Source organism: Akebia trifoliata, chromosome 7 (genome assembly GCF_017979445.1).
Source record: "Akebia trifoliata isolate Shusen 1 chromosome 7, ASM1797944v1, whole genome shotgun sequence".
In the NCBI taxonomy this organism is placed as follows: Eukaryota; Viridiplantae; Streptophyta; class Magnoliopsida; order Ranunculales; family Lardizabalaceae; genus Akebia; species Akebia trifoliata.
Window position 1 is genome coordinate 15,406,744 of NC_141381.1, and position 144,179 is coordinate 15,550,922.

The window sequence follows — 144,179 nt, forward strand, 5'->3', positions numbered from 1 at the left end:
TTAGAAACAACAATTCGAGATTTAAAAGTGAATTGCATCCTTTTGAAATTAACGTCTTTTCTAGACATTGGTTCCAACACAGCCAATAGAAGGGGATTTAAATTTTTTAACATATTTTTTAGTCTTCATAGAGTAGAGGAATTACTGATTACTCTAATATTCCAGATGAGAGCAGACATAAAAAATGATTTATTAGAGATTTTTCCTCGATCTAGTCCGTTTAGGAGGACCTAAATTGGACCACGATTGACGTTTGCGAATAATAGACTTCTTATTTATAGTATTTCCATGATCAGAGGAATACTCTAGTTCCGTAGGATTGCTAGAAGATTGTTCATCTGCGTCCTCTTCTGAATCTTCATCACCAATTGCATCATCAGAAGGAGTCTGTTTGTCTGAGAACAACGATTGGGATCCGTTAATCAAAACTGCCTGTGTTATAATCAAAGCTAGCGTTAGATAATCCAATCTAAGATTAGATCGTTGTAATGAAAGAGACTCCTCCAAATCTTGCACAAAACTCTCCCCCTCTTCAAGATATTGATTCTCCAAGATTGGGTCCACAGCAGTCTCCTTATTACATCCAAGGATGGAAACGCATCTCTTTGAATTGGCTCTCGCACTAAAGCAACTAATTGATGCGCTGGATTTGGCATTGGATTCGGCGAAATAGCATGTTTCATAACATCTTGGATTTGAATTTCAAGATTTTGTTTTTCTAAAGGTACCAATTCAACAGCCACATCGACTCTCATGTTGGATTTTGAGCACTCTGCTTTCTCCACATCAGCAATAGTGATCGCCATGTCACTTTCCTTCTCCGAAGAAATCTGGGACATAGCAGTGGCTTTCCCTTTGTCAATAATGGCTTGATCGAACTCCTTCTGTTTTGGTCCCTCATGAATGACCAGTGCCTTGTTGACATCATGATCCACTCTCTTTGCTATCTCTTTGTATACCTTACCTACCTTAGAAACTTTTAACTGCTACCCAATCTTAGGCCCTAAGACTGCATCTGAGATCGATCCTACCTTGAACTTGCAATGAGAATCTTGATAACCAAGTTTAAAGCAATTGGTACAATAATGAGGGATAGACTCATAAGCAATTGGTTGCCATAATCCAAATTGCCCATTAGTAATCCTAACTCTTTTAGGATTTTCCTTGAGCAAGTCCAAAAGCACACAAACTCAAGCCCCATTTAGGCGCATGCCATGCCTGGTCGCTCTATCAATAGCTAAGACTTCACCCACCACCGAGGCTAGACTTCGAAGATTCACTTCCTCATAGCAAAATAAAGGAATATTGGGGAAAGATATCCAAGTAGGAATTGATGCATCATCTCTTTCCGACAGATGGAAGAGAGGAGTCCAATTAAAAAGTCTCATCATAAAGCCATCGATAGAGATCCTCTCCTTTAGCCAAATCGAAATCATGTTTGTTTTCCTAGAAAATTTTAGGAGGATATGACGAAAATCCAGCGTTAGAGCTTCGCAATTTCCAGCAAGCTTCCATGATATTAGCATATGTGGCACAAATGCTAGGGATTAGGATCAGAGTATTCAACCTATCAGTTATGTTGCATTTCATTGGATGGTTAAAAAAAAGTAGCTCACTAATTGATGCGTCCGACATTTTCATGTGCATCTCACATTGTCATCTTGTGTTTGTAGACAATCAATCATTCTTGTATGTAATGTCCCAGCTAAAAATTTTCAACTATTTGAAAATTCTAGGAGTAGAGTGAATTAAATAAGGTGGATAAATTTAATTGACGAGGAAAAGTAGAGTTGGGTTCAGAGATATTCTTTAGACATTTGATCAATAATATTGACTTTTCTTCACTGAAGTTGGGTAAGGTTGTGTGGTAGGAAAGGAGGTTCGATGAGGAGATTTTCTTGGATATTAAGGCCTCAAAATAGTGATAAAGCTCGAGGATTAGATGGTTTAACTGTTTGTTTCATAAGGAGTGTGATGAACTTATGCATGTATCTCACGAATTCCATGAAATAGTTAAAGGGGGCAATTGCCCCCACAAAACATTGAGACACCACTATATTTTCAACTAATTACAAGCCCCATTTGTCCCCACTTCCTCACCTCCCTCCTCATTTGCCCCCATACCCTCAGCTCCCTCCAATTTTTGCCAACCCCCCCTCCCCCCTTCAATTTTTTGTTGATGACATTGTCTCTTGACCAGGTCTTCTCATATACTAATTGGAAATGACCTAAATATCATTTTCTTCAATTTCTAACTAAAAACCTCTGAATTTCTTCCTAAAAACATTCATCTTCAAGTTCTTCAACTATACAACTAACCATAGTTTGCCCCCACTACAAGAAAATCCTGGCTGCGCTCGTGTGTGGGTAAATGATCCAAAGACTTATGGATCTCATTCCAAGAAAATATCGTAGTTAAAGGAATTTAAGGCATAACTCGTTACATAGTGTGCCATAGACCCTCCCATGTGTTTTTTCTTCCTCTTCCTCTGCATTTTTTCCCTAATTTCTGACGATGCAGGCTGCATTATTTTAAGTTTTAATTACAATTTATTTCTTACAAAGAATTTCTCATTAATCATCTTTTGAACCATTTCCATTTAATATTGGTTTTCCAATTTATAGGATCAAAGATAGTGTTATCGTTATTTAAGTGCTTGTTGGTGTAATTGCAGGGTCTTTCTTAGCTGCCCAAGTCTGTATTGCATCATGTGTGGATTTCTATTCCAATATTGAGATGACACAAACTCATTTAAGGCTGTCCAAAAGCCTGGGGAGTTTGTGATCACACAAAATCATTTAACATTATAAAAATCTTCAGCTTTAATGCTTCCTAATATTAGTGCTATTGTTTATCTATCAGGAACACATGGCTTTTAATGATATAGATGCTGTGGTTGAAAGCTTTAAGAAAGCATTAGAATAATTACTCTTTCCCATTGGAATTATCCATTTTCTTTTATATTTTCCATAAACAAAAGCATGTTAGTATTGGCCATCCATTATTTTATTTTCTTTACTAGATATAGTCATTTCTCCTTCTAATGTTCGTTGAAAATGGAATTTGCAGGCTTTGGCGATAAAAAAAAGCAAGCAAGTGTGTCAATGAGTTAGAGACGTGGAAAATGAGATTTTCTTGTTGGGAGGCAGCCCCTTTTCATGGTTAAATTTTCATCAATAGTTATTTTAGATGCAATGTTTTGTTCTACCTCAAGATCTCCAAATTGTAGATGCAATTTTTTGCTCTACCTTGAGATATCCCTCGAAAACTCCAAGCTCGGTAGACGGCCTGCAACAGGACCACTCTGACGATCAAGTTAGAGATTAGTGCCGAGCTAAAAAGAAGTTCTTTGGGAAGATTTTTTCTAACATTTTATGCGAGTTGCAAACTGGTATTAATAGAGTTCTTAATTGGTGGATTTCCCGAGAAATTTCTAATGATCTTTGTCGGAGTTATTGTACCTACTACCTGGCCTGATAGCTATAGGTGTTGCTACACCTGCCCTGTCAGGGCAATGGCAATTTCAACCGTTTTGTCAGGTTAGGAGTTGTCACATTTATCTTATCAGTAGCAACACTGTCACTCCTATCATGTCAAGTTCTAAGTGTATCCAACTTATATTTATGAAGCTTGGTATAACGAAACTCGACATGTTTCCCATCGATTCGGTGAGTCGGGCGTTATTCCCTAAATTGCCACGTGTCAGTATCTATGAGAAATACCCTCCAAATACCCCCTCTCATGGCCTCGGATCTAGATCCGAGACCCCGAGATAGTGATGGGGAGCATGTGGCAGATTTCCATTAGGCGCTGATCTGACTTGACTCATTGATTGCATTAACTTATGATGTCCGACTGTACGTGTTTCGAGGGTGGTGAACATTATGATTGCTCTAGTGAATCATGCTTCCGACTGTTATTCGATATGGCGTATTTATGCGCTGTACACACATGGTGCCCTGTGAATGGTCGGTTATGTAGACATGAGATGTTCATCCTTGACTTCAATGCTACGTTGTTTGGAGTTGCCATCATTCTTTTTTAGAAATGGGTGTGAATGGACACCCGAATCGATTTTTTTGGAAGATCTTTTTTCATGGTATTATAGGGACTCTCATTAATGAAAAATGTATGGTATACCTAAGATCTAGGTAAGGGGATTCGATTAGAGAATGGGAAAAGTGTTAGGCATCCCATTCTCTCTATCTAACCACCTTTAGATTTGATCATTTTTTAAAAGATTAATATAACAAAAATGCATAAAGTGAGTGTGTGCACATGGTGAGTATGCACCTCTTTGAAAGATGGTTTAATGTTATTGTTGACATGAGAAATATCCTATGGAAGAAGATATCCCATGGAGTTAACACATTTTTTGTATGAATTAAAATGCTGGTTTATGATTTTAGAGAAATTCCATGGTTGGAATTCCCTTAGATCCACAATCTTAATTCATGCATGTTTGGCTAGAAACTTAGTGTTTCAACCCTATCGAGAAAGTTATATGTTTCTTCATTACGATCAAGCATGTATGGTGTGTGTGCATAGTGTACATTATGATGCATGAGATGAAAATAGGTTTAAAAGTGGCTTCAACCTCCATCCTTTCGACCAAACTGCCTCAAGCATTCCATGCCTAAGGTTGAGGTTCAATCTACTCGACATAAATGAGGGTTCTCCATTACATCCTAAAGGCTTCTAAAAAGAAAAAGATAATGATAGAAGAAGAAGATGTAAGAATTAAAATAAAATGAAAAAAAGACCTAATCTATACCCACTTTGTCCCTTTGGTAGTTTAGAATGAACTTGAACTTTGAAAGATGATTTTGAAAATTGAATAATGTAATTGAAGGTTAAGTGAGTTGAAGGTTGGGAGATAAGAGAATGAGTAGGGATTTTGATAGAGTTTTAGATTGAGAGATGGGGTTTGAGAGTATGAGAGAATGAGTAGAGATTTTGGTAGAGTTTTAGGTTGAGAGATGGGGGCTTGAAAGCATGAGAGAATGAGTAGGGATTTTGGCTGAGTTTTAAGTTGAGAGATGGGGGCTCGAAAACATGAGAGAATGAGTAGGGATTTTGGTAGAGTTTTAGCTTGAAAGATAGGGGTTTGAGAGCATGAATTGTTTATAGAAAATGAGGGTATTTATAGAGTTTTTAGAGAATTTTTGGGGATAAAGTGCTCCAACCCTAAAAATAAAGAGAATGGACATGAGGTTTAGGTTATTTCTTTTTGGATTTTTCATTTGTATGAGAGTAAAGATGACATTTGTAAAGAAATCCAAAATACATTATTTGATCTTTGATTTTTTGGTAAATAGAAGTGAGAGAACAAAAAGTACTTTTGAAAGGGTAAATAGGGGGTGACAGTGTAAAAGTAGAGTAGTATGTGAAAAGTAAACGTTGGTTTATTTGTAAATAACTCATAAAGCAAGGGGTGGAAGCATATTTTTGAAATGGACTAATGGGAGAATAAAAGTACTTTTGAAAAGGTAAGTAAGGGAGTGACATGTGTAAAGGTGGAGTGATAGGTGAAAAGTAGACTTTAGTTCATTTGTAAATAACTCATAAAGTAAGGGTGGATATATATATATTTGAAATGGACTAATGGGAAAACTCCATATATGTACTTGAAGATTTTCACCTTTTGAGGGTATAATTGGAAGTTCTCTTAACTTTATGGATTATTACCAAAGACCAAAACACCTTTTTGGTTTGACCATACTTTTTGGAAAGGGTATTCTTGGATTTTCACAAGGGGGAGTTGACTCTCCAATGGGGTTGGAACATTGGGTATTAAGGACTTATGGGAGATCAACATGTATCACCTTTGAGAGGGTGTGAGAGAATGGGCTTATAATGAACTTAGTATTGGGCTTAGGGGATGGACTTGGGCTATGAACTATGGGTATTATGGTTATGGACTTGGTTTATGGATAATGGGTTATGGAGTTAGGTTATGGATAATGGGTTTAGTATGAACTTGGCTTATGGACTTAGATTATGGATAATGAGTTGGTTAATAGAGAGTGGATATGAATTAGATGGGCTTGTATGGATAGGTTAGGGACAATGTTTGAGTATGCAAAATGATATAAAATGATGCATGTATGCATGAGGATGATGCCAAGTGGTAATGCGGGCTTGTTGAAAGGCTTACATTCCCCATTGGAGTCATCTCGAGGAAAATTGGATTTTCAAAAGGGGTTCGTGCAAATTGGGGTGTCTATAGGTTAGACACGCATGTTCGTACTCTTGCCTCATTTCTAACACCATTTAATGCACTTTCATCCTCATTATTATTTCGTTTCTCGAGAGTATCCTGACGTTTAATTTTTCCATGCATCTCAAAGTTCTCTTAACCTATAAATACCCCCTTTTTCCTCATTTCTCATTTCTACTCTTGCTCTTTGCTATCTCTTTGCTCTTCTTTTTTTTCTACTCCTACTTCTCCCATAACTCGACTACACTGAAATTTTTTACAAGCTTCAAGTTTCGAGTTTCCTCTCCCAATAGCCCTTTGTAAAGGTTAGAGATCTAGACTCTTTCCTCTTCCCTCTAAAAGACTTTTCACTTTTGCTTTTGACATGGCTAAGGGGAAGACCTATTGCCCCACATACCCTTCTTTGGTAGAGATTAGGGTTGCGTATGGTATCCCTAATGACGTGGAAATGTCCTTCATAGACGAGCTTTTGTCATTTTGTGACTATCCCCTAAGACCATTGTGGTTTTTTGGGGGCCACTCAAGGCTAGTCTCCGAGTTCCCTTATGTAGGTTAACTTGGGAGGTCCTGAATTTCTACAAAAGAGCCCCAAGGCAGATGAGTGGTAACTTTCCTCGCTTAATCTACGCCATAGAGAAAATGAATGCTCGGCTAGATAAAGGTTTTTAGCCCGGCCTTCCTGATATAAGGGCCCAATTTTCTTTAAAGAGGTGCCCCAAGAAACAGGGGTACCTTTACCTAACCAAGATGAGGGAGAAGTTATCTTTGTTCGAGCTTTTAAACTCAGACAAGGAGTGGTTTTTGTTCCCAATAGAATTAAGGGACGATGAGAGAGTGTTGCTAGAAAAGAGTCTCCCTCTCTGATGTACAACTCTTTCAATAGACATGGTGAGTTCCCTTGCCTCTCAATTCTTTCATTTCGTTATGTTTTTGAGGTCTGACATATGCCTTTCATTTCTATAGATCCGAGTAAAGATAGAGGTGTTGGCGACTCGGTAATCATAACTCACCTCCTTTCCAACCTGAAATTATATCACCTAGCCACCGACTTCCTCCAGCCAGTTGACTCGGTGTTAAGGGTTGTTTTTACTTCTTGAACATAAGAAGACGTGCATATGTCACTCAAGTCGAAACATCCAGTGCTGGCTTCTGACTCTAACAACTCTAACTACGAGGTAATGGATGTACCTCTATCCCACCTAAGGGATGAAGATGAAGAGGACAAACAACCCCTTCCCAAAAGGCTTAAGTGGGGAAGTGACCCCTGTCCTGTGAAGATTGGAGGTGCGGTACCTCAAGCTTCAGATGTCGAGCCTCCTCCAACTCATTCCGACCTATCTCAAGCGTCTGCCTCGCCCATAGGGTCAGGACCTAAGGAAGAAGAACACCCAATCTCTCTATGGGTCGCCAACCCATCCTTGGCTGCCTATCTGGTCACGGATCAAGACTTTGTGCTTACTAACACCCAGGTTGCATGTGCGTTATTTGATTCCACTAGTCTCCTGAGGGATATGGCAATCACCAACAAACATTTTACTGAGGACCCAACACGTTTTTTCAACGATACCTTTCAAGCTCTGGCCATGATAAGATATCTTGCTCCCTAGCTTCTGTACTTCCTTTTTATCGAGGTTTAACAAGTATTTTTCAGGTCCAACATGTCGTGGCTAAACTCAGCTTTTCGAGGGACGCGGCATTAATTGACTGCAATAAAGCTGATGCGGCAGCGAAGGTACTCAGAAGTGAGAGGGATGCCACCATATCCAACCTTTTGAAGGTCTAGGGGGATCTAGACAGGGCGAAGGTGAGCTTTACCTCGGTTGAAAAGGAAATTGCTTCACTTAAGAAGCAGCTCGAGGTCAAAAAAAAGAAGAAAGATAAAGCTCTTGAAGAATAACATGCCTCTCTCTAGTCTTAACTTGATGCTTCAGAATTGTCTCGGGAGAAGGCCTACAACTAGCTCAAGGCCAAGTTGAGGAAAGCTAAGTTGGCAGAGAAGAGCACCTCTGCCCTTACTGAGCAAACTTTGAATCAAACCCCTGATGACGTCGACCCCTTGACCAATGCTTAGTTTCTTACTTTTGTTCCGATCTTGTAATCTTTGGCTTTGAATAGATGCTTTCAATTTATGTACTGACAACTTTTTTATTAATGAAAAGTTTATTTTTGCTTGTTCTACTCACTTTTTTTAGTTTTAGTTTCTAATTCCGAATCGAGAAACCTTAGGGACTTTACACATTACCTATAGATTTGCCCAAATTGATTTACTGATTTAAAAAGCACCTCGTCGTAGGTCAGCAAACCTTCTATTTAAACCAATTTGTCTCCAAAACCCAAACCTAAAAAGCTTAATTAAATCTGGCCAACCTGACTTAACTAATATTACCGAGTTCTTGAAGGGTTTGAATCACATTATTCTCCAAAATGGGCTTCATATTAGTGAAGGGATGGGGCTTTCCGCAAGTCCATCTCATTGGTTAAGGCCAAGGGTTTTCGTTATGCCAACCCCTCGGTTGGGTTCGGCACCAGTGAAGGGCCAAAGCTTTGTTTGAATAACTGAACATGGTAGAGTTTGGAGAACAATACTTTATTGATAGTATTTTTTGTGATTGAAGACATTCCTTGGTGCCGTGATTATATTCTCTGCTATTGTTTTTAGATAATATACCCCCGCTTCCCTGATCTTGTAGACAAGATAGGACCCTTCCCAATTGGCTCCGAGCTTTCCTCTGTTAAGCTCCTTTGTGTTAGTGAATACTTTTCTTAACACCATATCCCCGATCTCGAACTCCCTTCTCCGTACCTTCCTGTTGTATGACCACTTCAATTGTTGTTGGTACCGTGCAAGCCTTTCTACTACTTTTTCCCGAGTTTCATGAAGCTAGTCCAAATTTTGTGCTATCATTTCTTCATTCATGCTTGTTTTGATGACTTGTGTCCTAGTAGTAGGGACTTGCATTTTGGTTGGGATAACAACTTCCTTCCCATATGCCAATGCAAGTAGTGTCAGCCCCGTGGCCCTTCTGGGCATTGTTTGGTAGGCCCACAGTACACTATGTAATTCTTCCACCCATTTTCCTTTATGCTCTACTAACCTTTTCTTCAAGTTGTTGAGGATAGTCTTGTTGGAAGCCTCCACCTGCCCATGCCCTGTGGATACCTCGGAGATGATTGGAGTAAGTGGATCATGTACTCCCTGTAGTATGACTACACTCAGCATCCCTTAAACTACATCCCATTATATGAGATTAGTGTGTGAGGGACTCCAAAGCTGGTTATGATATGCTCCCATGTAAACCTGATAACCTCTTTTTCCTTGATCCAAGTAAAGGGAATGGCTTCTACCTACTTGGTGAAGTAGTCCGTGGACACCAAGATAAATAGTTTAAACCCCATTTTCCCCGAAGTAGAGGTTCGACAATGTTCATTCCCCAAATGGAGAAGGGCTAGGGGGCCTTCATCGAGTGAAGCTTGCTAGCAGGTCACAGATTCATATGTGCATATCTCTGACACTTGTTGCACGTCTTGACATACTTCTTGGAATCCTCCTGCATCCTCGGCCAAAAATAGCCCCGAGTTATTACTTTGCTCGCCAACGACCGTCCCCCTGAATGATTTCTACATATCCCTTCGTGTATTTCTACCATCACAAGCTCAGGTTCTTCTGCATTTAGGCATTTCAAGAGGGGTCCTTCAAATGAAATTCTATATAGTTCTCCTTTGATCAGTGTATACCTCCTAATCTGTTAAAGGAGGTTTCTGACTTCCTTCTTATCTTGAGGAAAAATCTTCACTTTGAGGTATTCCATGTACTTCTGCATCCACCTTAGCGTCTAACCTATCTGCATACATTTTTCCTCCTGGTAGCCAATGCATGCTTTCTGCTGGTATTCCACAGGTATAGCTCGAATTTCTGAATCTCTGAGCATGGAGCCAATGAACGCTAGTGAGTCTACATGCCTATTTTCATCTCATGGGATTCTACATATTCTTAGCTCTATGAACCAGCCAAACTCTCGTGTTACCGCCACAAAGTACTTCGCCATTCGCTCATCCTTAGCCTCATAATCTCCATTGCACTGATTTGTGACTAGCAAGGAGTCTATAAACACTGTAAGTCAGCCGATCTTCAGGTTTTTCGCCATTTTGAGCCTATTGATAAATATTTCATACCCTGTCTCGTTGTTCGAGGCTTCATATCAGAGTTTTATTACCTTCTCAAGCCTATCGTTGCTCGGTGTTACCAGCATTATTCCGATGCCCGACCTTGTATAGTTTGATGATCCGTCCACAAACATCCTCCATCCTACCTATTTGCTCTATGTGTTGAACTCTTCTACCGTTTCATCATCTTCTTCCTCCTCCTCCCAATCCGGGTCTTCAATTAGAAAGTCTGCTAGGAAATCTGCCAGCACTTGTCCCTTCAAAGTTGTTCATGCCTCGAATTGCAGATCGTATTCTTGAAGGGATACTATTCTTCTGGCCATCCCCCTAGACTTATCTGACCTATACATCATATCCTTTAACGGGTAGTCAGTTATTACTCGGATTCGGTGAAACAAAAAGTAAGGTCGGAGTTCATAAGCCAAGTAAACCAATGACAGGCTGACTATTTCAGTTTTTGTATACTTGACCTTTGATGAGTCGAGTGTCTTGATGACATAATAGATAGGGTGCTCTCATCCAAGATCCACCATAAAAAGCACCGAGCTTATTGACAGTGTAGTAGCTACTAAATAAATCCCCAATTCTTCCCCTTCTTTCGGAGTGCTGAGTATGGGTGACCGTCTCAAATATGCCTTTTAGTCATGGAAGGTTGTCTCACATTATTCACTCCATGTGAATCCCTTTCCCTTTTTTCAGTAGGTTGAACAACGGGCGGCATCTGTTCTCGAGAAATGAACTTGTTCAGCACTACCATCCTCCATTCTTAAATCTGCACTTGCTTAAAATTCTTTGGACTCAGCATCTCAATCAATAATCGAATTTTGTTGGGGTTTGCTTCAATGACTCTCTAGGTGATGATATGTTCGAGGAACTTCTCGGAAGATACTCTGAACACACACTTCTTCGGATTTAGCTTCATCTGAAACCCCTTTAGTAGCTCAAACGTCTCATCGAGGTCCGTTCTTTTGCTCTTTACTAGCAAGTCATCGATGTACACTTCGACTGTCTTTCCAATCATATCTTAGAACATTTTAATTACCAGCCTCTGTCAAGTCGCTCCTGCATTTTGCAAACCGAATGACATAACTTTAAAGTAGAAAACCCTTGCTCAGTTGTGAATGACGTTCTTTCTTGGTCCCCCGCTGCCAAAGGGATTTGTTTATACCCCGAATATCCGTTCATGAATTATATTTTCTCATGTCATGAGGTGGCATCTACCAATTTATTGATCATCGGCAGGGGGAAGTTATCTTTTGGGCAGGCTTTGTTGAGATTAGTGAAATCGATACATACTCTGACCGTTCTGTCTTTCTTCAATACGGCGACTATATTTGCAACCCACTCGGGGTATTCAACCTCTCTTATGAACCTTGCATTTTAGAGTTTTCTAATCTCCTTATTCACCCCACCTCAGGAGTGGTGACAGTCTCCTCAGTTCTTGTCGAACAGAAAAAATGTCTTGTCGACATTCAAATGGTGACACACTGTAGACACCCCATTTTTTGCACTCGCCTGATTAATCAACTCGTCCACCCGATCGCAACGGTTCCCAATGATGGATGTTTATCCCAGTGCTTTATTTTGTCACCAGATGTGTTTCAGAAATCCGGATGAGGTATCTCGAACTGACAAAACCTTAGAAACCACGCTACGCTAGGAAAATACGATCCCAGAAACGTAGAAATCATCATATTACAGACCAGAAAGAAGCTTCACGATAAAATCACTAAAAATGACCAAATTACAAAAATACCCCTAACATCAAAACAACCCTAGAACCTACATTACGCTTAGGAAGACCCATTCAAACACATAAAACCACAAATTGAAATCAAATAAACCACTTCGCCAATTTTCACTAAAAATGACAAAATTATGAAAATACCCCTCATAAAATTCATAACCATTTCACACAAAAATTTCATAAATGACAAAAAATAACATTCTCATTGAATTCCTTACGAAAAACTGATTCCAAAACATCCCAGAACGTTGAAAAACGACTTAAAACGTAAAAAATCCTCTTCGAGGGCAAAACGATAATTTTACAACTTTAATAATTAAAATTTTCGAAATTAATAAATAAATCATAAAAAAATGTAAAGTGAAACATTAAAGTCAATCAAGTAAAACCAAAGTCAAGTAAGGCTAAAGTCAAAACATTAAAGTCAACCAAGAAAGACTAAAGTCAAAAAGTCAATCTCAAAGACTAAAGTCAAAAAGTCAATCTCATAAGGCTAAAGTCAAAACCCTAAATCAAAAACTAATCAAGTCAATCTCATAAGGCTTAAAGTCAAAACCCTAAAGACTAAGTCCATCTCATGAGACCAAAGTCTAAACTTTAATTGAAACCCTAATTGAAACCCTAAAAGAAACCCTAATGCTTCTAAAAAACTTTATAAATAGGAGCCTCCACACCCTATTTTCGTATCAAAGAAAAAATCCTAGGAAAAGTAGGTGAAGAAGCCTCCACAACCTCTCCAAAACCCTAATTTTGGAGCCTCAACTCCTTACCTAATACCCCTGCTTCGATTTTAGCCTAAAAAACACCCAAAAACCTCTCAAAAACATCCCAAAAATCCACAACAAATTCGAAGCACCCAGATCCAAGAAGGAGATACCTTACCTCGGAGATCAGAAATCAAATCCGGAGATAGAACGAAGTAAGGAATACAGTACAAGGAGCCGTTTTCATCAGATCTGAGGGAATAACACTTTTGCAGATCGAAGGTAAGATTTTCATTATTTTTTAATCTAGGTTTGTCATTAGCGATGTAGATTTATTTGGGATAAGTAGAGACCGGCAATGGTCGGGCGGGGTTGGTGCCTAACACCTTCCAACCCCGTAACATGATCCCCGGATTCAGATTTTCTGTAGTAGATTAGTTATTTTTATGCATTTTAAAGTCAGTTTGGTTCCTAGACCATAATAACTAGGTGGTGACTCCCAAACCTCAAGGGTCAAAAGTGAATCCGCGCACCCCGCGAATCGAAGGCGCTTTCAGTGGCGACTCCGCTGGGGACATTGAGGATGAGACTTGAAAAACCCCAAGTATGGGAAGCATTGCCAGTAGGACCTAGCTTCTTTATTTTTATTTTTAGTTATTTGTTTTTTATTTATTTTGATAATTTCTTTTGGCTCTATTGTTAATCATTGATTTGAATGTTGATCTTTTTGGCACATATTTGTTATGGTCCAATTTGGGGTCATTTATAATGACCCTAAATAATACAGGATATCGAAGCTTAATGATATGGGGAATGACCCATTTGTATTATTTGGATTATTGGGACTGTATTAATTAACATCATCCAAGTCGGTTTTGAATGCCTTGATTTGGCATATGATTTTCTATGGTTCAACCAAGGGTTATTCGAAAAGACCCTATATAATGCGAGATTTCAAAATGAATGATTATTGAGGATGGAGTACTAAAAAAGTGGATCTTTTACCTTTTTATTTATTTTTTTTTAGGCGAATGTCAATCTGTTTTTGGGTTTGCGAAAGATTTTTTTTTTTATGTGTTCAGTTCTTCTAAGGAGGCAAGTTATGCTAACAGCAAAAAACAAAAAAAAAAAATAAAAAAAATAAGTTTTGGGCGTGCTGTTGGCAAACAACAACAATTAAGCTATTTTTTAGTAAATGGTGTGCCAAGAGTAAAAATCAGATTTTGTTCTTGCTATCTTCTTCTCCAATGGGAGAAGATAGAAAACAGCACACACAGAGGCGCCTCTCTCTCTCTCTCTCTCTATTAAGGTTGTAGACATTCGGTCCCCCATTTTTTTTTTCTCTCCTCTCCTAGTCCATCTCTGATTCATTGAAATCACCCAGCCGTTCATACTCGAAGTTTTCCCCTCTCAACACCATTGTCGACAGCCTCTTCTCTCTTTTCCCTTTTCTTCTTCTTCGTCCCTGTCCCTGTTTTTCATTGGTACATTCTGAAGACGACCAACAACGATTTGTTCACCAACACAAGAATGATCTCTGCTCCAGATCAGATCCTTCTTTCCCCATCAACTAATGTCAACCCGATTTGGTCTGTGGCGCCATTAGAGTGGCATATTGATTTGGTTGTACAAATGATCATCGCCCTGGCATGCAAATCATGAATTTAAGATCTTAAAAGATCGATGATGATAGAAAAGGGTTCGAGTCTGGCCGGGATCTCTTCGTTCATAGTATTTGGTTCATGGTTTCGGTTTTTTTTTTTTTCTTTTTCTTTTTCAGTCTTGTTTTTTTTTTACTTCGAACCTGGAGAGGAGATGATGTTGAGGGAATGTCTAAAGCGATTGTTGAAGTTGTAGATGGTGTAAAATTAAGGGAGACTCATGTTTTGTTCGAATCTAGTTTGTATTCGGATTCAAATAATGATGATTACTCAAGCATGAGCGCAGAATCCGTGTTTGTTATTTCACCGATTGGCAGAGAGAGCAATCTATCCTTCCCTATCCCTTCGAGTTTCCTTCTTAGCTAAATTTAGAGACTCCAAAACAACTTACTAAAAAGGAATAATTTTGTTTTTTAGCCTATTGTTTGGTTGTTCACTGTTTTAAAGATCTTAACATTACGATTTTTGATTGGGTTAAAAAAAAAAAACTCAATTTTAGAATGTTCTTTGATAAGAGTTTTTGAGAATTATTATTAACATACCATTGTTTACTTATAATGCACCAATCTAAATGTAAACAACTATTCACTCTTGAAGATAAGTGATGTGTTGTAAGTAAACAAGGGGTGTGCTAATAAGATCTCTGAATTTTATCCCAATTTGTATAAAAGACTAGTGACAGTCCCTTCTTTAGCTAAGTGATTTTTTTTGGCACACCACTTTCCCTTAATGACACCTCAATTGTGTGCAATTAACTTGGTGATTTACATAAAAATTGGGGTGACATTAGGAAAAAGTGGAATGCCATTATTAACTCACTTAATTGGTTGCACATTTTTTAGGACTTTGTTTTGTTACTTTTAGTATTTTTCTTTGAAGAAATTTTCTTTTCTTGAAAAAATCAATTTGTTTTAAAAAAAAACAAAAAAAGATTTATGCCCTTTCATCCTACAACAATCATTCTATTTTTAAACATCCTTTGAAATTCTAATTTGTTTTAGGATAGTCCAGATTAACCCTTGATTGGATCATACGAATTGTATGCTGAGTTCAACGATCAAATCCGATTATTGATCTTTATGTTGATTAATTATCTAGCATTGCCATAATCTTGATCAAGATATGTGATGTGCCGATGTTGAATATGATGTAATACGCTATGAATATCTTGATTAGTTTTCATGTGTAGTATCAATGTATGATGATATGATCAGGCCCATGGGCCTATTTGTTCGAAAAAGGCCCCGGGCACACCCCACCCTGTTTTGCACACACCACATGTACGTCTACTGTTTTGCACACTTACACATCCTATATAGCCAACGTGGCACTAGTGCGTGGCCCGGTCTCTTCGGAGATGCGACGTCATTCATGAAAACCACAACTCCAGTCACGTGCCTTAGGGTATATCAAACTGGGGGCATCAATACCGTCTGATCAGGTGATTCTGAGAGGTATATTGATGCACCCAGGCTAGAGCGACCTGAGCCTTTGACCTATTGTGAGCCACACAATCACATGTCCCGATTGCCAACGTAGTACTAGTACGTGGTCGGTCCCCTCGTGGGATGCCAAACCATTTATGAAAGCTACAACCCTTGACTTGTACCCGTAGGTATAAAAGCTAATCTAAGTATATCAATTACACTTCTTGGTCAAAACCAGTGCCTAAGCAAGATCTTGCCCCGCTGTACCCTACTGTACGAGGGGGATAGATTACGTCTATTCTAGACGAGAGGTATTTAAGTGGGCCCTTGCTCAGCATTGTGCGCCACCTCTCAACTGGAGATCAAACTGGCTGTTTTTGGCTTCAGAGAAGTGAATTGAGGTTTTAGATTATCACCTACACGGTATATCAAACCAAGTCACCACGTATCGAAAGGTATATAGGTGTGCTTGGGCAAGGGTGGCTAGATAAAAATGCATTGCACGTAGTAAGCTTAGAGTCTAGAAACCTTCCCAGTAGGTCACGACTCAAACTTATCGTGGGTGTTCCCGGGTTGTTTATTGAATGGAGCCTGTTGATTGATGAATGTATGTGAGTGATGTGAATGGTGTAGATCAGAATGTATGATTGTCCTCAAGGATCAAATGTTGTTTTTGAAAATTAAAATGGGTGCACCGACTCAATAAAGAATCCATTCTTTTACAATAATGACGCAGTCCATCCCGATCCAACAATCATGGTGGGCCGAGCCATTTAAATTGAAAATGGAAATCAAATTTGCAAAAGAAGACAAATAGTTTACAGAAAGAAAATATTTTTCAGAAAAGATTATTTTCCAAAAGAAGTGTTCTTTAGAAGAAATGTTTTCCAGAAAAAATATTTTCCAGAAAAAATATTTTCCAGAAAATATTTTGCATAAGAATAAGATTTTTCAAAAGAAAATAAAAAATTGATCTTTTACATGGACCATTGGAAAAGTACTAAAATACCCTTTTGTGTCAAACCAGGATGCTAGTCGCAGGCGACAACCCAATCGATCAGTTAGTCAAAACAACCGTCATAGGAATGCACCCTGTAGAGAAGTTCAATTTTGGGAGATTCATGTTGAGGAGTGCTCTTTACTTCCATGAGTTTGAGATAGACTGGAACCTCCTACATGCTATGGCTAAGCGATGGAACCCCTATCTTCACATATTCCATATGGGGTATATGCATTTGTGCCCCACTCAGGAGGATTATTGCGACATCATGAGGATATCCACTTCAGGACCTCTAGTCAAGCCCTCATTGAAGACCGGATATTCTGGTGAACTCGCCACAGGACTAAACATTTTCAAGGAAGAAGCCAAGGTCTTAGTCCATGACGGGAGATTGAACTTAGTACCTTTACTGGGCCCGTATCGCTCCCGCAGTCACCCTATCAATGTAAAACCCGAAGCCTGGCGAGCTACTAGAGATTATCGATTGTGCCTAGGAATCCTAGCCCAATACATACTGACCTCCAATAGTGATGGCCAAACTATCCCTGAGTCCTTCATAGATATAGCCTCTCAACTCTCAAAGAAAGCCAACCCGGTACCTCTCATCCTAGCTGAAACTTTTTCAGGTTTAGATGCCATAAAAAATGGTGAGCGGGAAAGCTTCAAAGGAAGCCCCTACTTACTCTATATGTGGCTTTGTGATCGTCTCAAAATCGTAGAGGTTCTATCAAACCTCGAATATGGGCCAGAACACTTTTCCAAGAGAAACCTGTTAGTGCGTCACAACTCAGTCAAAGCTTGGAGCAAATGGCTAGACTCTCGCCTTGCCTATCATATTGATTTTAGGTGCCCTTGGTGGATGACTGATCCCCCTGTTCTAGGAATCAAAGGATCATACTATGTCCGTCTGATTGGTTTAGAAGAAACATCTTTTTACCATCCTAATCTGATCTTAGAACAGTATGACGTACCTATAGAGTTATCTTACCCCAGCACAAAGCTTTCTTTCCCCCCGAGCCTTTGACTGAAAAGTTAGTGCACCTCATCGAGAAAGCTTGGAACAAGCGCACCTTAGGGTATCCAAACGGACCAGTAGAATTCAAAGAGCCAGTTGTTAGAGCCAAGAGGGTCAAGCCTGACAGCAATCCTGATGACCATCAAGACAAAGCCAAGCGTCCATGTAAAAATAGTTCAAATCAAATTTGTTGAAAAATATTTTTAATAAGAACATTTATTTGTCAATCATTTTCAATAAAGCTATTTTTCTTTCAAATAAATGTTCATTATGTGAATGGATTAATTAATGGATTGGTGCACAAACCTCAATGAAATGATTCCTTAAAATGTTATCAAGAGGGTAATACTGAAATTGACTAAATTTTTGATAGGGTCATATAGGATTATCATTGCGCCCAAACTCAAGCGTCCACCTCCTAGTTGGAGTCGTAGGTCCAGTCGGTTAGAACGAGCTATAGTACCAAGTCAGCAAACAGAGATGGCTTCAGAATCTGAACTTACAGAGATCTGTAAGATCTTGGCAGCCTTTGCCAACGATATCAACAGTATAAAAGGCAAAGGGGAAGTGTTAGAACAGACCTCAGAATCAACGGGCAATCCCCTAAATGATCCAAAAGGAAAGAAGGTAGAAGAGAGACGTCCACGTGAAGTCTTTGAACTCGACGGAGACGAAGAATATGTGGATGAGAACCCAATGTTAGCTAACAGAATGTCTCAGTTAAAATCAGCTATGAAGAATATAAAGGGTATCGATGAAATTGCAGCAGGCATTGAAGCTTTGAACCGCATCCCAGAATCCATTTGCCAGAGAAGTTTGTAATGCCGGAAATGGATAAGTTTAGTGGTATAAGGTGTGCAAAAACACATCTTAAGGTATATGTTACTAACATGCGCACTATGGGGCTCAGCGACGAACATATGACGTTGTTATTTCAGAGAACTTTATCAGGATCAGCACTACGCTCGCTAATGTCTCAAGATCCAATTACTGTGGGTACATGGGAGAACATGTCAAAGGCTTTTTGGCATCAGTATAAGTACAGTACCGAGATTGAGACCTCAAGAAGGGATTTGGAAGCAACTAAGCAAAGAAATGGGGAGACATTTACTGATTTTATTGGTCGTTGGAGGGCCAAGGCTGCCCAAATATGGGATAGACCTTCGGAAAAGGAACAAGTAGCGATCATCTTAAAGAACCTCTCACAAGGATATGCTCAGCACTTAGTGGCCCAATATCTCCCTACTTTCGAGTCTTTGTTACAAGTCGGAAGCCAACTTGAGGACGCTTTTGCCTCTGGGATCCTCTCTAACTCTTCGGATAACAAGCTTAAGAAACCTTATGTTTCTAAGCCTAGCACCAACCATGTCTACATAGCCAACACATCAGCTATCCCAGCTCAACCCCCAGTCCGAACTAATAACCAGGCTCACCCAAGTCAACCTCGAACTCCGCGTCAATTTACCAATCTAGGGATGAGTCTCACTGTAGCTTTTCACAAATTGGTAAAAAAAGGGCTTCTTACCCCTATGCAACCCCGACCTCTACCTAATCCCTTGCCAGCTGGACACAATTCTAACTTGTTCTGCAAGTTCCATCAAAACCCTGGCCATCACACGAATCGATGTATTACATTACGCCATGCCATTCAAAACCTGATCGACAACAAAAAGGTCACAATCCCTAGCCCACCGAATGTCACCACTAATCCACTGCCTACCTATCAACCTCCACCAACTTTGAACATGGTGTCTAATACACCATTACCATTCGACCCTGTCTCTCTTATCCATCCCATCCAAGGCAAACCACCTAGTTACCCCCTTGTCGGGATAGCCTTCACTGATGAGGTTTTCACTATAAATTGTGAACCATTTGATTTAACCTCAGATGATACGTATTGTTTATCCCCACCTCGATACAGTAGTCCCGCATTCACCAGTTACTTGTTGGTTCAGATGAAATTGAAAAGTCCAGTATCTTTGACAGATGAAGATCCATACTTGCTGACTGAAGAAGATGAGCCCTATTCTCTCTCCTGTGATGAAGTTAGACATATGACTCGAGGGGGAAGAGTCTTTAAGCCACAAGAACTTTGTGTTCATAATCCGGCAACCCTGGCAAGAAGAGAAAGAGAAGATCCTATCAAAGAAAATATCGAAGAAGATAATTCTGTGATCAAGCAGTTGAAGAAATCAGGGGCCAATATCTCAGTATGGGGTTTACTCATGGCTTCCACTGCCCATAGGGAGGCTGTTCTCAAAGCATTAAATACAGCCTAAGTCTCCCTTGATACTTCTCCAAATCAACTGGCCAACATAGTAGGGGCAACTTATGTGGAGAACATCTTATCCTTCTCAGACTCCGATCTCCCAAAGGAGGGAGCAAGCCACACTAAGCCATTGCACATCATAGTTGACTGTAACGGGATGAGGGTACCTCTAGTATTGATCGATAACGGGAGTGCATTGAATGTTTGCCCTTTGAAGACCGCCATTTGCCTTGGGTTTAAAACTGAAGATCTCAAGCCCACTAATCAAGGGGTTAAGGCCTATGATAACACTAAAAGGGATGTACTGGGAATCTTGCACCTTCGACTGTCCACAAGCATAGCTGAATTTCCTATGGAATTTCAGGTTATCGATATCCAGTCCTCTTTCAATTTACTGTTAGGGAGGCCATGGTTACACCAGATCAAAGCTATCCCTTCCACGCTGCACCAGAAAATCAAGTTTATCAAGGATGGGCTAGTGATTACTCTCCATGGAGATGCTGAAATTGTAGGGATTATAAACAGTACAGAAGCTAAGGATGAGCCGTTGCTTGAGATTCAGCCAGAACAGCAAGGAGTAGAGCTCAGTGGGTTCGAATTTGAAAAGATATGCTCAGTCCAATGGGATCAAGCCATGAAAGAATATTTTCCAATGAAAAATACTTCTAACTGCAACATGGCCAATATATTCAAGAAAATGAGATTTTTCCCTGGTATAGGCTTAGGTCGCAAGCAGCAAGGCATTAAAGAGGCACCAGTGATTAAAGAGGTCATCGGCACATTCGGGCTAGGATATAAGTCTACTAATGAAGATTGGGCCCAATACTGGAAAACAAAGAGAGACAAGGCTATTGCGAAAAGGCAAAGACGCACCACAGATCTTATCAAAATAAAGCCTTATCGTAAGACCCTTAATGGCTATTTCGTGAAGGAAGGAGAAGATTTCCGTTACTGTGGGTTCCCCGAGCCATTCATTGACCACATCACAGGTACTCGTCTGCCGGGGTTTGAGATCTTCTTTGGTATGGATTGGCTTGAAGAGGAAGCGAACAAAGAAGCTGAAGAGAAGAAAATTGAAGACTGGCAGTTCAATCTAGACTCCCTCAACATTGATCAACTATTCATTGAAGATCATAGTGTCCTAGTGTTATCAACTGAGAAAGGGATCCCAAATCCTCAGTCTGCAATCAAGCCCGCTGTAGGGTGTCTTTCTAGCTATCATGTAATTAGTCCTGTGCTACATGTCAAGACTGGGTTTGTCAGTTCCTTAGTCCTGTTCAGTCTAACATGCCAGATGAGTCATTTGTTTTTGCTGAGTCAAGTAAGTCCATTATTTCTGCTAAGTTAAGTAAGTCTGTCAAGTTGGCAATGAGTCCTGTTACCCCATCTTCTTTAAATGAAATGAAAGAAAGTTTTTATTATCCCGAGCGCAATAATAATTTAACTAATAATCTGACTTCGGAGGGAGAATCTTCTGACAAAGAACCTCCCCCCGAAATAATCAAATCACTTGAACAAGAAAATGAACGTCGGGCTCAACCTCCAATGGAGGAAGTAGAGGTTATCAATCTCGGAACAAAAGAAAGTCCTCAAGAGATTCAGATTGGGATCACATTATCTCCCGATGAACGCAAAGGGATAGTAGACTTGCTCAGAAAGTTCAAAGACGTGTTCGCGTGGTCTTACGAGGATATGTCGGGAATAAGCACAGACATTGTTCAACATCGGATTCCGTTATATCCAGATGCTCGACCCATTAAACAGAAACTTCGACGTATGAAGCCGGAATGGATTCTGAAAATTAAAGAAGTTACGAAGCAGATTAACGCTGGATTTTTGGAAGTAGTAGAATACCCTGAGTGGATTGTCAATGTCGTCCCGATGCCTAAAAAGGATGAAAAAGTCAGAATGTGTGTAGACTTCAGAGACTTAAACAAAGCAAGCCCAAAAGACAGTTTTCTTTTACCACACATAGATGTTCTAGTTGATAGTACAGCTGGGCACGCTTTATTATCCTTCATGGACGGCTTTTCGGGGTATAATAAGATAAAAATGGACCCTCGGGATATGCAAAAGACGTCGATCATCACACAGTGGAGAACTTTTTGCTACAAGGTTATGCCTTTTGGTTTGAAGAATGCCAGAGCCACCTACCAAAGAGCAGCCACGACTCTACTACATGACATGATACACAAGGAAGTTGAAGTCTATGTAGACGATATGATAGTCAAGTCCAAAGAACGACTGGGGCACGTTGCTGCCTTAGCAAAATTTCTCATGAGGATTCAAAAGTACAAACTCCACCTCAACCCGCAGAAATGTGTGTTTGGAGTAACTTCTAAAAAATTGTTGGGATTTGTTATCAGTCAAAGAGGGATCGAAGTAGACCCTGTGAAGATTAAAGCTATCCAAGAGATGCCACCGCCGGAAACTGAAAAGTAAATTCGAGGTTTTTTAGGCAGAATCCAGTATGTCAGCAGATTCATCGCTCAACTCACCAACGTCTGCGAACCTATTTTCAAGCTTCTCAAGAAGAATGAACCAACTGTTTGGAATGAGCAATGTCAAAAGGCCTTCGACCAAGTCAAGGAGTATCTCTTGAACTCGGCTATTTTGGTTCCACCCACACCGGGTGAACCACTTCTTCTTTATCTGTCTGTCACAGAAGAAGCTATGGGATGCATGCTTGCACAATATGACAAAGATACTCACAAAGAAAGGGCTATCTACTACATTAGTAAGAAGATGTTAGAATATGAACGAACGTATTCAGCCCTGGAAAAAACTTGCTTGGCACTAGTATGGGCTACTCAGAGACTTCAACACTATATGCTATCTCACTCAATTATCTTGTTATCTCGGATGGATCCTCTCAAGTATCTTTTCGAGAAATCGGCACTAACAGGGAGAACTGCACGATGGTTATTATTATTATCAGAGTTTGACATCACGCACGTTACACAGAAATCCATCAAGGGGAGAGCTGTGGCAGAATACTTAGCAGATCACCCAGTAGTAGAAGGAACAAGGCCTATTGATCAGTTTCCAGATGAGAATATCTTACATGTTGAAGAAGAGCCTCAGAACCAAACATGGCAGTTGTATTTCGATGGAGCCGCCAATCAGAATGGGTATAGAATAGGGGCAATCCTGTTTTCTCTGAAGGATGTCACGTTCCGATTGCTATTAAGTTAGCTTTCTCTAACACCAATAACACAGCCGAATATGAGGCATGCCTTGCTGGACTTGAAGCTGCGTTGAATCTGGGCATTACAGAAATCGAAGTTTTTGGGGATTCAGCCTTGGTCATACACCAGTCATTGGAAGAATGGAAGACTAGGGACGAAAAGCTGAAGCCTTATCATGAGTATTTGTTAAACTTAGTGAGTAAATTTGAAGCTATTCTGTTCCAACACGTGTCAAGGGAAGATAATAGATTTGCTGACTCGTTAGCCACTCTATCTTTAATGATCCATTTGCCCCCTGGCATGGAATTGAGGCCGATCACTGTCGAAGTCAAAGACAAACCTGCATATTGCTGTCAGATCAATATTGCTACTTGACTGCCTGATGGAAAGCCATGGTACACAGACATTAAGAAGGTGTTGGAAAAACAAGAATTCCCAGAAGAAGCATCGAGGAAGGAACGACAAGCCGTACTAAGATTAGCATCTCAATTCATCCTGTGCGCAGGAAGTTTATATAAAAGGTCTTATGATGGGATTCATTTGTCGTGCGTCGATGAAGATCAAGCTGAATAGATAATGACTGAACTACATTCAGGAGAATGCGGCCCTCACATGAGTGGGAAAATGTTAGCTAAGAAAATTATGAGACAAGGGTACTACTGGCCTACGATGGAAACAGATTGTCATCACATGGTCAAGACCTGCCACAAATGCCAAATACATGCAAATCTCATACATGTGCCACCTTCTCGATTAGTTGGTCTGACTTCACCATGGCCATTCTCAGTCTGGGGTATTGATATCGATTATTTTACAAAGTGGGTCGAAGCTGCCTCTTATGCTGTTCTCACTGCGTCTCGAGTTGCAAAGTTTATCCAAACGAACATCATCAGCCGGTATGGGGTACCTTCGGAACTAATTTCTGATAACGGGTCACATTTCAAACCGGAAGTTATTACTTTGTGTTCAAAGTTCAAAATCTCACACCACAAATCATCTCCTTACCGCCCTCAGACTAATGGAGCAGTCGAAGTAGCTAATAAAAATCTTAAGACTATCATCAGAAAAATGTGTCAATCACATCGAGATTGGTCTGAAAAACTGCCATTGGCACTATGGGCATATCGAACTTCAATTCGATCCTCTACTGGAGCTACTCCCTACTCCTTAGTGTATGGCATGGAAGCAGTCTTGCCAGTTGAAATGGAAATTCCATCTCTGAGGGTCTTGTTAGAAAGTCAGTTGTCAGAAACAGATTGGGTTCGCCAGCGGTATGAAGAATTGAATTTGATTGAAGAAAAACGACTGAGAGCTTTGTATCACGTGCAAGCTTATCAAAGAAGAGTCGCCCGTGCATTTGACAAAAAGATCAAGGACCGTCACTTACAAGTCGGAGATTTAGTACTCAAAGATAATCGAGCACCTATCTTTGACCCTAGAGGGAAGTTCAAACCGAATTGGGGAGGTCCATACATCATCAAGGAAATATTACCAGGAAAAGCTATCAGGCTTCAAGATCATGATGGAATCGAGTTACCAGAATCAACCAACCTTGACCAAATCAAACAGTACTACATTTAAGGAGGCCATTTTTGGTCGAATCAATTTTTCTATTACCTAGTTCTTTATCTCCTTTCTCAACCCCTTTGCAGCCTATTCAAAAAGAGAAAAATTGTGCCTTTTACTTCTTAGCCTGATTACCTAACCCAGGGGAGGGAAAAATCCGAACTACGTTTTGGTCTGATCCCAAAAATTTGGGGTACGTAGGCAACCTGAGAAGTTACTTCAGGCCCGACCATATCAAAATAAAAAAATAAATTCCCCGACAAAGAAAAAATCTAAAAAGAAAAAAATTCAAAAGAAAAAGAAATATCATCCAAAACGGGGAAGAAAATTCAAGAAAATTTTTTAAATAAAATGCCACACAAGGGGCATTTGGGTTTTTGAGCCTCAAAATTCCTTACTTTGTATGCCTAGTCCCCAGCCTACCTATAAAAGTCCTCCTAAGTACCGTATGAAAAAGTCAAGGAGGGTAACAAAGCATGATCAGACAGTAATTCTAGAACTTCAGAGGAGAAGAAAAGGATAAAAAATAATAAAGCCTGCTAAGTTGAAAACCCGAAAAGACGACTTAGGCAAAAATTAAGGCAAGCTCGCAAGGTTGAAAATCAGAAAGGACAACTTTGGCAACAATTAGAGCCAAGAAAAAAGAAAGAGCTCGCTAGGTCGAAAACCTGAAAAGGCGATCTAGGCAAAAATTATAGCAATAAAGAAAAACAGAAGAAAATCCCAAGCTGAAAGAGGTCAGAGGTGAAACATCAGAAATCCGAATAATCAAGTTCAATACTTAACTTAAACCAGGTACAAACTCAGAAGTCACAAGTATCTTGTCTACGATCGATCTAAAAATGTTTACTTCCCCAAGCAAACCAAGGGAGAGAAGAGTGAATTCCATGATGAGTCTCAAAAGGGAAATAATTTTATTCTCTTGAGCCTGACTCAAAACCTTCAATAAAATTAATTAAAATTAAAAGTTGGATCTTTATTGCGCTTGTGGTAATCAAATGTTTTAGACCTTCATATAAGGGGCATTTTTCTTTTTCCTCTAATATGGGTTGAGGTGATTTTGTGGGAGTGTTTTAAGGGAAAGTGATGGTTGTGATGTGGGTGGTTGATAGTGTTAGAGAATGGGGAATAGGTTAGGGTATGTAGGGTATGGGTTGTGATGTTGGTGGTTGATGATGAGAGGATGGGTAGTAGGTTAGGTTAGGGTAGGATTATGGGTTGAGTTGATTTTTGGAGGGAAGTGATGGAGTTGGTTGATTAGATGAGAGAGGTGGAAGGGTGTGATGACATGTGTCATTTTTTGTATTGAGTTGGTGATTGGTTTGATGAGATTGATAGGTTGGATTGGGTTTGGGTATTGAATTGGGCTTAGGTTATGAGTTGGGCTTTGGGTTGATGGGCTTAGGTTGGGTTTGGGTGTGGGCTTGGATAGGAAATTGAATAGTAATTGTAATGGACTTGGGTAGCATAGTATTGGGTTGAGTTGATGTGGGTTGGACTTGGGTAATGAGTTGGGATTATAGAATAAGGTGGTTTGGGTTTTGATAGAATAAAGATGGGTTTGGGGCTTATATCGGGTTGGTTTTAAGGATGGGGTGTTTGGGTCCATGGTCCACGTGAGTGATCTCGGACATTTATTAATGGAAAATGTATTGGGTTTTTTTGTAGGTTTGGGCTTGGGGCCCATCCCAATTTTGGGGTATTTTGCGTCGAGGGCCCGTTCAAATTCGGGTGTCTACAGCTGCCCCTCTTTGCAGGAGTTACGTGCAAAGAACTGCAAAGAATAGACGAAACCCTGATTTGTGCGGGTCAGAGGATTTTGCTCAGACAAGTTTTTGAAAACACCGATTTGATTTGATGGTTGAGAGATGGCTACCCAAGCACGGGGTCTGACAGGGTGCCCGTTGATTTCCTCGACCTCGTGGCGCGGAGCTCGTGTGAGGTCTTGGATTTGTGATGATTTGAGAAAAACTTTGACTTAGGTATTTTCAAACGAGTCTTTAAGCAATTGAATTTAGCTTTTGCAAGAATACCATTTTGATTTTTTTTTTTTGTTTTTATTTTATTTTTTTGTAAATATCACGATTGAGGCCTTTAAATTTTGAAGTGTTGTGATTAGAGTTGACTTTCCTTTTTTGTGCAGCTTTGGTTCTTCGATCATCTGGCTTTGACTACACCCATTAGTCGTCCTTTCAACGTCCACGCTGATTTAATGGTTTTGATGAACTAAAGAAAGCTTCCTGTCCATTCTGGTGGCAAGTTGGGTTGGTTTGAAGGATTGCGCGGCATACTGGATGAAGAAATACGTTGGTTAGGCACCTTCCAGCCTTTGACTCCACCAGTCATTTCCTTTTCCCAGAGTTGTTTTGCCATACTGATAGGATTGACTGGGGCTACTCACTACATCCCTCTTCGTGTGTTGCGGCAATTTGGCGAAGAACAGGGCATAGTGACTCATGGAGATTTCAATGAATTGGTTGGGTCTTTTTCTCCTTCTTCACCCTCATGGAGATTGCGTGATCGGTTAGATAAAGCTTGGAAGAATGTGGTGACTCTTGACCACCCTGTGTTCCCTGGTTATTCTTTCCCGGACTATCAGCTTTGGATGCAACAACAGATCGCTGAGAGAACTTGTGTCACGCCTTTGGTTCAAGGGATGTCTTCTGGTTCTCGTTCTTTTGACCACCGTGATCGACTGACGGAGATGAAGATGTCTCATAAGCGGATTGAGAAGATTTGGTTGCGATCTGAGACTGATTTGAAGAACTAGATAACTCGACTTGAGTCCTTGAGGATCGAAGAGTCTTCCATTCTGAGGGCGGAGATTGAGGATCTCCGGGAGAGGCTTGACCAGGGTCCTTGTTTTGATGCCTTTGCATCTTACCTGGTGAGTCGTGATGCTTTGGATGCTGAGGTGGTAATGATAGGGCAAGCTGCCCTCATTCGTGCCTTAGAAGAGAGGCTTGATTCCTTCTTCATTTCACGTCGAGATGTGTGATTGGCATCATTTTTTTTTTCTTTTTGTATTTTCTTTTCGTTTACAAGCGTAATGTGAAACTTTTTGAAATGAAAGGAAAATAGGTTTTTTACTTACTTGGCCTCAGGTGTATCTATTGATTTGAAAACATGATGTTTGAATAAGTCCTAGATTTTTCATCATCGGCCAAAATAGTAGTTTTGAAAACATTTGAATTTTTTTTTGGTGATTTGTCTTTGTCGAATAGATATTGTAGATCCAAAATATGAATATTTTTGAAGAACCTTTGTTATCTTCGATGATATTTGTGCTTTTGCCAACTACTGAGGATATAGATGTCAGCAGTTCTCAGGCTCTTTTTAGAGTCATCCCCAGTGCCCCAGTACTGGGTGAATATCGATTGAGCAATGGGACTTAGGATTTTGGGAAATTTTTGCCGTTCACAGTTTATACTCATGCGGGCCAGGAGTTCTTCATTTTGTTTTTATTTTTTTTTAATTATTTTTTTGTTTTTTTTTTTTGTTTTTTTATTTTATTTTATTTTATTTTTGTTCCCTTATTGCCCCTAGTGCTAGTTACGATTTTCACCAGACCCGATTTCCACATTTTTGCGCATCGACGTCCTTTTGGGTTTTCATCGTGCCGGTGGCTTTGATCTTGGCATAGTCTGATTCTTTTACTCATAGCGCCCTTTCAGGTTTTCACTATGCCCTTTCAGACTATGCTTGTATTTTTTTTCATTTTTACATTACAAATCTTGTTTGGAGCCTCTATGTCTTTGTGGCTTGGTGACTCAAGTTGAGCTGCGAGATCGACGACTCTACTCTTGTAGTGGCACTCTTTCTTGAGTAACAGATCTAGATTCCCCTCTCGAGTTTGCTGACGACTATTCGTGGTTCGACAACTCAAGTTGAGCCGCGAGATCGGCTACTCTACACTTCGAGTACTTTTTTTTTTCGAATATCCGACCTGGACTCCCCTCTCGAATCTTCCAACGACTAGCAAGACTTTGGGGTCCGGACCAAGTCGCAAGATCATTTGTGTTGCCACCGTCGTTACGATGCCTTAGAACATTCCCTGATCTGAAAGGACTTTTCATGGGACGAAGTGTTGGCTAAGGCTGAGTGTAGTAGAAAGGTACGAAAGAGGTTAAAGTCTGAGTTTATCTAAAGTAGGCTAGACATGGGGTCCGTCTCTTTTTGTTTCGAAAAGGTGATCTATGTCTCCTCCCAGCGTCTCTCGAACTTGTTTAAGCTGGAGATTTGGGTCGAGCTCAGATCAAATGTCCGAGTTTTTGAATTTTTAGATTTTTTTGTATTTTAGCCGTTCACAGTTTATCCTCATGCAGGCCAGGAAGTAACTTGATGTTTTGACTTTCTGACTTTCTTTTCTTTTGTCTCTTTTTTTTTTTTTTTTTCATCATTGTTTTTTTTTTTTGTCGTTGACTTGCCCCAGTCTTAGGTTGAGAAATGAACGTGATGGCTCGAAGGGGTTGACTAGGGTTAGATAGTTTATTTGGGATAGCAAAGATGGCCTTTCGTCATCTCAGGGTAAGATCTCAAGCGTAGTATTTCTTAACGGTGTCAGCATTGATCGGTTGAGGGAAGGCTTGTCCGTCCATCTCTGTAAGGATCAAAGCTCCTCCCGTCATCACCTTCTGCACAATGAATGGTCCCTCGTAGTTTGGTCTGAATTTCCCCCTAGGATCTTCTTGTATCGGTAAAATCTTTTTCAAGACAAGGTCTCCTTTCCGAGGTTTGACTTTCTTGTTGTAAGCCCGTGCAATTCGCCGTTGGTAAATTTGACCATGACAGATAGCTGCAAGGCGCTTTTCTTCAATCAGATTTAGTTGGTCAAATCGAGCTTGAACCCATTCTGTTTCATCCAACTCTGCTTCCTTTAAGATCCGGAGGGAGGGAATCTCGACCTCGACGGGTAAGACTGCTTCCATCCCATATACCAATGAATACGGAGTTGCCCCAGTTGAGGTTCGAAATGAAGTCCGGTAAGCATGAAGGGCGAAAGGCAACATGTCGTGCCAATCCTTATAAGTGACTGCCATTTTCTCGATGATTCTTTTGATGTTTTTGTTGGCAGCCTCAACTGCTCCTTTCATTTTAGGCCTGTAAGGTACAGAGTTGTGATGAGTGATCTGGAAGTCCTCGCACATCTTGATCATATCCTTATTTTTGAAGTTCTTGGCGTTGTCCGTCACTAACCCACTGGGAAGCCCATATCTGCAGATGATATTGTTCTTAACAAACTTCAGAACAGTGCTCTTGGTGACATTTGCATAAGAAGCTGCTTCTACCCATTTTGTAAAGTAATCGATAGCGACCAGGATGAAGCGGTGCCCATTTGAAGCTTTTGGCGAAATCTGTCCAATAACGTCCATGCCCCAGAGTGAGAAGGGCCAAGGAGTAGTCATATTGTGCAACTTTGAAGGTGGCGCGTTGATCTTATTAGCATAAATTTGGCAGAGATGGCATTTACGGACGTGTTGATAGCAATCACTTTCCATTGTTGTCCAGTAATATCCCATTCTAATGAACTTCTTAGCAAGCATGTGACCATTCATGTGAGGTCTGCAGACTCCACCATGTATGGTTTCGATCAGTCATTTTGCTTCTATTTCTGCCACACATCGGAGTAGGACTTCATGATGTGATTTCTTGTACAGAATGCCATTGCTCAGGAAGAATTGGCCTGCTAGTTTCTAAATAGTCCTTCGATCATTAGACGTTGCGTCTGATGGGAGAGTTCGATCTTCGAGATAGGCTTTGATGTCTGAGTACCAAGGCTTTTCTTCAGATTCTTCAACTTCGACGGGTAGGCAGTAAGCTGGCTCATCTTGAAGTCCAATCTTAATAGGGTCAATGATTAAATCTTCTGAGATACTGATCATAGAAGCGAGCGTTGCTAGTGCATCAGCAAACTGATTCTTAGCTCTCGGCATATAAGTGAATGAGATTCTATCGAAGCATGAGCTTAGCTCTTCGAGATACTCATGGTAAGGGATCAATCTCTGTTCTCCGGTCTTCCATTCTCCAGTTGTCTGATAGACTACTAGGCTCGAGTCTCCTAAAACATCGATCTCATCTACCTCAAGATCCAATGCTGCTTTCAACCCTGCTATGCATGCTTCGTATTCAGCCTCGTTGTTGGAACATTGGAACTTCAGTCTGATTGCAATTGGCACGTGGGACCCATCTGGTTTAATCAATACTGCCCCTATTCCGTTCTCCTTTTGATTTGCTGCTCCGTCAAAGTACATTTTCCAGCCTGGTTCTTCGTCATCCTCAATCTCAGTGAGCAATATGGCTTCATCAGGAAAGTTTGTCTTCAACGGTTCGTAATCAGGCAATGGATGCTCAGCTAAATGATCGGCGATGGCTTGCCCCTTGATGGCCTTTTGAGTGACATAGGTGATGTCAAACTCAGATAACAGTAATTGCCATTTTGCAGTACGACCTGTCAGTGCTGGCTTTTCGAAGAGATACTTGAGAGGGTCCATTCGAGCAATGAGCATAGTCGAGTAGTTGAGGAGGTAATGGCGTAGTCGTTGAGATGCCCAGACCAATGCGCAGCAAGTCTTCTCGAGTGCCGAATACTTTGCCTCATAATCAGTGAACTTTTTGCTGAGATAGTAAATGGCTTGCTCTTTTCTGCCTGACTCGTCGTGTTGCCCCAGTACACAACCCATAGACGTTTCTTGCACCGAGATATACATCAGTAAGGGTCGTCCTAGCGTAGGAGGAACCAAGACTGGTGGATTGAGCAAATATTTTTTTATCTTGTCGAAGGCTTCTTGACAATCCTGGTTCCATGCTTTTGGCATATCTTTTCTGAGCAACTTAAATACTGGTTCACAGATAGGCGTGAGTTGCGCAATGAATCTGTTGATATATTGTATTCTACCCAGAAATGCTCGGACATCCTTTTCTGATACCGGTGCTTTCATTTCGAGAATGTACTTGGTCTTTGCTGGATCTATCTCAATGCCTCTTCTACTAACGATGAAGCCCAATAACTTGCCTGATGTTGCCCCGAATACACACTTTGCCGGGTTGAGCCTTAGGCTGTATTTCCTTAGCCTGTCGAATAGTTTCTTGAGATTTATCAGATGATCTTCTTCTATGCCCGATTTAGCGATCATATCGTCTACGTAGACTTCCATTTCCTTGTGGATCATGTCGTGGAATAAAACCGTCATTGCACGTTGATAGGTTGCCCCTGCATTTTTAAGTCCAAATGGCATGACTTTGTAATGAAAAGTGCCCCAGGGTGTAATGAATGTTGTCTTCTCTTGGTCTTCTTCTGCCATTTTTATCTGATTGTACCCGGAGAAACCATCCATAAATGAGAACATACCATGTCCCGTTGTGCTATCGACTAGAGTGTCGATATGAGGTAGTGGAAAATCGTCCTTAGGACTGACTTTGTTCAAATCCCGATAGTTGACACACATTCGTACTTTCCCGTCCTTCTTTGGTACCGGAACGACATTGGCTAGCCATTCGGGGTACGTGGAGACTACGAGAAATCCTGCTTGAAACTGTTTCATCACTTCGTCTTTGACTTTGAGTGTCCATTCTGGCTTAAGTCTTCTTAACTTTTGCTTGATCGGCTTGCTCCCAGGTGCGATCGGCAACTTATGAACAACAAGATCCGTGTCCAAACCGGACATATCTTTGTAGGACCAGGCGAAGATGTCTTGATAGTTACGCAATAGTTAAATCATTTCTTCTTTCTGCTGAGGGGTTAACAAGGCTCCGATTTTTACAACACGTGGGTCATCTTCAGTGCCGAGATTAACTGAGTCTGTATCCTCAATGTTTGGCTGAACACCTTTTTCATGTCGTTCTAACAAGTCTTTGATTTCTTTAGGAGGGTATTCCACTTCGTCCTCAAACTCTTCTTCAATTCCCATGAGATCGAAGTCGAGTTCGAGATCGAAGTCATACTCATCCTTTTCATATTCTGTTATGTCCAAGGGTCCATTCGATTGAGACAAATCCCTTAAATTCTGTGAAAACTCTTTTTTTGGTTTTTGGAATATATTTATTTTTTTGAGATTTTGAAAGTTTTTTGAATTTTTTGTTTTTTGTAGACTTTTTTATTTTTTTGGTTTTTGAAGAATTTTTTATTTTTTTGATTTTTGAGTGCTATTTTCCAGACATCTGAAATAAAAAGAGCAGTCATGCATTAGTAAAGATAGGGAGCCCTCAAAACAGTCTTTACCCGAGGACGAGGGCTCGTTATGGTCCTCGGGTAAACTGATGTTGCCTAACGGCGTTTTTTTTTTGAGGCTATGGTAGCCTCAAGGGTTAGAGGGAATTCTTTCCAATTGTTCAGTGTTTCCCCTTCTCTGAGTGGGCGGATGAGATGTGAAAGTGATGTGTTGGGTGATTTGATTGGTGGTTCGGAGATAACCAGGATCTCCGATTGATTGTTGTTGTTGTCAGGTTGGGGCACAGTCCCTCCCAAACTCGGTGGGATGACGACTGATGCCCAGTCAATGCCAGTGGGAAATGGTGAGTCGTTCTTTTGGTTGGTAATGATTTTCACTTTGATGGATTTTGAAGCGGTCTCTGATAGACTTTCGTTGGAATCCCCATTGAATAAAACATCAATGCCTTCTACGAAGGATGGCTGGGATTCAACAACTGAGTCTTCTTGAAAGTGCAGTGGTGCGGTATTTACCGTTTTTACCCTTTTTGCCCGTGGTGGTTCTGATAAGTTGTCGGGTCTGATATGGGATTTCGGGAAGTTAACACTGATGTGAGGGACTTGACCCAGATTCCAGATTGCTTTCTTGCTAGTCGAAGCTCTTTTTCTTATCGTTCATTTCTGCGTATATCTTTCCTTGGGGCCTGATTCCCCAAAACATCAATGCCTTCTACGAAGGATGGCTGGGATTCAACAACTGAGTCTTCTTGAAAGTGCAGTGGTGCGGTATTTACCGTTTTTACCCTTTTTGCCCGTGGTGGTTCTGATAAGTTGTCGAGTCTGATATGGGATTTCGGGAAGTTAACACTGATGTGAGGGACTTGACCCAGATTCCAGATGTTCGGCTCACGGTTTTGCTTTCTTGCTAGTCGAAGCTCTTTTTTCTTATCGTTCATTTCTGCTATATCTTTCCTTGTGGGCCTGAATCCCAGATCGAAATAAGGAGTATGTTTGCTTGCTTCGACCGGTGTAGCTCTTCCTCTTCCTCCTGGTCCCAACCCTTGCTTGGGTCGGTAACCTCCCATTTTCATGACCCGACCAACCATAAGGTTCGCTCTCGATAGCTTTGCCTTTACCTTCTCGATGTGGTTGACAGCCGCGAATTGGTACGAATGGTAGAGTGCCTTGTCCTTTGTCATTTCGATATCAATGAAAGGCATGTCTGGGGCTCTCCCAGCTGGAATAAGGTTCTCTGCCAATACTGATATCATCCTTTGCCCCATGATAAATTTGACTATTTGGTGCAATGAGGAAGGCACAGCCCCGGCAGTATGGATCCAAGGCCTGCCCAGTAATAAGTTAAAGATCGTCGATATTTCCATGACTTCAAATGTCACTTCGAAGGTGCACGGGCCTATCATGATGGGTAAATCTACTTCGCCCAACGAATCCCTTCTCGAACTATCGAAGCCTCGGACGACCTTGTTATTGGGTTTCACATACGACCAATCGGCGTTCAACTTCCGGAAGGTCTCAAGTGTACACACATTAAGTGCTGAGCCGTTGTCAATCAGCACCCTGGCAACCATCATGCCCTTGCATATGACCAAATGTTGTAGTGGTGGCGGCAAGCGCCCCGTCCTTCAAGTGTAAACTCATTTTCTGTGAAAATAATAGGATGGGGGCCATGATCTGGCCGACTGTTTGTTCCAACTGTGCTGGTGTCGTGGTCGAAGGTACATGTGATTTCCCCAAGACTCTTAGCAATGCCTCTTGGTACTCCTCCGATTTTTGCATCAGTCTCAGGATACTGATTTGAGCTGGCTGTTTGTTTAATCTGTCCACTATATTATGCTCACTCTTGAGAATGAGCTTAATAAAGTCTGTGGCTTCTTTGTCTGTCACTTCCACTTTTTCTTCCGTCTTTTCCTCCTTATACAGCTTACCCTTTCCCTTTGCTTTTCTTTTTTCTTCCTCCGTCCCCTCTTCTGTTGCCTCTTTGATTTCTGTCCTGATGTTTTCCCCATTTTCTGGCACCTTTTGACGTTTTTCTACCCTTGTCATATGGCCAATATCAGCCACTATTGTTTCCTTCATCACTTCGACCCTCGTGGTTGTGGTGATAGTGGTTTCATAGCTCCAGGGAACTGCTTGTTTGGAGATATAGGGGAATGGTTTAGGCGAGTGTATGGTTATGGGAGGTGGATCGGGTTTCATATTGAGGATGAGAGGTGGTGGTGATGATTTAGATGTAGTGATGGTAGGGGGAGTTGTGTGAAGGGCTGCTGGAGCACATGGAATGACGAGCGGTGGGCGTGAGGATGATGTGTATGGTATATGGAGGGGGGGTCGAATTGATCCTTGAGGAGTTGACAATGTGTATGGTATAATAAGAGGAGGTCGGGTCGAATTTTGGTGATTTGGTGATCCATGAGGTATAACTAACGATGGTCGGGTAGTAGCATTTTGATGAGTGGGATGGATAGTAAGATCGGCCAATCTGAGAGGTACTTGTGGATCTTGAGACGAATTGGTTGTGTAGTGGTTGATTGTGTTAACCGTGGGTGCCCTTGATTCCTTTCTGAAGTGTACCCTGATTTTTATCCCAGTAGGTGCTATCAGATTTGATGGATTGAAATCGAGTTCTCTGCCAATGGTATTTACCCTGTGCCCACTCCCCTCCCCAGTATGGAACGTAAGGGGTTTTGATTGATATTCTGTTGTTGGGACAGGTTGGCCGATCCATCCAAAATGAGAACCTTCTTGTCGATCAAGTTCTGTACTTGATGCTTGAGCTGCCAGCATTGGTCCGTAGAGTGCCCTGGTGCACCCATGTGAAACTCGCAAAACAAATTGGGATTGTAGCCTGGCCCTTTGGCAGCCTCAGGGTTCGGTGGACGTTTCACTAGATATTCGCCTCTGAGTAGGAGTGGTAGTAATTCTGATAGTGTCATGGGCAATCTGGTAAATACTCTGTTTACCCTGTTGGGTTGTGCCTGCTGATTCTGCCCATAAAGTGGTGCCTGTGGTACAATAGGTGGAGGATTTGCTCGGAATTGGTTCTGAGGTGGGGGGTTCCATATTGGCGGTGCGGGTGCCCATGAAGTTGTCGGTGCTGTTGGTCTTGGTACTGGAGTTGGAATGAAGAGGGGTCGGTTTGGTTGTACATTGTTGACCTGTGTTTCTTCCCTATTCTTTCCTGGAGGCATTGGCTTTTTCTGAGAGGGGATCCCTGCGGCTACCCCAAAACTTGTAAAATCAAATATCAGGCCAGTTCGGATCCCGTCCTCGACCCGATCCGCTACCTGTACCAAATTTGAAAATGTGCCTGTGGTATGCCCCACCAGATGAGTATAGAAGGCGTGTCCTAGTGTCGAGATAAACGTGGTGTTCATCTCTTGCTCGGTCATTGCAGGCCTTACTTGGGAGGCAGATTCTCGCCACCTCTGTGCATATTCCTTCACCGTTTCTTTATGCCTTCTTGTCATTTTGGCCATATCGTTTCGGTCTAGCCCCACATCAGTATTGAACCGGTAGTTTTGCCAGAACATTTCAGCCAAATCCTGCCAACTCTTAATGAGTGTATGGTCCAATCTCGAGAACCACTTGAGAGCCGGTCCTGTTAAGCTTCTTTGGAACAGTTGCACCAATAGCCTGTCATCCTCGCCATATTGGCACATTGATCCGCAATACAATTTGAGGTGTGACAGAGGACACCCAACGCCATTATATTTCTCGAATTCTGGGCATTTAAACTTAGCCGGCAGCTGTGCGTTGGGATAGAAGCATAGGTCCCTGAATCTTGTTCCTCCTAGAGTATTTGTGCCTTTCATTCGTCGCATTTCCTCTTGGAGAGATTCAATCTGCCGGGCCATTTTGTTGTCGGTAGTACTCTTAGCTTCGGGAGCCCTAAAGTCACACTCGTCATCTGGGATCACCACCGGAGGTGGTTGATTCTGTGGTATATAGAACGGAGGACCCTGATATATCGGCACAGTAGGAGGTGGGGTGGTTTGTTGGTCTGGTCGTATTTGCTCAGGGGGTTCGGGGTTTGACCCGAATGCTTGATGCTGAGTTGCTTGTGCTTGCAAAAAATTAGTGCTGTTCAAGACAGCTGCCAAGATTTGTTCCTGCCTTTTCGTTGTTTCTAACAGCTTTGCTATCATTGCATTAGCTTCGGCCAGTTCATTTGTAGCAGGCTGTGGTTCATCTGAGTTACTCATTGTTGATGAAGATGATCGGAGAAAGTACGGAGGCTTCTCAGGATGTTTGTACTTTTTTCGTTTGGCCACCTGTGAGTACAGAAGACCAAGTGTTACTATCTTACTTACAAAAAGGAAAATGCATGATGTTTTATTAGGTCCGGTAGCTTGAAAACATGGTTCGTCAGCGCTGAGCTGGATTGTTTTTGAGAGAAAATAATTACATCAGCACGAAGCTGGCATCGACACGGGATCGGTAAGACGGTTTGAAAAGAAATTACATCAGCACGGAGCTGGCATCAACACGGAGCTGGCATCGACACGGAGTCGGTAAAATGATTTTGAAAAGAAATTACATCAGCACGGAGCTGGCATCAACACGGAGCTGGCATCGACACGGAGTCAGTAAGATATTTTGAAAAGAAGTTACATCAGCACGGAGCTGGCATCGACGCGGAGTCGGTAAGGTATTTTGAAAAGAAGTTACATCAGCACGGAGCTGGCATCGACGCGGAGTCGGTAAAATATTTTGAAAAGAAATTACATCAGCACGGAGCTGGCATCGACACGGAGTCGGTAAAATATTTTGAAAAGAAATTACATCAGCACGGAGCTGGTATCGACTCGGAGTCTGTAAAACGGTTTGAAAAGAAATTACATCAGCACGGAGCTGGCATCAACACGGAGCTGGCATCGACACGGAGTCGGTAAAACGGTTTGAAAAGAAATTGCATCAGCACGGAGCTGGCATCAACACGGAGCTGGCATCGACACGGAGTCGGTAAGGTATTTTGAAAAGAAGTTACATCAGCACGGAGCTGGCAATCGACGCGGAGTCGGTAAGGTATTTTAAGAAAAAGGTTACATCAGCACGAAACTGGCATCGACGCGGAGTCGGTAAAATATTTTGAAAAGAAATTACATCAGCACGAAGCTGGCATTGACACGGAGTCAGTAGAAATTTTTGAAAAGAAGTTACATCAGCACGGAGCTGGCATCGACATGGAGTCGATAAATATTTTGAAAAGAAATACACCAGCACGGAGCTGGCATCAACCGGAGTCAGTAAGATATTTTGAAAAGAAGTTACATCAGCACGGAGCTGGCATCGACGCGGAGTCGGTAAGGTATTTTGAAAAGAAGTTACATCAGCACGGAGTTGGCATCGACGCGGAGTCGGTAAAAATATTTTGAAAAGAAATTACATCAGCACGGAGCTGGCATCGACACACCGAGTCGGGTAAAATATTTTGAAAAGAAATTACATCAGCATGGAGCTGGTATCGACTCGGAGTCTGTAAAACGGTTTGAAAAGAAATTACATCAGCACGGAGCTGGCATCAACACGGAGCTGGCATCGACACGGAGTCGGTAAAACGGTTTGAAAAGAAATTGCATCAGCACGGAGCTGGCATCAACACGGAGCTGGCATCGACACGGAGTCGGTAAGGTATTTTGAAAAGAAGTTACATCAGCACGGAGCTGGCATCGACGCGGAGTCGGTAAGGTATTTTGAAAATAAGTTACATCAGCACGAAGCTGGCATCGACGCGGAGTCGGTAAAACATTTTGAAAAGAAATTACATCAGCACGGAGCTGGCATTGAAACGGAGTCGGTAGAATATTTTGAAAAGAAGTTACATCAGCACGGAGCTGGCATCGACATGGAGTCGATAAAATATTTTGAAAAGAAATTACATCAGCACGGAGCTGGCATCAACACGGAGCTGGCATCGACACGGAGTCAGTAAGATATTTTGAAAAGAAGTTACATCAGCACGGAGCTGGCATCGACGCGGAGTCGGTAAGGTATTTTGAAAAGAAGTTACATCAGCACGGAGCTGGCATCGACGCGGAGTCGGTAAAATATTTTGAAAAGAAATTACATCAGCACGGAGCTGGCATCGACACAGAGTCGGTAAAATATTTTGAAAAGAAATTACATCAGCACGGAGCTGGTATCGACTCGAAGTCTGTAAAACGGTTTGAAAAGAAATTACATCAGCACGGAGCTGGCATCAACACGGAGCTGGCATCGACACGGAGTCGGTAAAACGGTTTGAAAAGAAATTGCATCAGCACGGAGCTGGCATCAACACGGAGCTGGCATCGACACGGAATCGGTAAGGTATTTTGAAAAGAAGTTACATCAGCACGGAGCTGGCATCGACGCGGAGTCGGTAAGGTATTTTGAAAAGAAGTTACATCAGCACGAAGCTGGCATCGACGCGGAGTCGGTAAAACATTTTGAAAGAAATTACATCAGCATGGAGCTGGCATTGACACGGAGTCGGTAGAATATTTTGAAAAGAAGTTACATCAGCACGGAGCTGGCATCGACACGGAGTCGGTAAAATATTTTTGAAAAAGGTAATTTCATCAGCACGGAGCTGGCATCGACACGGAGTTGGGAAAGTATTTTGAAAAAAAGGTAATTTCTTAGATAAACTGAGTTAGAATAACCCATGTTTTTGGCAGCCCCCAATTCAGTTCTCTGAAATCATCGTCGGCCAGGCAGATCTCCAAGGAAGAGGCGGCGCACAATGGCACTCTTAAATCACCTTGTTCCCTAAATAGACGTAGTCTATCCCCCTCGTATCAACAGGGTAAGATCTTTCTAGGCACCGACTTGGATCAAGGACTGCAATTGGTGCTTTTTTTAAAATTTTTTTTTTTTTTTTGAAAAAAAGTTGAATGCATTGGAGTCGATTGATCAATTGTTATCTTTGTTAGATCATAGATGGATCATGAACTTAATTCGCTATAGGTCGTGGACTCGATTTGTGGTGGATCTGGGTTGTGGACCCAGTTGAAGTGGATTTGGGTCATGCCCAGTTGACATGGATCTGGGTCGTGGACCCAGTTGACATGGATCTGGGTTGTGGACCCAGTTTGACATGGGTCTGGGTCGTGAACCCAGTTTGGTTGGATCTGGGTCGTGGACCCAGTTTGACATAGGTCTGCGTCGTGGACCCAGTTTGGTTGGATCTGGGTCGTGGACCCAAACGAAATGGATTTGGGTTGTGGACCCAGTTAAAATGGATCTGGGTCGTGGACCCAGTTGAAGTGGGTCTGGGTCGAGGACTCAGTTGAAGCGGATCTGGGTCGTGGACCCAAACGAAATGGATCTGGGTCGTGGACCCAGTTGGAATGGATCTGGGTCGTAGACCCAAACGAAATGGATCTGGGTTGTGGACCCAGTTTGACATGGATCTGGGTCGTGGACCCAGTTTGATCGGATCTGGGTCGTGGACCCAGTTTGGCGTGGATCTGGGTCGTGGACCCAGTTGAAGTGGATCTGGGTCCTGGACCCAGTTTGGAATGGATCTGGGTCGTGGACCCAGTTGAAGTGGGTCTCAGTGAAAGACGGGTTTGATCATGACCAAGATCGATAACGAGCCACGTTGGGCAAAGTCCGTTTTGAGTAGGATCGATTATGAGTAGTAGGCCCTGAGTTTTCTAGTAAAGTGAATCATTTGATCATTTTCGAGCTTTAAATCTCAAAAAAAAAAAAGCTTCAAGAAGAAAAGTTGTCAGGACTGACGTAAGGAACAAAATGAGAAAATTTTTTTTTTTTTTTGGGTCCGTTTTTCAAGTACGGACCTAACACTTTTTAGCTGGTCTGTACTTCAAATACGGACCAGAACATCAAAAATTTTTATTTTTATTTTTTTGGGTCCGTTTTTCAAGTACGGACCTAACACTTTTGGGTTAGTCCGTGCTTCAAATACGGACCAGAACATCAAAAATTTTTTTTTTTTTTTTTGGGGTCCGTTTTCCAAGTACGGACCTAACACTTTTTGGCTGGTCCGTGCTTCAAATACGGACCAGAACCTTAAATATTTTTCCTTTTTACACTGGTCCGTGCTTCATGCACGGACCTAAGAAAATTTGCCCAGTCCGTTTTATGAGCACGGACTTAACAATATTTCTTGAGTCCGTGCTTCAAGCACGGACCAGAACCTTTTCTGGCTTTCCAACCTTGCTCTGTTTTTTATCCTCATCCCATTTTGATCGAGAATTTCTGGGTTTTGAGGCACATAGCCTCTGTTTTTTGGCTTGGGCCACAAAAATGTCACTTTTTTTTTTTATGATGCAATTATAAATAAAACGACTTCCCCTTTTACCTAGGGAGACATAAAACAACACGTAAAACGGGAAACTTCCTAATATCTATACAACTTGCCATCGTGGGCTATAAGAAAAGCAATACAATAAAATTACAACACACACACGTGGGATGGATACGGAATTAAATTTTGGAAACCTTAGTGTCCTTTGTCTATTAGTTACGCTTTGATGCATGCGGTTTGTAGGTAGTTTTCCAGTTACCCATTCTTCAAACCTTGATGGACACCGAAGTGCACACATCTTAGGTTGGTGAATGGGGTGGATGTTCTCCTCCCAACCACCCAAAATAGCGTTCTCGGGGGCTTGAGAGTACCGGCATCCGGGGTTAGAAATTTAAAGAGGAGGGGGGGTGGCCTATGCATATGGGTATGAATCGCATGTGCATGTGCGTGCATTTTTTAAATGTATCCATCCTTACATCCCTTGTCCAAAAATAAAAATAAAGCAAAATGTACATGTAAATAAATATTACAACCATTACCATATGAAACTTGTAAAATAAAAAGGAAAGAAAGAAACAAGGCAAACGTTAGTAGATAAACCAAAAGAAAACAAACATTTTTTTTTTTAAATAACCGAATCAAGGAAGAGGGTCGGACCCACTAGTATGTAGTCCCCAACGGAGTCGCCAAGCTGTGGACACGGGATTTTCAATATTTTTAAAACATCCCTCCACTTTGGGGTGTTTTGGAGTCGCCACCATTCAAATTGGTAAAAGGGTGTGAATGGTCACCCGATGTCACATTTTTTGAAAAATCATACTTTTTGTATGTTTGATGACTCTCGTTGGATAATGCACGTGGCCCAACCTTTGATTCAAGGTAAGGGGGTCAATTTATGGAGTAGGGAAGGTGTTAGGCACCCTACTCCACCCACCATAGGTGGTAACCTCGGATTCGGTTTTTTTAAAATAAAAATAAAATAAAATCGAAGAAAAATTCGATGTGTGCCCTCAAGTGTGAGGGACTTTAAATGTTGGCTTCAATCATTAAGGGCACCCATATGTAGAAGGGGCCCTTTGGTGATTTAACCCATGGTGGTGTGTGTAAATGTGTAGGAAAGGGGAGAGTAGAAGAGGGGGTTAGAGGGGACAGTCCTTTTTCAAACCCACCTTGTCCCAATCTTGATCTTCAAGGCTTTTCTTGATGTTCTTCTTTGAGTTGACTTGGACTTGCTTGAGGTTGTAGAAGATTGAGTTGAGTTGTAGACTTTTTAGAAGATTGAGAGTAGAGTTTTTTGAGTATGGGATGAGAGAGGGTTGAGTGTAGTGAGGTGAGTTGAAGGTTAAGAGTAGTAAGGAGAGAGAGTTATCTTTTTAAGGATTTTTTTGTCAAATTTTCATTAGTTGTTGTAAGAGGAGAATGGAGGAGTTTTTATAGAAGTTGGAAGGTATTTTAAGGATATAATAGGGTGAGGGATTAGAATAAGGGGTAATGGCATGGGTTTGAGAGAAGAAGGGTATGAAATTTGAGGGGGAAATAAGGGTAGTTTTGTAATGAGGGAAATGAGTTGAGTTTTAACCCAAATGGTTTGGATCTTACCCAAATCCATTTGGGTAGAGTGTTTGGTGGGGTGAGATGAGTGATGGTTGATGGGAGGAGTGGGGGGTGTAAGGGAGTTGTTTGGAGAATGAGTGTTGAGATGGTGGAAGAGGTAAGGTGTTGGATTTGGGGGATGGGTAGTGTAAGAGGTTGATTGATTAGATTTTGGGAGAGTTGAAGTGATGATGACATGTGGCAAATGGAGAGATGGAGAGATTAGTTGATTGGTGATGGTGGTTAGGTGATTAGAGGGAAGAGTATGGGGGTGATGGTGGAAGGTATGGGTTGAGGTGATTTTGTGGGAGTGTTTTAAGGGAAAGTGATGGTTGTGATGTGGGTGGTTGATAGTGTTAGAGAATGAGGAATAGGTTAGGGTATGTAGGGTATGGGTTGTGATGTTGGTGGTTGATGATGAGAGGATGGGTAGTAGGTTAGGTTAGGGTAGGATTATGGGTTGAGTTGATTTTTGGAGGGAAGTGATGGAGTTGGTTGATTAGATGAGAGAGGTGGAAGGGTGTGACGACATGTGTCATTTTTTGTATTGAGTTGGTAATTGGTTTGATGAGATTGATAGGTTGGATTGGGTTTGGGTATTGAATTGGGCTTAGGTTATGAGTTGGGCTTTGGGTTGATGGGCTTAGGTTGGGTTTGTGTGCGGGCTTGGATAGGAAATTGAATAGTAATTGTAATGGACTTGGGTAGCATAGTATTGGGTTGAGTTGATGTGGGTTGGACTTGGGTAATGAGTTGGGATTATAGAATAAGGTGGTTTTGGTTTGGATAGAATAAAGATGGTTTGGGGCTTATATCGGGTTGGTTTTAAGGATGGGGTGTTTGGGTCCATGGTCCACGTGAGTGATCTCGGACATTTATTAATGGAAAATGTATTGGGTTTTTTTGTAGGTTTGGGATTGGGGCCCATCACAATTTTGGGGTATTTTGCGTCGAGGGCCCGCTCAAATTCGGGTGTCTACAGCCGCCGAGGGTTTTCTCGGAATTATGCTCAGATGCCGCCAAGGGTATTCTTGGAATTATGCTCAGATGCTGCCGAGGGTTTTCTCGGAATTATGCTCAGATACCGCCAAGGATTTTCTTGGAATTATGCTCAAATACCGCCAAGGGTTTTCTTGGAACTATGCTCAGATGCCGCCGAGGGTTTTCTCGGAATTATGCTTAGATGCCGCCGAGGGTTTTCTCGGAATTATGCTTAGATGCCGCCGAGGGTTTTCTCAGAATTATGCTCAGATGCCGCCAAGGATTTTCTTGGAACTATGCTCAGATGCCGCCAAGGGTTTTCTTGGAATTATGCTCAGATGTCGCCGAGGGTTTTCTCGGAACTATACTCAGTTACTGCCGAGGGTTTTCTCGGAATTATGCTCAGATGCCACCAAGGGTTTTCTTGGAATTATGCTCAATTACCGCCAAGGGTTTTCTCGGAACTATGCTCAGATGCCGCCGAGGGTTTTCTCGGAATTATGCGCAGATGCCGCCAAGGGTTTTCTTGGAACTATGCTCAGATACCGCCAAGGATTTTCTTGGAATTATGCTCAGATGCCGCCGAGGGTTTTCTCGAAACTATGCCCAGATGCCGCCAAGGGTTTTCTTGGAAGTATGTTCAGATGCCGCCGAAGGTTTTCTCGGAATTAGGTTCAGATACCGCCAAGGGTTTTCTTGGAACTATGCTCAGATGCCGCCGAGGGTTTTCTCGAAATTATGCTCAGATGCCACCAAGGGTTTTCTTGGAATTATGCTCAGATGCCGCCGAGGGATTTCTCGGAATTATGCTCAGATACCGCCGAGGGTTTTCTTGGAACTATGCTCAGATATTGCCAAGGGTTTTCTTGGAATTATGCTCAGATGCCGCCGAGGGTTTTCTTGGAACTATGCTCAGATGCCGCCGAGGGTTTTCTCGGAATTATTATGCTCAGATGCCACCAAGGGTTTTCTTGGAATTATGCTCAGTTACCGCCGAGGGTTTTCTCGGAACTATGCTCCGATGCCGCCGAGGGTTTTTTCAAAATTATGCTCAGACGCCGCCAAGGGTTTTCTCGGAATTATGCTCAGTTCATATTTACTTCATGCTCAGATTTGACTCATTTCCAACTCAAACTCTTTGAAACCTATCTCATATTTTGAGTACACACACTTGCACAGTGGTTACATCAGTCAAGGAGAATTTTCTAAAATTCAAGGATCTGACACTGCCGGAGAGAGCTCGCGCTCAAGGACCTGACATTTTTCTTGTTCGGGGAGAGTTCTACCCTCAAGGATCCGAACACCCCGACGAATTGCTAAATCAGGCTGTAAAATGAACTGTCACTAGCTTTGGCATTCGGATATCGCACTATCTATCAAAATAGATTTGCTATCTAGTTTGCTTCAACCCTCTGCCAACGAGGGGCATCTGTAGACACCCATTTTTTGCACTCGCCTGATTAATCAACTCGACCACCCAATCGCAACGGTTCCCAATGATGGATGTTTATTCCAGTGCTTTATTTTGTCACCAGATATGTTTCAGAAATTCGGATGAGGTATCTCGAACTGACAAAACCTTAGAAACCACGCTACGCTAGGAAAATACGATCCCAGAAACGTAGAAATCATCATATTGCAGACCAAAAAGAAGCTTCACGATAAAATCACTAAAAATGACCAAATTACCAAAATACCCCTAACATCAAAATAACCCTAGAACCTACGTTACGCTTAGGAAGACCCATTCAAACACATAAAACCACAAATCGAAACCAAATAAACCACTTCGCCAATTTTCACTAAAAATGACAAAATTACGAAAATACCCCTCATAAAATTCATAACCATTTCACACAAAAATTTCATAAATGACAAAAAATAACATTCTCATTGAATTCCTTACGAAAAACTGATTCCAAAACATCCCAAAACATTGAAAAATGACTTAAAACGTAAAAAATCCTCTCCGAGGGCAAAACGATAATTTTACAACTTTAATAATTAAAAATTTTGAAATAAATAAATAAATTATAAAAAAATGTAAAGTGAAACATTAAAGTCAATCAAGTAAGACCAAAGTCAAGTAAGGCTAAAGTCAAAACATTAAAGTCAACCAAGAAAGACTAAAGTCAAAAAGTCAATCTCATAAGACTAAAGTCAAAACCCTAAATCAAAACACTAATCAAGTCAATCTCATAAGGCTAAAAGTCAAAACCCTAAATCAAAACCCTAATCTCTAATCAAGTCAATCTCATAAGACTAAAAGTTAAAACCCTAAATTAAAACCCTAAAGACTAAGTCCATCTCATGAGACCAAAGTCTAAACTCTAATTGAAACCCTAATTGAAACCCTAAAAGAAACCCTAATCAAACCCTAATGCTTCTAAAAAACTTTATAAATAGGAGTCTCCACACCCTATTTTCGTATAAAAGAAAAAACCCTAGGAAAAGTAGGTGAAGAAGCCTCCACAACCTCTCCAAAACCCTAATTTTGGAGCCTCAACTCCTTACCTAATACCCCTGCTTCGATTTTAGCCTAAAAAACACCCAAAAACCTCTTAAAAACATCCCAAAAATTCACAACAAATTCGAAGCACCCAGATCCAAGAAGGAGATACCTTACCGCGAAGATCAGAAATCAGATCCGGAGATAGAACGAAGTAAGGAATACGGTACAAGGAGCCGTTTTCACCAAATCTGAGGGAATAACACTTTTGCAGATCGAAGGTAAGATTTTCATTATTTTTTAATCTAGGTTTGTCATTAGCGATGTAGATTTATTTGGGATAAGTAGAGACCGGCAATGGCCGGGCGAGGTTGGTGCCTAACACCTTCCAACCCCGTAACATGATCCCCGGATTCAGATTTTCTGTAGTAGATTAGTTCTTTTTATCCATTTTAGAGTCAGTTTGGTTCCTAGACCATAATAACTAGGTGGCGACTCCCAAACCTCAAGGGTCAAAAGCGGATCCGCGCACCCCGCGGATCGAGGGCCCTTTCACACACGATAGAGGGATTTATTCCAGGCATTTTCTCAAAGGACCATGCGATCACGTCCTTGTTACTCTTCAACAGCTATACTAGGATATCCTACTCTGGCTGTAGTTAAGTTTCTCTAGCGCTAACAAATTGTTCCCCACTGGTGCTAAGGTCTACCTGTTATACTGCCTCGACTATCGTTGCCCATTCTACCCGTGGTTCATTCAGTAATTGCTATAACTGCTCCTTCTCAATAGGTGGCTCCTTTCTCTTCTTCTGGGGCTCAGTGTCATGACACTTTCTTGGCTTTAGTGCTAAGTTAAAATACCTCTAAGCCATTTCCTGGTCTTCCTTGATCTCCATCATACCAGTTTTGCTCAAGAATCGAATTACTTGATGGTAGGTCGACAGAACGACCTTCATTTCGTGTATCCACCTTCTTCCCAAAATGGCATTGTACGCGGAGTTTGCATTGATCACTATGAACCTTGTCATGACCACCTTTGCTCCTACTGTCACAGGGAGTGTGATTTCTCCTGCCGAGTTGCTTGGAGACCCATTGAATCTGAACATGATTGACTGAGTCAACAAAAGACTCTCCAAGATTTCCATCCTCTTTGTCGTATCTAGGAAAAGGATGTCTATTGCGCTCCCGGCGTTTACCAAGATTCTTCTAAGGTCCATGTTCCTAAACAGGAGAGCTATGATGAGCGCGTCCTGATGAGCATAGCTATTCCTCACAGGTTGTACTATTTGAATACTATCGCCTGTTCCCCCATGGTTGGGCTCGGCTTCTTCTCCATGCTCACTCCCAGGGTAACCTGGTTTATACCAACCTAGTGCTGGATCTTCATTACTCTCACCCAGGCCAGTTGCCTATACTTTCTATCTGACTCGTGTACCCCCGTGATTGTGTGCACTACTTTGCGTCCCTTAGGACTGTGTTGTTTGTCTCCTCCGCTCTGTTGAGGTGGTGGTTTTCCGATTCTCTTCCCTCTAGGCCTCTCGTCTTCTTCTCCCTATAGAGGCCATGTACCTCCTGAGCTTCCTGTCATCAACCATATCTTTTATGATATGTCACAGCCTATAGCAATCCTCGATCAGGTGGTCCTCTGCTCCATAGTATTCGCAATACAGTTTCCTCGACTTTTCTCGATAGCCCTGAGGTGGCTATTCGAAGCTAGGATCACTACGTATGTGCCTCAGTATCACTGAAAGTCTTTCGTTGAGCGGTGTATATACCCATCCTTTCTTCCACCTTGACTGCTCATTTGGGTCCTATCATCTCTTCCTATTACCCGCTCTCTTAGCTCGGTAATTACTTTTTGGGCTTCCTGACCTCTTTCCCTATTAGCAACTATTTGTGCTCCCCAACCCCTATTTTTTATTGACTCTTCCACCAGGATGTACTTCTCCACTTTCACATAAAGATCCTCAAGCCACGTGGGGCATATTTTATTAATAACTCATGCAACTATCTCAAGGATGATTGCTGCCACATAAGCTGTCCTTGAACAACATCTATTCCATGAAATTTAAGTTGCATGGAAAGTAAATGGAATTAAAGACAAATTAACCTAGAAATTTAAATTTGCATGGAAGTAAAGAATGTAAGAACAAACTGCTCTAATGCTCTCAAAGACCATATTGAGGGCTTATTGGAGGAGATTACCTCAAAGAGAGATTGCTTTCTACCCCCAAGCCTCTGGACTAGAAATCAAAAGATCAACATTATTAAACCATAAATTGTGTAAATAAGGGAAAATTGCTTAAAAGATAAAGAAAATGTAGTGAGAGTAGGGGGAATTAGAAGGGAGTTTGAGCTAGAACTTATCTCACCTCGATCTCCTTATTCTTCTTCTTTCTTCTTAGGGGATAGCTTCTTGAGAGAATGAGCAGCTATTTGAATAGAATGTTGAGAAGAATTAGGAGCTTTGAGAATGGATTTTGATAGAATTCCAGAATTATAATTCTTTTCCTCATCTTTTCTTGCCTTGAATTGGCCTCTTATTTATAGGAGAGACTCATGAGACTAAATTTATCCTAAATCTTTAAGTTCTTAATAATTTCACTAAAACCTTAATGAGATAGCCAAATTACCTCTCCTCTCTTTGGCCTTGATAGTCTTTCATTCACCTACAGGTTTCACCAATCAAGATGATCAAGGGATATATTAATAAAAACCCAATAGTTTCTAGAGAATTCTAAATGAGAGATAGAAGTATCCTAAGACCTTAGATTTGACTCAAATTCTAAAGACCTAGGTTAGATGGCATGTAAAATAGAGGGGTGTTTTTGGCCATTCTTGATAATTTGTCAGGCTAGCTCTCTAACAACTTGAGGATATATTGGTCATTAGGCACAAGTTCTAGGGACTTCTCTAGAGTGGATGAAATAGTCATAGGCTCTTGAACATGGCCAACTATATTGAATGCCATGAAATTTATTTGAACATTGAAGGAGGTTAGAAGGGTATGAAGGTGAATTACTCTTAATGGTTCTCAACAAATTGGGGTTAGAAGAATAATTCACCTTAGGTGGTGACAAAGAAGGAAATTAGGTCAAGTTTAGAAGACAAGGGGATTACTAAAAGAACCTAGGTGAGGTAGAATTATGAGGTTTAAGGCATGGCTGCTTAGGGAATCAAGATGGGATTAAAAGAGGGAAAATCTCAATTAAGAGGTTGGATGAGGTCATTTCTTAACAGAATTAGATGTATGCTAGGTACAGCCAAAAAAAACTTAGCTTTGCTTTTCTTGAGGAAAAGACAATGCAAGTTGAACCTGCATACATCAACAAGACATGTCAACATAAAAATTGGCTTGGCCATATGCACCAAATGGCCAAGTAAAGCTATGCTTAGCCATTCAGTTCATATGGCCAAGAAAAACTTGTTTTATGAAGATCCTAATTGATCATCTCTTATTGGTCTAAGTGGGTTCTACTTTTTTTTCGAAATTCTCTCGATTTGATTCTCTATGCTAGGTTTGAACGAGTTCTTGGGTTTGTTCTATCAAATTGGGGTGTCTACACTAACAATATTCCTTCATAAGCTTATTTTTGTGCTCTATGGCTAAGTAGAAAACTTGGTCATGAATGGGATTAAGAACCTAATTATAAAGAAAAGGAATCTCAAATAACATTGAAAGATAAACAAGAAAGGAATCCGTATTACCAAGGCCATCTTTACTATTTCCTACGTCATAGGAATAGTAAGCAATTTTGAATTTGGATATGTTTGGTGTCAATTTGGTTTATTTCAATTGGCGGTTGGTATAAGACAGGAATCCTTGCATATTGGAACATTTTAGGGAAATAATTCTTTAATTTAGAGGTAATTAAGGAGTTTCATCAAGGTAATTCATGGATTGGAGAAACACAACCCCTTTCATTATATTGAGTAAAATAAAAATTGTTTTTCTTTGAGAAATTTGATACTTATAAATTTAGTAGAAAGTGTTGACAATGTCATTTATAAGATCTAGGGTTCCATAATAAGGACTATATTGTCTTCAATGATTGCACATCCCAAATGCATATTTGTTCAAGATAGATAGGTTTTGGAACTCCACATAACGGCTATTGTAGAACAATGAGGTTTCAATTTGAGGCAACTATTCCTATGGTCATACAAGAAAATAAATCTGTTTGCAAAGGTAAGGGGTATCCCCTACCTATGTACTTAAACAAAACAGCTTGGTAATTGAAATGGAAAAATATGATATTGTACCCTTAAGTGTAAAGGGACATTAATTTTGGCCTAGATCACGAGGATTTCATCATTGAAAAATGAATCCTAATCCATGTCTTGCCTTAAAGTTACAATTTTGAAAAGTCTAGGATTTTCTTGTAATGGGCCCATTTTTATTGAAAAAGAGTCTCAAAAACATTTAACCTTAAAATCATTTTATGTGGTGGGTGCAAAGTGTGTATGGTTTAAGAAAAATATGATTTTTAAAAAGGACTCCAACCCCTATCCTTTCAACAGAGTTGAAGCCCAATCGATTGGGTGTAGAAGAGAGTATTCATAACATATTAAGGTTTTTCTAAACAAAAATTAAAAAAGAAGGGGGGGGGGGATAGACTAGAAAAATAGAAGAGGGAAGTAATTGCACCACTCTTTTCCTTGACCCTACCTTTTCTTGTCTTTCTTCTCTCCTTAAAGTCTTCTTGTTAGTCATCAAAGTAAGGCTTCTTGATCTTGAATTTAAGTGTAGAGACTTACGGTTGAGGGTTGAAAGGGTTTTAGTGTAGGGATTTGAGATTTGATATGGTTAGTTTAGGGATTTGGGATTGAGAAAGAGAGAGAGATGGCTTGAGAGAATTGATGAGATTTGAGGCTTGAGAGAAGGAGTCCAAGCATGAGATTAGTGTGCAAATAGGGTGGATTTTGGTCAAAAAGGTCCAAAAATAAGGGTTAAAGGAAAAGGGCATGAGGTTTGGGGATTTGACGTTAATGGTGGGTAAAAATGGTGTATGGATCTCTTTTTGACCCATTTAAATTGGTATGATCCAAATGGCTTGGGTATTGCAACCCATAACTCAGTTGAGTGCAAGTCAAGTTAAGAAAAGGGTAGGGTAGTTGATTGAAATAATGGATAAGGTAATGCAGTTAGGTGATTTGATTTTGGGAGGGTGAAGGAGAGATTGATAAGTGACAAAGTCGTAGGGTGATTAGTTAGGATATGTTGCTTTTTGGAGGATTTAGGTGAGTTGATTAAGGGAATATAGTGTAGTGTAGTATAAGGGTGACTTTTGAGACATTTTTCTGTGATAATATATAGTATGGTTGAGGCATGGTTTGGGTAATGATGACATTGCTTTTGAGAGGGCTAAAGTGGTGATGACATGCGGCAAGATTTGTAAACATGGGCTTTTATCCTTTTGTGGATCTTGACATTGCAACATGATTCTTTGAAATTTTAACACTCAAGTCATTTTCTTTTCGATTACAAATAATATCGTATACTTTTTTTAATAAAGCTTATAATTAATTTAAATATTAAAATTCATTTTTCTAAAACCATTTGAGAAAAATGATGCAAAACGATAAAATTTGGGTTTCTAAGGTGATTCACATAAGGTCGGATGACCAAACCCGAGAAATGTTGAACTATCATTTTTTATATGTGACTCTAGGTGGGTCGGTCGAGGGTAAAAAGTAGTTCAACTGAGCTTGTTGGGTTGACCAATTTTGTTGGGTCGATTGAACCTAAAAGTTGCATTATTTTCCAGATCTTCATGGGGCGAATGGTTGATTGACCGAGATGGGAGGTTGGTCGACTGAAGGTTCATTGATTGGTCAATGGAACTTTCGTCAGTCGACTGAGTAGAAAGGATTTTGTTATCTTCCTCAACGTTCTTGCCCCAAATTCGTCTAACTCTTCAAAAATCAATTTCAAGAAAAGATTCGAAAAGAAAACACACCGAACCACCAATTGTAAACATGAATTTTTAAAAGAATAATTTTTCCCTAATCTATAACAAAAATATGGGATTTTGAATTGAAAATTGATTTGCATTGAAAACTATAACCATCACGAAGATCTAAAAGTGCCCTGCCTTAGATCCAAGCTATAAAACCACAAAGAATGTAAGAGATCGAGTTAAATCAAATGTTTCACTCCCGAAAGTGATGAAAGGCTCTACTTCTTCGATTATCCTCAAAGTTTGTGACTAGTCGACCGATTTTCTCTTCTACGTTGAAACCTGATGGAACCTCTAAGTAGATAAAAATCTAAGTAGAAGGTGGAGAAGGATAGGTTTTTCTTTAGGATTTATTTTTGGAGAAGGAAATAAAAACCTATAAATTTTATCTAATTTTAGTATTTATAGTAACCTAGGGATGTAAGGGCCATTTTCAATTTTGTTTTTCTTTAATTTGAAAATGCCATCTCCCAAGTTTCAACTTGATGAACTTATAGTATATTTTGGGTCTTTTTCGATATCGATGCACGTTAAATTTCTAGTTCATTACAAGTCCATAGGTAAGTTAGCTTAGGTTTTAAATGAATGGGCTTTTCTAGGTTGGGTATAGAAGTTGGCTATGGTTAAAGTTAGAAAATGGTTAAAGTATTGGATTTAGATAAGGATTGGGAACTTGCTTATGGAATTAGTTTTGGAATTGAATTGGAAAAGGTTTGGGAGTGATGGAGGTGTAGTTTAGAAAAGGATGCAATGCTTATGCTTGGAAGCAAATGAGAAATTTAAAAAAACTAGTCCATAGGCCAATTAAAAGCCTTGGGTCATTTTATTAAACCAAAAGGTGGAATTTTGAAGAGTTGGACCCTTAGACCTTGTTGCTCATATTTTTTTCTTCTTTTTTTTAGCAAGTTATGAATTCCATATTCTTTATGCTCATGCAGTTTATGCCCTTACTAAAGAACAATATACATTATTGGTTCTTGTTGAAATGCAACATCCAATTTAAATTCTTGCTAATGAGTAACAGGCAGTTTATGTTCTTGCTAATGAGCAATATGCAGTTTAGGCTATTCTTAAGGTGTAAGACGTAGTTTAAACTCTCGCTAAGGAGCAGTATATAGTTTTGTCTCTTATTGAGGACGAATTTGCAATGTAAACTCTTGCTAAGGAGCAATATGCAATTTAAGTTTTACTAAGGAGAAACATGCAATTTAAGCTCTTACTAAGGAGCATCATGTAGTTTAAGCTCTTACTAAAGAGTAATACGAAGTTTAAGCTCTTACTAAGGAGCAACATGCTAAGAGAGTGTTTCTGCAAAAATAGTTTTGATAATTATTTGCCCCAGGTACTTCGATATTTTTTCAAAGAAAAAATTGAATTTTTCATCACATGCCTAAACTACTAGGAGAAAGCCTTTTTTAGTTATTTGACAATTTCTTTTTTAATTTAATGATTTTTTTAATGAAAATTATCCCTTTAGTATGAGACAAATGAATAGATCAAGAACTCAACATTGTTGAATACTGATCGAGGTATGCTCAACAAATAAAGAGTAGTTTTCCTCTGTTCTTTGTAAGTTCTTCTAGAGTCATCCATGCCATCAGATATTGACAAGAGGATTGAAAAGGATTGGATGGTGTTTAATCATGCTATAGAGTAGTGTGTGATGATTGGTGATTGATGGCAGGCTTTAGAATTTACTAGAGATATCGAGGGATTGCAGACACTTAATAAGTGTGTAGATTTCCTAACTTTCACCAAGTCTTACCCCACAATTTTTGCGCATCGACGTTCTTCTAGGTTTTTATCGTGCCTATGGTTTTTCATCATTTCACTATTTGATTCTTTTACCCACAGCGCCTTTGCAAGTTTTCATTATGCCTATTCAAATCATACTACCTTTCTTGTAAATTTCTCACGAACAATCATTCCACCATGGCTGACGAGAATTTATAATAAAATTATTTTTTTTAAATCATTTTTTGATTAGAGAATGCTTAATTTTAAAGCAAAACATGGATATGATTTAGGTTCATGCAGAAATGGTATAGGCTCAAAATATGGAATCTGATATGATAAAATTGGTTGAACTGGTGGTTTGCCATTTATTCTATTTTTTGTCAAAAGAAAGTACATCTCCCTTTTTGCGCGAGCTAGAAAGAACTTGTTGAACGATTGAGAGCATCAAATGGAAGGATGGATATTGTAGAAGTCGTTGCCGAAGCACAGGGTTTGAGATGACTTAACATCTTTGAATTCTTTGATTTTGTGGCATAGAACTATTTTGAAATCTTGGATTTAATGAAATTTGACGATAAATGTTTTTAGCCATACTTCGACAAGTCGGACTTGCATTGTCTCTAGAAACCTTTTTTTTTTTTTTTGTAAGGAGAAGAATAATAGATCTTTGACATTTCAAAGTCATAAGCCTATTTGGGGTGGTTCAAGGCTCTCGATTTAGAGCTGCCCCTGTGCGTTTGTTTAGGCTCCCTATTTTTGTTTGAGGATTGTTTAAGGCTCTCAATTGGAGCTGCCACTGCGCACTTGTTTAGGCTTCCTCTTTCTATTTTGAGATTGTTCAAGGCTTTCAATTGGAGCACCACTGTGCAATAAATTATGATCCATTTTCCTTTATCTTCGACTCCTTTTGAAATGATTTTTCTTTTCTTTTTTACTTTTTAAAAATGACCCTAGTGTGGGGTGGCATACCCCGGTTCTACATTATAGAAGGATGATGAATGCTCGAATGGGTTGACTAGCGCTAAATATGTTAAGATAGTAAAAGGAAAGACTCCCTTGATTTTGAGATTTGATTTTTCAAGAATAACATATTTTGACGACATATGATGTTCGTCGGCTCAAAATGACATAGTTTGTAGGTTAGAACCCTTGAATATGATAAATCCTTTGTGGTTAGACTAGAATTTCTCTTCAGATCTTCTTGTAGACAGAACATTCTTGTCGTGTGTTCTGTAATATTCTATATTTTTTCCTGATCCTCTTGGGTGTGCTTTCCAAGAAAAACTCAAATTTCTTGTTTAGATTTACACATGAATTGGTGCAAATATTTTTCCATTCTCATCTTAGGTCAAGGCTTGGTAGAAATCATGTTGACATAAACTTCTTTTTCAATTTGCGATATTCACTTGAAAATTGGACTTTAACGATGATAAAAAATGGAGTTGGTATTTTTAGAAGAAAGGCTTTGTATCGATGAATGAGATTTTTGATTGCCTGGGACTAAAAAATATTGGAATTTCCCTCGTTATGGCATGAAATTTTCTTTTATTGTTTTTATTTTTCACAATTTATACCAATGTGGACCAAGAGTATTCAAAAGATATTGGAAGAGAATAAGAGGAAAATCTTTAGGATTCTTGGGTTATCTATAGTCCTTCGATCAAACTGAGCCTAACTTTTCAATATTTTGTAAGACACCCAGGTCATTTAATGAGTCCAATATTCTTGGTGGTCATCAAGCTCAGAAGGATGTTTTAAAAAAATGAATTTTTTAATTGTAGTAAACTTTTGATTTATTTTTGAAAGTTTAATAATTTTTATTTTTAGTTTTATTCTTGTAGTGAACCTTATAAATTAACTTCCTTCCTGAGAATGAAGACCCGATAAATATTCCCTAGAAGGGATGCAACTTTTTATTTTTGAAGTTGTTTTTTTTATTATAATTTTTTATGGTGGACATTCGAATTAATACATTTATTGAGGATGTAGGTCCAATAAATATTCATTGGAAAGAATGTAAGTTTCTTTTTTAAGATTTTTTGGTTTTTTTTATGGTTGATTTTTTTAGGTGGACCATCTGGCTTCTTTGCATAGATCATCATGCTAGTGTTTCCAAGCTTACGAAATCAAAGATCAAATCAATTCAGATCCTATCCTCCGCCTGGGCTTCCAGTTGAACTAATGTTGAGGATATGGCGCCTTGCCAAACACTAACACAAAACCCTATGTCAAAACTCGAGGTATTAGGTGGCACCTCAAAATTTCGGCATGGTCTCCTTGGTTATGTTAGCATTCCAAGGCGTTCAACCTGCACCTAATAAACAACATACAATCCTGCATATATATATACAAAATATAACAATAGTGGAAGCCTACATACATCTAATAACGAATGATATATCATAGAACGGAAGGATAACAAAACACAGAATTATACAAACATCCTAACTCTAACAGAAGTCCTAACACTCAAGACAAAATTCATAATAGTCCTGGACAAATTGACACCACTAGGGGCTATAACCCCAATACTCACCAAGTGATGAACTCTGGCAATCTATCTGACCCACCAGATGATTCTCACTCGTGTTCTATATCTGCCTCGCCAAACTTCGGATCTGAAACTAAAAAATAGAGAAGGAAAGGGTGAGTAATAATGGTTACCTAGTAGGGAAGCAAGCAATTTCTATCAATAACCTCTCATAACATGAACGAATAAACATACTGAATCATTTTAAAATATACAAAATTTTACAGAAGAAATTACGATGAACTGGTACATATAGTCAAAGATGAGCAAAGAAACATTTTAAAACTGATATTACATCAAACAACAGTACTCAGTATAGCATTTTCTTTTTATACAAATCTGATTGATCAAATGGGAACATAAACGTGCATTTCATTTTATATATTAAAATAAGGCAACATATAAATAATACACATGGTGAAGTAATGGAATTACAGACTTGGGATTCACGACTGGATCGCTCCTAGTCGGGACATGATGTTACAATTCTTTACTAGCTTTTAGTTCTTGATTTTGTAGCCGATCGCTGCATTTACCACGTTTGGTTGACTATTTATCCAGCTCAGGCTGGCCTTTTGACGTGACCATAAACAATGGGTCTCTTTTCGATATGTCAGAACGTTCGACTACTATAGATAGTTGGTGATTACTGACTAATCATCTTCGTCTATGCCTATCAGGCGTGCATGTGATTCCCAAATTTACAAGTTCACTGGTAAAGATAGAGAGAAATATCCCGGATTCTAGTTGTGACTCCACTCTCATACGCGTCCCATACCATGTATGAGCTTGGTGGTCCCTACCGTACATCCAAGAATAGTACACCACTCCGGATGATATGACGCACTATCCCTTCAGGCATTTACAAACTCTTTAACAGCTCACAAAATAGCTATATATATATATATATATATATATTATTTCATTTGAAAACAAAAGAGAAATTAATAATACAAGGTTAAGAATGGATATTCAGTTTCCTACCATGCAAGTGTGGCCAATCGACCTAAAATAAATAACAGAACGAAAAAATAAACAGCGCCTCGCGCTAACAGAAAGTAAATAAACATGCAACCAGTAACATTATTCTTGGATATCCGTTCACCAACCTACACACAACACAACAATGTAAAATGCAGACATTACCCCTTAGGTGTGACTTTGACATTTTACCGTTTTCATACCCTTTTTTCCTTTTTTTTCGAATTTTACAATTTTCAATCTCTCAAACAAAATATCCACTTTCTGATATTCATCAACTCAATATGAGTTAATTGAATAATAAATCATTTTTCTAACTATGAAGTTCATTTTTATCAAAAACCTTGAAAAAGTACAAAACTTATATTAAAACGGGGTCCGAACGGTGCACGGGACCCAATTGACAGAAATAACCCGATGAAACATTCTACTCACGTGTAATTTGTTATAAAATACTATTAAACATATCAAATATGTAAATTCTGACGTGAATTTGAAATAACCAATTGAATTCTATATTTTTGGAAACTCACCACAAATTTTTAATAAAATTTCAAATGCAATTTTCACAATCTACGATTACTAATAGAAATTGAGAGTTCCTTACAATCTCTATGCGAAGGAATTGAAATACGTGAGCAGAAATCAAGATGAACAACACGTAAATCGAGGCGAACGATGCATAAATCGAGGTAACTCGTACTTCGAGACGGTTGATTTTCAAAATCAGTCTGGTGATTTCGAAGATCTCGATGTCGTTGTCCTTTTCCTCTTTTGCGGCAGAGGACGGTTTGACTCCGAAACGGATGAAATCCGAGGTCGAAGTTTCGAAATCCCCGTATATATGTACGGGTGAGTTTTGGCGATACGGGGTGAAAAAGACTAGAAAATGGAAGGAATTTGGGTGGGTTTTGTAGATGTCGAGGCTGCGGACTTTTCTTCCTTCTGCGTTAGTTATCGACAGCGAGCCGTTTGCAAGGAATCTAAGGTGGAAGATTAAAGAAAAAATAATTTTTTTTTTAAAAAAAAATAGGTTGTTGTTGGATGGGTTGGAGAAGAAAAAGTGAAAAGAAAAAAAAATTTATTTTATTTATATAAAATTTGGGACAAAATCGGTATTTCGTCTATTATTTTGATCGACGATAATTTGACCATCCAGACTCCAAAACTAACAAATGAATACTCTATTTCATCTAATTTTTTGTTCCGGATCTAATGGTATGATAAATTTCTTCAAATTCTATCTCTACCAAAAATTTACATTTTTGCCTGAGGTGACCCCTTAACTGGACGTCGTTTTCATTTTTGACGATAATTTGACTTTCTGATCTTCAAAAATGACAAATAAATAGTCCATGTTCAATAATTTTTCGTTACAAATCCAATGGTATAATCAAATCTTAATAATTATTGCTCTAGCAAAAAGTCACTATTTTAGCCTGATCCGACTCGATAATCGAGGATTTTGCAACTTTTATATTCGAACTCACATTTGAGCGTGCTTACAAGCTAAAGTATGTTTTTTGATCATTTTGAATCCAATGGCGAGGTCAAATTCCATTAAAAATGATCAGAAACATCCTAAAGTTTTACCCCTAAGTCCCACTTTCAAGATTTTCTTAAAATTCCACTATTTATTTTCCTCGAGATACGAATCAAAATTTTGGGGTTTTACATTCTCTCTCCCTTAATAAAAATTTTGTCCTTGAAATTGAAATCATACCTTATCGAGATTTGTCGCGATTCCACTAACACGACATGTATAATAAACAACACCTATTTTCGATTACCATCTATTCTTAGTCCTAGTCAATCTCGTTTATAACTCGTAGACTTATGTCTCCCATACTCTGTCCATCCAATACATTCATTAATTAATCACTCTAATTCAAATTCATATTCCAACTAATCCATTATTTTTATAACCCTAAGATAACAATCATTTTACCATGTATCACTTCCCCACCAATGGTTATCAACAACAATACTTTCAAATCTTCTCTATTCTTTATGTTTACTTCTCTCACCAATTACACCGTCTATTATATTTTACTCATACTTACCCTATTATTACTCCTCATTGCCAATACACCAATATCTTTATATTCAATGCAGTATTCCATTTCTACTTACCGTGATATCTCCTCATAATTTTCATGATTTAAAACCTTAATCAAGAGGTTAAATCTTACATCAAATAAATTGTTTCACAACTAACCACGTGTGAAGGGCTTGACAAATACTTCTTCAACATGAACACGTGGAACATCTGGTGAACTTGCTCAAAATCTGTTCAACTACTTCAAACGATCTCATAAGCTGCAAGTCACACGCTTTATTTCTCTACTCCCAAAATTACAGTATTGACCAGTTACTGTTTAAATATCATTGTAATATCAATTAATCCTTATTCATGTAACTTTATATTTTGTCTAAATCATACATATTTCCACTTATCATCTAATATTGACAGTACCACAATTAACCTTTACAAATCTCACAACTATCTCTCCTGACTTTCAATTCATAAGCAATATTGCTATCTTACCTTCTTAATCTATTTCTCACAATTCCATTAAGTCACCATTAATGCAACCTTATCACAAAATCATTCCTTCTCACATTTTATATTGACCTACCTTGCTTTCAAAATTACATTTTCTATCTAACTCTTCCCTACTATAATTCTAATCCTTTTAACACTACTTTTAGCTTATCCAATTGCCAAATCCAACATGTTCCACTATTCATAAATCTACCCCTTACCTTTCCTAATGAAATTCATCATTCACACGTCGAGTTTACCTCCAAATACTCATTCATTTTGATGGCCTACCAAATTTCTATTTTAGATTGCACACCTATACTCTGTAGATTCTTACCTAATCTTTCTAAAAAATCTCTTTCTTTCTTCACAAGGTATCATCCTAAACATCACTTACAACAAATATTTTTAGCCTTTATGCACACAAACCCAACACCATATTATTATCATGTTATAAATGTACTCAACAACCTTTTGTCAATTATAGTCTTCTGGTGGCGTAGACAGTTTTATTACTTGGCCTATCTCAACAATTTCTAACTTTAATAAGTGTGCATTATCTTATCAGAAGCATATGATCTAAAGGAAACATCATTGAATAGAAGTCCAATTTTCCTGTAAGTTCAGAAATCTTCACTTTATCAGAAGCAAGGCATTTCTCCGAACCACACCAACATCATTCTCATAGAAGCATTAACTGCTAGTACAATAAGGAATCTAGTAATGCATACCCTTTTTATTTCTAACAGAATGAACCTATAGTCTTATCCTACGCTTGATAAGCTCTAAGGATTTCTAGACACAGAAGAGCTCGCAATCCCAATACGAAACTACTAATGAGCTCGAATATCAGACTCCTAATGACATTCTATGATTATCGCTAATGTCTGTGGTATCATTCAACTCCTCGAAATATAACAGATCTGTATCCCTTATGGATCTAATACTATGCTCTGATACCATCTGTGGCGCTCCGCCAAACACTAACACAAAATCCCATGTTAAAACTCGAAGTATTAGGTGGCACCTCAAAATTTTGGCATGGTCTCCTCTGTTTATGTTAGCATTCAAAAGGATTTTAACCTGCACCTAATAAACGACATACAATCCTGCATATACATATACAAAATATAACAATAGCGGAAACCTACATACATCTAATAATGAACGATAGATCAGAGAATGGAAGGATAACATAACACAGAATTATACAAACATCCTCACTCTAACAGAAGTCCTAACACTCAAGACAAAATTCATAATAGTCCTGGACAAATTGACACCACTAGGGGCTATAACCCCAATACTCACCAACTGATAAACTCTGGCTGTCTATCTGACCCACCAGATGATTCTCACTCGTGTTCTATATCTGACTCGTCAAGCTTCGAATCTGAAACTAAAAAATAGAGAAGGAAAGGGTCAGTAATAATGGTTACCTAGTAGGGAAGCAAGTAATTTCTGTCAATAATCTCTCATAACATGAACGAATAAACATACTGAATCATTTTAAAATATACAAAATTTTACAGAAGAAATTACGATGAACTGGTACATATAGTCAAAGATAAGCAACTAAACATTTTAAAATTGATATTACATCAAGCAACAGTACTCAGTATATCATTTTCTTTTTATACAAATCTAATTGATCAAATGGGAATATTAAACTTGCATTTCATTTTATATATTAAAATAAGGTAACATATACATAATACACATGGTGGAGTAGTGAAATTAGAGAGTTGGGATTCACGACTGGATCGCTCCCAGTCGGGACATGATGTTACAATTCTTTACTGGCTTTTAATTCTTGATTTTGTGGTCGGTTGCTACATTTACCATGTTTGGTTGACCATTTATCCGGCTCAGGCTGGCTGTTTGACGTAACCGTAAGCAATGGGTCTCTTTTCGATGTGTCAGAACGTTCGACTACTATAGATAGTTAGTGATCACTGACTAATCATCTTCGTCTATGCCTATCAGGCGTGCATGCGATTCCCAAATATACAAACCATTCGTATACGACCACCTTTACATTACAAGTTCACTGGTAAAGATAGAGAAGAATATCCCGGATTCCAGTTATGACTCCACTCTCATACGCATCCCATACCACATATGAGCTTGGTGGTCCCTACCGTACATCCCAGGATAGTATACCACTACGGATGATATGAAATACTATCCCTTCAGGCATTCACAAACTCTTTAATAACTCACAAAATATCTACATATATATATTATTTTCATTTAAACATAAAAGAGAAATTAACAATACAAGGTTGAGAATGGATACCCAGTTTCCTACCATGCAAGTGTGGCCAATCGACCTAAAATAAATAACAGAACGGAAAAGTAAACAGCGCCTCGCGCTAACAGAAAGTAAATAAACATGTAACCAATAACATTATTTCAGGATATCCGATCACCAACCTATACACAACACAACAATGTAAAATGCAGACATCACCCCTCGAGTGTGACTCTGAAATTTTACCGTTTTCATACCTTTTTTCCCTTTTTTTCGAATTTTACAGTTTCCAATCTATAAAAAAAAAAATTTCACTTTCTGATATTCATCAACTCAATATGAGTTAATTGAATAATAAATCATTTTTCTAACTATGAAGTTCATTTTTATCAAAAACCTTGAAAAAATACAAAACTTATATTAAAACAGGGTCCGAGCAGTACACGGGACCCAACTGACAGAAATAACCCGATGAAACATTCTACCCACGTGTAATTTGTTATAAAATACAATTAAACATATCAAATATGCAAGTTCTGACGTGAATTTGAAATAACCAATTGAATTCTATATTTTTTGAAACTCACCACAAATTTTTAATAAAATTCTAAATGTAATTTTCACAATCTACGATTACTAATAGAAATTGAGAGTTCCTTACAATCTCTATGTGAAGGAATTGAAACACGTGCGCAGAAATCGAGACGAATGGCTCAAAAATTTAGGTAACTCGTACTTCGAGACGATTGATTTTTGAAACCGGCCCGATCGTTTCGAAGATCTTTATGTCGTCGTCCTTTCTCCCTTCTACGGTGGAGGACGGTTTGACCTCGAAACGGATGAAATCCAAGGTAGAAGTTTCTTAATTCCCGTATATACGTACGGCTGATTTTTGACGATACGGGGTGAAAAACATGAGAAAACAGAAGGCATTTAGGTGGATTTTGTAGATGTCGAGGCTGCGGACGTTTTTTCCTTCTGCATCGGTCCTCGACGACGAGTCGTTTGTGAGGAATCTAAGGTAGAAGATCGAAAAAAAAAAAAAAAAAAAAAAAATGGGTTGCTGTTGGATGGGTTGGAGAAAACGAAGTGAAAAGAAAAAAAATTAAAATTTTAATTATATAAAATTTGGGATGAAATCGGTATTTCGCCTATTATTTTGATTGACGATAATTTGACCATCCGAATTTCAAAACTAACAAATGAATATTCTATTTCATCTAATTTTTTATTTCAGATCTAATGGTATGATCAATTTCTACAAATTCTATCTCTAACAAAAATTTATATTTTTGACCTGAGGTGACCCCTAAACTTGACGTCGTTTTCATTTTTGACGATTATTCGACTTTCTGGTCTCCAAAAATGACAAATAAATAGTCCATGTTCAATAATTTTTCATTAAAAATCCAATGGTATAATCAAAACTTAATAATTCTTACTCTAGCAAAAAGTCACTATTTTAGCCTTATCTGACTCGGTAATCGAGGATTTTGTAACTTTTATATTCGGACTCGCATTTGAGTGTGCTTACAGGCTAAAGTATATTTTTCAATCATTTTAAATTCAATGGTGAGGTCAGATTCCATTAAAAATAATCAGAAAAATCCTAAAGTTTTACCCTTGAGTCCCATTTTCAAGATTTTCTTAAAATTCCACTATTTATTTTTTTCTCGAGATACGAATTGAAAATTCTGGATTTACAGAGGCACTAGTAGTTGTGTGACCCACAAGATAAGTGTAGAATGAGTGCTCCAGTGTCGAGACAAATGTGGTGTTTATCTCTTGTTCTTGCATTTGTGACTTAACTTGAGAGAAAGATTCTCGCCATCTTCAGGCATACTTCATTATACTTTCTTGTGGCATTTTGGTTATTATTTCCATGTTGTTTCTATTCAGCCCAATGTTTGTATTGAACTTGTAATTGGTTAGATGTTAGGATTTCCTGTTTTCAGTTTTCTTTGAGTTTGTTTCAGAGTAGGCTTTAATGTTAGTGTGAGGTTTTACCATCTTTATTTATTGGTAGATTTTCTTTGAGTTCTAGTTTACCTTTCAGTTATTTTATAGTATTTAGATATTTATATGTCAAACTTGTTAAATTTTTGCTACGATACTATTATTTATCACCATACTTCTTTATTTATGTTATTATCATTGTGAAAGTGTTGTTTTAGTGCCTTGGGTTCTTACATGTAATCAAGGACATTCGTATTAGAATTTGGGGGACCCACATAGAGATTATGTTTTACCTCACCCTTGCATTCGTAGGTTTCGGCCCCCAAGAATTTGGGGCGTGAATTGTCTTATTATATACTTGCTGTCTTAGCAAATCGAGGAACTCTTGATATACAAATACAAAGTAAAAAGTAAACAAATAATAACAAGTAGAAATAAAATAAAATCAAAGATAAAAAAGATTAAAAGAGAGTATATATTCACCTCATTTGGGGGCATTTATGAAAATTATATTGAGGGTGTACATCATTATAGTAAAATGTTCCTACATATCAAAAGCCAACCTGAAATAAGAAAAAATAAATCACGTCACATAATTCAATAACATGAAAATAAAATGTATATATTTGTTAATCCATCAAGGTAGAAATTACCCAACAAGTTCAATAAGATGTATCCTTAAAAACTTGTCATTCTAGGAAATCATCTTTTACCTTTTGTGAAGAATACTTAGTTCACTCTAATTCTATGTTAGTGTAAAGAATTTCTTTTTCTAGGTCAATCTATTAAATAAATTTATCACAAAAAAAAATCTCCCAAAGTAATATATGTCTATGAGAGTGTGTGTGGTAATATTTAGGCAGTTAGAACAATTAGAAATAAGCTTAAATTAACCAAGTTATAAACACCTTTGTAAAGGGAAGTGATTGGAGGAACAAGAATTGAACAACTAACCCCCAATTAATTTGTAGGATAAGGCTTTAATAATGATAATGATGAAGTTAATATTGTAATTAATATGCTCTAATGGGGTTATTTTTTCTCTCTAAAAGGATAATATCTGATTTATCCTTCTTCCAATATTAGTTATCTAGGTAAAGAGGTAACAAAGATAGAACAAAAAGTAAATATCAAAATCCTCAATGAATTTGATGATTCCACTATGAACCTGAAAATAAATGCATAAAATATATTAGGTTACAGATATATTTTATTGATATGGACACTTCGAGGATCCAGCCTCCATACATCTAGCCTCCTGGATGGGGAAAAGTCTCCTAAAGGATTTCACCAAAATACTAGTAGTCTGTTCTTTCTTTTCGACCTAAAACCCTAAACCCTTATAGCCTACTTCCTAAATATATCATTACAAAGTAAATCAATCACATCCTTAATCAAATGTATGAGAATCATAATATATATTGCTTAGAAAAAAAAATTTTTTTTATTGATTAATCTTATAATTACTCCTAGTTTTATTTAAGTTACTAAGTAGAGACTATAAAAAGTTCTTTAGAAAAAAATCCGATAATTTTGAAAATTTTAAGAGATGGATTTTCAACGAATTGATATTTCTTGTTGAAAAAATTGATGTTCACTGTTTAGACACAACCATTATTTTTAGTGTTGTTGGATCCAAGTTCTCAATGAAAGAACGGTTGGAAAACACAAATAACTATCAAACAACGGGAGCATTAAAAGAAATTCGATGAACCCATTCCTCAATCAAATCTTTAAGATTTGCAATGAAATACAATCGGATGATCATATTATAATACATATTGATAAATGTTAGTTTTATTTAAGTTACTAAATAGGGACTATTTCTTGAGAAAGAATCCAACAAATTGAAAAAGTCAACAGAAGGTTTATGAATCTTTATGAAAGGATCGATCAATGTTTACCATTCAGCATGACAATTATTTTTAGTGTTTCTTGATCTAAGTTCTCAAAGAAAGAACAGTTGGAAACAAAAATAACTATCTCAAGAAATCAAAGAAACAAAATAGAGAAGCAAAATGGCATAGAAACCTACAATTTACATAGAAAAGCATTCTAAACAACATATATCAAAAATATTTTCCAAAAATACCATGTATAAATGAATTTCAAGTGATACAAAATTAGAAGAAGCTAACAGAATATTAACTTTAACAAATCTACCTTATTGAAAGGAATAGCGAAGGAAAAGAGAGAAAATTGAAGATCACTTGAAGAACTATAAAATCAAGAACCATAGCTCCGTCACCTATAAACATGGAAGCCCCAAGTAAAGTCATAAATGTGAGACTAGTTTGAGGCTTCCAACCCCTCCCCAAAACCTCAAGCACAATCTCCAAACAAAATCCACAAATGCAAGACCTAGGGTTAGCATTTGGGCTTTTTAATATTTTACCTCCTCGAAATCATAAATGACTGTTTCATGTTTCATCTTTGGCAAATTAGGGTTTTACTTTCTATGAAATGCAAAAAGACATAAATACCCTTACAAGGAATAGTTTAACTTAGTAGTTGTAACTTTCTTCTCTCTTAGTCTTTAACAAATTTGTAAGATTTTCATGCTATACTCCTATTATACATCACTTTGGGCCCACAATTCTAAACAACTTTGTGTTTGGAAATCAGAACCATTTTGGACCATCAGAGCTCCATGAGCAATGGCTGAAGCAGTTTCAGTACTTTGAAGGACCCAAATATGAGAAACTAAAGGCATAGATCAGAATTTTGAAGCCAAAATGATAGAGGAAAAAGGGACTTAAGTGTTAAAATTTTTTTTATAGTGAATTGAATTCGTTATAAATAAAAAAGCAAGGGAAGATTATTTCTTTTCTCTTCAATTGTAAGGGCCCCACTCTATGCTTTTATAAATAGAGGGGCCTACCTTGGTTCAAGGATCGAAGTTTGCGAATTCTATAGGGAAACTCAGTAAATTTTTCTCTAGAACTTTAATTGAATAAGGAATCAAGAATTTTCCACACCTTTTTTGCTTTGTCTAAGTGATTTGAGTTCAAATCTAATTTGGTGAACCATTTTTTTAGTTTATTTATCTAAATAAAGTTTTTTTGGGAAGCATAATTCAAATTCCTTGTAGATCAAGTTAAGGTAATTAGATCTAAAGTGGATTTAACCACCTCACCACTTGTCAGACCAAATCCTTGATCTCTTCTCTTTGTGGTGGGAACAAGATAAAATACTCAAGTTTCAACGTCTCCCTCTATGGTATCCCTAGATGCTCCGAAATCAAATCATTGTATCGTATCTGTCTCGAATAGAGTAGATCCAAAAGAAGAGGAAGAAAATGGTGCTTTCCTTGACTGTGGATTTTAATTTCTAATTGGAGTGAACATCACATACTCTGCTACAGAGTCATGCCTTTCAGAATAAAAAACATAGGGGTAACATTTCAATGTCTAGTCACTCTAATTTTCGAGAAACATATAGGGAAGACTATGGAAATATATATCGATAATGCTCTTATCAAAAGTACAAAGAGACAAGACCATATCCAGGACCTACAAGAAACCTTCAACATACTAAAAAAGAATAGGATGAAGTTGAATCCAAGAAAGTGCGCCTTTGCAAGTATCTTCAGGCAAGTTCCTCGTTATCTAGTCACCAAGAGAGGAATCAAAGTAAATCCAGATTATATCAATGAACTAATCATTATGCCTTCTTTAAAGAACAAGAAGGAAGTTCAACTACTGACGAGATAAATCACAACCCTCACCCATTTCATCGTAAGAACGTCATATAAGTGCATTGGGGACAAGAATGCGAGGAAGCTTTTCAGTAACGAAATTAATACCTTCGGAAAACTTCAATTCTCTCTTAATCGCACTTCGGATAAAAGCTGCACTTATATACTTGGCAACTGACATCTCTTCATACGAAATCTAGACCATAAAATTTTTCAAATCTCTTGTCCAAAATTGGTAAAGGTCATAACCCTAACCCTGATTGAATTTCACTTCAATTGATGTTGTGGGAAGCATGCTTGCAATCCATCTCCTGAAAAAATTGCTACCAAATAACCACGCCTCACTATCATCTTCTTTCTTTTCTCTTTGTCAGTTGTTACTTTGTTTCCTAAATCACTCACTATTTACCATTCCCAACTATCATCCATCGTAACTTTCTTACACACCATCTTTTATCATAGTATCTCCTAATAGGGGTGCAACTTGGTCTGGTTCAAATTGAAATCGAACCAAACTGATAGCTTTAGGTTGGTTTGGTTCGGTTTCAAATAATTTGTGACTCGGTTCTGGGTTAATAAAATGGCAAACCAACCAATTCAGTTCGGTTCTCGATTCAAGGCTTATATATAACCGAACCAAACAGAGAAGCAAGCTCTTAATGACTTGGAAGTTTTTTATTAGTTAGGACATAAAATAGTGACTTCTTTTTTACGGATAGATTGGCGATTTATTTTTTATGGATTGATTAATGATTTATTATAATAAAATTTCATGGTCACAATTTATTTTTTTTATTTTCATCTAAAATATGTTGCTTCCAAGAAGTTTTATAGGATATTGGCAGCCCATAGAACCAAATCGACCTTAGTTCGGTTCTATATTTTATTCAATTCTGTTCTACTAGTTCTTATTTAGTGGAACTAGCCTATGTTGGTTCAGTTCTGATTTAGCCCCAAATCGAACCATACCGAACCAAGTTGTACCCCTATCTCCTATCCATCAATTTCACTATCTATATAACTACCTTTCATTCCAAAAACCTTCATCATTTACCTCCGACCAATCAAAACCCTAATCCATCCTACCAAAACATTACTTCTAACCTGCACAATACTATGTAAAAAATGTTATATTTGACTGTTCAAGATCGTCGAATGTTGTAAAACATGACGGACCAACTTGTCAATTTTATTTTATTTATGTAGAATACACTTTTGGAGGGTTTAGATTCGTCAAATTAAGTGTTGAATTCACTACTAAAAACTGACATAAATTCACCAAAAAATAATAGTTCTTTGCACCCCCAACTTTTTTGTATTACACCCATATCTTAAATTATTTACCACACCCTAATTAATGATTAAAACACACCGAAACAAATAATTAGAGCTACTACTTGCACACCAACTTTTGCTTATTACATCTCATTTCTTAAATTATTTAACACAACCTAATTAATGATTAGAACATACCATTAAACATAACAAAACTTCAATAGTAATCTACAATCAAGTCATTACTCAACATTACAAAGCATTAAAGCTGTTACAAATACAAGTTTACAATACTTACATCCGATCCCAAATATTTACAAATATAAGAAAATGGAAAGGAACTTGCTTCCCATGTTTTTGATCATTTGAACTGTAAAGCTTCTTTAGACCTCCCCATAAGAGAGAATATTGTTGAAGAAATATGCCTTGAAGACAACCCTGCCTCTTCAATCTGCTCTTTGGGTGATCCATGTTTAATGTATCTATCTGGAAGCATCATTACTCTTAACTGCATAAAAGTACCAAATAGAATCAGAATTGAGAAAAAACAGAACCATTTTGATCTTGCAAAATTGAAGGAAGAAATTTACCTTTAGGGGTTCATCTAGAAGACCATTTAAGCTTAGGAAGTGATATACATGAGACCAAAAACCTCCAATAGCTCCTTCATCCCTTGTAATTGGGATCTCATGTTCTTCAGTTAATCTTCTGATGAGCACTACCTCCAAAGGTTTACAGAACCAGGCATCTGCGACCGTAACATCAATATTGCAAGATTTAAGTATGTTTGCAGCTTGATACATTGCTGAACTACATAACCAAACCAAATAATTGCAACTCTTTTGCCTTCCATCAAGATTCTTCCCTTACCAATCTATTTAAACAACAAATAAGTACAAGATATTTTTAAAGTTAATATTTACAATCTTAAGAAGGTTTAAATGTTTCACATCTTTTGTAACTTTTTGAAGAGGAACTACAATTGGTAAACATAGAAGAAGGTGTCGTAGGTTACCTTCTAAGGGTTGTTTTCAAGTTTATCTTGTGTAATTCAAGCTATATGGAAAAGATGGGTATTGTTCCTCCAAATCTCTATTATTTTTCCTCAAATACTTTTTTTTTAAAGTGGAACCGTTTCTACCATTGTTCTTTCTCTACGGAATTTCTACAACCCAAGTTTGTATGATGAGTTGGAAAACAAGGATATATTTAAGAGCTAAAAATAGAATTAACAAGCAAAATACACCATAGATAGTTTTCAGAACTCAAAAAAAAAAAAATAAGTAGAATATATGAAGAGTAAACCAATATAACTACTTAATATATTAGACTAATAATATCAAACAATACTTTTTGTTTTTGGTTTGCAACTACATTTTTTCTCAACAATTTTATGTTGGCCATATATCACACTAGTTAGTCCAACACAACAAAATACCTTGAAATTGTTGTGGCTTTACATAATAACTGAAAAACAAGTGATAGGTAAATGCATACGTTATCTCAACTGACTCGTTCGGTTCATATAAACATATACACTTTAGCAAAGAAGATCACCTACAAATTCAAATTTACAAAGAGAAATTTAATGCACATGACCATATAAAACATGTACATGTCAATAACATAAGATGTAGGGGAATACATTCCAAACTATAAAGCGAACAAGACATTAGCGTATAGTGACACGCACACACACTCACACATGTTGATACGTGGGCTTTGAAACCTTTGGGGGTCTGAGCTCATCTACATAGGTTTAGGAGTCGCCACCATTCAATTAAGGTGTGAATGGGCATCACAAAAAGTTTTTCTTGGCTTATAGAGTCTCTCGTATCCAAAAGATAGCGAAAAGGTATTCCTAGAGATTCTATGATAAGGGAATTCAGTTTACGCACATTTTCCCTCCTATCCAAAGATGGTTACCATTGATTGACTAAAAGTGAGATTACAATAAAAAATATTGAAAATTTTATTGAAAATTTTAAGAAACTTCACCATAACCTAACTATAGAAAACTAATAAGCAAGCTAAAAATAAAAAATATTGTTTGGTGGAATTTTTTATGAACCTAGGATTTTGGTGAAAATCCACATGGACTTCATCTTCTTGAAAGCTTATGAGCTTACCTGGGAGCATTTTTTTTGTTGTTTAGCCCTTAGGAGACATCCATGAATTGGACCCCACCATTAGAAGGCTAGGGACCTTTATACATGAGTTGTGCCCTCTTTGAGACTATTTTTTGTTGGCCAAGGGAGTATAGATAGATCCAAAGGGATCCACACTCTAACTCATAGCCCTTTTAGATAGTGGTGTGTGCAAATGTGTATGCATGAATGGACTAATAAAGAGAAGATTACCCCACTAAAGTGTGGGATTACTCTCTAGTTCTTATGCCATTGAAAATAAAGAACCAATTATCACTAGGAATTTAAAGTGCATAGAAATAAAATAAATTAAAATATTCTTGATGAAAATTAAAATTCTCACACGAAGCTTATTGAGGGCTTATAGGGGGAGATTACCTCTCAAAGAGAAATTACTCTCTCTCCCCATGCCTCAAACTAAAAAACTCTAGATCTACATTATATGAAAGTAGAACATAAAATAAAACTACTTGCAAGTTAAAAAAATGATTAAATAGAAGTGAGGAGTGAGATAGGGATTATATAATGAAAAACTAAATAGTACGCATTTTCCCCACCTTGGTCTCTTCTTCTTCTTCTTGGTTAGAGCTTCTTGGGTGTTTGGACATAGTTTAAGTAGGCTAGAAACTTTTGATGAAAGAAAATGACAAAATTTTGTATCACTTTAGCTCTTCCCCATTTGCTTTTGATGGGAATCCTATTTATAAGATTTTGGGAGATTCTTAAGGATAAACTTATCCTAAATCATAGAGTTCCCAATATTTACATTAAAACCTCCATGAAAAATCTAAATTACCTCTCCTCTCGCTGTCCTGATGGTCTTTCACTCACCTATAGGTCTCACCAATCATGATGATCAATAGAAAGGTTAGTAAAAGTCAATAGTTTCAAGAGAATTCTTTGGGAGGGGTAGAGTGGTCATAAGACTTTGACTTTGAGCCAATTGTGAGGGAACTAGCCAAATGACATGTAATTAGATGATAGGTTTTTTTTGCTTCTTTAGTCACTTTCCTTGGGAGAGTCTTAAAAAACTAGGGTAGAATTTCAAGAGAATTCTTTAGGGTGGATAAAAGAATCATGGGTCCTTAAACTTAGTAAAATCAAATTGAATGCCATGGAAACTCTTTAAATTTTGAAGAACATCGGAAGGGTAGAAGCGCGAATCCATACTAATGAGTCCTAACAAACGTGGGTTATGTAAGTAATTATCCTTGAGTGAGGACCAAGCAAGACTTAGAGTCTTTTTTAGAAGATTTGAAAAATTAAAAAAAGACCAAAGTGGTGGAACTTATTGGAGAGTTGAAAAGGGGTAAAAGAGTAAAAGAATATGGATCTCTTGAGGGGGAAACTACTAAGAAGGAATTAAAGGGTAATTTTTCCTAAGAAAATTCGAGTGCATATGGGTTTCAAATTATTTTTAACTCTCTTTACAGAACTTAAGGTTCGACCAGCTAAATTTAACCCTAGCTGAACTTTAGGTTCAGCTAGGCTTAAATTAAGCTTTGTTGAACCTAAGATTCGGCCAAGTTTAACAAGGTTAAATTTATCCTTGGTTGAACCTTAAGTCCGGCCGAGCTTAAATTAGTTTGGCTAAACCTCCCAAGCTTGGGTTCTCGTTGCTTGGTCTTCGGATTTTAAGAAATTCTCCTGGTTAAGTCCATTCTCAAAAGGTTTTAATACTCTCAGACTCAATCTTGGCAAAAATAGGGTGTTTACAGCTGCCCCTCTTTGTGAGAATTGTGTGCAACGAATCACAAAGACATAGATAATATCAAATGATAGCTGATCCATTGACAAATAGATTATCACAAAAAACTTACAAATAACATGTTATCAAGATTAGTCTTTTGGGAAAATCTTTTATGTATTTGGATTAGATTATTTTGAAGTGCGTATATAATTTTCATTAACATTAGTACTAAACAAAGTTTGCTTCTACTTATTTCCCGTTTCAATTTATATTATGCATATTTTGCTTAAATTTAACTAACATAGGAAATGTCTTGACAAGACAAATGATAGGGGCATAATTAAAGACTATAATAAAAAGGGTATTGATGGTGTGATACATGAAAGGAAGTATGACATAAATGATATACAACTACCATGAGTCACATTAGAACTCAATAACGTATCGTCCATTGACCTCACGATTTTAGTGATTTAATTGCATATGGATTCTATAATAAAAGATGTCGATATTGAAAGAGATTCCCTATATTGTTAGAACTAGATAGTATTTAAATTTAGTAGGAAACCTTGATGGATATGAATCGTGCTAAGAAAAAAAACTCTAGGCCCTCTATCTCCATCTATAAAAGAGGATTAGCAATCTCATAATAAGAGAGAGGGAGAGACGCGTATAAGAAATATTATTCTGTAATAGTGATCTCCATCAATCACTAGAACCCTAGTGATCAAAATAGAGAGGAGGGATAAGGTGAGCCTAGACTTAAAGGAACTTAAGATTTGGGGTCCAAACACGTGGATTGCAAAAGGCACACCTCCAACAAATGATTGAATCAATGGTATCATTATGACACAAGGTAGGTACCCTAAGTTCGATTATTGGCAATATGAATAGTATTGTTGAGACATGTGTGTGTTTCTAGATCCTATTGGGAGTAATAGATTAATGGTTATGATAAATATTGTATATGCTTAAAATCTACTAGATATTGTTTAGAGCATCTCTCTCTCTTTTATTTTTTTCCTTTTTACAATTTTTTTTGGAGGGGGGGGGGGGTGGTTCTTGAATGAAAAATGTTGACAACCAATCCAAAAAGAAAAAAGTGTTAAACCCAAGAAACTTGAGTGGTCATTCATCTAGTTTTAAGTTATATGTACTCCAAACAAGATAAACTAAAAAGAGATTGCATCAATTTACTCAGTTACAAAAACAGTACAAGATAATTAAGATACCTTATGAACAAGATGCCAAACTTCAATAGGCCAAAGATGCAGAATCTATAGTCCATTCACACAGATAGAATTCTGACACCTGTTCATCACCAACAAATGCCAACTTTGATTTTTCCCCATCAGTAGTAAAAACCCATCTTACATTTTTGGGAAAGTCAAAGATTGAAGCCAGTTTCTCTACCTTTTTGTAGTTCCAATTAGATCCACTTTGTTCACATGGATCAAAACTGTCCAAAGCCTATAAAAGTAACACAACCACATGTAGTTAAAAACAATAGGTTATTATCAAGCTCACCGAAATGTTAGCTTTAGCATTCTTTCCCTTCCCCCTAGATGGATGACTTCTAGTTTTCAAGTAAAGGTACACCTCTTTCAATGACATAAATTAGTGGCCTTTAATTGAATCATAATAAAACTGCGCCCAATATTATAAACATTTCCTAAGATTCTTAACTTTCAAGGAAAATTATATAAGATCTGAACATTTCTAAAGTCTCAAATGTGATAACAATTTTAGATAAACAATTCTCAAGGGAAAAAGGACAAAAGCTTATAACATATTCTATATGATTATAATAAAATTAGTTTAAGAAAAAAAGTCAAGGGGGCCTCATTCACCTTTAAGTATATTATATATTATCCACTGCAATTGATAGGCATGTGTAAAAGTTTAACACAGCACCCTTGTTAGCAATTTGAAATGCCGCAAAAATTCAATTTGTGCAAAATTCGAGTTCGATCCGATATTGGATTGCAAAAATCCGGTCTAAAATTCGATAAATGGAAAATACGTGGCATATGCTTCATACGTGTATTATCTGTTTCATTTCAAAAGTTCGAAAACCAAAAATTTGGTCAGGTGAGAGTGATGGTAATAATGAAATATGTGATGTTAATGGTGATGGTGGTGATAATGAGAACATTGAAGTTATTGTTCCATTGATTTTTCAAAGAAGACCAAAGTCAAGGGAAAATCATCCATTTGTGAAATTAAGGTGTAAACAAATAAATGTAGAGGGCCATGTCATTAATTTTTAAAAAAAATAAAAGTGATATTTGTCACCTAAGAAGGTGGATTCCTCCCAAATTTCGAAGCAAGGCTGCTGCAATGTTGACTTGTGTTACATGTCATAGCTTACAAGTTTACACTTTGCAACATATAACAAGTTATAGTAGCATTTTTTTTTCTACTGAGTTCTATAAAAATTCATAAAAGTCATAATATTCTTAAAAAAACGTGTTTTATTATTTTCAGACTTAAAATCCATGAATTGTTCAGAATAGTTCAATAATTCAGTGAATAATACTTCCATTGAAAAAAAATAGCAAATTCATGAATTTTTAGATAATAAACATGAGATTGCTAACAAGGTACTGCACTTAGGTTATCCCCTTAGCTATTCAAGTGGCAAAGAAAACCCTTTAATACTTAGTCATATATATATATATATATATAAGTAAAAAGAATAATGATTTTCTAACTAGAAAGTCTTCACTTAGTTAATACTCGGCCAACGTGTTAAGGATATGAAACCATAGATCTATTTCCTCGAGATACACAAATACAATCTTTTATGGGGATTTGCATTTGTGTATCCCGAGGAAACATATCTATGGTTTTGTGTCTGTAACACATCAACTAACTATTGACAGAATGAAGACTTTGAAGTTAGTATATCAGCAGTCAAGTAGAAAAACTAAATTTCTTTTTCTTCCAAAATGCCTAAGGGGTCTTATCAAATATGACTTATTATAGAGAGATCTAAGTAGAAAATACAAAAAACACATTTTTTAAATTGTTTGCCAACTTTAGGTACTAAAATTGCATATGTTGTCGTATTCATCGGTACAAGAAGCTACATACTTACCTATGTTCACACTCACAATCGAATCAGATCAATTGATATAATGTCTAACAGCAAGACTGAGAGAGAGAGTGAGAAAGAGAGAGAATACCTTGTCTTTGAAGCCTTTACTATTTACTATGACCAAATTGGCGAATGTTGCATTTTATAGTCCAATCATAAGGGAGCCAATGAGGCCTACCCATTACTAGGTAGAGAATCGGATGCCCCCATTACTGGCAACTCCACCAACCTATCATCGGTGATTGAGGACAACCATCATGATCAAACCCAAAAATCGTCACATAGGGTTTTGCTTCGGAAGGTTGTAAGAGGTTGTCTTCCTGAAGCAAGGACTTCAAACCCATAAATACGTCACGATTGTCATGGATGGAGACTGAAGAGCTCGACATAACTTGAGAATGAAAGAAATAAAGGACTCACTCACTACTAGGGTGAGAATGGGTTTCTCTACTTTAATATTTTATAGGCAGAATTCTCATTGTTTGTTACACCATGGCTGTTACATTACCTGAAAAATGATGGTGTTACATTGTAGGGGCATGTCACCAAATTGATGGAACATGATAGCGTTACATTGTAGGTGTGTGTCAACAAATTGATGGAACATGATAGCGTTACATTGTAGGTGCATGTCAGCAAATATCTTCAATATCTAATACTTACAAAAAAAAAAGGGGCTTCTAGATGGTTGTTATTCAAAAACACCAGTGAATGGAGTAGTTCAACACTCACACCAATCATAGGATTCAAACATTTTTTTAATGGGCATAAAACCCTTCTTTGGCCTTTATCATGGAACCCGTTATGTAAAAAAAACAAAAATTTAATCCAATTTAGTACGATCATGTTTCCTAGACCATTCCTCCTATGTTCAGATTGGTAAGAGAATCCAATTGAACTTATTTTTGAGATAAGAAATGCCATACTGTGGCATGTTAACTGGACAGAGATAGATGGCAATGTGCACGATTGATATAGAATTCCAAAAAAAAAATGTAAGTATTGTGGCATGTTTGTTGGGCAATAGACATTCACAACACATAGAGAAAACGATATCTCATCCTATTTTTTGAACAACTCACTTTACTGATTTAAGAAAATAGAAGGTACTAATCATCATCACCCGCTACAAAATCTTTAGCTATTGGAGGCGGTTTTAAATCATGAAAATCGCCTCCAATATATGTAATGGCGGTTCAGCCATACGCCCAATATAGTGGTGTTGCCAATAACCTTTAGCGGCCAAATAACGACAGTTACAAAACCGCCTCTATTCTAGCCATTTAACGGTTGTTTTAAAACTGCACCTCTAATATATGTTATTTAAGGGTGGTTTTCAACCATTAATGGCGATTGTGTACAAGACTCTTGTTATATTTTTAGAGGTGGTTTATAGCAGCTTCCAATTGTGTTTTTAAAATTAAAAAAGATAAAGAATACCCGACGGTTTAAAACTACCCTTAATCTCATTTTATTATTAAAAGATAAATCTTAGTTTAGGCGGTTAAAAACCACTCCTAATGTTTATTTTTTTATATTAAATTTTCGTTTCAAAATAAAATCTGCACATATATAAAGAAAAGGAGCTGCTATTGGCACCTCAAATTTCAATTATCACACTTCAATTACTTAAGAAATGCTATTGGCACCGGACATTTTACTTGTGACACTTCAATTAATTATCACACCATAATTAAAATAAAACACAACATTCACGTTACAAAACATTATCACACTCTATTCAAACAATTTCACTAGCTAATTTTAAATAACCACACTATGTCAACCAGACGAGCTTTTGAGTTTTCACAGTAAAAGCATATAAAAGAAATAATATCTAGCAAAAAAATAATTATTAATGCCATCTCAACCTAGAATCCTAAGCCATTTACCTCAAAATCCAAAGGATTTTTACTTTCACCTAAATATAAGCTATTTAGCATTATTGAGGCTTGTAGAGCCAACATGATTCCAAGCATTATTTGTTCCTGAAGTAACATTTGAAAATTAAGATCTATTGATCCCTGATCAATCCAATGCTGACAAATTCCAAGGCAATAGCAATCGGTCAAGAAGTCAAAAGAAATGTGCATGGAAATAGTTCAATCAATGGGTTTTGACTAGAAAGATCACTTTATACTTTATCTTGTAGATGCATAATATATAATCGGTCACTTTGAAGAAATTAGAGTGTAGATGACTTAAATGGATAATCATCAAAACCGAAAATGAGTTAAACACTAGTTATCAAGATAATTAAGAGAAGTATTTTGATATATATATATATGACTCCTTAATTGTATCCATAATACAATTGCATAAATGTTTTGACCATTTCAAGAAATATTAATTCTTTCAAAAAGATCTCGTACTCAAGAATTTATAAGGAGGAATAGAAATTGCATCAAAGACCATATATTGCATCTTAAGAAGAAAGTTCATTACCTGTGTTTCCGTTTCATCAACGATGCGGTGTTTTCATAGATTAGTTGAAAAAAAAAATTCAATCGTAAAGAATAGTAATTGTTTTTACAAAGATCAGTGAATCCGTTACATTATCATCAAGTTCAAAAATAATATAAATGCTCTCTCAAATACTATTTTGAATGGTTAGCAATTAGGTGATCAGTCTTCTTACCATTTTTTAGGCTTTGCAGACGAAGCAATCAGATGATGGGGTAGACATAACATTCGACAGCATTACATCCCCACCAATAAACTGTATTAACTCCATTTCCTTGTAATTACCATTATGACTTCCTTGAGGTGAAGTCGAAAATAATCCCCAGAAAAATGAGTCCAGTTCAGCATCAGAAATTCTTCCATCTCCAAAGAGTCATCTATGGGTCAAGACTGGATGGAAAAATGATAGAAGAATTTAATTATAATAGACTCTAAATCCTAAATTCCTCATAATAAATCTAAAATAATGCATAATGTGATAACCTTTCTAAGAAGAAACTTGTACTTTGAAGTTAATTTTGAGGTAACCCAAGACTAATGTGAGAGTCTCTAGATGAGCTAAAAAACTTAGTGATCTGATTAAAACATTTGTATAACTCATCATTGTCCTTACTGTTTGAAGCTTCAAATGCTTCAAATGAAGTAGTGGAGGTAGATTATTTTCTAGTAAGTCCTCTGCTAGAAGGATGATCTTCTCATATCACAAGAAATTACTAAATGTTGTTAGAGAAAAGAGACTTGAGAGCATATTTCACAGTAATAATTTGTACATTAATTTTATGAATTAGTTTAACTTAGGCTAACTCAAATACAAATAAAATCATCTTCGTAAAAACTTATAAAATTTCTAGATTCTTGTAAAGAGACTAAGAACATATATGACATTTATTTATAAATCTTTGGGTTGCTACCACAACCTCTTTCTAACCACACATGATGAAATTGTCATTCTAAATATAAAAAAATGGATATTTAAGAAAAAGTGATCCACTTTTGACTAATTTATGATTTCGGCTCACTGTTCATTTTAATTACCAAACCATAAACGATTACGAATTTGGAGGTTTTTAAAGTAACTACTTTGCAGGTTTAAAGTGACTAATTGGAAATTGTCACTTTAAACTTGCAAAGTAGCTACTTTAAAACGGCCGAATTCATTACTGTTCTGAATTTTTTTTAACAAAAATGTGATAATTCATGTGTTCATAATTAAAATGAACAAGTAGCCAGAATCCTAAATAAGTCATTTTCATCTCACAAAATGGTAATTTCCCCTAAAAAAATGAAGGATTTGGTTTGAAATAAAATTGAAAAAACAAACATTGTACATAGGTCTAATTTCTTTAGTAATGGCCATAAGTCAAAAATCAAGGAAGGAAACTTCAATTTTCCCTATTTGATTCAATCATGCTATAATGTAAGTGAAATAACATTTTATTTTCCTAGATTCTTAAAACTATACAATGGAAAAGCGTTGAGAGAGGTTAAAGATAGTGTTCATATAGGAAATGACATCTTAGTAATTTACTCACATAAAAATACTGCCAAAGATCATCTAATTGATTCAATAGTTTAAAATCTGAGGATACGACCTCTTCTTTTGGAGAATTGAATTCTAATGAAAACTAATCAAGTGCCAATAAAGGAGTAAAGAAAGTATTCAAATGTTTCCACAGCAATACTTAGACATTACCTACGGTCAATCTCCTGTAATTGTTTGGCTAACTTGGTAAGCTAAAATACATAGTACAAGCCAAACAAAAAGCCGAGAAATAGGGGTTCACTTTCCCAATAAAAATCATTGAGAGTAATAATGCTAGAAAAAAATTTATAAAAAAAAAAAAAACCCATTAAAATCTAAAAAATGGCCAAAATTACCAAAGCAATTCTAAACATATCTCTCAGTTAACAACAGAGTTCAATTTAAATCACATAGGTCTTTATCTTAATAATACAGAACAAAAGATGACGTTTTTTTACTAAAACACGGCTTTGGTGAAGTATTAGAAGTATTCAGAAATGGGAAAATGATACCCTGTTAGAATATTCTACTATAGCCTTTAACAATCAAACTTTAACTTCTTAACTCCTCAAACAACCCTACAACCCGTGAATATAGACTAGTTGTTGGTTTTTAACAAAGTTCATTCCATCTAAGTACAAACCACTTGAACCTAACTTCCTAGTACATGGAGAGGATGTAGATTCAAAGTAAAAAATAATAAATCTAAAATCCAAAATCTGTACCACTTCAGATTGTTCAACAGAGATATTCCCCAAGTTGTTCTCTGTCTTGCCTACTTTCTACAACATCAAAGCTTAAAAAACTTCAAAGATTGAAGAGCTCGAACGAGCTCTAGCTCTGCTAAAGAAATAAATTTTGCCCTTCGTTTTATATTCATATTAAACAAGTAATAACTTCTAAAAATCTCACCATAGAAGATCCACTTGAGTCCAAGGACGAAGAAAAAATGGTCAGAAAAAATTCAGATCTAACAATATGAAAACATTCGGATTTATAAATCATTTGGATATATAATCAAATTTTTATTTATTCTTAGGTTTTGTTTCATCGTGCAAAATTAACATTTTTCGGATACAAACACTACAAAAAAATTGTAAAATAGGAACAGGCAATTAAAACGGTATTAAGCTGTTTTAGGTTTTAAAGCCGTTTTACTCAAGTTTTAAACATCTTAATCTCCGTCTCATCTCTCTCACTCTCACTCTCAGCCGTTCCCTCGAACTCTCTTTCTCAATCTCTCTCTCTCTCGATCTCATCTCTCTCTTTCTCAGTCGCTCCCTCTGGCGAACTCTCTCTCGATCTCATCTCTCTCTCTCTCTCCTCAGTTTTTCTCTCGATCTCATCTCTTTCTCTCTCAGTCGCTCCCTTAATCGATCTCTCAGTCTCTTTCCTCTTTAACTCGTTAGCTTCATATCTCTTTCTTTCTCTCACACAGTCGGAGAACTCGAAAACCCCCAAAATCTGAAACCTGTGTGTCTCTCTCTCTCTATCAGTCAGAGAAGAACTCTCCCAAAATCTGAAACAACATCTCTTTTGATCTCTCTTTGACAACATTTGGGACTAAGGAGATGGAAGATATAAAAAGAAACCCTAGAAAAATTGCGAAACTGAGGTTTAGATGGGAGAAAACTAAGAAAGATTGATAGTTTTCATAAATTGCCATCTGAATTTACTTCTTGAGGCTGAAGAGTGATTCTCAGATTATTCAAATTGAAAGGTATGTAATTCTATTATTCGATCTAAATTTTAATTTAATTTTTAAAGCCAAGTATATTTATTTTAATTCAGATTCTTCTTCTCTTGATTTATTTCAAAGTTTTCCAAAATCAGTAAAAATCTTCATATTGATTCGATTTCTCAAAAACAATCATCTCTGTTCCATCACTAGTTCCAGGTAGATGCAGCGTTCTCGTCTTTGTAGCTCCTCTTAATCTTCATCGATTTCAGCTCATCTTGTTCGTCTATGATGTTTTCATTTGCAATTTTTGATTCTGCTATTTAGGTTGTTATTTTTGGTAAATCGGTTGGAATCTGTATGTTTTGTGGAGTTTGATAGAAATTATTACAAATCCGAGTATTCATGTTAGTTTTGTTATCTAATTCGTGATTCTAGTTGATTTTTAATCCAGAAAATTTTATTTCAAAAATATTTATTAAAGGCTTATATTATTATTATTTTTTGTCTCTTCTTTTGGTATTCTGAATTTGTATCAACCTTTTATTGTGCATAATAGAATATAATTCTTATCCTGAAATGTAGCGCAGGGTTGAGGGAGTTGAAGTGGCAACTCTTGTGACTCAACTCCGCTTCAGCTACGTGGGTTACAGAACCCCAGGATTTACAACTCCTGAAATCCCCTAATTCCTAAATTATTGGTGGATGTGCAACTCTCAACTAAGCTTCCTCTGCTTGTCCACCTGTTTGCTCATGTCTAGGCCTCCCAGTTCACCCTATGTTGGGAAAATAGCTTCTCTTATTCACCAGTGTTTTTTGCAATACACTTCTGTATCTTACAATCACAAGTAGAAGATGCTTCTCAAAAACTATCATTATATCCATGTAAATCGACACTTTTGCATCTGTTTCTACTTTTATGTATATGGATGCATGCACATATTTATGCAGATCTAATGTATGTGCTAATATTGGATGAATTTGTATGCTTTTGTTTGCATTATTTGTGTTGTATTTAAGTTAGATAAATATATGTTACATGTGGTGGTTCATTTTTTCATGCATGAATGTGTGTGCAAGGGTGGGTGGGTCGTAAGCTTTGTTAGTGATTTGTGCAAATACGTGACTTCTTATGGACGCACTTAATTCTGTTAGCAAGTACTACTGCATATTGATTTAAATCTCGTCTTGAGCCAATGTCTCAGGCATGAGAAAAATCAACAGTCTTGAACAAGATATTCAATTTTCTTTCTAAATCCTTAAAACAATTGTTATGGTTTCAAATTATGGAGGCAAAAGTTCACCAATTGGATTTCGGACTCGAGTGCATCACATTGTCATTGAAGGAAATAACAGTAAACATTATCCGAATCCTCTTTCTCTTTATGTTTTGGTCCTTTTATAAACTATGATAGTTGTTAAAGATTATACTTGTTCCTCTTTTTTATTTTCATGGCAGCCAGATCTGCTGGTTGACGCCTTGGAGTCTGTGGTTGGCGACCGTAATTCTTTGGATGGGAGTCTTGAAGTGGCACAAACAGATGTAGAGGTTCTTGATTCCACACCTTTAATATGACCTTGTTTTATTTCCTTTGATATTGTTGATGTGATTTAGATGTTTTTAAGAGTTCCTTTTTCTTTTTTCTTCTTCCCCCCTCATTTTTCTTCACTATCGAGAATGCAAGAAAGGCAATCAGCTTGAAACTACGTGGTTTAATGTTCCATCCTAATTTCCCTTACATAGCTGATAACTTTTCTTGATATGCATTGTTATTTCAAGAATGTGGTCTTAATTTCTTCAATTTTCTACATTTTTTTATAGAAAAAAATAGTCTGATTATTGATGGGATTTTCATCATCACAATGGCCTTTGTTATTCATGAACTATGGACATCTGCCCTTTATTGTCATTCATGAACTACAATGAATTGTCTCAAATCTGATTCATGGTTTGAGTTATTTCTAAAGGAGTACAACTACTTTATTTGTTTGTAAACATGTTATGCCTTTGTGTAGAAAAAATCCAGATTTTTAGGTCTAATGTCCAATAGAACCCTATCCATGGCTCTGTTCCTGCATAGATCAATTACATTAATCCTTCCAACCGAAATATGGATGTTAAAGGACAACCTCAGGTACCCGAAAAAATTAGGGAGCACTCTACCTGATTTCTTTATTGAAGGTGTCAAGTTGGTGAGACAGGAGATGTAGATTAGTACCTTGATTAGGGAATAAACAATTAATATAAATCCCATCAATAACTTTAGTTTATCATGAATAAGGACATTAAACAACCAGCAATCTAACTTGAGATCTGATAGTAAGTTAACAATGTAATGCACAATTATATAAGATCTAATGTTAACATGTTTCGATCAAAATCCAAACGGATAATATAAGAAATATCTCAACAACATTGAGTTCTATGTTTTACAAAAAATGCTCATTGTGTTGATGGATGAACATCACAGTTGCAGTGTATTTGAATATGCTTCTCCAACTTGCATTTCTGGCCCTGTGTAATATATTGATGATGACCGAATAGGTGTTGGTTGGAGTGGGAAATTTACTTTTGCAAAGATACTTTCTTATAATCCAGCATATAAAATAGTAGTATTTTGGTTTTACCTTGAGTTCCATTCTGCTTTGTTACACATGACTATACTAGGTGCATCAAACCATGGTCATTTCAGAATATTACATATATTCAAAGGGATATTAGAATGTGTCAATATGATTAGTAGTTGCAACGGCTGGGAATTGGTGGGATTCAAACTGATGACATGCTCCCTTGACCTAGGTCTTCTCTGAGAGAATAATTTAAATGAGTTATATAACCTCATCTTCAACATTTTTCATAAGCCATGATTTACTAACATGTCACTGTTAGATTCTCTTGCCTCAAGCCCAACTGCCAGCGACACCAACTTCAAGGGGTTCACTTACGTGAGGCCTGCTGCTTCTTTTCTTCAGAGGAATGACTGAATTACCTCCTATTTTCTCTCTTTAAATTTAATTAGGCGCGCTGATATGAGTTGGTGGTGGTTCTCACCAGTGAATCTATATATGCTAACGGTGGTTATGAATGACAATCATCCTATTTCGTGTTTCCATTTTAACAAAAGGCCTGTCGAGAAACAAAATCCAATGGTCATTTGATGTCTGTATGTTGCAAGTACTGGAGATACCGACCAAGAACAATTCGTTGGTGAAATGATGGCAAAAGCATATAAATTGTGTGGTGCAAGCAGGCAAGTATCACATGATTAGGAGGAGGACTAGGGTGGTCTCTGTTTGTGCAGATCTCTCTCAATTGTACTCTCATGTCATCTCTTGGTTCAAGAAGATTGAATTTCATTCAGCCCAAGTCTGATCCAAATCCAAAGCCCACCTCTATGACAAACAGTGCTCAAGAACAATTTCATTCATTGTAAGTTCCAACTCCAACTTACTTCTTCAATCTAGCATAACTTGGTAGTCTTTTTAACAGAAATATTATTCTCTATCAGCTTCAAATTCTTTGAATCACTTCTATAAGAATCATGATTGCAATATCAATTGTTTGGTGAAGATATACAAGAAGTATTTTTTGGAGTGTAAAAGCACTTCCAAAAGCCACGAGGGTTTGGGTGAAAAACAGCTTATACATTCTTAATTGTGTTTTTATTGACCATATTGTCCCTTAAACAAGAGTAAGAGTTAATAGTAGAAATATGCAGGGGTATCTTAGCCATTAACAAAACAAATTTGTATCTTGGTACCAGGAGACATTATCAGCATGTCAAAGATTGGGACTTTGACCCTCAACAAGCTTACTGTGGACAAATCCATGATCGAGGCCATTGTTATAGCCACTGGAGTCCACACATACTCTGCCCTGTTATGTTTGCTAGAGGAATGAATGCAAGGCCTCACTTGACTAATGATCAAACCATTAGGAACATAGATTTTCTTGTATCTCAAAACAAATAATTAGCATTACTTTTAGGAAGATTTTGGCGAAACATCTTCAGAAGTTTTGATTTGTTGTGTGTCCATGGTTGGTAGGCCTTTTAATCTTTCAACTATTTTTTTTTTCTGTATTGTGTCTTATATAGCAATCCACATTTTATCCTAATTAGTAGGGAAAAATCTGAAGTCTTGAGTTGTGTAGACTATTAATAATGGTATTAAGATATCCCATATGGAGATAGATATCCAGTTGGCGATCACGATTCTTATATTAGTGATTACAAGAGAAGAGAAGCGATTTTGTAGAAGCACCTCTGTTGAAAGCAGATTTTGTGGTTGCTCATGATCGTTGTCGGCTGTCGTCCCTCCACTTGTGTTTATGCTCATTTGTCTTAAAAACAATTAAGACGGAGGGACTCGTGCAACTAACACGTGCGCATTGTGTTCTTCTGATTTTGTGCAGACTCCTCATCATTGAGCAGTGGTACCACTCCAAAATCCATTCAACTGAAATTTGAATGTGCTTAGAATAACTACTCAAACCAAACCAAATGAAGATGAGATTTTTTTTAATTCTTATAGATTTTTCAATTTTTTTTATATTATATCCATCTTATTTGAGAATAATAGATCTTCTGTTTGTCGAATAATGTTATTATAGTGAATTATATCATCTGAGCAAATATACATCTGTTTTTGTATTTGATAGGAAGTGTGTTTACTCAACAAAACAGATCAAGCTTGTGGAATTGCAGCATGAGAAGGAAGAAAAGGTATCCAAATGAGGTTGTAATGATGAGTGTTTCCAAACACTCAATTATACACACATTTTTCGGATATTTATCTTGATTTTTGTACCTATTTATCCATATTAAGATAATAATCATGATAAGCCTCAAATCACCACGTTGCATGTTAATTAGGCTTAATTTATATAAATAAATTCATTTACTAGATAAATCTAATTACGTGTGTTTCTTGTGCAGAAAATCAACAAATTGGAATCAAATTCTCAAGACAAAAGCATTTGGGCCCACTTTGGAATGTCCTAATCCTTAACTCATATTCTCCTCTTTTGTCTTTTTGTGCAAAGAAAAGTGGAGGCTACTTTTAGACTCTTCTACACACATTTTCTCTATAAATAGAGCCATCATTTCTAGAGAAAGGGTCCCATCTTGGTTTTCTTATCCAAGACTCCTTTAATTTAAGGTTCTTAGCCTATTCTTTTATTTTTTGTATTTTCATCTTCTAGTTATTTTCTTTTGGTTAAATAGTCTTGTAAGAAGTAGAAGAAGAAGAAGTTGTAATTTTCTCCATGAAATGAAGAAAAGTTCTTTCATCTCTTATCTTTCCTCTCTTGCAATGACATTAGGTTAAGTTTCCCTCCATTGGAGAGTGGAAAAGCCTAGAGCAAATTCTTGTGTTATTTCTAATTTTATGCCTTTCTTTTATTTAAAATGCTTATGAATTCTCTTTAAGTTTCTTGCACATTTTATTCTTAATATAAATACTTTATGCTTAGATTAAATCAAGATAAAGTATGCTTAAATTAGATAATTTGTAGTAAGAAGTTTTCAAAGAATTCTACTTTGTTTTTGTTCCTTTATTTCATTTTATTTGTAAAACTTTCCGATCTAAGGAACTAACACCAAGCCCTTATGATTGAGTTATAAAAAGGCTAGAGACTAGAAATTGCTCATTAACATATTTTAGGTAGATCCACCTCCAATGGTGTTTTAATTAATAAGTTAACTTGCTTTTAATTTCATTTACTTTAGTTTATTTTCTAGCAATTTTACAATTTCTTATAAGTTCAAAAATACAAAGAAAAACAGTTTTAATTCCTTTTAGTTAATTTGGATTTTATCTTCTTAGCTTAGCTCTATTCCTCCTTTCTCTTGGGTTCGATCCCCTACTTCCCCCACAAGTAAGGTAAAACTAAGATTATTATTAACTCCGGTGAGAAGAACAACGATAGTCTCATCAGAATTTTGGCGCCGCTGCCGGGGAAAGGTAAAGGTATTAGTGGTAAGTTTTGATTTAAAATTAATTTCTTTCATTTTTATTTTATTTTATTTTTTTTCTTTTGGTTTCTTTCTATAAGTTCAAGTGTTCTTGAGATTTTAAGAGAGAAGAAAGAAGAAAAAAATATTGAAAAAAAAAAAAAAAAAGTCACTCCCGTTTATTTTTTCACCCTTGACAGCAGAACTTAAATTGACTGTAACTTTCTGCTCCGATCTCCGATTGTCTATTATAATATATCGATTTGGGGTAGAACGAAATTTTCTATAAAATATGACAAAGTCGACAAGATTGTGGTAAGTCAGATTCTATTTTTGAGTCCGTTTACTATCATTTCTGCTAACATAAAATACGACCCCAGAAACATAAAAATCATCATCTTGCAGACCAAAAAGAAGTTTCACGATAAAAATCACTAAAAATTGATCAAATTACAAAAATATCCCTAACATCAAAACAACCCTAGAGCCTACGTTACGATTAGGAAAATCCTTTCGAACACATAAAACAACAAATCAAAATCAAATAAATCATTTCACCATTTTCACAAAATTTGACAAAATTACGAAAATGCCCCTCATAAAGTTCACAACCAATTCACACAAAAATTTCATAAATAACAAAAACTAATATTTCCATTGAATTCCTTACGAAAAATTGATTCTAAAACATCCAAGAACATTAAAAACCGACTTAAAACGTGAAAAGTCCTCTCCGGGGGCAAAATGGTAATTTCACAATTTTCATAATTAAAAATTTCGAAATTAATAAATAAAACATTGAATAATTAAAGTGAAATATTAATGAAATTAATTTAAAATTTTGAATTAAAAAAATCGATCAATCGGGCTCTCATAGAAAATTGTTGAGGGTTCGTGAGATATTTCTTTAAGGATCCCTCCATTTGGGGATCCAAAGAATTAAAGATATTTTAGAGGGGGGTTCTTCAAAAATTTAAGTCAATCAAGCAAGACTAAGGTCAAGGTATTAAAGTCAATCAAGTGAGACTAAAGTCAAAATTAAAGTCAATTAAGCAAGACTAAAGTCAAAATATTAAAAGTCAATCAATTATGACTAAAGTCAAAATATTAAAAGTCAATCAAATAAGACCAAAATTCAAAAGTCATAATAGAATTCTAATTAAATAATAACTCTATCTAATAGAGTTCTAACTAAAAAATAATTCTACTTAAAACAATTCTAATTAAAATACAATTCTACCTAAAACAAGTCTAACTAAAACACAACTCTAATTAAAAGAACTCTAATTAAACACTAACTCTATCAAAATCAACCCCTAAAAAAATCTATAAATAGAGGTCCTCACACCCTATTTTCGTATCAAATCATAAACCCTAAGAGAAGTAGGTCTAAAAGCCCCCCTAGCCTCCTATAAACCCTAGTTTTGGAGCCCCAACTCCTTACCTAACATCCCTCCTTCAATTTTAACCTAGAAAACACCGAAAAGCCCTCCAAAAACACCCCCAAATTCGCAACAAACTTGAAGAGTTTAGATCCAAAAACAAGGAGATACTTTGATCTCGGAGATCCGAAATTAAATCCGGAGACAGAACGAAGCAAGGGAGTACGGTACAAGGAGCTATTTTTGTCAGATCTGAGGGAGCAAAATCCTTGCTATCGGAAAGGTATAAAATTTTTCTTTTATTTTTATTTTTATCTAGGTTTTTAGTAATGTGATTTTTTTGGGAAGTTAGTAGAGACCGGCTTTGGCCGGGCGGGGTTGGTGCCTAACACCTTCCAACCCCGTAACGTGATCCCCGGACTCTTTTTCTCTTTCGTAGATTAGTTTATCCGTTTTAGAGTCAGTTTGGTTCCTAGACCATAATAACTAGGTGGCGACTCCCAAACCTCAAGGGTTAAAAGCGGATCCGCGCACCTAGCGGATCGAGGGCGCTTTCAGTGGCGACTCCGCTGGGGACATTGAGGATCAAACTTGAAAAACCCCAAGTATGGGAGCATTGTTAAATCAACCTAGATTGTTTTATTTAGTTTGTTTAGCTGTTTATTTTATTTATTTGTCGTTATCTTGGTTCAATTACTAATTATGCGTTTGGATTTTGAAAATTTGGTGTTTTGGCATATTACTATTATGATTCAAATCGAGCATTATTTATTATTATCCGATTGAGGGTTGTTTAGGGTGATCCTAAATAATTAAAAAAGAATCAAGAAGTTTAATTGGGGGCGGAATGATGTTTAAGCAATCACGTAGGTTTGGTTTTCTTTCGTTTTTTTTTATAAAGTTTTGTAGGCGATGTATCTTTCGATATTTATTTTTATTTTTCAACTTTTTTTAGGTTTTATTAACAATAATAATGGGTTGGGGGAGTTAAAATTTTTTTTTTTTAAAGTGTTGTCAACAGCAATGTGGGGGGCTGGGATGTAAAATAAAAAAAATCGATTTAAAAAAAAAAAAAAAAAATATTTTAAAGGGGTTCTGTCAACAGCAACGTTTTGGGTTGACTGTAGAGGTGGGGTGCCCCTAGCAGAAACTTATATTTAAGGGACAAGCCCTCAACGTTTTAAAGTGGAGATGTGGTGTGTTATTAGTAGGTTTGTTTTTTTTATTTTTTCCATCTTCTTCCTCAATGAGGAGAAAAAAACAGCAAACCAGAGAGAGAACGTCCTCTCTCTCTCTCTCTCTCTCTCTCTCTCGAAAACCAAAGCGATTTTAGGGTCTAGAAAACCACCAAAACGTCCGCTGAAAGCCACCTTTTCTTCTTGCCAAGTACTGCTTTTCACTCTACTTCTCACAGCTTTTAAATCGTCTTGTTTCTTGTTCTTCTGGTCGTTGTTTTTGGTTTCTGATTGGTTCCTAATGGTCTGGCTTGAGCTTTCTCAAAACCCAAAACCCGGTTCAGACCAAGACCGTCATTCTCGGTCCATCTGGGTTCCTTCTTTTTGGGTTGCTATTCACTTTTACTGGTTCTACGACTCATTGAGTTCTCGCTAAGCTTTCTAAAGCCTTCAACACTGTTCCTCTAATGGTGTTCTTTGTAAGGTTAACTCGTTTCATCATCTCGAGTCATCCTGATATAGCTAAAGAGAATTTAAACAGCTCAGTTTTTGCCGATCGACCCATCAAGGAATCTGCTTATGAACTTATGTTCCACCGAGCAATGGGTTTTGCACCATTTGGATAATATTGGAGAAATCTGAGGAGATTCTTAGCTACCCATTTGTTCAGTCCAAAGAGAATCGCTGGTTTTGGGAAGTTTAGAAGCGAAACTGGTTCTAAAATGATAGATGAGATTAGGATCTTAATGGGTTTAGAAGGGGGTTGAGTGCCACATGATAATGATTGATTTTTTTTCTAAAATATGAGTGGTGCATGCGTTTTGTATTGCTGGCAGCAATATGTGTAATAAAAAAAATTTTATATGTCGCTGACAGTAGCATACATATACATATATATATTTTAAAAAAAAAGGTTGCATGTATGTTATGACAGCAACATAAAAAATAGAAAATAAAATCTGAAATGTGTGTTGCCGGCAGTAATGTACGCATAAAATTTTATTTTTTTGAATACTGCATTGGCAACATGTGTGGGCAGCAACATGACGATCTAAAATAGAACAGTGTGTTGGCTGTGTGCTAGAAATTGGGGTATATGTGTGCATCGGCAGCAAAGAAAAATGGTTATAAAATTTTTATTTTACCAATAATGACATGGCCCATATTGTCCTCTTTTTAAAATCATTTTTTGGCATGCTTCTTGAATCTTCATCACGTAAACTCACTATTTTATAAAGCTTAAACAGTAGCTTCATATGATCCCACATATATGAGGAAAGAAATTTGGTGGCAACTCTCTCTAATGGGATGATGAGATTTTCTTATTATCGAGGTCACTATTATCACACCAATTTTTATATAACACCCCATCGGTGTTTATTAACCCTTTATTCAATTGTGAAAGGTCTAGTGTGGTTATAGATTTTTTTTTTTTTCACTTTTTTCTCTTCTTAGGGTTGATTTTCTTTTCTAGGTTTTTATTTGGGTTTAAAAAAAAAAAAAAAAAAGAGGGGTTGTTTCTTAAATCCTCCAATAATCATTCTCATTCGCAATTCAATATCTTTTTGAAATCCCAATTTGTCTAAGGTCACCCCAAAATAACCCTTGATTGGAATACATAAGGAAATACTGCTTACTTCTAACATTGATATGCTTAATGTGCTTACGTGATTGGAATGATATTGATCTTGATTGAATATTCACATGATTCGAATGATTTTTTTTTAATATTCATGAAATCCAATGTGTGATCGGTTTAATTGGACCCATAAGCCCATTTGTTTGGAAAAGGCCCCGGGCACACCCCACCCTGTTTTGCACACACCACATGCACGTTTACCGTTTTACTCACTTACACGTCCCATATAGCCAACGTGGCACTAGTGCGTGGCTCGGTCTCTTCGGAGATGCGACGTTATTCATGAAAAGCACAACTCCAGTCACGTACCTTAGGGTATATCGAACTGGGGCATCAATACCGTCTGATCAGGTGATTCTGAGAAGTATATTGATGCACCCAGGCTGGAGCGACCTGAGCCTTTGACCTATTGTGAGCCACACAGTCACATGTCCCGATTGCCAACGTAGTACTAGTACGTGGTCGGTCCCCTCGTGGGATGCCAAACCATTTATGAAAGCTACAACTCTTGACTCGTACCCGTAGGTATAAAAGATAATCTAAGTATATCGATTGCACTTCTTGGTCAAAATCGGTGCCTAAGCAAGATCTTGCCCCGCTGTACCCTACTGTACGAGGGGGATAGACTACGTCTATTCTAGACGAGAGGTATTTAAGTGGGCCCTTACTGGGCATTGTGGCGCCACCTCTCAACTGGAGATCGAATTGGCTGTTTTTGGCTTTAAAGAAGTGAATTGAGATTTTAGATTATCACCTATACGGTATATCAAACCAAATCACCACGTATCGAAAGGTATATAGGTGTGCTTGGGCAAGGGTGGCCAGATAAAAATGCATTGCACGTAGTAAGCTAAGAGTCTAGAAACCTTCCCAGTAGGTCACGACTCGAACTTATCGTGGGTGTTCCCGGGTTGTTTATTGAATGAATGCATGTGATTGATGAATGTATGTGAATGATGTGAATGATGAGATCAAAGTGTATGATTGTCCTCAAGGATCAAAAATTTGTTTTGAAAATTAAAATGGGTGCACCGACCCAATAAAGAATCCATTCTTTTACAATAATGACCCAGTCCATCCCGATCCAATAATCATGGTGGGTTGGGCCATTTAAATTGAAATAAAAATTAAATTTTCAAAGAAGAAAAATGGTTTACGAAGGGAAAGTGTTTTCTAGAAAAAGTGTTTTCCAAAATAAGTGTTTTCCAGAAAAAGTGTTATTCTCTAGAAAATAATGTTTTCTAAGAAAAAGTGTTTTCCAGAGAACAAGATTTTCCAAGAGAAAATGCTTTCCAAATAACAAACTATTTTTCAGAAGAAAATATTTTCCGAAAGAAAAGAAAGTGAAGGAAAAATGATTTACAAAAGATCTATTTTTGCATGAAAAATTTTTGAAATATGTTTTTTACCAAAAATCTGTTTTTTGCATGGACCTTGTAAAATTATCAAAATATATTTTTCTAAAAAAAAAATGATTGCAAAAAATAATCAGAATTATTATTCAATAAAAACATTATTTTCAAGAGTGTAATAAAATTATTTTCCTTCTGAATAATCATTGAATGGATGAATTGTTTAATGGATTGGTGCACAAAATTCAATAAAATCTCAAGGTTCATTTAAAATGTTATCAAGGGGGTGACACTGAATTTGGTTAAATTCACCTTCAAAGAGGTTACAGGGTTATCATTGTATCTGAGCTCAATCGTCCATCGTCTAGCTAGGGTTGTAAATCCGGTCAGTTAGTGTAAACGTCAATATCAAGTCAACAGTCAGAAATGACCCCAAAATTTCTCAACATCATCCAGTTTTTCTCTAAAGATCAAAATGCTTCAATCCTACCGGTTGTAAGCAATATCTCAGTCCTCAGTCCTAATCAAACTCGTGTGGGTATTTGTCTTGAGTTTTCATGAGTCATTTGGGTTAGCTCGAGTCCTTTTTTCTAGTAAGGTCATGTCTTCCTTAGATTGAGTTTACTTTTTTCCTATTGAGTTAAGTTAGTTCATCGAGTCTATAGAGGTGTCTGTCGCCCCATCTGAATTTGATCGGGTAAAGGAAATTTTTGAATACCTCGAGCGCATTAACGAATTAATTAATAATTTGATAGATTTCTGTTCTGAACAAGAAGATAAGAGTCGGGCTCAACCTTTAATCGAGAAAGGAAAGGTCTTTGACCTCGAAACAAGAAATAATTCCTAAAGAGATTCAAATAGAAACCATCTTATCCCTAGAGGAACACGAGGGGATAATCAATTTACTCAGAAATTTCAAAAGACTTGTTCGTGTGATCATATGAGGGTATGCTAGGTACAAGCTTGGGTGTTGTTCAACATGGAATAAATACTCTCGTCTATATCGATGGAATCAAAAAAGATGTTATAAAATGTATCAGTGCTATCCTCACTACATCTTGAGTTGCAAATCACATATTATCAGTCGATATGGGGATACCTTTTGAACTAATCTCTGATAATGGGTCGTACTTCAAAGCATAAGTCATTATTTTGTGTACAAATTTCAAAATCTGGCATCGCAAATCATCACCCTACCGTCCTCAGATTAATGGAGCAGTTGAAGCAGCTTGCAAGAGTTTCAAGATAATCATCAAGAAAATGTGTTAATCACACTGGGATTAGTTAGAAAAATTACCATTCACATTAGGGGCACATCATACTTCAATGCAGTCCTCTATTGGAGCTATTCCCTACTCTCTAGTATATGATATGGAAGCAGTTTTGCTAGTTAAATTGGAAATCCTGTATTTCAAGGTTTTGATGGAGAATCAATTGCTAGAAACAGACTAGACTCGTCATTGGGTATGAAGAGTTAAACTTGATTGAAGAAAAACAACTTTGGGTGCCAACTTATCAAAGAAGAATCGCTCGCATGTTTGACATGAAGGTTAAAGTTTGCTACTTACAAGTCAAGGATTTAACCATCAGACTTCAAAGAAAACTAAGTACTCCTCCTCGACCATAGGTGGAAGTCTGAACTTAATTGGAGAAATTCATCTATCAGCAAGAAAACACTACTTTGAAAACCATCAGATTTCAAAGAAAATCGAGCACCTATCTTTGACCCTAGAGGAAAGTTCAAACCAAATTAGGGAGGTCCGTTCATCGTCAAGGAAATATTACCAGGAAAAGCTGTCAGACTTCAAGATCATGATAGAATCGAATTACCAGAACCAACCAACCTTGACCAAATCAAACGTTACTACATTTATAGAGGCCATCTTTGGCCGAATCAATTCTCCTATTACCCAGTTCAACATATCCTTTCTCAACCCCTTTGCAGTCTTTTCAAAAAGAAAAATTATGCCTTTTTCTTTCTCAGCCTAATCACCTAACCTAGGGGAGGGAAGCTTCGAACTACGTTTTGGTCTGATCCCAAAATTCTGGGGTACGTAGGCAACCTGAGAAGTTACTTCAGGCCCGACCACATCAAAATAAAAAATATATATATAGATTCCCCGACAAAGAAAAAATCTAAAAAGAAATAATTCAAAAGAAAAAAAAATTGTCAAAGTGGGAAAGAAAATTCAAGAAAAAAGAAAATAATTTAAAAGGAAATGTCACACAAGGGGCATTTGGGTTTTTGAGCCTCAAAATCCCTTTCTTTTTATACCCAGTCCTAAGCTTACCCATGAAAGTCCTCCTAAGTACCGTACGAAAAGTCAAAGCATGATCAAACAGCAACTCCAGAAGTTCAGAGGAGAAGAAAAAGATAAAAAAATGATGAAGCCTGCTAGGTTGAAAACCCCAAAAGGGCGACTTAGACAAAAATTAAGGCAAGCTCGCAAGGTTGAAAATCTGAAAGGACAACTTTGACAACAATCAGAGCAAAGATAAAAGAGAAAAGCTCGCTAGATCGAAAACCTGAAAAGGCGATCTAGGCAAAAGCTAGAGCAAGCTCGCTAGATTGGAAAACCTGAAAAGGCGATCTAGGCAAGAGTTAGAGCAACAAAAAAAATAGAAGAAAATCCCAAGCTGAGAGCGGTTCGAGCTGAAACATCAGAAGCCCGAATAATCAAGTTCAATACTTAGTTTAAACCAGGCATAGACTCAGAAGCCACAAGTATCTTGTCTACGATTGATCTGAAAATGTTTACTTCCCCGAGTGAATCAATGGAGAAAAGGGTGAATTCTATGATGAGTCCCAAAAGGAAATATTTTGTTCTCTTGAGCCTGCTCAAAATCTTTAATAAAATTAATCAAAATTAAAAGTTGAATCTTTATTGCGCTTGTGGTAATCAAATATTTCAAACCTTCATACAATCTTTCTTGTAACTTTTCCCCCTTATACTAGGGGCATTTTTTAATTTTTGCATGATGTATTCAATTATCTTCAATGCCACGTACATTGTCAAACTAGGGGCATTTTTTCTTCGAGCAATGTTAATCCTAAAAAATAATAGGAACCCCAAACTTATGGTTACCCTCTTGATAACAGTTTTTCGAAAAACTTTTGAGGTTCAAAAGAAATAAAAAACTCAGGTTTTAAATTCATAAAACTTTTGGATAAAACCTTGAGGTTCAAACAAAAGCACTTCGGATCTCACATTTGACTGTGTCCAGAGATCAACTAATAACTCATTAGGAGATATGGCATTCTTTCGTTCTCCAGATTCTTTTTCAGGTCCAATCATTCTTAGAATCGATCATTTCTCTTCCAGATTCATTATCTTCCAGATTTATTCGTTCTTTGATTCGTTCTAATCAATTTTCTCCAAATTCGTTCATTCTTGCCCAAAATTCATTCATTCTTCTTTCAGTTTTGCTCAATTTCCGCCAAGGGTTATCTTGGATTTTGCTCAGTTTCCGCCAAGGGTTATCTTGGATTTTGCTCAGTTGCCGCCAAGGGTTAACTTGGATTTTGCTCAGTTGCCGCCAAGGGTTATCTTGGATTTTGCTCAGCCAGTTGCCGTCGAGGGTTTGCTCGGATTATGCTCAGCCAGATGCCACCGAGGGTTTGCTTGGATTATGCTCAGCCAGTTGCCGCCGAGGGTTATCTCGGATTTTGCTCAGTTGCCGCCAAGGGTTATCTTGGATTTTGCTCAGCCAGTTGCCGCCGAGGGTTTGCTCGGATTATGCTCAGCCAGTTACTGCCGAGGGTTATCTCGGATTTTGCTCAGTTGCTGCCAAGGGTTATCTCGGATTTTGCTCAGCCAGTTGCCACCGAGGGTTTGCTTGGATTATGCTCAGCCAGTTGCCGCCGAGGGTTATCTCGAATTTTTCTCAGTTGCCGCCAAGGGTTATCTTGGATTTTGCCCAGCCAGATGCCACCGAGGGTTTGCTCGGATTATACTCAGCCAGTTGCCGCCGAGGGTTATCTCGAATTTTGCTTAGTTTCCGTCAAGGGTTAACTTGGATTTTGCTCAGTTGCCGCCAAGGGTTATCTTGGATTTTGCTCAGTTTCCGCCAAGGGTTAACTTGGATTTTGCTCAGTTGCCGCCAAGGGTTATCTTGGATTTTGCTTAGTTGCCGCCAAGGGTTATCTTGGATTTTGCTCAGTTGTCGCCAAAGGTTTTCTTGGAACTATGCTCAGATGCCGCCGAGGGTTTTCTCGGAACTATGCTCAGTTACCGCCGAGGGTTTTCTCGGAACTATGCTCAGATGCCGCCGAGGGTTTTCTCGGAACTATGCTCAGTTACCGCCGAGGGTTTTCTCGGAATTATGCTCAGATGCCGCCGAGGGTTTTCTCGGAACTATGCCCAGTTACCGCCGAGGGTTTTCTCGGAATTATGCTCAGATGCCGCCGAGGGTTTTCTCGGAACTATGCCCAGTTACCGCCGAGGGTTTTCTCGGAATTATGCTCAGATGCCGCCGAGGGTTTTCTCGGAATTATGCTCAGATGCCGCCGAGGGTATTCTCGGAATTATGCTCAGTTACCGCCGAGGGTTTTCTTGGAACTTTGCTCAGTTACCGCCGAGGGTTTTCCCGGAACTTTGCTCAGTTTATATTCAAATTATGCTCAGATTATACTCAGATTTTACTCAAATTTATCTTAGATTTTAAATCACACACTTGTACAATTGTTATATCAGTCAAGGAGAATTTTTTTAAGTTCAAAGATCTGACACTGCCAGTGAGAGCTCGCGCTCAAAGACCTGACATTTTCTTTTAGTTCGGGGAGAGTTTCAAGGATCCAAACACCTCGACGAATTGTTAAATCAGGCTGCAAAATGAACTGTCACTAGCTTTGGCATTCGGATATCGCACTATCTACCAAAATAGATTTGCTATCTAGTTTGCTTCAACCCTCTGCCAAAGAGGGGCATCTGTAGACACCCCATTTTTGCATCCGCCTGATTAATCAACTCGTCAACCCGATCGCAATGATTCCCAATGATGGATGTGTATTCCATTGCTTTATTTTATTACCAGAAATGTTTCAGAAATCCAGATGAGGTATCTCGAATTGACAAAACCTTAGAAACCACGCTACGCTAGGAAAATACGACCCCAGAAACATAAAAATCATCATCTTGCAGACCAAAAAGAAGCTTCACGATAAAAATCACTAAAAATTGATCAAATTACCAAAATACCCCTAACATCAAAACAACCCTAGAGCCTACGTTACGATTAGGAAAACCCTTTCGAACACATAAAACAACAAATCAAAATCAAATAAATCATTTCACCAATTTTCACAAAATTTGACAAAATTACGAAAATGCCCCTCATAAAGTTCACAACCAATTCACACAAAAATTTTTTATAAATAACAAAAACTAATATTTTCATTGAATTCCTTACGAAAAATCGATTCTAAAACATCTAAGAACATTAAAAACCGACTTAAAACGTGAAAAGTCCTCTCCGGGGGCAAAACGGTAATTTCACAATTGTCATAATTAAAAATTTCGAAATTAATAAATAAAACATTGAATAATTAAAGTGAAATATTAATGAAATTAATTTAAAATTTTGAATTAAAAAAATCGATCAATCGGGCTCTCATGGAAAATTGTTGAGGGTTCGTGAGATATTTCTTTAAGGACCCCTACATTTGGGGATCCAAAGAATTAAAGATATTTTAGAGGGGGGTTCTCCAAAAATTTAAGTCAATCAAGCAAGACTAAGGTCAAGGTATTAAAGTCAATCAAGTGAGACTAAAGTCAAAATTAAAGTCAATTAAGCAAGACTAAAGTCAAAATATTAAAAGTCAATCAATTATGACTAAAGTCAAAATATTAAAAGTCAATCAAATAAGACCAAAAGTCAAAAGTCATAATAGAATTCTAATTAAATAATAACTCTATCTAATAGAGTTCTAACTAAAAAATAATTCTACCTAAAATAATTCTAATTAAAATACAATTCTACCTAAAACAAGTCTAACTAAAACACAACTCTAATTAAAAGAACTCTAATTAAACACTAACTCTTTCAAAATCAACCCCTAAAAAAATCTATAAATAGAGGTCCTCACACCCTATTTTCGTATCAAATCATAAACCCTAAGAGAAGTAGGTCTAAAAGCCCCCCTAGCCTCCTATAAACCCTAGTTTTGGAGCCCAACTCCTTACCTAACATCCCTCCTTCAATTTTAACCTAGAAAACACCTAGAAGCCCTCCAAAAACACCCCCAAATCCGTACCAAACTTGAAGAGTTTAGATCCAAAAACAAGGAGATACCTTGATCTCGAAGATCCAAAATTAAATCCGGAGACAGAACGAAGCAAGGGAGTACAGTACAAGGAGCTATTTTTGTCAGATCTGAGGGAGCAAAATCCTTGCTATCGGAAAGGTATAAAAATTTTCTTTTATTTTTATTTTTATCTAGGTTTTTAGCAATGTGATTTTTTTGGGAAGTTAGTAGAGACCGGCTTTGGCCGGGCGGGGTTGGTGCTTAACACCTTCCAACCCCGTAACGTGATCCCCGGACTCTTTTTCTCTTTCGTAGATTAGTTTATCCGTTTTAGAGTCAGTTTGGTTCCTAGACCATAATAACTAGGTGGCGACTCCCAAACCTCAAGGGTTAAAAGTGGATCCGCGCACTCAGCGGATCGAGGGCGCTTTCACAGTTCATCCAAACTTAACAGCAAACCCATCAAAATCAAACTCAGATTAACCAGGTCACTGCGCAATCCATAGTTAAGATGGAAGTTCAGTTGGGGTAGTTAGCTCTCTCTTTGAGTGGGAGAGAGAAAGGTCAATTTCCTAGTCAGACTATCCCTAACCCTAGAGGCCAACCTTTGATTCCAAACGGATCGAAAGGTCAATATGAAGTAGGAAGCCATTCTGGAGCTCCACAAGACTCAGTCCAAGCTATCCACACCTTGCGTTTGGGAAAAAAGGTGGACAATAAGGTCCAACCTATTGACATGGGAGAAAAAGTCCGAGAGAAGGACAAAATTCAAAAAGAAGTCATAGAGTCTCCGATAGAGAAAAAGAAACATTGGGAAAATCCTCCTATCATTTTGTCAATTCCAAAAACTCCATTTCCCCATCACCTTAGAGATTCTAAAAAAGGTAAGCAATTTGAGGGTGTCTTAGAAGTCTTCAAAAATGTGCATATCAATATCCCATTCCTAGATGCCATTAAGCAGATACCTTCTTATGCGAAATTCCTAAAGGATTTAACCACAGCTAAAAGGAAAACACCATTTCCTCGGAAAGCTGTCATGGCAGCCCAAGCTTTGTCGCTCATCCAACAAACGTTTGCACCAAAATTTAAGGATCTTGGATGTCCGACAATTTCCATTCATATTGGAAATCAAGTGGTCGAAAAATGTCTCTTAGACTTAGGGGCTAGTGTGAACCTTTTACCATATTCAATTTATAAACAATTAGGTTTGGGGGTTTTGAAACCCACCGATATCACGTTGAATCTAGCCGATAGGTCCATAAAAATTCCAAAGGGTATAGTTGAGGACGTGATAGTTAAAGTCAAAGATTTCTATTTCCCTGTTGACTTTGTTGTCTTAGACACGGAGCCAGTCTTCAATTCGAATAGTCATATTCCTATCATCTTAGGACGTCCATTCTTAGCCACGTCTGACGCAGTCATTCGTTATAGAAACGGAATTATGACTTTAGCATTTGGGGATATGAAAGTGAAACTGAACGTCTTCCACAATTTCCAAGGAATTGATGTAGATGATGGTATGGAGGAAGTGAACATGATAGATACGCTAGTCAATCAAACGTATCAAGAGTTAGGGTACTCTGATCCCCTAACAAAATGTTTTGCTCACTTTGGCCTTGACTTGGACGTCGAAGAGTCTATAAGCGAAGTCAATGCTTTACTTGAATCTGTTCCACTCTTAGATTCTGTGCGGTGGCACGCAAAAACTGAAAGTCTTCCTGTGCGCACATCCAATCTTGTTCCTTCTTATATTGAGCCTCCAAAATTAGAACTCAAGTCGCTTCCAGAGACCTTGAGATATGCATTTCTTGGTAAGAATCAAACCTTGCCCGTGATCATTTCCTCTCGCCTTAATGAAGTTCAAGAGGGAAAGTTGTTAGGAGTATTAAAAGAACATCAAGAAGCTATTGGTTGGAGCATAGCTGACATCAAGGGAATTAGTCCATCTGTGGTAAGAATCAAACGTATTCGTTTAGAGGATTTCGCTAAGCCTTCCTTAGAACCTCAAAGACGGCTAAATCCTATCATGAAAGACGTAGTTCGAATGGAAGTGATGAAATTGCTAGATGCGGGTATTATCTATCCTATCTCTGACAGTAGTTGGGTGAGTCCTATACAAGTAGTTCCTAAGAAGTCTGGTATCACTGTGGTAGTGAACCAAGATAATGAATTAATCCCCACTCGAGTCCAAAATGGATGGAGAGTGTGTATTGACTATAGGAAACTCAACTCGATGACTCTTAAGGATCATTTTCCCTTACCTTTCATTGATCAAATGTTAGAGCGTCTGGCAGGACATTCTTACTATTGCTTCTTAGATGGTTATTCCGGGTACAATCAGATACCCGTTGCCCCAATCGATCAAGAGAAAACAACTTTCACCTACCCTTTCGGAACTTTCGCGTATCGTCGCATGCCTTTTGGATTGTGCAATGCACCCGCTACTTTTCAACGGTGCATGATGAGTATATTTTTCGACATGCTAGAAAAATATCTCGAAGTATTCATGGACGATTTTTCAATTTTTGGATCAAGTTTTGAAGAATGTCTCCATTACTTGACTTTGGTCCTTGTACGTTGCAAAGAGGTCAATCTAGTCCTCAATTGGGAAAAATGCCATTTCATGGTAACATCGGGGATTGTACTAGGGCACATTGTTTCTGCTAAGGGGATTGAGGTAGATAAGGCAAAGGTAGGTCTAATTGAAAAATTACCACCTCCTAGAACGGTCAAAGAAATTAGATCATTCCTAGGCCATGCAGGTTTCTATCGTAAATTCATTAAAGATTTCGGGAAAATCTCGAAACCTTTATGTGAGCTATTGGGAAAGGATGTTCCTTTCGACTTTTCAAAGTCATGTCTCTCTACGTTCAACAAGCTCAAGTCTGAGTTAACCTCGGCACCCATTATTCAACCTCCAAACTGGAGCATTCCATTCGAAGTTATGTGCGACGCTTCAGATTATGCAATAGGCGCTGTATTGGGTCAGCGAATTGAAAAACAACCTCATGTTATTCAATATGCTAGTAAAACCCTAAATGATGCTCAACTTAATTACTCTACAATAGAGAAGGAAATGCTAGCAGTGGTCTATGCCATTGAAAAATTCCGCCCCTACCTCATAGGATCTAAAGTCGTGATCTACACAGACCACGCAGCATTGAAGTACCTTCTATCAAAGAAAGATGCTAAAGCAAAGTTAATCTGTTGGATTCTACTTCTACAAGAGTTTGATCTCGAGATCCGAGACAAAAAAGGGGCAGAAAATGTCGTAGCTGATCACTTGTCTAGGATAGTTAACAAGCCATCCGAGGAATCCTTACCCATCTCTGAATCCTTTCCCGATGAGCAACTTATGCAAATCTCTCAAGCCAATGCTCCATGGTATGCGGACATTGTCAACTACCTAGTTACAGGTCAATTCCCAGTCGAAATAACTAGTCAAGAGAAACTCCGTCTTCTGTCAAAAACAAAATGGTATTTCTGGGATGAGCCATACTTATTTAAGTATTGTCCTAATCAAATCATTAGACGTTGTATTCCAACCTGTAAGCAAGTCAATATCTTAGAGTTTTGCCATAATCATGCCTGCGGAGGGCACTTCAGTGGTAAGAAGACCGCCATGAAAATCCTACAATGCGGTTTTTTCTGGCCTAGTATTTTTTGTGATGCCCACGAGTTTAGCAAATCTTGTGATAGAGTCAAAGATTAGGAAAAATCTCTAAGAGAAATGAAATGCCTCAAAATCCTATACTGATCATCGAAATTTTTGACGTGTGGGGTATAGACTTCATGGGACCTTTTCCTATCTCCCAGGGTTACCAATACATCCTACTTGCCGTTGACTATGTGTCAAAATGGGTCGAAGCTGTGGCATATAGAACTAACGATCACAAGGTTGTGATAAAATTCATTAAGGAAATGATTTTTTCAAGATTTGGTACTCCTGTATTTTACTCAAAATCTTAACTTGTATCTTTAAGCACTTAGTTAAAAATATTTAATCAGTCTTTCATTGGAAGCTATGATCTGGAGTCCCCATTTGTATTTCTCTTAGGCAAAAATTAGAGCAAAGTTATCTTTTGGTTTATAGTCACTTCTAATAAGGTTACCAAGAGTCTAGATTGTATTAAAAGAGCTTATTACCTTCTTTCTACCCAGAGTTTAAGGAAAAACTAGGTTTGATGAACTTTGACTTCCTTGTTCAATTGGTTGGCTGATTAGAAGAAAAACAGAACTGGATTGTATACACCTTGTACAGCAACCATTGAATTAGACTGGGTACCTTGAAAAGGGCTGCCTATTTTTCTTAGAAAAATAATGAAGAAGTAATAGAAAAAAAGAGACCTTTCAAAAAAAAAAAAAAAAAATCAAAGATCTAAAAGTTTATGTAAAGTTTTAGTAGGGTGAAAGCCATCAAGTGTAAAATTGTGAGTATACTGGAATATCACAGATAAAGCCCCTTAGAGGTATTAAAGTGAATATCCACACTTCTCACTACCCTAGACAGGATGCTAAGTTTAGAATTAAACCCTAAGTTACTCCAGCTATTCTTGAGTAGTTAGAAGGTTGAAACTTATTTGAGGAAATCGAATCTCTTAAATTTCTGAGTTAGAATCACTATCATTCAAAGGTCAATTTAAGTCTAAGTTTTGTCATAGAGAAATAAGGGTTGGGACTCTATACCAAGCAATACTTCCACTTGATTGAAAAAAAAATAAAAAGACTTGTGCTTTTCAATATAAATTTTGATTTTGACTATTTTTACTTCAAAGTTGTTTTCAAATTTTGTGGGTATATTTTCTGTAAACCCTCACGAGTCAAACTCGTCCACTAGGGGTAACCTAGAGGTTCAAGGGCTTGCTACATTCGCTAAATGCAGTCGAGGTGCCTGCGAAAGTGGCAGTTTTATTTTCTAGGGACTAGAAAAAGGTAAGTTTGGGGGTGTGATGAGTGTTTCCAAACACTCAATTATACACACATTTTTTGGATATTTATCTTGATTTTTGTACCTATTTATCCATATTAAGATAATAATCAGATAAGCCTCAAATCACCACGTTGCATGTTAATTAGGCTTAATTTATATAAATAAATTCATTTACTAGATAAATCTAATTACGTGTGTTTCTTGTGCAGAAAATCAACAAATTGAAATCAAATTCTCAAGACAAAAGCATTTGGGCCCACTTTGGAATGCCCTAATCCTTAACTCATATTCTCCTCTTTTGTCTTTTTATGCAAAGAAAAGTGGAGGCTACTTTTAGACTCTTCTACACACATTTTCTCTATGAATAGAGCCATCATTTTTAGAGAAAGGGTCCCATCTTGGTTCTCTTATCCAAGACTCCTTTAATCTAAGGCTCTTAGCCTATTCTCTTATTTTTTGTATTTTCATCTTCTAGTTATTTTCTTTTGGTTAAATAGTCTTGTAAGAAGTAGAAGAAGAAGAAGTTGTAATTTTCTCTATGAAATATAGAAAAATTCTTTCATCTCTTATCTACCCTCTCTTGCAATGACATTAGGCTAAGTTTCCCTCCATTGGAGAGTGGAAAAGCCTAGAGCAAGTTCTTGTGTTATTTCTAATTTTATGCCTTTCTTTTATTTAAAATGCTTATGAATTCTCTTTAAGTTTCTTGCACATTTTATTCTTAATATAAATACTTTATGCTTAGATTAAATCAAGATAAAGTATGCTTAAATTAGATAATTTATAGTAAGAAATTTTCAAAGAATTCTACTTTGTTTTTGTTCCCTTATTTCATTTTATTTGCAAAACTTTCCGATTTAAAGAGCTAACACCAAGCCCTTATGATTGAGTTATAAAAAGGCTAGAGACTAGAAATTGCTCATTAACATGTTTTAGGTAGATCCACCTCCAATGGTGTTTTAATTCATAAGTTTACTTGCTTTTAATTTCATTTACTTTAGTTTATTTTCTAGCAATTTTACATCTTCTTATAAGTTCAAAAATACAAAGAAAAATAGTTTTAATTCCTTTTAGTTAATTTGGATTTTATCTTCTTAGCTTAGCTCTATTCCTCCTTTCTCTTGGGTTCGATCCCCTTCTTGTCCCACAAGTAAGGTAAAACTAAGATTATTATTAACTCCGGTGAGAAGAACAACGATAGTCTCATCATGTAATCAACCTGGGTTTAACGTGGACAAGAATGGCTAGGAATCTTATCATTTTTTCTGTCATTTTAGAAGTGAGTCTTTCTTTCCAATTTCCATTTTCCAATTTCCAACAACATTGTTTGTTTCTTTCCTGAATCCAGATCCAATGACCTTATTATTTCATTTGTACATACTTCCACGTGACTAGTCATGCCAATATGTCACAGACATAACTCTTCACTGCTTATCTATCAAATAAATAAATATATATATAAAACCTGTGAGCACTGTGATTTCTCATATCATCTGGTTCGTGAGATTCTGGATATGAAAGAAAAAAGTTACTTTCATTTGTAGTCATTGTTTCAGTTGTTAACACATTCTTGGGCATATAAGATTTTCTTTTTAACTCCAAGTTGGGTTGTTATTATTTTCAGGCTATTGCAGTGGGTTATGCCATCATGACTACTAGATCCGTCCATTTAAACTGGAAGATGAGGGCCCTTTGAGTTCGGCCCATGTTTCTTTTGCCTGGTCTATCTTCTGGCATTTATTCAACACTTATGAGCTTTACAAGGATGTGTAATTATCTTAAACTCTACACCTCATTAATTTAGCTTATTTTTTTTCTTTTCCGCGATTAACATTCATTTCTTACTTTCTTTTGTGCGTGCGCGTGTTCGTGTGTATAATTTGAGATTATCATTGCTGAATATGCATTTAATCTTTAATACATTTGAAGCTGTTGAATTTTTTACCCACTTGAATTTTTTTCTATAGTATGACTTCAGAATTTTATTAAATTGGGAAATCTGCTTCACAAACATTTCTGTGACAATTAAAATTGTAGTCTACCCTTTGGATCCTTATCTATATTTTCAGATGTGGAAATTTATTGTGTCTGATATCTTTGATATCCATTTTAAGATAATCAATTCTGTTCTTTTTTTTTTCTAATAATGTTGCAAAGTTTATAAAACCTATTAAATGATTACTTCCTCTCATCTTCTCCCTGTGTGTGTGTGTGTGTGTTTTTTTTTCTTTGCTTTCTTGCACTATAAGAATTGAATTTTATGAAATTATATCCATTTTGTTTTAGTTTTTACAAACAACTCTCTGGTACACTCATTCTAAATCGGTGGCTTTTATGAACTAGTGAACATGAAAGTTTCTCACCTTATAGTCCTTGGTTCTTTGGTTGATCAGGAGCACTTGCTTCTCGGATACTCCTTTGAAGGTGCGGAAGTTCATCGTGAGAGTATGCAATGTGGTGACACAAAAGAATTCTTTATTGGTAGTTGCGGGCATTGTGGGGATCTTAAAGAAGATAGGGAGGGATGTGAGTGCTGGCATTGCTTCCTTGTAAGCACTTGTGCTTGTGTAATGATTGTGAATGGTTTATCGATGCATTGTAATTTTGGATTTGTAAATTATGACTCATTGCAACTCTTTTTGTGTATAAATTAATGTGATAGAGAACCTCGATGTTCTTTATTTGGATCTATTTTAACCGTGGGTAATAGGCAAATAAAAAATAATTAATTTTAGATATCAATTTATAACAATTTTAGATATCAGTTTATAATCGATGTCTAAAGTCTCAGACCTAGGACATCAGTTCTATAAAATCCAATGTCCCAAATCTTTTTGGGGGTACTGTGCGTTGTTATACAAAGACGCAGATTAGGAAGGGTTTTAAGCCGTTCCAAATGCAGAGATCTGGAACGGTTTTTAAGGGTTCCAAATCATGAAATATAGAACGGCTTTCAGCCGTTTAACCTCATTAACGACGCCTCGATTAAAGACGGTCTGCAAGCCGTTTCATAGTGGCTTAGGAACGGTAATAAACCGTTCCTAATTGTCATATTTGTTGTAGTGAAAAAAGCAAAATTAATATATTTTCTGGAATAAAAAACCCTAGATCTCATCTTCAACAACTTGAACAATGTTATGGATCCACCAACTTGAGAGAGAGACAGACTCACCTTAAAAAACTATCAGTGCCTATCTGTGTTCTTGAGGCATTGGGTCTTCTATTGTTAAACTTCTTGATGGACACCATGCCTCAGTTACACATATTGGCACAATTGCATTCCCTACATTGATTCTTCATGAAGTTCTTTTTTAACTTCAACCTCATTTCAGTTAGCAAGCTTGCCCGTGCCTCAAACTGCTCACTAATTTTCTCCAATTCTTGCAGCATTTAAGACCTTTCCTCAAGGATGACGATTGGAGCGGGCAAAGAGCGGGAGGGCCTATACCACTTCTCTAGTCCTATTGCTTCTGCAGTTTCAATGGTTTTACATCTCCCACTGATCTTTGGCATTTTCATTTAGGCCATTTATCTTATAAGAGCTTAAATTTTTTATCACACAATATTTCTGGTATATGTATTGCGGACTTTCATCATTGTTTTATTCATCCACTTGCTAAACAAACTAACTTATCATTTCCATTATGCTATATTACTACAACTCATTATTATTTAATCCATTGTGACTTATGGGATCCTCATCATATAGTATCCCTCACTAGAGCACTTTTTTTCTTACCATTGTTAATGACTTTACCCGAAGAACAATGGTTTATCTAATGACCCACAAATCTGAAACTCAATTTTTGTAATCCTTCATTAAATTGATTGCTGACTAATTTCATAAATGGTAATACAGATTTGGACGGATAATGGACTAGAATTCAAAATGACATCTTTTTTTTTTCATGAATAGAGTACTATCTATTAACATAGTTGTGTTGCAACCCCACAAACAAAATGGAGTGGTGGAGCACAAACATAGACATCTTCTTAATGTTGCCCAAGCCATACGTTTTCAAGCCAACTTACCTATTAAATTCTTGGGAGAATGTGTTCTAACTGCGGCATATTTAAGTAATCGTACTCCCACCACTCTCCCTTAATGCCAAACCTCTCTCTCATTTGTGAGTTTTTGGTTGCCTTTGCTATGTCTACACACTTGCTCTTGCACAAACCTAATTTTATTCACATGCAAAACAATGCATTTTCATAGGGTACCCATATGGTAAAAGAGGTTACAAAGTATATGATCTACAAACCCATTCCTTTTTTGTATCTCCTGATGTCATTTTCCACAAGGCTATCTTTCTATTCCAACATCGACATTATCATTCTCCTTCTTCTACCGTTTTGCCTCTCCCTATTATAGATCCTACCAAGCCTACTTTTGCTATATCCAATTCTAACCCATCCTCATCTTCCAATCCCTCGGCCGAACTAACTAACACCGCTGCACCCATACCACAATGTTCCATTCGCACATCAAAAACCCCACATATCTCACAGACTACCATTGTGGTCTGGCTGAGCAACCTCTCCCAGCTTTGTCTCATCCATCGACGACCAATATATCAATAAGCTTTCCATATCCTTTCTCACATTTTCTTTCTTATCATCATTTTTCTCCTGCTTATCGTGCCTTTTCTATAGCCATCTCATCCATTGCAGAACCTAAATCTCGACAAGCTATCACTGATCATAAATGATGTAAGGCTATGGCTAATGAGATTAGTGTTCTCATGGCCAACAATACTTGGACCCTCACCTTAATTCTTCCCAATAGGCAACCCATTTGTTGTAAATGGATCTACAATCTAATGTTCAATTCTGATAGTTCCATTGAAAGGTACAAAGCCCGCTTGGTTGCTAAAGGATATATAGCCAATAAGAAGGTTTAGATCCTGTTGCCAAACTAGCAACTGTATGTGTCCTATTAGATATTGCTGCAATTAAACATTGGCATCTACATCAATTGGATGTCAACAATGCTTTTCTGCTAGGAGACTTAAAGGAGGAAGTTTATATGCAACTTCCTCTTGGTTTTGCTCGAAAGGGGAAGACTCGTGTATGCAAATTGAGCAAATCAATGTATGGGTTAAACCAAACTTCTCACCAATGGTTCACCAAATTTTCAGCTACTTTGCTTGATGCTGGTTTTCTTCAATCCAAGGTTGACCGTTCCCTTTTCATCCGATCTTCTGGTTCTACATTCACTGTTGTGCTTGTTTGTGTGGATGACATCATTGTCACAAGCAATGATCTTCCCACCATTACTACCCTCAAAACGTTTCTTCATAATTGTTCTAAATTGAAGGATCTTAGCCATCTCAAATATTTTTTGGGACTAGAAATGGCTCATTCTATGAGTGGTATTTATTTGTCTCAACGCAAGTATGCCCGTAAAATTTTAGAAGACACTGGCTTTATCTGGTCATTCTTGGACTATCGCCCATTTCTTGGAAGTCCAAGAAATAGAACACGGTCTCTCGATCAATAGCTAAAGCTGAATACTAGGCAATGCTTACCAATTTCTAAGAAGTCACATGGTTACTCTACCTCTAACGTGATTTCGGTATTTCTCACCCCAAACCGATCTCCTTATTTTGTGATAACAAGGCTGCATTACACATATTGGCTAATCCAGTCTTCCACGAACATATCAAACACATTGAGATCGATTGTCATATCATTCTTGAGAAGCTTCAAAACAACATCATTCGAACTACCACATTTCATCTGTACTCTAGCCTACTAACATCTTCACCAAACCACTTGGTGGTTCCTATTTCTATGAGTTGACTCGCAAGTTGGGTGTTCATAATATTCACTTGGTACCTTCCAACTTGAGGAGTATTAGGAAGTTACCATGTATATCTTACCTCTACAGATCTGTACAGTATATCTTATCTCTACAGATCTGTACAGCTTGTATGTCTTGTACATATCCCTTCAAATCTCTAGAGATCTCTACAAGAACATTTTTATTTTTCTTTCTTTTTAGCTAAGATCCCCAAGATACGTTATGTAATCTATATAAAGACATCATGTACAGCAGCTTTTAAATTAATAAAAAGTTTAAATCTATTCAAAGATTTATTAAACAACAGAGAAATTTCAAGAGTGAATTCAATGTTGAGGTTAATGGCTTCTTCTTCCCTCCATAGTTTCCAATTTCGAGAGATTGAGAGATAACTTTAAGAGATCAGAGACAGAGAGAGTGTGAGTGAGATTGAGAGATCAGACATAGAGAGTGGTCATATATATATATATATATATATATATATATATATATATATATATATATATATATAGAGAGAGAGAGAGAGAGAGAGAGAGAGAGAGAGAGAAGGGAGTTTTGCACGTCGCATAATGTGTTTTGAGGGAAAAAGCAAAGAAATTTGTGGTCCAATGACCACAGAATTAGGGGTTCTAAAATTTGTCGGGCCAAGCCCAACAAAAGTTTTTGTCCATTTTTGCGTTTTTCACATAGTGCAACCTTCATAAATACCTTCCATATATATATATATTTAATTCTTTATCTACAAAACCCAAATCCTCCATATCTAAATCTCCATCTTAGCATCCTCAAGCTTCCTCTTAGCCCCTACTACTCATATTTCTCTATCTCTTTATTCATCCTTACCCCTTCATATTCTGAAATTGATGACAAAACTTTCTAAATTTTGGACACAATTCGAATGCCCCCTTGTGTCCTCAAACTAATAATAGGCGCACTTAGACCACAATCTTCTATTTTAGAGACTACCAAAACAGATTGAAATAGCCTCACCTACAATCTCTCTCTAACAACCTAATTTCTTTCCCCAATACCCTTCTTTAACAATGGGTTATTGTTTTACATATCTTCTTAATCAGTGGGGAGAAAATAAGTAGAGAATCTTCCATCACGGCATTCTTGAGATCTTCAAATGCCTCTTGGCAGTAGTCCGACCAGGACCATGCAATGTCTTTCTTCAACAGGTCAATGAGAGGATATTCATTAAAGCATATGGTTTAAAGACAAGACATTTTTTAGGAATGAGCAACTCTTAGAGCAAGCCATAGAATTCAGAAAGCATTTTTTTACATAGAATAAAAGAAAGAACATAATACTATGGGCTTAATAAAAAAATTTGAATTATAGTATTACTTGCTTTCTTATCAAGCCAAACAACTATATATTGATGTATGAATACAAAAAATGTAATGCTAAAGGGAATAATGGACAAACAAATAACTACGAGTAGAAAATTTAATAAAAATATTATAACAAATTGCAAAGAAAAATTTATTCACCTCGTTGAAAGTTTTACTGAGGGAGTAGATCATTATAGTGTAATGTTCCTACATAACCAATAAAAAAAAAGTTCCTACATCAAAACAAAGACAAATAACAAAAACAAATCACATCACATTATTTAATAGCATGAAAACAATAATATTTGACTAATAATTAAGTCAGAAACCCAACTTAGATGTGTCCACAGAAACTTGTCATTTTGTGCAATCATATTTGAGCTATTCATGAAGACTAATTAGTCCACTAAACTAATTTCTAAGTTAGAGTACAAAATATTCTTTTCTTTCTTTTTTTGTGGTTATTACTTAAAGAAATTTATCAGAAGGAACTATCTAAAAAGTGAAACATATGTTTTAATAGTAATATTTAGATAGTGAGAACAAATACTAATATCCTCATTTTGAATGAAAACACTGCTATAAACAAAAGTGAATGGAGGAACATCAATTGTACAACTAAACCCTAATTTATAGGATGAGGCTTTGATGATGATAATGATATACTATTTGTCTCTTAAGGATTTCTCCCCAACACATATTCTTCTCATCCCTTCTTTCAACCTATATCCCCTTATACCCTACTTTAAAAGATATGATTTCAAAGTAAAATATTCACATCCTTTATCTTTAAGAATCTTAATCAAATACAACCAGATCCTATTATATAATATATCTCAAGAAATCTTATTATAACTACTAATTATATTTAAATTACTAAATAGGGACCGTACTAGGTGCTTGAGAGAGAATCCGAGTAAATGAAAATTCAAGTGATGGATTCTCAATGAATCAACATTTCTTTTGGAAAAGATTAATGTTAACTATAAAACAATGGGAGTCTTATCGATGAAAATTCGACGAACCCATTAAAAAAGAAGACTTCATAAAACTTCTCAAGAAACAGAATAAATAAAGAGCATATCAAAATAAGTTAGAAATCTTGAATTTACATAGAAAAGGTTGTCCAAATCTTTTTCTTGAATTTACTTAATAATAATAAAAAAAAACACATATAGATTGAATTTCTTATTCACACGATACAATAGAAAAATGAGCCAATAGAACATAAACTTTAACAATCTCACATTCTCGAAAGAAATATCGAATGAAAAGAGAAAGATAATTGAAGATCAGCTGATCAATAATGAAGAAAACAATCATGGCTCCATCCCTTATAAATATGGAAGTCCCGAGTAGAGTGATAAAGGTTAGACTAGTTTGAGGCCACCAAGTCCTCCCCCAAACCTCCATCGCTATGTCTAATCAAAATTCCCAAATGCATTGTTTAGGGTTTGGGTTTGAGCATTTTAATATTTTTCCTCTTCAAAATCATAAATGAGTGTTTTGTGTTTTATATGTTGGAAATTAGGGTTTTTCTTTCTATAAGAGGCAAAAAGACATAACTAGCCTTAAAAGTAATATTTTAACTTGTTAGTTGTGCTCTTCTCTCTTACCCCTATCAAATTTGTACTTTAATTTCTCTCTACTCTGTAAAAATGGCTTTTACTTGCCTTTTCTCATTTGATTCTTTGATTTATCAACTACTCCATTAGATCTTTGGCTTTTAGCATATTTTTCCCTCAGGAATTTTTCATATTAATTTTCTCCATTAATAAATAATATTTATTAGTTAATTATATATTTAAATTAATCTAGGTGATAGATTAAGGTTTGATTTCGTGACAAACATGTACTTAAAATAAGGTGTAACTGTTGTAACTTTCTTATAAACAAAATGGAAGACCATGGGAATCAAAGGAATAAAGGTCAATTCATCAAGATTACTATAAAATAGACAATTGTTTTCGTCAAATTAATTCAAAAATTGGTATATGCATGTTTCAATAAATATTTTAAAAGCATGATTGGTCCAGGAATTTCTATAAGATATTGATTCTTTTACTACTTTCCACTCTCTAAGATGTCGATTTAATTTTGAGAATCAAGCTACTAATTAGAACAAAGCTTGTCAAAGTTGTCAAGCCATGTTGGAGAACTACACGATTTTATCCAACTATGCTTTCAATTCACTTTCTTGATCTAGAAGATTGTAGATAAGCATCGTTGTTGTATAGGAATTTAGATAAGGATCTAGATTATTTTTTTAGTTGTAATAATTGACAAACTTCACATTGTAATTCTGACAACGACATAGATTAAAATAAAGAAGGAAATAGACGTTGTAAATACTGAAAAGAAACATGACCTAAATAATTATGCCACCGCATTATTTGAGCTTTATTGGCTATCTTATTAATATTATTCTAAGAGCATGAGCATACGGTATATGCTGAAATGTTGGGACGTTGAGAAGGTACCAGTCATATGCTTCACGACCACTACCAATCACCCTTTTAGTTGCCAAATCTTGAAAGACACTGTAATGACTTGAAATCTTAAAATGTATCTCAAGGAAAGAATATTATATCCGTGCATTGATTTAAAAGTATAGATTCTTAAATTTTAATATTTGAGGAAAATAAACTTCACCAATAGAATTAGAAGGATCGAAAAACATACTTTATCCTGTAAGCACGCCTAAATCTGAAGTCGATTGAAAAAGTTATCAAATCCTCGAGTTTCGCATTAGATATTTTCCCAATAGGTAAACGACACCTTAGAGACGTAATTTGACGAAATCGATCATACCATTAGATTCGTGTCGAAAAATCACCCAAAATAGAGTATAAGTTTGTCCAATTTGGCATTCGGGAAAAACAATTCCCAAAATGACAAGTATGTCCCAACTTAAGTGATATAAATATCTAAATTCTATTAGAAAAATCAGATTTTTCTTATTCTCCTCTCCAAACAAATCTCAACCCTTTTCCTTCAATATTTGAAACTCAGATCTACACTAAACGAGAACGATCCGAGCTTAGGCGCAAGAAGGAAAGTTGTTCCTCTCGCCGAGGGTTACGCGTGGACGCAAAGAAATCCGATTTTCGCCGGAAGAAAATTTTGGAGATTGGCCGGAGGCGATTTTAAAGTCCATTCAACCGTTGAAAATAGCTTGAAGTAGGTTGCCTTCCCTTCTACCTTCTAGTTATGCGATAATTTCATAGAAAATCCATATGATTGTTGATAAATCGATTGTTTCATTAAGTTTATACATATTTGAACAATTTAAATCATGTTTGCATGCTTATTTATGATTGGTTTTAGTTCATTTGATGTAACATAAGCATTTTATAGTTAGTATAATATTTGAATCAATTTTGGTTGAGTTTCAATGAAAAATAACGAAAAATCAGCAATTCGGAAAAGTATCCGAATGTTGAGTTTGGTTCTAATTTGTTTTGTGTTGCTTCCATATAGTATGTATACCCATTTCCTACATTTATTTCATTAAAAACAATTAAGTATTACTACAATTAAGTATTACTTTAAGTTCTTTAATAAATAAATAAATAATTCGTTTTCAAGTTCGACTTTGAAAAATCATGTTTTCAACACTTAGTTAAATTTTCACAGATTTCAGCTTTTATGTCTTATGGTTTTATCTTTGTTTTCGAGTCTCTCGACTCAACCAAAACCATCGAATGGAATTGGTTGATGCTTTATGGATTTCGAATTACTTTAAAAGTAAAATTACTTTAATAGATATGTAGGAAATTAGATGATAGATTAATCGATTTAATTGATGGATGGATAGAGAGAACGTATGTTCTCGACTGATTGATGGGACAGTGCCTCCAGTTCTACGTAGTGGCCATGCCACGTAAAACGTGATAGATAGATAGAGGGATGAGATGGTTGATGGATGGAAATGACAGATAACTGTCACTGGAAGGCACTACCAGACTTTGTTTGTATTTTCGATTAAAAAGAAATGATATATTATATACAAAATAAATTATTTTGTTTACCAGTAAAGGTTTGTAGAAAACCCATAAAGAGTGACGCGTTGCTGTGTGTCCGGAAGCGGACGAGTCAATCTAGGATAACACTAGATGTCATATGCTCTTCGGTAGTATGGGATACCTTAGAGCATATTACAGCTTATGAAATCCGGGAATTTCTCCTACTTATTTCCTGGGGAACGTTGTGTGTAAAGGCGGTCTCTGTATAGTGTAGAGATAGGCGGGGTTCACATGCATTGCCTCTTGATAGGCTTCGACGCGAGGGGTCTCCTGGGCTAGTTAGTGATCACTATTAGTCTGTAGTCGTCAAACGGTCGACCTCACCGTTAGTTGAACTCAGTATTGGGTTCTTGGTCAACGGCCAGTCTGAGCCGGATAAATGGTCATCCAACCGTGGTATGCTAGACCGGCCACAAAATCAGATTATAACGATGGGATTCCACATCGGAGGTTAAGTTTGGAATATCGTATTGCCATAGCCGAGGCGGTTATATCGGCGTGTTCCTCTGCTCTCTTATCGATTACACCGCCGTGTTCTTATTATGTATCTTTTTCTTATTTTGTAATGATTGATAGGTGTTTTCATTTAAAAGATGCATATGTTACTTTAAATGATTGAAAATGATAGATTGAAAGTTATTATAACTGTTTCCTGAGTATGCTTAGACATTTATCGTATGTTACATTATGAAAACTTGCATTATTTAATTGTTCAACTGATTACTCGTGCAAGTATGACTCGTTGTTAGAACGGCGTTCATCCTGCTGAGTAACATTCCCCTGTTACTCACCCTATCCTTCCCCTTTCAGATTATTCAACTTTTGAAGAACCGTTCTTTGAGGAGTCTTTTGAGGAGGTCCTCGAGGAGGATCAGATTGATGTCTTGCCGCCGCCATGTCTTTGAGGACTAGTAGAGGATCTTAGCGGTTTTTGGTTGTAGATAAGAAACATGGTAGTTTAGAAATTTTTGTAACCTGATGAATTATGAGATTAAAGATCTTGACTTATATCAGTGTTTGTCGATTTCTTCTGTTTACTCTAGACTCTCGTATAGATGTTAGTTAAATGTTTATTCCGCTGCGTGTATTTTCTTTTCATAAGTATTATTATTTATGAATGTTCTGTTAGATTTTGTGATTGATTACCTCACACCTCGAGATTCTGACTGATGAATCATAGGGATTCGTGTTGGGATTTCGGGGCGTGACAGCGTGGTATCAGAGCTCAATATTAGTTCCGGATGGGACGAGAGCTCTTCTGTGTCTAGAAATTTGTTAGAGTCTAGATTGGAGATAAGATTAGGAATAATAGGAAATTCCTTAAGGATATGAAGTATGAGACAATAGTTATTTGATGAATTAATGGACTAAGTAGTATTAAATGGAATATGTTTGAATGCATAAATGTTTGATGTGTAATTAGTACTCTGCCTAAAGTTTGATGAAATGTCTTTTGGATTTGGAGAAATTATAAAGATTGTTCAATTGCAGATTTGATTAGATGGCAGGCAGAGGTAGGCCAGGCAAGAGGTCCCAACCCACAGATGCAGGGACATCTGAGGCTAGACAACCAACAGAAATGGAATTGATGATGCAAGCCATAACGGCGATGTCTCAGAACCAGGAAAGAATACAAGAAAGGCAGATGAAAATGATAGAAGATCAGGCAGTCTTGATGAGACAGTTGACTGGGATGATAGGGGGCCAGAACCAGTCAGGTGCACATATACCTGAGGTTGCTCCGGAGCACACCCCTGACTCCACACCTGATCAGAGTATACCCCCACCTCCATCAGCACAGGTACCGAGACATGTGCAGTTGGTGCGACCACCATATCAGGGTCTTGCGGGTGCTCTTTTGAGAGAGTATAGGAGTATGAGGCCACCCAGCTTTGATGGAGTTGCGGACCCCGCAATGGCGGAAGAATGGTTGGAAGAGTCCGACAAATACTTGTGCACTATGGAGTGTTCAGACACCCAAAAAGTCTTGTGTGCCTCTTTTATGCTTCAGAGGGGTGCAGCACATTGGTGGACTTCGGTGAAAGACAACCAACCAGAGATTCAAAACAACTGGACGATCTTTCAGAAAGTGTTCTTAGAGAAGTATGTTCCCGCTAGCTCCCGGGACAGAAAGAGGATGGAGTTTGATAGGTTGGCACAGGGTAACATGTCCGTGGACCAGTATGAGTCCCGCTTTACCCAATTGGCTCGTTATGCTCCCGAGCTGATTTCCACCAACCAGATGAAAGCAGAGAAGTTTGTTAGAGGGTTGAAAGTCACTTTCAGGAGTAGGATGGCAGCCTTCGAGGTTACTAGCTACTCCGAAGTGGTCACAAGAGCCCAAAGGCTAGAACGGGCAGATGAGGTCATTCACGAGCAGAGTGTTGGGATGAGGACGGTACCCCCACCAGCCAAGAGACAGATGATTTACAGGCCCAGTAGTTCAGGGCAGCAGTGGACCAGCCAACCACAGGGTCAGAGCAGTTTCCGACCCCCAGTATCTACAGGCCAGTTTCCACAGAGGACAGTAGCACCAGTGCAGGGCAGGGGTCAGGCTACTCGTTCGCAGAGTCAGATGACTAGAGGCCAGGGACAGACTTCGAGGCCTCAGGTTCAGACTGCTAGACCTCCACTACCGTCGCAGAGGGCACCTACGGGTCAGGCCAGTAGAGAGCCGATTAGATGTTATGAGTGTGGAGAGTTGGGACATCTGAGGAGACAGTGCCCCAAAATCCCCCAGCAGACCCGTGATTCGATGACTCAGGCTAGGGTCTATGCTATGACGCAAGCTGACACTACAGCTTCAGAGGATGTGGTGGAAGGTATAATTATGTTATATAACTGTTTAGCACATGTATTGATGGATTCAGGTTCCACACATTCATTTGTATCTTCTAGCATGGTAGAAAAGTTAGAACTTTCTACAACAGACACCAATAGGACACTTTCGTTGATGACTCCCCTGGGAAACAAAACAATGCCACATCGAGTGTGTAACTCGTGCATTCTCAAGATAGGAGATAGTTCATTTGAACTGAACTTGATAGTCTTAGAACTTCGAGATTTCGACATCATCTTAGGCATGGACTGGTTAGCTGCATACCATGCGGTTATAGATTGTTATGCCAAGACAGTTAAGTTTGGTGTGCCGGGACAGCCAGAGTTCAAATTCAAGTTTAAGGGAATTCGGAATCGTGTAATCCGAGTGATAGAACCATCTAGGAATGGGACTGATTGGGATAGTTTGTATAGCATGAATACTACCGTTAGTGAGGTGAATGAAGAGTCACTAAAGGTGGAAGCAATCCGAATAGTATGTGACTATTCCGATGTCTTTCCTGCAGAGTTACCTGGGTTACCCCCAATCAGGAAGATTGACTTCTCAATCGAACTGATTCCAGGAACTAGACCCATATCGATTCCACCTTATCGAATGGCCCCAGCAGAAATGAAGGAGCTAAAAAGTCAATTGGAAGAGTTGACAGGTTTGGGTTTCATTCGTCCGAGCAGCTCGCCTTGGGGTGCTCCAGTTTTGTTCGTAAAGAAGAAGGATGGGTCAATGAGATTATGCATTGACTATCGAAAACTGAACCAAGTGACGATAAAGAACAAGTATCCGCTCCCCAGGATTGATGATCTGTTTGATCAACTAAGAGGTGCCAAGTACTTCTCAAAAATTGATCTAAGATCGGGATACCACCAGTTGAGGATCAAAGAGGAGGATGTTTCGAAGACAGCATTCCGAACTCGGTTAGGGCACTTTGAGTACCTAGTAATGCCGTTCGGTTTGACTAATGCACCTGCGGTGTTTATGGATCTCATGCAGCGAGTGTTTTGGGATTTCTTGAATGTCTTCATTATCGTCTTCATTGACGATATCTTGATCTATTCGAAGACAGAATTTGAGCATGAGGATCATTTGAATGTCACACTTCACAGATTGCGCCAGGAGAAGTTGTATGCTAAATTCTCCAAGTGCGAATTCTGGTTAGATGAAGTAAAGTTCTTGGGTCATGTGGTTTCCAAGAATGGGATATCGGTGGACCCATCGAAGATTGAAGTAGTTATGAACTGGCAGAGACCTATTACAGTTACTGAGATCAGGAGTTTTCTTAGACTTACGGGATACTACCGTAGATTTGTAGAAGGCTTCTCGAAGATAGCTTCGTCATTAATGAAGTTAACTTAGAAAGGGGTCATGTTTGAATGGACCGATAGCTACGAAACAGCAATCCAGGAGTTGAAGACTCGACTAATCACGGCACTCGTTTTGATAGTCCCTACGCCAGGAGAGAAATATGTCATTTATGCTGATGCTTCTCATACGGGACTTGGGTGTGTATTAATGCAGGATGGTCAGGTAATTGCTTACGCATCGAGATAGTTGAAGATCCATGAGAAGAACTATCCGACCCATGATTTAGAGTTGGCGGCTATAGTGCACGCACACAAGGTTTGGAGACACTATTTGTATGGGGAGACCTTCGAAGTGTATTCAGATCACAAGAGTCTCAAGTATTTATTCTCGCAGAAGGAATTGAATATGAGGCAGAGGCGATGGATGGAATACCTGAAAGACTACGACTTTACATTGCATTACCATCTTGGTAAGGCCAATGTAGTAGCAGACGCTTTAAGTCGTAAGAAAGATGGGGTGTTTGCTCACATAAAGATTGAGGAATGGAAAATGCTAGAAACTGCAACCGATTATGCATTCAACATTCCCTCAGAAACAGATGAGCAGAAATCCTATGTAGCTCACATGAGAGTACAACCCCAGATTGTTGAAAGGGTTATTGAAGCGCAGAAGATTGATACGGAATTGGAAGGGTACCAAGAGAAAGCAGAGGACTTTGGTGAGCAGAGTTGGAGAATTCATGATGATGGTAGTATACGGTTCAAGAGTAGACTTTGGGTTCCTCGTGACGTTTTATTGAGAAATGACATAATGGATGAAGCCCATAAGTCGCATTTTTCTATTCATCCAGGGAGTACCAAGATGTATCAGGACATGAAAAGAAATTTTTGGTGGCCAGGAATGAAAAAGCACATTGCCCAGTATGTGAGTCGTTGTATGATATGTCAGCAAGTAAAGGCTGAGCATAGGAGACCTGCAGGGTTATTGCAACCACTTCCTATTCCGGAATGGAAATGGGAGCACGTAACTATGGATTTTGTTAGTGGGTTGCCGAAGGCTAGTGATGGGATTGATGCTGTATGGGTGGTTGTAGATAGACTTACTAAGTCTGCTCATTTTCTACCTATCAAGATGACTTACACTGTGGATAAGCTGAGCAGGATTTATGTCTCAGAGATTGTGAAGTTACATGGAGTCCCAGTTTCTATTGTATCTGATAGGGATCCACGTTTTACATCTCAATTCTGGCAGAGTTTTCAAGTTGCATTTGGTACGAAGCTGAAGATGAGTACAGCATTCCACCCACAGACTGATGGGCAGTCAGAACGTGTTATCCAGATATTGGAAGACATGTTGAGGGCTTGTGTACTAGATTTTGGAGGTAACTGGAAGAATCACTTGGCAATAGCTGAATTTGCCTATAACAATAGTTACCAATCTAGTATAGGCATGGCACCATTTGAAGCGTTATATGGCAGACCATGCAGATCGCCAAATTGTTGGGCAGAAGTCGGAGATAGTATTCTGTTGGGCCCCGACATCGTCTTGGAGACTACTGAGAAGATTAAGACAGTTCGAGAAAGGTTGCGGGTAGCACAGAGCAGGCAGAAAAGTTATGCAGATCATCGTCGACGACCATTAGAGTTCGTGATCGGTGATTTTGTATTCTTGAAGGTTTCTCCTAGAAGAGGAATCAGTAGGTTTGGGATTAAGGGTAAACTAAAGCCGAGGTATGTAGGACCGTTTGAGATCATAGACAGAGTTGGCACGGTTGCATACAAGTTGGCTTTACCTGCTCAGTTAGAAAGGGTTCATAACGTATTTCATATATCGATGTTGAGAAAGTATGAACCGGACCCATCCCACGTTATTGACTGGCAGTCCTTGAATCTAGAGGAAGACATATCGTATGAAGAGGGGCCAATACAGATTCTTTACCGTAAAGAGAAAATGTTGAGGTCACGAGTTATTCCGTTAGTTAAGGTGCTTTGGAGACATCACAATGTCGAGGAAGCGACTTGGGAGAAAGAAACGGAGATGCGTGCTCAATTTCCAGAATTATTCTTCGATTGAGGTATGTTTAATTTCGAGGACGAAATTCTTATTAAGGGAAGGAGGATGTAATGACTTGAAATCTTAAAATGTATCTCAAGGAAAGAATTTTATATCCGTGCATTGATTTAAAAGTATAGATTCTTAAATTTTAATATTTGAGGAAAATAAACTTCACCAATAGAATTAGAAGGATCGAAAAACATACTTTAGCCTGTAAGCACGCCTAAATCTGAAGTCGATTGAAAAAGTTATCAAATCCTCGAGTTTCGCATTAGATATTTTTCCAATAGGTAAACGACACCTTAGAGACGTAATTTGAGGAAACCGATCATACCATTAGATTCGTGTCGAAAAATCACCCAAAATAGAGTATAAGTTTGTCCAATTCGGCATTCGGGAAAAACAATTCCCAAAATGACAAGTATGTCCCAACTTAAGTGATATAAATATCTAAATTCTATTAGAAAAATCAGATTTTTCTTATTCTCCTCTCCAAACAAATCTCAACCCTTTTCCTTCAATATTTGAAACTCAGATCTACACTAAACGAGAACGATCCGAGCTTAGGCGCAAGAAGGAAAGTTGTTCCTCTCGCCGAGGGTTACGCGTGGACGCAAAGAAATCCGATTTTCGCCGGAAGAAAATTTTGGAGATTGGCCGGAGGCGATTTTAAAGTCCATTCAACCGTTGAAAATAGCTTGAAGTAGGTTGCCTTCCCTTCTACCTTCTAGTTATGCGATAATTTCATAGAAAATCCATATGATTGTTGATAAATCGATTGTTTCATTAAGTTTATACATATTTGAACAATTTAAATCATGTTTGCATGCTTATTTATGATTGGTTTTAGTTCATTTGATGTAACATAAGCATTTTATAGTTAGTATAATATTTGAATCGATTTTGGTTGAGTTTCAATGAAAAATAACGAAAAATCAGCAATTCGGAAAAGTATCCGAATGTTGAGTTTGGTTCTAATTTGTTTTGTGTTGCTTCCATATAGTATGTATACCCATTTCCTACATTTATTTCATTAAAAACAATTAAGTATTACTACAATTAAGTATTACTTTAAGTTCTTTAATAAATAAATAATTCGTTTTCAAGTTCGACTTTGAAAAATCATTTTTCAACACTTAGTTAAATTTTCACAGATTTCAGCTTTTATGTCTTATGGTTTTATCTTTGTTTTCGAGTCTCTCGACTCAACCAAAACCATCGAATGGAATTGGTTGATGCTTTATGGATTTCGAATTACTTTAAAAGTAAAATTACTTTAATAGATATGTAGGAAATTAGATGATAGATTAATCGATTTAATTGATGGATGGATAGAGAGAACGTATGTTCTCGACTGATTGATGGGACAGTGCCTCCAGTTCTACGTAGTGGCCATGCCACGTAAAACGTGATAGATAGATAGAGGGATGAGATGGTTGATGGATGGAAATGACAGATAACTGTCACTGGAAGGCACTACCAGACTTTGTTTGTATTTTCGATTAAAAAGAAATGATATATTATATACAAAATAAATTATTTTGTTTACCAGTAAAGGTTTGTAGAAAACCCATAAAGAGTGACGCGTTGCTGTGTGTCCGGAAGCGGCGAGTCAATCTAGGATAACACTAGATGTCATATGCTCTTCGGTAGTATGGGATACCTTAGAGCATATTACAGCTTATGAAATCCGGGAATTTCTCCTACTTATTTCCTGGGGAACGTTGTGTGTAAAGGCGGTCTCTGTATAGTGTAGAGATAGGCGGGGTTCACATGCATTGCCTCTTGATAGGCTTCGACGCGAGGGGTCTCCTGGGCTAGTTAGTGATCACTATTAGTCTGTAGTCGTCAAACGGTCGACCTCACCGTTAGTTGAACTCAGTATTGGGTTCTTGGTCAACGGCCAGTCTGAGCCGGATAAATGGTCATCCAACCGTGGTATGCTAGACCGGCCACAAAATCAGATTATAACGATGGGATTCCACATCGGAGGTTAAGTTTGGAATATCGTATTGCCATAGCCGAGGCGGTTATATCGGCGTGTTCCTCTGCTCTCTTATCGATTACACCGCCGTGTTCTTATTATGTATCTTTTTCTTATTTTGTAATGATTGATAGGTGTTTTCATTTAAAAGATGCATATGTTACTTTAAATGATTGAAAATGATAGATTGAAAGTTATTATAACTGTTTCCTGAGTATGCTTAGACATTTATCGTATGTTACATTATGAAAACTTGCATTATTTAATTGTTCAACTGATTACTCGTGCAAGTATGACTCGTTGTTAGAACGGCGTTCATCCTGCTGAGTAACATTCCCATGTTACTCACCCTATCCTTCCCCTTTCAGATTATACAACTTTTGAAAAACCGTTCTTTGAGGAGTCTTTTGAGGAGGTCCTCGAGGAGGATCAGATTGATGTCTTGCCGCCGCCATGTCTTTGAGGACTAGTAGAGGATCTTAGCGGTTTTTGGTTGTAGATAAGAAACATGGTAGTTTAGAAATTTTTGTAACCTGATGAATTATGAGATTAAAGATCTTGACTTATATCAGTGTTTGTCGATTTCTTCTGTTTACTCTAGACTCTCGTATAGATGTTAGTTAAATGTTTATTCCGCTGCGTGTATTTTCTTTTCATAAGTATTATTATTTATGAATGTTCTGTTAGATTTTGTGATTGATTACCTCACACCTCGAGATTCTGACTGATGAATCATAGGGATTCGTGTTGGGATTTCGGGGCGTGACAGACACGATGAGAAGAAAAAAAGGTAACACTACAATTTAGTTTTTTTGCAATATTACTAACAGACATAAGATTAGTTGTGAGATTAAGAACATGTAAAACATTGGACAAAAAAAAGTTGTAAGAGACTGTGATGGTTCATTTACCGGTTATTGATAACAAAGAACCATTAGCTAAGCATACTTTTTTCTATCTTGAACATGGCTATATGATTGAAAGAAAGACAACATACTTGTCATGTTATGTGAAGCTCCTGAATCAAGTATCTAGGAGTTGGAGTGAAATGTTGAAATATGATGAGCCATGGCAAGAGTACCTATGTGTGTGAAGGAAGAGGTAGCAGTGGAACCAGCCTATACAGCCCTCAAGCAAGTAATATCTTTCATCGAGAATGGCGTATGTATGGCTAGAGAAGGTGTTTTAGAACTCCAAGTATCATCTGGCCTGTTGGCATTAAAAGCTTGATGAGTGAAAGAAGATCGGTCATTGACGTCATCATTGTCATCTCATCAAAAATTATATTTTATACTCTCTTTATTTACCCCAAGAGAAAAAGGGGATGTTACCAAGTTAGCATAAATTGAAGTTAATCTAAGTTATAGTTCAAACCTATTTTTGTGAAACAAAATAGAGAGTAAATATTGTTGGAACTTAAAGCAATAGAAGAGGAAATTATACTAAATAGCAAAAGATAAAACATCCATTAGTGATATGAGTAACCTAGGATTAGCACATGAAACTGTATTAGAGTTTATCCTTCTTTGCAGTCAACCACAAGGGCTTGGTTTGAGCTGCTTGAGTTGGAAGATATAACATGAAGCTTTTGAGAAAACACTGTAATTAAGACTCTTTCATTCACTAATGTGTGAAGTCCTTACCACCAAATATCTAATTTAAGCATGGTATATCTTGATCTCATCTAAGCTTTGAACATATAAGTTAATAATATAAGGTGTAAATATTCAACTAAAGCTTTGATCCATTAGAATTGGATAAAGACTTGAAGTGAATCTAATAAATTCTATAAAGAGCATAAAAGGATAAATAAATAATATAGAATTAAAGCTTGCTCTTAGATTTCTTCCTCTCACTAATGGGGGGAGTCTAACCTATGGTCATGACAAGGATACAAGAGAAATAAAGAGAAACAACACTTGTATTCATGATAATCAATATACATTATCTCCTTGAGAAATTACAGAAGTTGCTGAATTAACATGGAGAAAATTTAGGGTGAGCCAATCGAGAAGGACTGCACCACATTGAGACGGTACTACATCATAGTACTCTCGAAGCATTAAGACTTCATTTTTCACTACATGCTTGATCTGACATCCTGATTGCATTGCACTCTTACTTAAGTAATGTGATTTCCATCTGGATGAGTAGATCAATGACCTATACAGTGAATACACACGATTAATTTTTCGATATTTACAATTAGTTTTTGCAATTAAGCCTACTTAACATGATATAACATGAAATGTGATAAATTAAGGCTTAACACAATTATTCATCTAAAGCTATGAAATAAAGACCGAAATCGAGATAAATGCATGGGAATAGTGTGCATAATTTAGTGTTTTGAGACACTGATCACACCCCCAAGCTTACCTTTTTTTAGTCCCTTAGAACATTAATTTGCCACTTTTACAGGCATCTTGGATGTATTTAATGAATGCAGCAAGCCCTTAAACCACTAGGTTACCCCTAGTGGATGAGTTTTGACTCGTGATGATTTGTAAAGAATATACCCACAAAATTTGAAATAACTTTTGAAGTAATAATGGTCAAAATCAAAACTTATATCTAAAAGCACAATCTCTTTTTAAGATTTGTCAATCATTTGTAAGTAATACTTGGTATGGAGTCTCAATTCTTATTTCTCTATGACAAAACTTAAAATTAGCTTGAACTTTAAGATATAGTGATTCTAACTTAGAAACTTTAGAGATTTGATTTCTTAGAATGAGTTTCAATCTTCTAACTAATTTGGGATACTTAGATCAACTTAGGGTTGAAGTCTAGATTTAACATCTTGTCTATGATAGTGACAAGTGTGGATATTCACTTTAATACCTCTAAGGGGCTTTATCTATGATATTCCAATGTACTCACATTTTTATTCTTGATGGTTTTCACCCTAGTGAAACTCTAAAATTTTCTATTTTTGATTCTTGTGAATCTTTCTTTTTTTTTGAGTGATTTTTTTTCTTTTCTTGCTCTTTTGCTTTTTCTTTTTCTACTCTTTGAAGAAAAGTAGGAAACCTATTTCAAGGTATCCAGTCTAGTTCAATGGTTGCTAATCAAGACATATTCAACCCAATTTTATTTTTCTTCTAATCAGCCAACCAAATGAATAAAGAAGCCAAAGTTCATCAAACTCGGTTTTTCCTTATACTCTAGATAGAAAGAAGGTAACAATCTAACTCAATTCAACCTAAACTTTTGATAATCTTATTAGAAGTAACTATAAACAAAAGATAACTTTGTTTTAACTTTTGTCTAAAAGAAACACGAATGGAAATTCCAGATCGAAGCTTTCAACCAAAGATTGATTTAGTAATTTTAACTAAGTGCTTAAAGATAGAAACTAAGATCTTGAACAAAATACAACAAAGTTGCCCAAATATATTTTGCAAATTTTTAAATTTTTATGATTTCTAAAAAGAAAATAAAATAAAAAAATGAGTGGTAATCTGACCCTACACCCCCAATCCTAAACATAATGTTGTACTCAATATTTTAGCATGCATATACAAATGCAAAACTAAAATTGACAAAAGGAAGTGAAGTGGATTGGATAACACCTAAAAAATGATCCTACAGTCTTATGATATTAACACAATGTCTCCTAAAATGAGACAACACATCACTAACCACTATCACAGCGTCGATTGTATCTACCTTATTAATCGTGATCATGTTGTATGATGTCAGAAGCAGCACGAAAGATATTATGATCATAGATTAGGTAATTGATTCCTAGGGTATGTTGGAAAAATACACACCAGCATTTTCAACCTACACTGTGTAAACTAGCACAAGAGAAAATAATTATGAAATAGAAAATAATTTCTAAAAAATACTGTAACCAAAAACTATTTTTGGAATAAAACATGGATAATATAGCATTCAGATGAACAACTACTTAACAAAACTTAATAAACCTAGTAGTATAAAAACTAAATAAAACATCTACTCAAATATCGAATCCCTACGAGATCTACCTCTAGTAGTGGTTGTCTCAAATTCTCAAATTCTCTTGCGTTGTTCGGCTGCATTGAGTCGTCGCTCTAAAGTCTTTTGTCTTTTATACAGCTTACCTATCCCTTTGAAATTGTTTCTAATGCCTTCTACAGGGGATGTTGCTTGACATCATCAAAGAAGGATGTGTTCTCAAAATCTAGACTAGGCGATCTAGCTTCGCTAGCTCCAACTTCATCAAATTCTTTTCATCGGCATTCATAACTATGAGGGCTTCCATGCTCCTCAAAGTGCTCTGGTATCGGTTTCCATACACCCGGGGCATATTCTGAAAAAGATAATGCACCTTTGAATATCGAAAATTGGGTCATCTTACCTTGGGGTGCTAGCACTCCCATTCGTCTTCCAAGAATTTGATAAACTAAGTGTAGGAAGACAAGTGAACAACCCTTCTTCGGCTTGACGCAGGCATCAATCAGAGTTTTTAAGATGAGATGGGACACGCAAACAATTGAATCTTGGTCTAGATCACATGCATGATGTATATGTACTTTGCAAAAAATAAAGTGTTATTTTGCATCCCCAAAATATTAGATGCCACCATCACCAACAAAGATACTGACCAGCTCAAAAGTTTTTCGATAATAATCCTCTACTTCTCTTGCTGATGCATTGTGACTCAAGACCCAATCGTGTGACAAAGAATTCAAATGGATGACATGTCTGGCAAGTTGGAACTAGTGTAGAGCAAATTGTTCCACCCTTGTTCAGTGATGGCTTTGTGAAACCATGATCCATTATTGCCTTGAAAGTAGAGATTGAATATAGACTCTTTAAAAATAGTTCTTTTGGAAGAAGCCATAGGTACTACTACAATCAAGAGGAAAAAATAATCGATTGTCTAAAATCTAAAGGTGATTAGTGATAAAATAACTGAGACGCAGTGAAGATTGACTGTGACTCAGTGAAGATAACGAATCTGAAAGCACAGTGACTACGATCCGATCGTAATGGGATGTAGACTGCATTGAACACTTCAGATTTGCACAAACACAACTGAAAAAGAAATCTGTAAATTAAATCTTTGAAGGTTGTTGACTTGGAAGAATTTGAAAATGAAAAATAGAGAAAATGAGTAAGGGATTAGGCTTGTTATTTGATTTTAGGATATATAAGAAATTACCAAAATACCCTTGAGACAAAAGAAAATCCTTATTTTGTTAAGAAAACAATTCTAAACACTAATTAATTATAAGAAAGAGTCTAAGGAAAGAAAAATAAAAGACTACGAAAAAATACTAGTTCCTATAATTTTGGATGGAAAAGTAGCTGAGAGTATTGCTTGACATGATAAGGGATCAACTCATCACTTTTCAGCACGTAAAGCTTGGGTGTATCAGATATGCCATCCCAACTCGTTGGTGACTATTTGAAGAGGGCAAGGAGGAAATCTATCGACAGGTAGATCTTTCCTTTCTACTAAGCTTTGTGCAATCCTAAACATATGAGACCAATTATGATTTTTCTTTTAGAACCTACACTTTGGTTTCGAACTAATAACTATTCCCGATGAGGGAAATGGCCAAGTTCTAGACCTAACTAAAGTAAAAAACTATAATACTCATCCAAACTAAAAAATAAAACAAAAAAAGAAAAAGATTGGGTTGTCTCCTAGAAGCACTAAGTTTAACATTTTCAGCCAGACAAAAACTCTATTAATCTTGATAAATTGGCATATCAAGGAGAATAACCTCCTTTGGGGATACACATTCGAGATATGGTTTAAGATGCTGGCTATTCACTTTGAAAGTGGACCCGTCCTTAAGATTAAAGACTTCAATAGCACCATTGTGGTAAATTATTTGGATGATATAAGGACAATTCCAACGAGATTTGATTTTCCCTAGAAAAAAATAGAGTCTATTATTATATAACAAAACTCTTTGATCAGGTTTGAAATTTTGTCGAAGAATGTGCTTATCATGAAACAATTTTGTACATTCTTTGTAGCGTTTAGCACAATCATAAGAGTCATTTCTAATCTCTTTTAATTCATCAAGTTGTAACTTACAATATTCACCAGTTTTATCTAGATCAAAGTTGAGGCGCTTAATCGCCTAATATGCTCGATGCTCAAGTTCTACAAGGAGATGACGAGTCTTGCAAAAACCTAACCGGTAGGGAAACATCAATATTGGTACTTTGAAAGTAGTTCAATAAGCCCATAATGCGTCATTTAATGTCAAAGACCAATCATTCCGTGAAGGATTGACTATTTTCTTTAGAATTGTCTTGGTTTTCCTGTTAAAAATCTCTACCTATCCACATGTTTATGGATGGTAAGGTGTTAAAATTTTATGAGTTTTGAGGTATTTTCTCATAAATGAAGTAAATATTTTATTACAAAAATACGAGCCACCATCACTTATGATAGCTCGTACAGTATCAAATCTTACAAAGATGGTCTACTTTACAATGTTGATCACCACCTTGTAATCATTCTTTTTGCACACCACAACTTCTACCCATTTGGATACGTAATCATTTGTAACGAGGTATATTGGAAACCCTAGGAGATAGGAAAGGGTCCCATAAAATCTATGCCCTAAATATCAAAATTTTCTATAATAAGAATAGGATTCTGAGACAATTTCATTTCTCTTGAAAATTTTTCCTAGTTTCTAACATTGACTACAAGATTTGCTAAACTAGTGGGCATCTCGAAAAATAGTTGGCCAGAAGAAACCTCACTGCAGGATTTTTGTAACGGTTTTTATTACCACTGAAGTGCTCTCCGTAGGCATGATTATGACAAAACTCTAAGATATTTGCTTGCTCAGAGATAAGAACACAACATCTAATAATCTGACCGGGACAGTACTTGCATAAGTATGGTTCTTCCCAGAAATACCATTTGGGTTTTCAAAGAAGATGGAGCTTCTCTTACTTAGTCATTGAGACTAGCAATTAACCTATAACTAGGTAGTTGACAATGTCAGCATACCACGAAATATTAAAATTGAAAATTTACATAAATTGCTCATCCAAAAAAGATTTAGAAATGGGTAAAGATTCTTCACATGACACAATAACAATCCTAGATAGGTGATCATGTGACTCCTCCAAAAACACTAACACAAAATCCAATGCTAGATATCAAGGCACTGGGTGGTGCCTTAAAATTTCGGCATGGTTTCATCTGTTTATATTAGCATTCCAAGGCACTCAACATGTTTTACCTGATAAAGAATATATATAATATCTTGTATATATACAAAATAGAATAATAACGGAATCCTATATGTATCTAATAATGTAAGATATATTAGAGTGCGGAAGAAGTAAATAATATACAGGATTCTTGTAAAAGTCCTCTATTTAACAAAAGTCCTGACGTTTAATCCAAAATCTATATACAACCTGTACAAAATTGACTACTAGTGGGTGTAGCCTCAATGCTCACCAGGTAACGGACACTGGTCATCTATCTGACCCACCAGATAATCCTTGTTAGTTGATTCTACGATTGTCTCACCAACTACAAGTTTTGGAGTTAAAAAAATGGGAAGGAAAAGGTGAGTAATAATGGTTACCTAGTAAAGAAACAAACAATTTCTTGCCAATAACCTCTTCGAACATGAACAAATAAGCATACTAAATCATTTTAACAAATACAAAATTTTACAGAATAAACTACAATTAACTGGTACATATAACTAGAGACGAACAACTAAATATTTTAAAACTCACATTACACCAATCAGTAGTACTCACTATAATATTTTCTTTCTTATACAAATCGAATTTATAGAACGAAAATATTAAAACATGCATATATTTTCATATATCAAAATAAGGCAACAAATGCATAATACACAATGGTAGAATAATGGAATTAGAGAGTTGAGATTCACTACTGGATCGCTCCTAGTTGGGACATGATATTATAATACTTTACTAGCTTTTAATTCTTAATTTTGTGGTCGATCGTTGCACTTACAACACTTGGTTGACCATTTATCCGACTCAGGTTGACCATTTGACATGACCGTAAGCAATAGGTATCTTTTCAATGTGTCAGAAAATTTGACTACTCTAGATTGTTAACGATCATTAACTAATCATCTTCGTTTATGCCAATCAAGCGTGCATGTGATTACCAAATATACAACCCTATTTGTATATGACTACATTTACGTTACAAGTTCACTAGTAAAAATAGAAAGGAATAAACCTAGATTCTAACTGTGATTCAACTCTCATACACGTCCCATATCAGGTATGAGATTGGTTGTCCCTATCATGCATCCTAAGATAGTATATCACTTAAATGATATGATAGACTATCCCTTCAGGTATTCACAAACTCTATAATAGTTCACCAAATAGCTATATATATATATATCTTTGAAAAATAATAAGAAATTAATATTACAGAGTTGATAATGGATATCCAATTTTCTATCATCTAATTGTGCCTCAACGGCTTAAAATAAATAATAGTACACAACGCATAATTATAAATAAACATGCAAATCACCTCGTGATAATAGAAAATTAATTAATCCTGGATATTCGTTCATTAAGCCACACATAACATCACAATGTAAAACGCAGACATCACCCCTCGGGTGTGATTCTGACATTTCACCGTTTCATCCCCTATTCACATTTTTACAATTTTTGCACTTTTCAATTTTTCAAACACAACATTAATTTTTTGATATTCATCCACTCAATATGATTTCATTGAATATTAAATTATTTTTCAAATTTTGAAATTCATTTTTATCATTTAAATTAAAAATTTATAAAAATTTGATCAAAACGAGGTCTAAGCAATGCATAGAACCAAACTAGTAGAAATAATCTGGTGAAATGTCTTACCCACGTATAATTTGTTACAAAACACAAATAAACACATTAAACACATATATTTCACATGAATTTAAAATAAATAATAGAAATTCTACATTTGAAATTAAATTGAAAGATTTAGAAAAATTCTAAATGCATTTTTCGAAATCTACGATTACTAATAAGAATCATAAACCCCTACCAATCTCTAGTTGTTAGAATTGAAGAATGTGCACAAAAATTGAGATGACCAATGTAAAAATTGAGGCAAATCTGATGTGAAGATGGATAATTTTTAAATCGAGCCCAGTGATTTCGAAGATTTTGATAACACCGTGTTTTTTTCCTTCATGCCGGAGGACAATTTGGGCTCAATGAAGATGAAATCTGAGGTTGAAGGGTTGAAACCCCCGTATCTTATACGACTGATTTTCTATGAATATAAAGAAAGAGAAGAGAAAAGGAAAAAAGAAATGGGTGGGATTTATAGAGTTCGACACTACAAACATTTTTTATTCTTCGTCACGCATCGACAGCATTCCCGTTCACTACGAAATTAGATAACAAACGTTGAAAAAACCAATGTGTTTTTTTAAAACTCGTTGGTTGCTGTTGGTTGACGAATTTGAGGGACAATGAATAGTAATTTTATTTAAAAATTCTTTATAAAAACTGACAAGATGAAATCGATATTTTTGATGTTGTTTCATTTGACGATAACTCGACTTTTCGGACTACGAAAGTAACGATTGAATACTCCATTTTATATAATTTTTTGTTGCGGATCTAATGGTGAAATGAGACTTTAAAAATTTTCTCTAACAAAAATTAACTTTTTCACCCCAGTCTGACCCAAAAATCGAAGGTATTTCTATTTTTTACGATAATTTGACTTTCAAAACTCTAAAAATGACAAGTAAATACTCTATTTTCTATAACTTTTCATTTCAGACCCAATGGTGCAACTGAATTTTAAAAATTCTTGCTTTAGCAAAATTCATTTTTTTATCTGGTCTAACTTAAAAATCGAGGATTTTATCATTTTTCCGTTCAGACTCACAATTGAACATGCTTAAAGGCTAAAATAAATTTTTCGACCATTTTAGATCCAATAGTGAGGTCAGATTTTATTAAAAATGATCAGAAAAATCCTAAAGTTTTACCCTAAGTTCCACTTTCAAAATTTTCTCAAAATTCTACTATTTATTTTTTCTTGAGATACAAATAATAAACTCAGGGTATTATAGATTAACTATGACATTTTCTACATCTTTTTTATATTAGATATCGAGATAAAACTCTTGTAAGAGCCTAATCCAATGGATTAACCTTGCTTTAACATCATTCTTCGATAGAAAGAATTTCAAAGCAATATGATCTGTGTAGACTATGACTTTCGATCCTATTAAGTAGAGGCATAATTTATCAATGGCATAGACCCCTACTAGCATTTTCTTCTTTGTTGTAGAGTAGTTAAGATGAGTAATACTAGGGATTTTACTAGCATACTGGATAACATAAGGATGTTTATCGATTAAGTGACCCAAAACTACGCCTATCGCATAATTCAAAATGTCATACATAACCTCAAATGGAACATTCCAATTTAGAGGTTGAATGATGGGTACGAAGGTTAACTCGGACTTAAGCTTTTTAAACGCCAAAAGATATGACTCTGAGAAGTTGACAGGAAGATCCTTGCCTAAGATTTCACATAAAGGCTTCGAGATCTTCCCAAAATCTTTAATGAATCTGCGGTAGAAATCCGTATGGCCTAAGAATGGCCTAATTTTTTTGACAGTCTTAGGAGATGCTAACTTTTCAATTAAATCTACCTTCGTTTTATCTACTTCAATCTCTTTTGTACATATAATGTGTCCTAGCACAATTCCGGATGTTATAATAAAATGGCATTTTCCCAATTAAATATTATGTTGACTTTTTTACAATGCACGAAGACTAAAGTCAAGTAATGAAGATATTTCTAAAAACTTGATTCGAATACTGAAAAATCATCCATGAATACTTCGAGATATTTTTCTATCATGTCTGAAAATATATTCATCATACATCATTGAAAAATAACTGGTGCATTCCATAACCAAAGGGCATGTGGCGATACGTAAAAAGTTTGAAGGGACAAATAAAAGTTATTTTTTCCTAATCAGTAGACACTCTAACATTTGATCAATGAAAGGTAGCGATAAAAAACCTTGGGAGCCATTGAGTTGAGATTCCTATAATCGATACACACTATCCATCCGGTTTAAACTCGAGTGGGAATTAACTCGTTGTCTTGGTTCACTACCATAGTGATACCAAACTTTTTAGGAGCAACCTGAATGAGATTTACCTAATGACTGTCAGAAATAGGGTAGATATTATACACATCTAATAATTTCCTGCCTTCACTCTGGACAACATCTTTCATGATAGGATTTAGCCACCTCTAAGGTTCTAAAGAAAGCTTAGCGAAATCCTCTAGACGAATATGGTGTATTACCACAAATGGACTAATTCCCTTAATGCCAACTATGGTCCAACCAATAGCTTCTTGATGTTCTCTTAAAATTTTTAAAAACTTTAAAAAAAAAATTCTCCTGGACTATACTAAGGTGGGATGAAATTATCACATGCAAAATTTATTTTTTGCCAAGAAATGTGTATCTCAAAGTCTTTGAAAGCACTTTTAGTTCTAATGTGGGACGCTCGATTTAGGAAAGAATGAGAGTTGAAGTACGAACAGGAAGGTTTTTTATTTTCATGTGCTAGTGCGTAAAGTCTAAATAAGGAACAAATTTAAGCAAAGCATTAACTTTGCTCATGGACTCTTTTATGTTAAAATCTTAACAAAAATTGCTCAAACATTCTTTTAAGAGATCAGAATACCTTAAATTTTGACACATTTAATTGACTAACGTATCTAACATGTTTATTTTCTCCACATTGTCATCTATATAAATTTCTTGGAAATTGTAGTAGACGTTCAATTTGAATTTCTTATCCCCAGATGCTAAAATCATAATCATGTTTCTGCAATGAATGACTACTTTAGAAGTTACTAAAAATGGACGTCCTAAGATTATAGGAACATGACTATGTGAATAGATCACTAGCTCTGTGTCTAAGACAACAAAATCTATTGGAAAATAGAAATCATTTACTTTCACTATCACATCTTCAATTATACCTTTGGGAACCTTGATGGACCGATCGACTAAACTTCACGTGATGTTGGTAGGTTTTAAAACCCACAAACCTAGTTGTTTATAAATTGAATAAGGTAAAAGATTGACATTCAGCCCTAAGTCTAAGAAACATTTTTCAACTACTTGATCTCCAATGTGAATGAAAATTGTCAGACATCCAAGATCTTTAAATTTTGGTACAACTATTTGTTGGATAAGAGCCGAAGCTTGGGCTACTATGGTGGCTTCCTGAGGAAATAGTGTTTTTTTTCCTAGCTGTAGTCAAATATTTCATAAATTTTGCATAAAAAAGTATTTGCTTACTAGCATCTAAGAATAGAATATTGATGTGCATATTTTTGAAAAGTTCGAGGACATCCTCGAATTGTTTACTCTTCTTATTGTCTCAAAAGCGATGGGAAAATGAAACTTTAGGAATTGGTAGAATTATGAGAAATTTCACAAAATCTTTCTCTCTCTTCTTAGGAAATTCTACGATTTCTTTTACTTTAACTTTGTCCTTCTTTTGGACATCATCTTCCTCGTCAATAGGTTAGACCTTGTTGTCCACCTTCTTTCCTAACCTTAATGTGTGGATAGCTTTTATGAAATCTTATTGATTTCCTGAATGGATTTCTACCACATATTGTCCTTTCGATCCGCTAGAAATCATAGGTTGACCTCTAAGGTTGGGAATAATTTGACTAAGGAATTGCCCTTTCTCTCTTCATCAAAGGGAAAGAACTAACTGACCCAATTGAACTTCCATCTTAGCTATGGATCGAGTAATGATTTGATTAACTTAAATTTGATTTTGATTAGTCTGTTGTGATGGGACTATAGTTGTTCTTCCCACCGGAGTTAATACTAATCTTACTTTTACCTTACTTGTGGTGCAAGTAAGGGATCGAACCCAAGAGAAAGGGGGAGGAAAGTTAAGCTAAGACAAAAAAATACACTTAAGTAGATTTATCTAGTAAATGAATTTATTTATGTATAATTAAGCCTAATTAACATGCAACATGATGTTTCGAGACTTATCATGATTATTACCTTAATACGGAGAAATAGGGATAAAAATAAAGATAAATGTCTAGGAAATGTGCGTATAATTCAGTATTTCGAGACACTCATCATGTTGTTGAGTTTGGATGAGCTATTATTACTACTTCATCAACTCTACCATCATAAATTCTAAAGATGACTGTTGTTGACTAGGTGAATTGTAATTGGACATGAAATTTAGAATTATAACTCTACATTCAATAGATTGTCGTGATTGATGCGGTATTTGTGGAACAATGACTTGATTTATAGAAGGACCAACTTCTTTAAGATAGCTTCTATTGTAACCTAGCAGACTACTAGATTGAATAGCTTCGTTTTGTTTGTACGAAAAATTCAAATGGAACTTATTATCTGGATGATACATTTGGTTATAAGAATTCTTAATGGGTTTCCTAAAAGCACTATAGCCATTAATAACATTGGCTTATTTGACATTAATATATGAAAAGTTGGGATAGCATTCAATCAAATGGTCATTGCAATCGCACAAAACACATAAAGAAGTTTGCTTGACTGAAACTTGTCAAATTGAGCGAGAATCATAGTGAGGGTTGGATGTTGAGATGTTGAAAGTATCTAGCTTATTTGTAAGATTTGTAGACACCCCATTTTTGCGTCCGCCTAACTTGGTGATCCGTCACCCGGTTGCTGTGGATTCCTCATGATGAGCATAAAGAACTCGAAAGCTTGAGAGAAGCATCCTTCTAATTCCTTTTTTTTTCTTCTAATTTTATGCCTTTCTTTCTCCTTGCCACGCGACATAGAATTACGCACGCTTAGGATCGCTACATCATACACTAAACTTAGCAAGCATGTACGCTTAGGTTCGCTACACATTTGGACAACTTAGAGACCTCGCTATGCTAGAAAAACCTGACCTCGAGACTTAGAAATAATTACGTTACAATTGAAAGAAACTTCACGCCAAAATTTACCCAAATGGACAAAAAAAAAAAAAACGGACGAAAATACCCCTTATGAATTTCGGACCTCCGAAAAGTCTTGAAAGTACATTCATGGTACTCAGAATGGGATTTCGAGTCTAACAAGGCCCAAACCGATGAAATCAGAGAAATTTATGAAAAAATTGAAAAATGACCAAAATGCCCCTCGACCTCCAAACCCAACTTAGAGATCTCGATCCTTAGGAAAATATAATAAGAATTAAAATCAAATTAAAATTAAACAATTAAAAATTAAAATTTAATTTAAAATTAAACAATTAAAATTTAATCCAAAATTAAAAAAATTAAAACTTAAAATTAAACAATTAAAATCTAATTCAAAATTAAAAAAAAATTAAAACTTAAAATTTAATTCAAATTTAAACAATTAAAAACTTTAAACTAAAATTTAATCAACCCATCAACATAAATAAGAATCCAAGCAATCGATAATATTTAAATCAAATTGACCAATCAACATGCAAATTAAAAGCGATCAACCAACCTAAAAATAAAATCGACTAATCAACCAATCAACTTGAAATTAAAATCCAAATCAACCAATCAACGTTCAAATTGAAATTAAAACAAACTAGCCAACGAATCAATCCAACCGATAAACTTAAACTAAAAACCTATGCGATGCGTGGGATCACCTTCTCTATGAAGCCCAAAAAAGATTAGAAGTAAAATCTCTACCTTCCTAGGTTCGGTCAACAAAGTTAGAAAGAGTAAAAAATCAAATCAAATCAAATAAAAAAAAAAAGAAGAAACAAATAAAAAAGCAAGCAAAAGAAAACATAAAAAAGGAATGAAAGAGAAAGATTAGAGGAATAAAAAATTAGGAACAATGGTCTATAAATGGAACCATACGTCCTTTCGAGAGGGGGACTTTTCTTTTGGGAAAAAAAGGAGAAGCTGATGTTCTTTTTTGGAGGAGACAATAGAACAGCAAGAGAGAAAGGAGAAAACGAAGATAAAAAGAAGAAGGAACAATTAAAAAAAAAAAATAAGACTGACCTTCATCAACATCTCCTCTCCAATTCCCTTTGCTGCAACACTCCCTAGTGCACTCACGGTCTGCCCAGCCAAATCCTCAATCTCAGCGCCTCCCCTTCCTAACTCTCCATCTCCCTTCTACTCAACCTCTGCAACAGCCCCTATCTCTCACTTCTCTCACTCACGCCCTCTTGGACAGCAATCAGAAAGGAAGAAGAAAGGAACCGGGAGGAAGAAGAAGAAGAAAAGACAGCCCACCGCTGCCCTCATCACCCTCTGTCAATCATCTTTCTTCACCATTGGTAGCAGCCATCATCACCATTAAAACCACCCCCCTACCTTACGTTCTACTCTTCGTTTTAGCCCTTCTTCCTCACGTCCTTGCTACCCAACCATTAGAAGTTCTCTCCATTGTTTCTACTGCACTAACACCTTCACCATTACAGTCCCTACAGCAGCAACGTTGCCACCATTCATTCATCCTTCCTCCTTTCACAGAGCACCCTCTCAGCCTCTACTCTCCTAGAATTATCCTATCAACCGTCTTCATCCTTGCCACTCTTACCCAGTCATAGAAACTCTCCCATCATTACTTCCTTCTCTTTTTACTACCTCTGTCAACACCATTACACAACACCCCAACGTCTTCTTCCACTCCATCTTCTATTAATATCTGTGGCCATCAACTTCGTACAACCATGCATTCAAAGGTCGAATGAATTGCACATTATTCTAAGGAGAACCCATAGCAGTCCCAACTATCGTCCATCACAACCTCATCTTGAATTCTTTGGCATCTCACGATATTTCAAGGCTTTTGAAGGGATCCAAGCATCCAACGTTATTCGATTGAAGGTAAGTTTTTTATTTATTCTTAATTTCATAGTTTTTTTATTTATTATTAAATCGACTCACTGTTTTTTTTTTATTGATGGGCATAGAAGTTTAATATCGATTTTTGAATAATGTGCATGTGAGTCAACTCACTGATTTATATGTGTGGGATTTTCTAAAATCTTTTTTTTTTAATAAAGTTGCCACGTGAGTCAACTCACTGATTTGTAGGTGTGGGAGTTTCAAAAATCATTTTTTTTAATAAAGTTGCCACATTGAGTTAACCCACTGATTTCTATATACATTGGAATTTGAAATTTTGAGCTTTTAATAAAGTTGTCACGTGAGTCAACTCACTTATTTGTATGTGTGTGGAAATTTCAAAAATCATTTTGTTCAATAAAGTTGTCATGTGAGTCGACCCACTGATTTGCATGTGCATTGGAATTTCAAAATTGATTTTTAATAAAGTTGCCACGTGAGTTAACTCACTGATTTCTATGTACATTAGAATTTCAAAATCAATTTTTTTTAATAAAACGAGTCAAGTTAACTCACTGATTTGGGGTGTGCATTGAGGGTTTTAAAGCCGGATTTTGTTTATACAAAAGGATTTGAATTAACTCATTGATCTTGTGGACATAGGATTATGCGAAATACGAAGAATTCACGTGAAAAAAAATAGATTTTTGGAAATTCACAATTTGTTAATTTTGGGGATTTATAGGTTTTTCATTATTTGGTGATTTTTCTAAAATCATGATTTTCTATTTTTGGAAAATTAATGTTTGCAAATTTCTAATTTGGGAAGCCCAATAATGATAATTCTCTAATTTGGAAAATCTTTTAGCAAATTTCTAATTTGGGACTCTCATATTTGTAAATTTCTATTTCGAGAAGATTATTTTTCTAAGTTTCCAATTTGGTAGCTTCTCATACTTTTATAATCTCCCAATTTAGGTAATTTCTAATTTTTAGTTTAGAAATTTCATAAATTCCCAAATTAGAAGTTTCATATTCCCAATTTTTTATTTTAGAAAGTTTTCACAAATTCCTATTTTAGTCGATTTGGAAAATCTTCACATATTTGGATTTGTAATTGAAATGGTGCCACGTGGACTTTGAAGCATAGACCGGAATTAAGGCTTTTTCAAATATTTCCATCTTTATGCGAAATTCGAGAAATTATATGATATTTGGGGAATATTAGCCTTGAGATTTGTTTAGCAAATGCGATATAATTTGATGATGATAGTGATGATGATTGGACCATAATCTTGACTTTAGTCTTTACCCGTTGACTGTAGGATAGTTTGAACCGTAGTAGGGACCGATCATCCTGATCGGGCGGGTTAGGTGCCTAACACCTTCCGAAACCCGTAATCTGACCCCTTATCCATTTTCTGATCCGTGGACCGACCCGATCCATTTCGGAGTCATTTATGGTTCCTAGACCTAAACTAGGTGGCGACTCCTTACCTTTCAAAATCCCCAATTTACCAATCGGACCCCTACCCACAATTTGGTGGAAAACGGGTCATAAAATGACTTGGCGATCCATCACCCGGTTGCTGTGGATTCCTAATGATGAGCGCAAAGAACTCGAAAGTTTATGAGAAGTCTCCTTCCAATTCCTTCTGCCTTCTAATTTTATTCCATTCTTTCTCTTTGCCACGCGACATAGAATTACGCACGCTTAGGATCGCTACACCATACACTCAACTTAGCAAGCACGTACGCTTAGGCTCGCTATACATTAGAACAACTTAGAGACCTCGTTATGCTAGGAAAACATGATCTCGAGACTTAGAAATAATCACGTTGCGATTGAAAGAAACTTCACGCCAAAATTCACCCAAATGGACAAAAATTGAAAAAATGATGAAAATACCCCTTATGAATTTCGGACCTCCGAAAGTCTCGAAAGTACTTTCATTGTACTCAGAATAGGATTTCGAGTCTAACGAGACCCAAATCGATGAAATTAGAGAAATTTAGGAAAAAATTGAAAAATGACCAAAATGCCCCGCAACCTCCAAACCCAACTTAGAGATCTAGATCCTTAGGAAAATATAATAAAAATTAAAATCAAATTAAAATTAAACAATTAAAACTTAAAATTTAATTTAAAATTAAATAATTAAAATCGGATTCCAAATTTAAACAATTAATTTGAAAATTTTAAACCAAAATTTAATCAACCCATCAACATAAATAAAAATCCAAGCAATCGATAATATTGAAATCAAGCTCCAATTAACCAATCCGAATTAAAATCTTAATTTAATCAACCAATCAAGATCGAAAAGTGAAACACAATTAATCTATCAAATTAAAATCAAATCAAAATAAAAAATTGTAACCCAAACCATCAACCAAAATTAAAAATCGAAATTTAAACGATAATAATCTACCAATGGGCCACGTGTTGTGAAGCGTGGGATCATGGTCCCATTCTTTCTAAGCTTTAAAAGAGAGATATTCTTTCTATTGGTTCGGTTAAAGAAAGAAGCAAATAAAATAAAAAAATAAAATAAAATAAAATAAATTAAATACAAGCATCAAAAAAGGAAAGAGAGAGAAAGAATTGAAAAATAAAGAATAGAAACTTATCTTTATATAAAGGCCATGTTCTCTAAAGAAAGGAGGAGTTTTTTTTTGGGGGAAGACAAACTAAAAGAAAAGGCTGGCATTCTCTTAAAAGAAAAGAAGAGAAGCCTGACGTTTTGGACATCAAGGAAAGAGAAACAAAGAAGAAGAAGTAAAGAAGAGGACCAACTTTTGTTCTATCACAGTCTTCTTCTTCGTCTCTTCCTCCAACGGGCACAGTCACCATCCCTCTTCGTCACCATCTTCAGTCTCTTGCAGCTATCCATCTCCTTCTCCCTTGCTGTCCCATCTTCTTCTCCCTTATTTTCCTATCTTCTTCTCCATTAAAACCAGCAACCTCATCGTCCATTGCAAACTCCCTTGCTGTCCCATCTTCTTCTTCATTGAATCTGCAACCTCACCGTCCATAACAGCCCCTCCAACGATCCATCTTTTTACTATCTCTAACACCCCAATCCCCTCCATTGTCCCTGTTGCACCAACGCCTTCACCATTATAGCACTTATAGCAGCCACCTCGTCGTCATCTCTCTCACAACAACAGTTGCTCCAACGCTCCACCATTACAGCCCTCTCCAACAACCTTGCTATACCGACGCCCCCTCCATCATAGCCTCTACCTCGCGTTCAGCCATCATCCATAATCGCACAGCCTCTACCTCGCGCAGCCATCATCACCATTAACACCACCCCTCTTATCTGTCCTCTCCTCTTCAATAGCACCATTACAACATTCTTTTCTTATCTCCAACCTTCTGTTAGCAGCCACAAATACCACTCTAAGCTCTCTCTCTTGCACCTACATTCCTGAACCTTCTCTTTTTTCTGGACAGCAGACGAAAAGAAGGGAATAAAAACACTGATTTTTCAACCTCTTCTTGGATTCCTTGGCGTCTCACGATATTTCGAGGCTTTTGAAGGATCCGAGCATCCAACGCTATTCGATTGAAGGTAAGTTTTCTATTTATTCTCAATTTCATATTTTTTTATTTATTATTAAATCGACTCGCTTTTTTTTATTGGTGTGCATAGAAGTTTAATATCGATTTTTGAATAATATGCACGTGAGCCGACTCGCTGATCTTTTGTGCGCATGGGATTTTAAAATCGATTTTTTTCAAATAATATGCATGTGAATCAAGTCACTAATTTTCGTGCACATTAGAGGTTTAAAATCTTTTTTTTTTTATGAAATGAGCATCGAGTTAACTCACTGATTTGGGTATACATCGGAATTTCAAAATTGGTTTTTTAATAAAATTAATATGTGAGTCAACTCGCTGATTGGTATGTGCATAAAGAGCATTAAAATCGATTTCTTTTAAAATGTACACGTGAGTCAACTCACTGATTTTTGCGCACATATGAAGTTTAAAATTGATTTTTTGACAAAGTTACCACTCAAGTTAACTCACTGATTTCTACGTACATTGGAATTTCAAAATTGACTTATTAACCAAATAGACATTGAGTTAACTCACTGATTTGTATGTGTGCATAGAAAACTGAAATCGATTTTTGATAAAATTGATACGTAAGCTAATTCATTGATTTTTGGTGTACATAGGAATTTCAAAATCAGATTTTTTGATGAAATGGACATATGAGTTGACTCACTGATTTTGGTGGATATTGGGGTGTGAAAAGTTATTTTACTTTTCAAAATGTCGTCAATGAGTCGACTCGCCGATTTATGTTCACGTGACGAAAATGGGTTCTTGAAAATTCACAACTTGCTAATTTTGG

General features: G+C 37.0%; 1 protein-coding gene, 2 long non-coding RNA genes and 1 pseudogene across 5 annotated transcripts; 2 read left to right on the forward strand and 2 right to left on the reverse strand.

Annotated features, from left to right (window-relative positions):
* Positions 1-56,476: 56,476 nt before the first annotated feature.
* Positions 56,477-65,069, reverse strand: LOC147398268 (uncharacterized). The gene is made up of 3 exons (XR_015180200.1): positions 64,856-65,069; positions 61,474-61,561; positions 56,477-56,730 (listed from the first exon to the last, which is right to left on the reverse strand). It is a non-coding gene; the product is annotated as an uncharacterized LOC147398268 (long non-coding RNA).
* Positions 65,070-69,705: 4,636 nt separating this feature from the next.
* Positions 69,706-70,147, reverse strand: LOC147398269 (1-deoxy-D-xylulose-5-phosphate synthase 2, chloroplastic pseudogene; annotated as a pseudogene).
* An 11,287-nt stretch (positions 70,148-81,434) lies between these two features.
* LOC147398270 (uncharacterized) lies at positions 81,435-107,309 on the forward strand. 3 transcript variants are annotated; one of them, XR_015179800.1, is made up of 5 exons: positions 81,435-81,986; positions 83,150-85,374; positions 86,605-86,668; positions 106,245-106,389; positions 107,014-107,309. It is a non-coding gene; the product is annotated as an uncharacterized LOC147398270 (long non-coding RNA). The 3 variants fall into 3 exon arrangements; XR_015179802.1 differs by having other exon boundaries at positions 83,404-85,374; XR_015179801.1 differs by lacking the exon at positions 81,435-81,986 and having other exon boundaries at positions 82,049-83,299; positions 83,404-85,374.
* Positions 107,310-114,484: 7,175 nt separating this feature from the next.
* LOC147398271 (uncharacterized) lies at positions 114,485-119,974 on the forward strand. Its single transcript, XM_086446694.1, has 2 exons — positions 114,485-114,940; positions 117,277-119,974. Exon 2 carries the CDS (start codon positions 117,287-117,289, stop codon positions 119,972-119,974), a length of 2,688 nt encoding a protein of 895 aa, XP_086302820.1. The 5' UTR covers positions 114,485-114,940; positions 117,277-117,286.
* The last annotated feature ends 24,205 nt before the right edge of the window (positions 119,975-144,179 follow it).

Coding starts and splice junctions, on each gene's coding strand:
- LOC147398271 (XM_086446694.1), top strand. CDS start 117,287: ATGGCAGGCAGAGGTAGGCCAGGCAAGAGGTCCCAACCCACAGATGCA.